At 38.5% G+C, this 144,179-nt stretch overlaps 1 protein-coding gene across 1 annotated transcript; it reads right to left on the bottom strand.

Annotated features, from left to right (window-relative positions):
- Window positions 1-35,192: 35,192 nt before the first annotated feature.
- On the bottom strand, window positions 35,193-110,603 carry LOC149266405 (UPF0235 protein At5g63440). Its single transcript, XM_089430524.1, has 7 exons — window positions 110,414-110,603; window positions 69,629-69,743; window positions 49,670-49,823; window positions 48,125-48,221; window positions 36,119-36,207; window positions 35,913-35,981; window positions 35,193-35,696 (listed from the first exon to the last, which is right to left on the bottom strand). Exons 1-7 carry the CDS (start codon window positions 110,526-110,528, stop codon window positions 35,637-35,639), a joined length of 699 nt encoding a protein of 232 aa, XP_089286650.1. The 5' UTR covers window positions 110,529-110,603; the 3' UTR covers window positions 35,193-35,636.
- Between the last annotated feature and the right edge of the window lie 33,576 nt (window positions 110,604-144,179).

Raw genomic sequence — 144,179 nt, 5'->3', positions numbered from 1 at the left:
GTTGATGCCTCAAAAGTAGGAAGGATTGAAGTCCTTGGGATTTTGTGCTCCTAAGTCCAAGATTGGTGTCTTGGCGAAATAGAGTTGGTGCTCTGGAGGTTGGAGGCTCACCAAAGTCCAAGTTGGAGCTTGGAAACTGATTGTAACCACCTATATATTGTATCTATTTTACTGCACAGTTTATATTAATAAAAGCATTTATTATTGTTGTTCATCTTGTGTTCTGAATATATATGTTTTAAATGGTAAACAATAGTGGGAAAAAGAAATACTGATTCACACCCCCCCCCAGTATTTCCAACAATTGGTATCAGAGTAGGTACCTTCATTCAAAGCTTAACAGCTTGAAGGTCGACATTTAGAACACAAATGGCGAGGTCAAGGAAGAAAGTCTCCAATCCTCCTAAGGATGTGTCTCCCTCTACTACTAAAATAGAAGACAATCAATTTGATGAGGCTCCAAGGCTCAATGGGAACTTTAATATATGGGAAGCAAGAATGAGGAATTTCTTACAGACTCAAGGCATTGAAATCTGGAAATCAGTGATTGCTGATAGCAGGATGGATGAAGAATCCAAGAAGTACAATGCAAAAGCAATGAAGGCAATCTTGAATGGGCTACCTGATTCTGTAAAGAACAATCTAGGAAAATATTCATCAGCAAAGGATATATGGGACAAACTTCATGACCTTCACTCAAAAGGAGCACTGACCATGACCATCAATCAAGAAGGAGATCCTAAACCCATCATAGAAGCTGAAAATGAGAATGATGACATCAAGGCTAAAACAGACTTAGAAGATGAAGAGAATGAAAAAGATTTTGTAGAAGAACTCCTCGCTAAACTTATGATTGCCATGGAAGAGATTAACAATTTGAAAAAGGAAAATGAGGCACTTAAGAAGAGAGCACTAGTTGGTAGCCAAGATCAAACAAGGAAGAAATTTGACCTCATCAAGCTTCAAGTACAAGAAAGGGATGAAGAGCTTGCCAAGCTTAAGAAGGAATATCATCAAAGCAAAAGAAAGCATCATGAAGAAGTCATATCCATGACAAATCAATTGGATAAAGCAAAGAAGCAGGAAGATATCTTGTCAAGCCAACTTGAACAAAGGCACAAGAGCTTGAACAAACTTGAAGAAGAGATTGATCAGTACAAGGTAGAGGTCTCCTCCCTTAAGTCTCAACTACAAGAAGCCAGGAAATAGGCACAAGGAGCTGAGAAGAAAATGGAGAGCAGTCAAGCAAAGAATGAAGAAATCTTCAAAGTAAAGTCAGATATCATCTCCCTTAAAATAGAAGCAGATGAAGCTACTCGTATCAAGGAAGAAACTGAGGAAAAACTTGCTAAGAAGAATAATGAGTGTGAAAGATTGGAAGAAGAGATTATCTTCCTCAGAACAAAGGTTGAAAGGATGAACAAAACCTTGAAGAGCTCTCAAGCCTTGGATGACATGCTCAGCTATCACAGATGTCCATCTGACAAATCAAGTCTCGGATATGTAGGTGAATCCTCAAACAAGAATGAAAATGCTTTAAACAAAAGAGATGCGAAGAAGTCAGAAAGAAGTGGTGATGCTCCCAGCTCCAGCAAAGGCAAGGAGAAAAATCAAGGCTGCAATAGAACAAATCCTCTTCCAAGGAGAAAACTAGCTCCAAGAAGAAATGTAGATGATGTCAAAGATGTGAGAGGCAATGGTTATCATCAAAGGATATCAAGGCAGAAAGGCTTCAGAAGTACATCAAGGAAATCCCCATCTCCCAGGTACCAAAGTTCATTTTTTGGTTATTGTTATTCTTGTACAAAATTTGGTCACATGGCAAAAGACTGTAAAGCATATCATAAAGATAGATGTTATGGTCCCCAACCATCTCATAGAGATAGATGTTATAGTCCCCAACAATCTACAAGAAACAATTTTGCAAGAACAAATCATGAATTCTTATTCATGTACAATGTAGAATGCTCTAAGTGTCATAACATTGGTCATATGGCACGTGATTGTAACTTAACATGGGCTCTTACACAAGCTAGAACCATGCAAAAGAAGAAAGTTACACAAGTATGGAGAAGGAAGGAAATACAATCCGAAAGTCCCTTGAGCTCTCCAGCCAACAGCATATGTTATTGGCCTAAATTTTGACAATCTAAGCATTTTATGAGAAGACTCTGCCAAAAGAGATGATGCATACAGTTAGGGGGAGCCTGTGATTCTTGATCCTTATTGCTGAAGCTATTAGTGAAAGGGTCCTTATGAAATCCTTGCTGAACTATAGTAACAGTCATTCCTTGATAAAGATCATTTCTCAGGAATACTCCATTGAAGAACATGATTCTGTAATAGGGAAAATAATTATGGTGTTGATATTACAAATGTTGAATGTATTGACTCGGGAATTTAATGTGAGGACAGAGAAATTCTGGACACTGATAGAGGTAGTCTTCAAACAAACAGATATATCTGGAATGGATTTTGAAGTAAGAGTAGCTAGCAGCATATAACAAACTGAAGCATTGCAAAAAGATGCAGATCTGCAATTGTATTTAAAAGACAGTCACAGATTGGATATCTAAATCTGCTAAGAGGAAATAACTAGCTGAGATATGTACAAAAACACAAGGAAAGGATAGCAGTGAGTTAAGAAGAAGCACAGAGACACAAATAAATTCAGATCTGAAGAAAGACAGGATGAAAGACAATCTCAGTGGCGATCTCTCTTGATTCAGACTGTGAAGGTCTCTCAATTCTGCTTATGAAGACAACAATATGGATTGAAGCATAAAAAGCCTGGACTTGGACACTTGGTGTATGGCCGTTTGCAATCTAAATGAAAGCATTAAAGTAGAGCATCTTTAAGCACTGTTGAAGCCATGATAAAGCAGTTCTGAAACATGAAGAGGGAATAATGTGCAAATTGATGATAAAATATCAATTCCTATATCTTGAGTAAAAAGAAGAAGAGCATTATGATAGGGGGAGTCACAGACCCGTGAAGATCTACCATTCATGAAGAACAGAAGCAGTTTGATAGGGGGAGTCCCAGAGCACTCCTTTGCCATTGATGTCAAAGGGGGAGAGAAGAAGAATATTGCCATCAATAACAAAGGGGGAGATTGTTGACCTAGGTTGTCATTGATGTCAATATGGAAATATTCTGGATAGTAAAGGATGACATGAAGCCAAGGGGAAGAAGAGCATATTCATGAAGAGACAGGAGCAAGGCCATCAGGATAGCCAAGCCATAAGCAAAGAGGAGTTACCTAAGGAGGCATATCAAATCATATTACAAGATATTAGAGCAAGAGAGGCATTCATATATGCAAGGAGGTCTTTGAAAGACACTGCCAAGCCAGAGGAGCCACATTGGACTAAGAGGAGCTGCAGGAGGAACCATAAAGCAAGGAGGCATATCAGAGTCATCAGGAGCCATCGGAGGAGCAATGGATGCGTTTAACAGCAAACAGAGGACGCAGAGAGCCATCAGAGCAAACAGGAGCAGACAGAGTCACCAGAGGAGCAGATGGAGATGAGAGGAGCTAACAGAGCACGAAGCACCACCATCGGAGCCATAGAGGAAGCAGACAGAGCTAGAGGAGCCAAGAGGAGCACACAAGAGGAGCCAAGAGGAGCCAAGTGGAGCACACAGAGTGTTGTAACACTATCCACGGCATAAACATGCATATGGCGGCAAAGACCTGTATATGCATTTAACGCAAACAGAGCTATCAGAGGCGAAAGACTTAGACTCATATGCAAATACACTGACGGAGTGAAAAAGGCATAGTTTATATTGTATGAGCAGAATACATTATCGAAGGAGAAAACCCATATACATATGCTTTAACACTATCGGCGGGCACATATTACAAAGTTGGAGAAAAGTTGCTGAAACACCAATTTCTTCGTTGCTGAAACACCGATACTTGTAAAAAAGTTGTCGATACACCAATTTCAGCGTTGCTGAAACACCTCCGCGACGACATTATATTTCGGCGTTGCTGAAACACCTCCGTGACGACATTATATTTTCAGCACATTGTAAACATGAGGAAGCTGAAGCGAATGGAGGAGGGAAGCCAGAAGGTCGAGCGAGTGTTGAGGAAGCCGAAGCTCAAGCGAGCGAGGAGGAAGCCAAAGAGCCATTGAGTAAGCGGAAACGAATAGACAAAGGCATGAGAATGTATAAAACAGTAAAAACAGAGAACTATTGTTGTTGTTGTTGTTGTAGCCGTTGGTGTTGTGAAGAACCAGAATGTATGGTAGCAGAAGCAGCAGAGGTGGTTAAGCATTGTATGAAGTTGCTGGTGAGCGTTGGTGAAGGCTGTTGCAACTGCTGAAAGTTGCTGAAATACGCTGGAGGAAATAGAGGCCGTGTGAGGGTCCAACAGAACAGAAAGACGGTGCAGCAGAACAGAAAGAGGGTGCAGAATATTATTACCAAAAGTGTCTTGACAAGATTGGATTGGAGTCCTTGGGGCTGGTGCCTCAGAAGTGAGAAGGATTGGAGTTCTTGGGCTGGTGCCTTAGAAGTAAGTTGGGTTGGAGTCCTTGGGGTTGATGCCTCAGAAGTAGGAATGATTGAAGTCCTTGGGAGTTTGTGCTCCTAAGTCCAAGACTGGTGTCTTGGCGAAATAGTGTTGGTGCTCTGGAGGTTGGAGCCTCGCCAAAGTCCAAGTTGGAGCTTGGCAACTGATTGTAACCACCTATATATTGTATCTATTTTACTGCACAGTTTATATTAATAAAAGCATTTATTATTGTTGTTCATCTTGTGTTCTGAATATATATGTTTTAAATGGTAAAACAATAATGGGAAAAAAAAACATTGATTCACCCCCCCTCTCAGTATTTCCAAAAAATATCTGAGATGAGAGATCAACTACAAGAGCTAAGAGAAGTTATGTCTGACAAAAAAATGACAATTGTAGTACTCAATGCTCTTCCTGAGGAATGGGAAAACTTCACATCAAGTATATATGCCAAGAAGGAAGCTACCCCACTAAATGAACTTTGGTCTCTATGCAAAATTGAGGAGACTAAACTCCAAAGATGATGTGGGATCAAAAGAGCAAGCATTTGCTGCTATGGCCATGAGAAGAGGAAAATTTGGCAAGTTTGGTCCATGAAGGAAGGGTAACAAAGAAATGTCCAAAGTCCAATGCTTTGGTTGTCAAGAATATGGACACTATAAGAAGGATTGTCCCAAATTTAAGAAGGACAACAATAAGAGGAAACGAGAAGAAGCTCACATTACCCAAGAAGTGAAAGAAGAAGATAAGAAGCAGAAGAAGGAAGCTCCTCCGGATCTCTACTATGATTGAGATCAACTTCTTCAAGTCCTTTTCTAAGTTTGGGTAGCATAGGAGCATGTAGCTATAGGATAGAATGCATGACTTATGAGAATGACATCTTCAAGAATAAAGGAGCATTATGTAGAAGCTCAGATAAAAATATTCATGTAGGAAGGATGTAGCCATTGATGACCTCATAAAGGAATGATCATGATCCATCATCTTAGAAGGCCACTATCATTGACAAGAACATTTGCAGAATGAGGACTATGAAAAATCCTCCAGTGGAATCTTCAAATAGAAGGTTCATGACTTTCAAAAAAGGGGCAGATGAGGATTCAAGAAAGAATGATATGTAGGCTGAGAAAGATGTAGGAAAGCAAAGGAGGTTGAGATAATCTCAATCTTGGAAGCTATCAAAGGAACTTGAAATGATCAAGGAAAGAAAAAAGATGAGGTATGTATGCATATATGTGTTAGCCATGTCATTTGTGGTAGCATGGGAATTGCTCTAGCAGCATAGTCAATGTATCTATATTTTTCAGTTTAAATTCATGTCATCATTTTGTTCATGAGCATGGGGAATAGCTCTAAAAGGCATGGTCAAGACTAAGGAAGATCTCTTTCATTAATAATATGATTGAAGGCATGATTCATACACTAATAAAGGTCAACATGAGAAATGTCACTATGTTGATCTGACTCCCTATCACTCTAAATCACTATGGAGCAAGGTATACTGGGAGGGTCAACATGAGAAAGGACAAGTGTTTAGGAAAACACTTCTTTAAAGGGGAGGGGCATGTTATTCCCTATATAAGCCCCTTATTCATCCCTAGATATTGATTGATTACATTTCTATTGTTGTATTGTTATGTAGGCTAGAACCCCTCATGGCCCCATTTTATTATAATTGTACCTTGTCTCTTATATATATATTAAGGAAACACGTTCTTAGGATCATCAAATATGGTCTTGTTCATTGTATTTATTGTAAAAGGAGGTTTTCTCCTCGAAGAGGACTGTAATTATTGGTTTCTTATAATTTTTAAGGTGCAAGGATCATAACAATAACTAAGAGTGAGGATTTCAAAACTCTTATAAAGTCCTAATTCTACCTTATTGGGTATGTAGAGGACTAGTGGAACCAGTGGTATTACTTTAAGAAAAGACAAAGGCAAAATGTATAAGAGTACACCACATAATTCAAGAAGACGAAAATAATGTTTCGTATCTCTCCCAAGAAACCAGACATACTCCTCAATTATCTAGGGGATTTACAAAGTCGTCTACAAAAGAAAGTGATGTTGCTCAAACTCAAGACAATAGATGAGGCTTTTGTAAAGACATAATACTCGGAAAACATAGGCCAAAAGAAAGGGCAATCAAGTGGGTCAAAGTAGAAGGAACACCAAGAAATTTTCAAAGAAGGGAAGAAGAAATGGAAATGGAAGAATGTCAAAAATACAATAGCCACTGAACACTAGTGTAAAGATCCCAACAACCATTATAACATTAATAGAAATACAAAAGAGAAGGGTTGGAAATTACATTCAGAGATCAACTCGAAGAACCAAAAGCAAGAAGGAAAGAAGAAAATATCATGGCCACAGACTCAAGTAATCAAGTGGAAAGCAACTTAGACAAGGATGAAAATATTTTCTACTTGAGTAGACTTCAACAACAGGAAGAGGAGATGACCAAATTCTTCCATATAAAGATATAGGTCAAGAAGACAAAAATCGATATTATATTCAACTCAAGATCATAGGAAAATATCATTATAGAAGGGTTGGTCAACAAATTGGGATTAGATGTTCATGATCATCCAAGCCCATATCTGTTGGTTGGGTAAATAAGAATGGAAAAATAAAGGTAACCAAATAGTCCAAAATTTGATTTGCTATTAGTGTTGATTTTATTGATGAAGTAGAATTGGATGTCATTCCACGTCATGTGGAATGGTGTTTGGAAGTCCCTATACGTACATGTAGGATGTAATCTTCATGTGGAGATTCAACTAGTGCCACCTCATCAAGGATGGAAAATAATTCACTATCAACGCGCACAAGGGAAAGTCCAATTTTTTGTTGGTAACTACCAACAAAGCCAGGAAATTAATCAGTTCTAGTAAGAAGTATGTTCTAGTATTTTTAAGAGAAAACCAATCTGTACAAGAGCCAGTGAGAGTAAAGTCATCCCTGGAGGGATGTAGTAAGGAATAAAGAGAAATTGGAAGAGTTACTACAAGAATACAATGAAGTGTTCTAGGAGCTTAAAGGGATACCAAAAAACAGGAAAGTTTGGCACAAGATTCAACTATTATCGAACTCTCTATTGTGAAACATTGAGTTTTATAGGAAGTCTTTCATAGTAGCTAATGAGGTGAAGCAGTTGCAACTGTTGATAAAGCAGGGTATCATTTGACCAAGTACCTCACCATGTGGGCCACGCATCATAATTATGCCTAAGAAGGATGGGACTTGGTGACCATGCATTTATTACAAGGTGTTGAACAAATTAACACTCAAGAACAGGGACCCACTACCAAGGATAAATGATATGTTAGATCAGTTGCAGTTGTTAGAGAATGTAGTAGGGCAGCGACTAATTCAATGTCTCCTTATTCCTTAATATTTTCTTGTGAACTTTATTAGATCTTCCTTATCTTCTATCTTCTTGTGTTTCTTTATTAGATCTTTTCATCAAACAAATATCAAGAGAAAAATAGTAAAGACAATGGACGCAGAAATTAGGTTCCAAGCTAGGGAAAAATCCCTCATATTGACACCTAATCATTGGGATTGGGTGAATATTTGTAAATAATTCAAATAGTAAATAATGGAGAATGGGAAAATGAAGAGACACTGGGAGGTGAAGCCCAAGAGTCTCTCCCTCCTTGTATGTATCCTTGAACAATATTAATGAAGAAACACAATTCATTTGAGGAGTTACCACCTCGCCTGACATGGTACCAGATCCAACTCCATTTTCGGCATCCCTTTCTGCCCTTGTAACTCCCTTCCGCCATTTTTTTGCAATATGACCTCTGCCCCTCCTTTAGTAGAAAAATTTTCCTGCATTTTCTGATGCTCGTTTGTAGTTTTTTCTCTATGTGCCCAAGCGCTCTCCTCGATTCTGAATAGTATGTTAGTTGGAGGGGTGTTTCAATTTTTGTGAAAAGAAGGATTGAAGCTAGAGCGGTGTGAAAGTTGAAGCCAGAGTGGTGTCTTCACGGGTTTTTTTTTTTCCTGGAGTAAGTCTTCTATAAAATCTTTAAACTTTCAAGTCAGTTGTGAACTTCAATTTCTATTAGGGTTTCTTCTGCCATTAATATGCACTCATTCTTGGCGCGGTTGCACTCATCTCTTCTTCCGGCCTCTCGACCCCTCTACCTTTTGGCCACACAGTTAATACAACTGTACCATTACTGTGTTTTGTCATACACTGCATCATTCTAATATGACTATGCCCGTATACCACCTTTATTATTCTGCCCCACATACCACCTCTGTTTTTCTACACCCCGACTCACTCCACATACCCCCGCGGGTCCGATACTCCCGCACCATTAATATAACGCCTCCCTTTTTTTAACCGGTTATAACACGGTTTAAGTGACACGTTGTAATTGACATACAATGATGCTCTCCCCTCCACGCTGCATGTCTGCCACACCTCCAACAATACCACACTTCCACTGGTTTCCATATTGTGCTCCCATTCCACAGTTATCCCAAAGCATCCCATACCACTTCGCTCCCATTCCACAGTTATCCCGCGGCATCCCACAGTCATATAGTCATACATAACGCTCTTTCAACTGCGCCATTGCACAATACAACGCTGCCATCCACACTGGCCCGTCACACACCATACTTCAGTTATAATACATATCGCTTGGTCAACTATCACTCCGCACCATACTGCCTGACTCCCTTCGTGGGCTCGTTACCAACCCGCTCCACCCATATACACCCTCCCTTAAATAATACCTCCCCCATATACACCCTTCCCATATAATCCCTTCCCCAAATATACCTCTGGTATATACATATCAGAATTATATTTTACAATATTGCTACTACAACGCAGTTTTATTTTTACACAAGGAGTGAAAAATTTGTTTCCAACATAAGAGCAATTTTTTTTACACAATACACATTTTTAAATGCATTCATTGATCTCTAAAGCTGGAGTAGTTCTCTCTAGAAAAGAAAATTATCTAAAATGGTTACAGAAGATAAAACACACTCTCATTTTCAATGAGTTGGGGAAAGGATTTTGTGTAGGAGAAGGATATAATGAACCTGCAAAGCCCACCTCAAACAAGAAATTCGCCATTTGGGAAAACAAGAACAGAAAGGCCTATGCATTGATTGCGGCATCTGTAAATGAAGAGGTGAGTCGCCATATTTCACCATTTTCAAATTCTTTTGAAGTCTTACAGAATTTGAAGGGACTCTATGACTCACACTCTCAACTTGAAGTTGTCCAATTGATGATTAAATGGTTCAGTCTTGAATTGAAAAATGATGATCCTCTTGCTTTAGCATCAGAAGTAAGATCTATTATGCATGATATCAAAGCCACTGATGTTCAACTAGACATTCCTCTTATAGCTTTTGTCAAGGCACTTTATCCCACTTATTCAAATTATCTTGAGTCATTGCAAGAAAATGGAAACCTCAAAGAGATTACCTTTGACTCCCTTGTGAAGAAATTTGTTGAGAGAGAGAGATTTTGGGAAGAAGACAACTCAATCTTGTGAAGAAGTTGTGTGTCTTACATATAGAGAGAAGAATCCTCCTCAAGATTCTTCTAGAGGAAAAGGTGATCGAAGAGGAAGAGGAAGAAGAAATTTCAGAGGCAGGGGGGGCATACACTCTCAAGGAGAAAAGATTGATCTTCATTGCATGTGTTTCAATAAAGATGGACATGATGCATCTACATGTAAGTTTCCTTGGGACAGAATTGAGTAGGAAAGAAATCAAGCCAAAGGTAAAACCAATGACAAAGAGAAAGGTAAAGCACCTGAATCCGCTCACTATGTTGTGACACATTGTAATATTGGAGTAACTTAAGACTTGCTTAATACATCACTTGCTTCTTAGAAAAAAGATTGGTTGATTGATTCATGAGCAGCTTGCCACATGACTTTTAGAAGATATTTTTTTGAAGAATTTACTGACAATGTTGATGGAGCAATATACATTGCAGACAAATCAAAACTCAAGCCATCAAGGCTTGGCACAATCAAGCTCAAAGTGCCTGGGCTTCCAAACTTTCTTCTGCATGATGTTTTATATCTCCCACAGTTGAGGAGAAACTTGTTGTCCTTGGTCCACATCCACCATCAAGGACACTCCATTCATATGTTTGATGGCAAGGTTGAGGTTAGAAAAGCATCATATCACTCACTTTTCATAACAGGGATAGAAGAAAAAAGAATTTTGAAGTTGCAAGGTACCTCTACTCATGCACAAAATTTCTCATACAATTATCATTATGATGAAGGTACATTTCCATCAATTCTTTTATGGCATGCTATATTTGGACACTTGAACTACAACAGCCTTCACTTGTGAAAAATGGTGTTACCGATTTGCCTACAATTCCTAGGAAACTTAAGCAATGTGATGCTTGTATTCTAGGAAAGAATAGCAAACAGTGTTTTCATGATTCACATTCCAGAGCACATAGAAAACTTGAACTCATTCATTCAGATTTATGTGATCCAATGCTTGTTCCTTCTACAAATGGAAATAAATATATGATGACATTTATTGATGACTGCACTAGAATGTGTTGGGTTTGTTTATTAAAGAACAAATCTGATGTTTTTCAAACATTCAAGAACTTTCATACATGGATTGAAAATGATGCACAATCTCATATTGGCTCTATTCACACTGATAATGGAAAAGAATACACTTCAAATGAATTTGAAAACTATCTTCGCCAGCATGGGATCAAACATCAAACAATTGTGCCTTATAATCCCCAACAGAACAGAGTAGTTGAAAGAATGAATAGGACAATCTTAAATATGGTACGTTCCATGATGTTTTTCAAGAATGTAAAATTGATGTTTTGGTATGACGCAGTTCTATGTGTTGTATATGTAAGGAATAGATGTCCATCTAATGCTATTAGAAACTAAACTCCTTATGAAATGTGGTATGGCCACATTCCTTCGGTAAAGCATCTCAGGGTCTTTGGTTCCACCTGTTATGCCTTGATACCAAAGGAACAAAGAAACAAACTTGGTGTAAGGAGTCATAAGTGTATCTTCTTGGGGTATTCAAATACCTCTAAAGCATATCGTCTCTATGATGAAGTTAATAAGAAGTTTATTGTATCTAGAATTTGTTGAGTTTATTTATTATAGAACAAATCTGATGCTTTTCAAACATTCAAGAACTTTCATACATGGATTGAAAATGATGCACAATCTCATATTGGCTCTATTCGCACTTATAATGGAAAAGAATACACTTCAAATGAATTTGAAAACTATCTTCGCCAGCATGGGATCAAACATCAAACAATTGTGCCTTATAATCCCCAACAGAACAGAGTAGTTGAAAGAATGAATAGGACAATCTTAAATATGGTACGTTCCATGATGTTTTTCAAGAATGTAAAATTGATGTTTTGGGATGATGCAGTTCTATGTGTTGTATATGTAAGGAATAGATGTCCATCTAATGCTATTAGAAACTAAACTCCTTATGAAATGTGGTATGACCACATTCCTTCGATAAAGCATCTCAGGGTCTTTGGTTCCACCTGTTATGCCTTGATACCAAAGGAACAAAGAAACAAACTTGGTGCAAGAAGTCGTAAGTGTATCTTCTTGGGGTATTCAAATACCTCTAAAGCATATCGTCTCTATGATGAAGTTAATAAGAAGTTTATTGTATCTAGAGATGTAATCTTTCTTGAATATTCCAAAGTTGACAATGTTGTTAAGCGGCAGCTTGATCGCTTAGATAGATTTAGACATGAAAATCATTTCAAGAATTTGATAATCAGATTCCACATCTTGAATGGGGGATTCCTATACTATATCAATCTGTGGAATCTTTTTCTGAAGTACTATCTCCCCCACATGAAGCTCAAGCCACTTATGATACTCTAACTAATGTGATTGACAAAATTGGGAGACTCAATATTGATCTAGTCCCAACTCAATCAACTGAGCAGCTTAGACCATCTTAGAAAGGTCCTCCAAAATGGATGACAAAGACACTTGAAAGTGTACATCCTTGTGAGGCTGGAAAGACGGGAACAATAAATTCAACTAATAAAAATGGAAGTGATGTAGATGATTTTGATTCACTTGTTGATATGGATGTTTCTTATGATTGTGAACTGAATTTGTCTATAGATTTTGAACCAACTTCCTTCAAAGAAGTCGTTTCTCATGATGAATGGAAAGAAGTGATGCAAAAAGAGTACGATGCCTTGATATATAATAGCACCTAGAAGCTGGTTGATCCTCCATTGGGAACCAAACAAATTGGCTGCAAGCGGGTCTACAAGAACAAGTATAAAGCTTATGGCTCACTTGACAAGCACAAATCCAGGCTTGTGGCAAAATCTTTTGCACAGAAGGAAGGGATCGATTATGAGAATATTTTTTCCCCCACAGTAAAATGGGCTACCATTCGGACACTCTTTGCCTTAGCAGCTCAGAACGATTGGAAATTCCATCAAAAGGATGTAAAAATTGCTTTCTTGAATGGAGATCTGAAAGAAAATGTTTTTATGTCCCAGCCAGAAGGATTTGTTGTGAAGGGACATGAACATAAAGTAGGAAAACTTGTGAAATCCTTCTATGGCCTCAAGCAAGCACCGCGAGCCTGGTATGAAAAGTTAACTGAGCATCTTCTGAAACTCAACGTCAAACATTATGATCTTGATGATGCAACTTTGTTTGTCAAGAAAGTTGGCAAAACAGTGGTATATCTTGTGGTATATGTAGATGATCTTTTGATGACATGGAACAATGAGAGCTACATTGCATTCATAAAGAAAGAACTGAGGAAAGGTTTTGACATCACTGACTTGGGCTATGTTCACTACTCTCTTGGTATTGAAGTAACTCAACAGCCAAAGTATATATTTCTCTCTCAAAAGAAGTATATTAGAGATTTTTTGAACAGGTTTGGCATGGTTGAATGCAATCCTTTGACTACTCCAATGGAACAGAACTTAAAGCTCACATCCATTGAAGGAAAAGAATTTGAGGTTGTAACAAAGTATAGACAGCTTGTAGGAAGTCTCGACTACCTAACTACTACAAGACTGGACATTTCATTCGTTGTTGGAATCATCTCCATGTTTATGCAAAAGTCTTGTGAGGGACATTGGCCTGCTGCGAAAAGAGTTCTAAATTACTTGAAGGGAACCCAAGACTTTGGACTCAAGTATACATAGGTGGGCGACTTCAACTTGATTGTATACTCTGATTCAGACTTTGATGGAGACAAAGAAATTGGGGTATCTACTTCATGTTATGCTATGAGTCTTGGATCAGGAGTTGTCTCATGGAGATCATGGAAACAATCAGTTCCAGTGGATTCCACAACAGAGGCAGAGTATGTGGCTGTAGTTGAGGCAACAAAAGAAATTGTGTGGCTCGGGAAAATTCTGGAAGATTTGTAGGTGAAACAAGTGCATTCAACTCCACTCATGATTGACAACACCTCTCCAATAAAGTTGGCCAAGAACCCAAAGTTCCATGATCGAATGAAGCACATCAATACAAAATACCATCTGATTCGACATCATATTGAGGCCAAGACAATCCATCTACGCCATTGTTCCACTAATGAGAAAATTGCAGACATCTTCATCAAAGCGCTTGGAAGAGAAAAGTTCAAAAGATTCAGAACAATGCTTGGATTCACCATCATCCCTTCAGATTAAGGGGGAATGTTGACACCTAATCATATGGATTGGGTGAATATTTTTAAATACTATAAATAATAAATAATGGAGAATAGGAAAATGAAGAGACATTGGGAGGTGAAGCACAAGAGTCTCTCCCTCCTTGTATATATCCATGATCAATCTTAATGAAGACACACAATTCATTTGAGGAGTTGCCTCCTGGCATGACACCTCCAGGGGAAATCCCAGAAAACCTTTTCTCTTCTTGTAGAATCTACTTGAAATGAGAAAACCAAGACCCAAAACCTAGACCAAATCCTCCAAGCACCAAATCATCCCTCCAAGAAGCCCTTCCAAGTAGATCAGATCAACAAGGTTCAATCCTGGTTCAACTAGCTTCCAACTTCAACTTTGACCCCCAGCTTCAACCCTACAACTTCAGCCTTTAGCTGTTGCAAAAACGCTAGGACAATTCATCAAAAGATCTTCCTTTGAGCAAGACAATGTTTCTCAAAGTCAATGATGTCAAATTAGAATATTCACTCTTCCAACAACTCGATCCTGAAGCTTGTTCTTTTGCAATTCGGGCCTACAATTTCGGTGTTTCTTAAAGCTGTAGAAACCCTAATTCTTCACAAGTGTGAGAGAGAGCCCAAAAACAAATATTCAAGACTTTTTCCTTCCTTCCTTGATCTTCAATCTAGCCTTCTCATTCTTCTCATATTCAGGTCGAACTTTTCTTAAGAGATCAAACTTTTGAGTGAGTGCCAAATGAGGTCAAGGTTGCTTGTATTTATACACATCTGAGGGGTTCAAGTACCTTCCTTTAGGCCGACTTGAAGCTGCCAGAGTTGACCTATGCTTGGAGGTTTCTAGGACTTTCTAGACTCAAAATCAATATCTTTTATATGTTAATACTTGCCTAAAAGGGTCTTATATAAATGACAAACATTGTTTTCACTCAAGAAAGATATTATTTTGACATAACAAACCCTAGAAGCATGCAGAACATGTTTTACCTAGATGACCATCAAAATGGAGCATGAAACCCATGCTAAAAAACATTATTTTTCTTCCTTCTTTTTCTTGTAATGTAAAATATACATAATGATTTGAGTACATTGACAATTATGAAGACCAAAACTCGTTAGATTTTCCAATAGCAACAACCAAAATACTTCACCAAGATGGACTTAAATCATGGTATTACCAAGTTCTATTCAAAGAAGAAGATACCTAGAAAGTCGCTTTTAAAACCAAACAAGGTCTTTATGAGTGATTAGTCATGTTGTTTGGTTTATGCAATGCACCAACTACATTTATGAGGTTAATGAATGAACACAATGCGCCCTTTTTCGATTCATGTGTTATTTTTAATTTGGATGATATATTGGTATACATTGCTACCTGGGAGGATCACATATCACATTGATGTAGGTGCTATAGACATTAAAGAAGCATCAACTTCCAGTGAACCTTAAGAATTGTGAGTTTGCACAACAGTCCTTAGTGTGTTTAGGATGTGTGATTGGTGGAGGAGAGTTGAAAATAGACACTGCCAAGAAGGAGGCCATCATGAAGTGGTCAATGCCTACCAATTTGTATGAGGTCAGGGGTTTCATTGGGCCAACACAAAGACTAAGGAGCTTTATAGCCTTGTTTTCAGCAGTAGCAGCACCACTCCACACCATAACAGCGAGTGGCAATAGTTTCTGATGGGGAAAGGGTTAGTAGAGGACCTTCAAGGAGTTAAAGCAAAAAACCAATCCTGCATCGGTTCTTGCATTACCAAAACTGAAACATCCCTTTAAAGTGGAAATATATTTGAGTGGGTACGTTATGGATAAAATGTTGATGCAAGGAGGAAGTCTTGTATGCTACCATTCTAAAGTATTTCACGGGGTAGCTCTCAACTATCCTACTTATGACAAGGAGATTTATGTCTCAGTACAAGCTATCAAAAATTGGAAGCAATATCTGATGGAAAAGGAGACAATAATAATCCACACAGATCACTAGCTATTACAGTACTTGCAAGCCCACAGTAAGTTACAATAGACCATGCATTATGTCAAGTGGATGGGGTTTCTCCATTGATTTCATTTAGTGATCAATTATAAGAAGGGAAACACAAAAAAGTTGGCCTACATGCTTTCAAGCCATCCCATATCAAAGATCACAATTTTTGGAACTCTGGTGTGCATGGGGTCTTTCATCCATGATGAAATAGAGAGGCACACACAGAGGACGAAAGGTGTTTCAATGATTGTAGCTAATGAAAAAGGCTCACACTTGCAAGGTTACATGGCATTTAGGAGTAGGGAAGACAATGGCCAATTTACAGAGAGATGTGTATTGGCCTAGGATGCAAGAAAATGTATATAGGTTCATAAGAGGATGTATGTTATATTGTATCAACAAGTCTAGTTATAGGAAATAGGGTCAATATCATCCCTTACCTATACCCACTCATCCTTAGGAAAACATTCCCATGGACTTCATGGGAGGTTTGCCGACAACTAGGAAGGGGCATGACTACCTATTCATAGTAGTAGAAAGGTTCAGCAAGATGTGTGTTCTCATGTCCTGTAAAAAGACCAATAGAGAGAAAGGAGCGACAAACTTGTTCTTTGGACAAGTCTATGTGCACTTTGGAATCCTAAGGAGCATCAATTTAGATATGGACACAACATTTCTTAGTGCATTTTAGACTACACTGTGGGAAAAGATGGACACAAAGTTGAAGATGTATACATGATTCCATCCACATATAGATAGGCAAATAGTAGTCAATAGTACTTTAGTGCAGCATTCAATGGAATACAATAAAAACCATTTGAAGACTTGGGATGAAAATCTGGTATATATACGTAATGCTTATATCAAGGCAATCATCTTGTAAGTCCCCATTTGAAACGTGTTTTGAATATTTGTCACCTTTGCCTTTGGATATTACATATGGACAGCATGGAGTGAGGAAAGATCTTAGAGGGGATGCCTTAAGGGCATAAAAAATTTTTAAGAAGGACAAGAAGATGCATCTATGGGTACAAGAGGCATTGCAAGAGTCACAGGAAAAATATAAGGCCAAGCATGATCAACACAGAATAAAGAAATCTTTCAGAGTGGGAGACAAAGCATGGTTATAGTTGCACAAGAAGAAGTTATTGGTCCCTAGTAAGGAAATCAAGGCTCTATGATAGGGTCCCTTTAAGATATTGAACGAAGGTAGGAGATAGTGCTTTTAGAGTTAGTCTACCCCCATACATGCACTTTTACTCAGTGAATGTAGAAAATATGAAACTCTTTGAGCCTTGTCTACTAAATCAGAAAAAGGAACAAGTCCTGCCTTCTATAGAGGATTTAGCACCAAAGGCTCAAGTAGAGTTCACGGGGCATACAATTTTGCAAAATAGGTATAGACCTGCAATATAGGGGCAACATGACCTTTGGCAAATTGGATTGAAATGGAAACTTCCAAGCTAAGCTAAATTGTACTCCAAAGAGAAGGTAGAGGGAAACATTCCTCACTGCATTTAGTAAAAGGTTTTGGATACCAAAATCCTCCCAAAATGGCCAGATATGATCCAGATTGAAACATTATTATTTTTCATCCATTTTGATGCTTTTAGTGTGGGAAAATTGGAGGAATCAACTCATAGGACCATTTTTACCGGTGGGTCCCAATTTGGAAAATTAAGGTTTTAAGCCTTTCGAAGGCAATTTGAAGCATTTCCTAAAGTTTTTTGGGGTACAAAATCACTTTCTTGTGCGAAACCCTCTAGCGTTATTCTACTTTTAAATATCTTCCCAATAGCACATGAAAGACCTCAAAAGGAGTTTGTACACAAAATTTATGCCACCCAAAAGTTGGCCTTCCTATTTTGTGCACCATTATTCGAGAGGATGCCATGTTAGCCCCATTACTCATGGAAGAGGGGTTAGGCATGTGACCCTGATGAAGAAGAATGTAGAAGAGTCGAGTTGTAAATCATCTTTGGGGTTGAATTGGTCAAATTTAACCCTTATCGAACTATGTTATAACTAGGTCACTAGGAGTAAAAGGGGTTTGATTCTATTCTAGGGCATTTTTGCTCCATAGTTGAGCATAATAGATGAAAATGGATAGAGTTAGGGAAGAACAAAGAGTTTGTATTTTATAGCAGGCCACGGACCACGGGTCTTAATCCTTTACACCATTTTCATTCAGAGAAAGAGAGAGCAAAGCAACCTCACATTCTAGTTGTCTTTTCTCCCAAAAGGATTTCCCAAGTCATATCTTGTGTTATTATGGTTTGTGAGTGATTTTTTCTCTATTTTTTGCAATTTTGTATATTTTGCATGCATAAGCATAACGCAATAACTTAATAATCCAAATATATAAGAAAAATTAACCCTCGTAGTATAGATTTCAAATTTCAATAAATTTTATCAAATCTATTGTGACAAACTATAGAGTGGAATATCCATGGATCAAAGATAAAGATTTATAACTAGGCCTTGAGGAGCACTAATAAAGATGGATATACTAAGAATAACATTTTTTTACCATACAAAAGTGTTTGCTCTTCTTGGATTAGGGACAAAATAGAGCATTAAATTAATAATTAATAAACATAATTTGAGATTAACATCTCACCAACATCCAAAAGAAACTTTTGTAATAATATTAACTTAGATCTCCCTATTCATGTTCCCTATTAATTTGGTCATTGCTCACACTACATCTAATCCCACTATGAGGGTGATCACGTCAGTGAAATATATCCTATCAAATCACTTTTAGATCAAATGAATTGTAAACTCCATGGAAGTTTATCAACTATCCTTGCTCTCTAAAAGGGCACAATGACCACAAGTTTCTATTCAGAATGGCTACAAAGACTTTATAGATATTGTTATAATGAATTTGGATGAGCAATTAGAGCCTTGTCAATTCCTCTCAAAGTGTCATCCAAGTATACCAAAATATATTGAACATGGTTGTTTTCTTGATAACTAATGAAAAATATTGAGACTGACAAGCACACAAAGATTACTCCAAGATTAATCAATGAAGCTTCAACATGACATTGGAAGAGTTCTATAGGATAGCGTCCCTAGGGTTTCCTAGATATATGATATTTACGAGGCACTAAGATAGTGATTACAACTATGTTCAAAGTTTCACTTTACACCAAGGCTAGAAAATTCATGGTAGATGATGCAACATGAGTATCCATAACTTTTAAGATCGAGCGCATGATGCCTTACAAATTAATGGCCTCAAACTCTACGGTTTTGATACTAAAATATAGCATTTAGTTTATATCTCCCAAAACCTCTTCCACCATAACAATTTATGTTATATTTTATAATCCAACAAATATTTGGTTTATAACAGTGTAAAAACACATGTATTCATGTTACTTAACTTGTCTTCATGATGAGTTTGGGCTCAACCTAAGTATTTCTTTATAAATAAAAGCGTTGAATTTTGAATTAAGATGTTTATAGTTTAAGACAAAAATCATCCACTCCTCAAAAACTTTAATTAGAGCCTTCAAATGATAGGTCAAGCAAGAATGAGCCATCTGATTATGTCCAAAACACTAAAATAATAGGGTTGGCAAGCACATTCTACCCAAAACCTTGAAGTGACAAGTTAGGCATTGGAACCATTTGGTGGATAGCTTTTATCATGGTTTAATACATTGGATGTATGTATATTTATGTAATGATGTGACACTCTCATTGTAATAGGGTTTGGGCTCACTAAGCAAGAAAGAGAGGCTCGTCTCTTTTCCATTCCACTTTTTGGACAAGCCTAACCCTGCATCACTGAGGATGAATCAATTATAGGTTGAAAGAACTTGACATAAATGTTAATGAAGATACAAATATGAGACGAATGGTGTTGCAAAGAAATTTCATGTGGGAAAAGTCTTTGTGACTTGGTGCAATCCAAAACCAAGCCAACTTAACATTGAACAAGGGGATTAAGAATGTTGATTCAAATGAGAGGTGACCTCACCATTGACATAAGTTATCAAAGAACTCGATATAAGAGGCAGGAATGATTGACTCACTTTTGAAAAATAGCATCATTAGCTCTATAAAACAATTGAGAACACATCCACCTTTGAAAAAGGATAGAGAAATACGAGAGAGCCCAAGGAGATATTAGAATGAGAAATATTTCATTTTGTTTTCCTTTCATCACCACAATGTTTAGTAAGCTTATTACTAAGTTGAATAATAAGAAAAACGTAAAAAAGAGTCTATAAATATGTGAAAACCCATTATGGTTAAGGACAATAAAATAAATTATTTATAAAAATAACACAACTTAAAGTATAAAAGAATTTATTTTTCAACTTACCATTGTATGAATAAGTTGTTGCATTGAATTCAACCTCGTTTAACTAATACAAATTGTTACTATTTTTTCAATATTTAAATGATATATGCACAAAACCATTCTAATAATAAAACAAATCTAACAAATTTATGAATATTTTCATTATCATTTACCATCTAAATACATTTAGTATATCTATATTAAAGACACACTAATGAAACCTATATTAAGTAATTTTCACAACAACCTTTCAAAATCCGATGTGTTATATAATGTCCATTTCACTCATTCATGTCCATTTCACTCATTCTGAAATCCTAATTGGGCACTAATTATTTTTATGGTGACTCTTCCTCGATAGTTATTCATAAAGTATATTATGAATTATACATCTAAAATCAAAACTCTTCAATGAACCTTATATTGATTAAAACAATTAATGAACACATTTAATTCCTTACAAAAACACTAATGCTTATTTTACCTTGGCCATCTTCAAGGGATTTTTTTTCCATATTGACAAGTATTTTTCATATGAATAACCCATAATAAAATAGTGATACAATTGCAATTTCTACCATGATTTTAAGAGGGGGTCTTCCTCTTACTAACTATTATTGACCTATAACAAAATCTCTTTATTTAAGCAAATCATTTTATTGATAAAACCAAAACAAAGGAATGCACAATTTGAGTGGGCCTAATGGTTTACAACATGTACTTCTTCGTATTAGGGTCACAAGTTCAAAACCAAAGTGGAGTAGAGTTTCTACATGTTGATAAATTGATATTGGCTTGATGTGATGTAGCGCAAGGAGTAGGCATCCACCCCTAGAGGTGAGACCTAGTTTCTCTACACATCTCGACCCTTCCCAAGTCACAAGTCATTGCTAGTATTAGCTAAGGAGGGCATTCAATTGAACCTAGTGATTATCTCTCTCTGTGTGTACCAAAAAACACCCATGATAATATTACCAAGGAGAGTAATTGAGAGGACATCATGCATTGCTTGTCATATCTTATAGTTCAGACTTGGAATGAAAATTAAATCATTTTTAAGAATTTATTTGCATTGTTAATTATCAATAAAAAATGATGATACCAAGGATAATTTAAAAATTGAAATTTTGAACTATATAATGTTATAAGAGGCTCACATTTAGAATTAAGAATCTTTAATAATAGAATGTTATAAGGAGCATTGTGATGGTTCGTTACAATGGTAAATAAGTGTAATGGAAGATATGACATTTAAGTTCATTAAAGGACGATAACCAATGAATTAATGTACATCACAAAAGCCATTTTCCCCTTGATAAATGGATCTCCTTTCTTTTGTTGGTAGATGGCATTCTTATCACTGAGGTGGGCCTACCTTTAGCTTAGGCAAGGGGGTCCCTTTGTTGACTTCAGCAATCAAATTATTGGGCAAAGAGAGGTCCCTTGTCCAACAGACAAGGGGGTCTTATACACCAAGTTGATATCTGGCTTGGTCGTGACATAAATAAATAAATAATAATAATAAATAAAATAGTTATTATTATTATTATTATTATGCCAATTTCATCAAAAACATGCAACTAGCCTCTTAATATCCATGTAATCAACGTTCACAAAGGTCACCACACCTCTATTGCAATCAAAAATGTGATAGTAAACACAGTGCATTAAAATGCAACATCTTTTTGGAGTTATTCAACCCAAGCCAGCGTGCTGACATGCTTTTGGATGAGTTGAACCCAAGCCCTCGTGCCTCGACACCAAATATGTTTCAATTAACCACTTGACCACAACTCGCTTGACCTAGTAGGAGTGCTATTAAAACACACGAGAAAAAACAAATTAAGGATAAATGTATAATTTAATATAGAAAATTTGTGTACAAGTAATAATGAATGTGGGTAAGGATTTTGAACCTCCCTCTCTTTGGAATGAAAATTCCCTCCAAGCTATATTGGAGGGTGCCTCAAAAATTTGTTTCAATCCCTCATAAGTGAGGTTATTTCAATCTCCCTAAGTATATCAACATCCATTTTTTCGCCTTTGCAAGGCTCTATATTGAGGTGGATTTGGGGTCATACTTCTTAAGGAAATCCTTTCAAATGTTGGGTTGAACTTGAAACAAATTTCAAGAGTAAACCTCATTTTGAGATTCATCCCCTAACCACTTCTTATTGCAAGTTAGCATTTCAGATTGCTCCTATAAGGCAACCAAAAAAGAAGAAAGCAAATAATTGTAAAAAGAAAAAGAATAATTGTATTCCCAATTGTTGGAATGAAGAAAAATCATATCATATAGTTGGATAAGTCATTGCACAAAAAGAATGTGATGATCCATGAAGCTCCACCATCCAAGGATGATTTAGGGACAATTGGTGGTTCATAAGAACAACCAACAAGCTCATAGGGATAATAAGATTCGCAATGGCAAGTTCCCTTGTCCCCTCTTATATAGGAGAAATAGAGGGAAGTGAATAGAAGAAAGTAAATAAGAGTAGCATTGTAAAAGAAAAAGACCCTTTAATCTTAGAAGATTTCTCCAACTCAAAGCAAACATCTTCCTTTCTCGTGATGATCCAACCTATTTGAAGAAAATAAATGTCGAGGAAAAATCCTAGTAGTCAAAGAACTATGGGAACTTCAAAAGAGTTGAGATCCAGCAATTGACTTGGTATTGTCTTTTGACTTAATTATCGGAGAATCCACAGTAAAAACCATTTTCAGTCACTATAAAATGTCTTTGAAGTTTTGGAATTAGAGAAATTGTGTAGAATAATATGAAAGAATGTACATTGAAATTTTTTAGTATGAAATGGTCATTTAAGTAAAGTCGCGATGATTGCAAGTTTTTCCATTATGCAATATAAATCTCTTTTGTTTCTATTAAAAAAAAACAATAACAAGCATGCTTTATTATGTTTGCTACTTTCCTGTTGTAAATGTATTAAATGTGATTTACAAGTTTAGAAGTAAAATGCATTTTAATGCAATGATTATGTCATTGTCTATCTATAAGCATAGTTACATAGAACAAATTATAAATATGGATGAACCTTTTACATGATATTGCCCATTTTGCTAAATAACATAAAGTTGTATCCAATGCAAATTTCTCACACAAACAAAACATAGCCTTTGTATATGTTGGCTACCATTTTACTTGCAACTTTACTCACCCATTTTTCTACTACATGAAAAAAAAAAATGATTGTTGGTGATCATGTTAAATGACTAAATATGAGAGGTTGCTCAAGCTTGTCTCAAATCCCTGAATAATGGGATAAGTTTAACAATAAAATGTTGCATCAAGAATTAAGGGTAAAGGGAGACAGATCATAATCCATATAAACACAACCCTAGATCTCTTGTAGAGGATGAACTTTATACTTAATATAATAGTTAGCATTCTTGCCAAAATGGAACCCAATTGAGGGTTATAAAAGTAATAACCTTCTTGTAGAAAAAATTTAAATTGTTGGTAGCCCTCCCAATTCCAAAGTTTTTGCATGAATGTTTAATGCACTCACTCCAAACAATTAGGAGATATATAAAAAAATTAATAGCAAATTTATTTGAATCACTTTTGAGCTACCTCTACCATTTTCTTTAAGTTGATATGAAAGAAAAGACAAGCTCACACATACACAAAAATATATACACGGCCCTGGAAAAACCGATAAGGGGAAAACCAGTCTTCAAGGAGGATTTAATTGCATCTTAAGAAAATAATTACACATCAAAGATAAAAACAAACTTATCTCCCTTTTTTCTTGTTAATGTCACTACCCAGGCTACATAAAAATTTATACGACACTGTCATATTACTCAGTTTTGTTTTTGCTCGAACTTTGTTTTTGTTGTCACCCAACAGAGCCTCAAATTTTGTGTCAATCTTAGCAGAAACTTTCTCAGAAATTTGTGCTTCGGTCCTCTCCAATTCTTCCTCGAGATTGTCATTGTAATTGTCTCAAAACTTGGGCCCAAAAAACTTTGTTATAACCAAAAAAATGAGGGCTTCGACCTACCCTTTTCCTCCACAAACTTTAGTTGAGAATCTCACTCAACTCCCTCCAACAACAATGTTGAATTTCCCTACATATTTGGCTAGCTAGCCTTTGTATATGTTGGCTACCATTTTACTTGCAACTTTACTCACCCATTTTTCTACTACATGAAAAAAAAATTGATTGTTGGTGATCATGTTAAATGACTAAATATGAGAGGTCGCTCAAGCTTGTCTCAAATCCCTTAATAATGGGATAAGTTTAACAATAAAATGTTGCATCAAGAATTAAGGTAAAGGGAGACAGATCATAATCCATATAAACACAACCCTAGATCTCTTGTAGAGGATGAACTTTATACTTAATATAATAGTTAGCATTCTTGCCAAAATGGAACCCAATTGAGGGTTATAAAAGTAATAACCTTCTTGCAGAAAAAATTTAAATTGTTGGTAGCCCTCCCAATTCCAAAGTTTTTGCATGAATGTTTAATGCACTCACTCCAAACAATTAGGAGATATATAAAAAAATTAATAGCAAATTTATTTGAAACACTTTTGAGCTACCTCTACCATTTTCTTTAAGTTGATATGAAAGAAAAGACAAGCTCACACATACACAAAAATTTATACACGGTTTTTTTTGTCTAATGGCCCTGGAAAAACCCATAAGGGGAAAACCAGTCTTCAAGGAGGATTTAATTGCATCTTAAGAAAATAATTACACATCAAAGATAAAAACAAACTTATCTCCCTTTTTTCTTGTTAATGTCACTACCCAGGCTACATAAAAATTTATACGACACTGTCATATTACTCAGTTTTGTTTTTGCTCGAACTTTGTTTTTGTCGTCACCCAACAGAGCCTCAAATTTTGTGTCAATCTTAGCAGAAACTTTCTTAGAAATTTGTGCTTCGGTCCTCTCCAATTCTTCCTCGAGATTGTCATTGTAATTGTCTCAAAACTTGGGCCCAAAAAACTTTGTTTTAACCAAAAAAATGAGGGCTTCGACCTGCCCTTTTCCTCCACAAACTTTAGTTGAGAATCTCACTCAACTCCCTCCAACAACAGTGTTGAATTTCCCTACATATTTGGCTAGCTAACTCCTACAAACACAACCTGCTAACCTAGCTCGAAAATCTCAAGATGTGTGCTAGTCTCCAATAGAAAATTTGGGCTTGTCTCCTAGTTGTATGCTGCCTTCTCCTCTCTGCAATCTCAGCCCCCTTACTCCTTGCACTCCTCTCCTTAAATCTCTTAAGAATAATGAATAATCCCTTGTTTTTCCCCCCTTTCTCTACTGTAAATGAAGAGAAGCGTAACCCTAGAGGTCTAATGGCTGAGATTAAATCTCAACTTAATAGATCAAAGGTAGAGATCACTTCCCTCTCTTCATCCCCTTCTCATGTGGTCCCCCTCACTTATTGAACTCCTAGTCACTTTAATATATTTTGTACCTTGTGCATTTTCTCTTATAAAGTCAACATTAAATTATAAAGTGATTTTAATAATAAAAGGCACTTTGTAGTTTTTCTCCCTAACGTCACATTTAAAACATAAAGTGACTTTATTAAAAAGTACCTATTGACAAAAAGGTCATTAAGTGCTTTCCTAGGCAAAAAGGTCAGTGCACTAGGAAACACTTCCTTGGTACCATTTTTCTCAACACTCCCTCTTACCGAGGAAGTTGTTTCCCACCACTCCAACTTTATTTCTGAAGTGGATATGCTCACCCTTAGCACCATATTGCCACCTACTACTCTCACCACATCACCATCAACCTCTTGCATGGTCTACTCTCTCACACTGACACGTGCTTCCTTCAAGATACCATAAAGCCTTCTCGGCTTCCTCTTCCCTGAAGAAGTCTCCTATACAAGTGTGGGAACCTCATCTTCATCCCCCTAGAACTTGTGATCCTAATGAAGATACCCTTGTGGCCTGTAGTGATCTTTTAACCTGTGTACCTGTCATCCTAGAAGCCAGTGATCCTCCTAGCCCTGTGAACATGTACTAGACCTAAAACATGTAATGCACTCCCCTGCCCAAGAGCTTGTTGCTCTACACAATCACCCTCTTGTGACCTCTTCATGGCCCTGGTAGGCTAAAACATGAGCATGTAAAATCTCTCATCATGGACACCAATCACTCTAACATATGTTATGCTAGATCCCATGGGATACATCAGCATTTATCCTTCACGAAACACCACAACATATCCCTTGTCCTCAATACAGGAAACTGATATCAGGTTCCTCCTCAACCTTGGTACATAAAGGACCTTTGTCACTCTCAAAGGTGGCAATGACTCCCTCTGAAAGGATACAGTCCCCACTCTTGCCACTCTAACCCTGACATCATCTCCAAGCACGACCTTCGAGTCTACTCCCTTTGTAAGACTTGTAAAGTGCTCCCTCACTCCAGTCATATGGCAAGATACTCCACTATCTATAAGCCAGACACTCATGGATGTAGCACTAGTGGCTAAGCTCACCACCAATGAAAACTCTAAATCAAACCTAAGGGTGAACTCATTGACTGATGTTTACAAATCCTTCTTCTTCCCCTTCTTCTCGAGACACTAAGAAGCATAGTGATCTTACCACAAGTGAAACATCTCACTTAACCCATATCCTTCTCGGACTTCCCTTCCCCCTTATGTTGCTTGGCCCCACTGGTGGACCACTTCTTCTCCTTGCCCTTAGTCATAAGGGCAACATTCTCCCCCATCTACCCCACCACTCCAACTGCCACTCTTTGCACTCCTCTTGGTCTTCTCTTGGGTGAAATCATCCCACCTCCTCCTCCAATCTGAAAAATTATCTATGGCAACAATGCCATGTATGAATCCATCCCATTACTGGGTGAAACCGTCTAGTGCAATCCTAACCAACTGGTCCTTAGGGATAGCCTCTCCCACTGCAACCAATTCATCTCACCTGTGTGATATCGGTGAGATACGAGGTCACATTGTCAGTCTTGGTCATCTTAGTGTTTCTTAGCTTCTGCCTCAACACCATCATTTTGTTCTCATTGGAACTCTGGTGTAAAGTGACAAAAGAATCCAACATCTAGTAGGCAAACTTCATTCCTATCACATGAGGGAATAGGTGGTCTCTAATGGCATCAAGAATGATTATCTTCGCTTTTACATTCTTCTTGTTGAAATCAATCAACTAAGCAGGATTTGTAGGAGGTTGCACAACATTCTCCATAATGTTCCATACTCTTGAGAAATCCAAGGGTGAGGCAGTTAAACAATTTCTCTAATTATGACATTAACTTATGATGTTTTCATCATTATTATTAGTTCTTATTAATTATATTTTCTTATCATCAAGACTAGTGTCAAGTAACAAAGAGGAGAACACAAGATGTAGGCACACTACCAGGGAAAAACCCCACTCTAGGGGAAAACCCAGTGAAAAAACTTCCTTCAATAGATTCAAGATGAGACGACCAAGACCCTTACAATCTAGACTCAAGACATCCTCCATCAAGTCATCCTTGTAACTGTGAGAGCACCGAGTCCTTATCATTGTGATAGCAACGAAACCATCTCACTGTGAGACCTTGTCACTTTGGCAGCACCGAAACCTTCTTTACTGCATCTAGACCTTGTCATTGTAGCAGCACCGAAACCATCTTGTAATAGCACCGAACTGTGGTTACTATGGTAGCACCGAGATCATCCTTGTGCCTAATCCGAGCTCTTGTAGTGACACCAAAACATCTCTGAAATTCACCGAAATTCCTCTCTGAAATCCGAGCTCTGTAATCCGAACTTCTCACTGTAATGACACCTAAACTTCCTCTCTGAGATTGCACTGGAACCTCCTTTTTGAGATCTGAATTTCTGTGATTGCACCGAGAACATCCCTGTGATATCACTAAAATATTTCTTCTGAAATACTTGTCCGAAAACAATGATCTGAGCGAAGGCCTTTAGGCTTGTATATATAGTAGTCTCCATGACAAATAAGCCGACATGATAGCTTGAACAGTTGTGTCTCCATTTTAGGTGAGGCCAACATGATTTCACTTGAATGTAGCCGACTTGATGATGATCTATTTGAAGCCTTCTTGAAAGAGACTTGATGGAGGAGTCTTTGACCCAACAAACATATTGACTTTGACCCAAATAAATAATCCTAAAGCCTACAGCAAAGGCTTAACCTATATATTTGACCCAAGCATGAAACCCATGCTTTAACAAGTCAATTAAAATAATAATAAAATTATTTTTGCTTTCTTTTGACAAATATATTACGTTTTGACTTCAAGTACAATTATGAAGACCGAACCTAGTTACATCCTTCAACACATACCTCCAACTACTCAAACAAAAGCATCATCCTCTCCTTCCAGGGGACAAAGTTTTATGCCCCTGCTAATTTGTCCTCCACCCTTATACCAATAGCCATAACTCTCCAACCAACACTAAATTTGAGGTCTATAAAACCCCAAATCTATCTCCCTCTCAATAACCAATCTCTGAGTATCTGAAAATAGTTTTGGTTCGATGTTTACTAATTTATAATATAAGGTAGCTTGCTGGTTTTTCTTATCAGTTGAAGGTTTTCCTCGAATCTGAACTCCCTCAGGCTTTGATAACATGCAGAAAAAATTTAAGTTGCTAGTGGCCCTCTCAGCTTCAAAGTTTTTGCATGAATGTTTAATTCCCTCACCCCAAACAATTAGGAGATAGATAAAACTTTTCATATCAAATTTATTTGAAACACTTTTGAGCTACCTCTACCATTTACTTTCAGCTGATATGAAAGAAAATACAAGCTCACACATACACAGAAATTTATACACAGTGTCTTTGGTCTAATGACCTTGGAAAAACCCACAATGGGAAAAACATTCCTCAAGGAGGATTTAACTGCTTCTTAGGAAAATAATTACACAGTAGATACAAAAACAAACTTATCTCCCTTTTTGCTTGTTGATGTCACTACCCGAGTTACATAAAAATTTGTGCCACGCAAAATCATATAACTCGGTTGTGTTTTTGCCTCGAACTCTATGTTTGTTGTCACTTAACAGAGCCTCGAATTTTGTGTCAATTTGAGCAAAAACTTTCTCAAAAAATTGTGCCTCGGTCCTCTCCAATTCTGCCTCGAGATTCTCGTTGTAATTGTCTCGACACTTGGGCCCAGAAAATTGTGTTAAGACCAAAAAAAGAGGGCTTTGACCTACCCTTTTCCTCCACGAGTTTTAGCTGAGAATCTCACTCAACTCCCTCTAACAACAACATTGAATTTCCCTTCATATGTGGCCAGTAAACTCCTACAAACACATCTTGCTAACCTAACTTGAAAATCTTGGGATGTGTGCCAGTGTCCAACAAAAAAATTGTCTCCTAATTGTACGTTGCCTTCTCCTCTCTACAATCTTAGCCTCTTCCTTCCTCCTTGCTCTCATCTCCTAAAATCTCGTGAGAATAGTGAATAATCTGGTCTTTTCCCTTTTCGTCTATTCTAAATCAAAAGAATCCTAACCCTAGAGATCTAATCGTTGAGCTTAAATCTAAGTTCGTTAGATCAAGGGTAGAGATCATTTTCGTCTCTTGACCCCTTTTCTCATGTGGTCCCTCTCACTTGATGAACTCCTAGTCACTTTAATATTTTTGTACCTTGTGCATTTTTTCTCTTATAAAGTCAACATTAAATTATAAAGTGACCTTAATAATAAAAAACAATTTTATTTTTTCTCCTTGTTACCCACCATTTTCTGGGTGATATCCCTAGGAGAAAATTTTCTCCAAGATGGTCCTCGGTCGGTAACCCCTTGCAGCCACCATCTAGCTCATTGTGCCATTTCTCCGCCACCTCAGCCATCCCTGTGGTCCCTCACCCATCTGTCATGATCGTGTTTTTGAAGGTGGGCCTCCCGAACCTAAAGGTATACCTGTCATTTGGTAATTGAGTATTATAGTTTTCTTATCATGGACACTTCTAGGTGTGGATTAATGGGGGGATTCAACGGAAAGACTAGCTAGATTTGTGCTTTTGTCCTCTAGACCTCTTTTGGATGATACCCTTGGATCTTACTCCCATGGGATCTCATTTATTGACCTTTGGGTTTTATGGGTGGTACTACATGGGAAACCCTGATTTTGATTACGTGGTCCCGCTCCCTCTTGCATATATAAAACTCCCCTTCCATACATTGTAGCCCCATTCATTATTCTTCCCACCTGGGTCCACATTTCTCCATTGGGTCCACATAGGGTTGGCCTCCCCTTCCCCTTGCCCACATCTTGGAATCAAGCTTGAAACGTTGCCCCGAAGGTTGATGTGGCTAAAAAAAACAAAAAACATAATTGGCCACACTCAATAGGGAAATGTACCACAAAATGCAAAAAATGGTCAGGACAAACACATTTAGCACATGGGCAAAAGCCAAATGCATGAGCTCCACCCCATACCCATGGTCATCGCCTTTGTTCCTATAGGTCCTAGATGAGCCTCCTTTATCATTCTGGAACCCATGATTGTCCCAACCCCTGGTAGGCAATGAACCACCCTACCTTAAAAGGGGTATCCACTGTTATACCTTACACATCATGCCTTATCCTTGGGCCCCGAGCAGCTAATCAAAGAAAAAATCATATAAGGCAAAAGGTGTATAAAGAAGGGTGGAAAAATCAAAGTCGAGGTATCTCATGCACCACGATTGCTCCCTCTTATACATTATATACCCAAGTGTGGGATTCCCCTTATTAGCTACCCTTGTGCCCCGACATGTGGCCTAGGATTGCCCCTTTTATTCCCTATTTTGTTCATCTCTTTATCACATGCCACCACCATTTGACGGATGTGCCTTAGACATACTATCCCCTCTAAAGGTAGAAATTGCTTAATAGGGTACTTGGCTAACCCCCTTTGGAGCTTAGAGACATTATCAAATGTCAAAGCCCACTATGGAAGGGCATGCCATTATGAAGGGCCCACCTGTTGTCCATGGTTTGTAAGCTCTTTAACTCGATTTTTGTAAATGACTTGTTGTACTGGAAGGCTAAAGTGCGCATTGGATCTTATGAATGATTGTAGACGGTCTCCATTTTGGGTTTGGTCTCCTTATACCAGGTCCTAATCCTCCATAGAGCTACATTGGCACATGCAGTGTGTGAGTAAAAGCCATGGGCCTCCACAGCAATAGGCAGCACCCCATGGATCCCCAGAGACGTTCATAGATTGCTCGAGATTCACCTATTGGATTAGGAAGATGCACCTGGTTCACCATGCCCAGCCGGCCCCACAGTTGTACCATGCACTTGGCAGATGACCCAAGACCTATATGATGATGTGGCATCATTTACACCATCATCTAAGCCCTTGCAGGTGGTCTACAGGCATCTTCGATCTACTTAGAGACCCATGAGGTTACTTGTGTGCCCCCACACCCATTGGGACCACCACAGGTTTATTATTTGGAGAACAAGAGGCCACCCCATTGTTCATTGTTTTTGGGAGTCTTATTTCTCATTATGGCACTTATGGACTTCATCAGGCCTCTTAGAAGGCCCAACAACATCTAATATTGATCATTCGACCTCTTGAAAGGCTTATTCCCTTGTTATGAGCTAGTTTGGTGGGCTTGTCACCAAAAGTTACTTATTTTCCACATTATTTTATTCTAGGGACTAATGTAGGCCTAATTAGCTAAATTAGACTCATTAGAAATGTATAAATACAAGTGATGTGAGTTCATTCTAGCATCATCACTTGGATTGGACTTGTATCTCTTTAGAGAACTTCGTTATCCTTCTTGGAGGATGAATTTTTGGAGCATGGAATGAATTTTGATGTTTGGATTATTTTCTCTTGCCTTGGAGCTTCTTGATTGGCAAATTGTTGATGGTTAGATATAATCTTAATACATGTAAGTACAATTTAATGTTGTTTTCTCTTTTTTATTTTTGTCACAAACATTGTTGCTGGGATTTCACTATACTAGGGCTAATTTGTCGCATCCCTTTATGCGAAGTTGTGGAAATTGGGTTTCTAGATAGTGATGTTTCATGTATGGACCATGTATTATGAAAGAATGTTCCTAGAGATGCTTCTTTACTGAAATTCATCTTGATAAGCCATCTATTTTGCAAAACAAAGTATAAATCTCTTGAAGTTGCTTTTATTACTGCCCTAATGCCATGCGAAGTTATCTTTGAGGCCTCCTTGACATAGAAAATTCAACATCCATAGTAATAATTACTCTTGACTCCAAATCTCCCCAAAGGATTAGACATTGGTCCTTTGTCTTTATCTTCCTTTTCTTACCTTTTCTTTTCTAGGTCTAGCCCTCTAGGTCTCTTGGGGCATCATTTACTTGCAAACAACCCACTGAAAAAATCCAATCTCTTGGCATCCTCTAGGTCGGGGTTTCTCCTATGCATCCTCCAATTTTGAATCAATTAAGACAGTGGGATTGTGAGATACCTCAAGCTCTAGCTTCAAGATCAAATTTTTCCCTTGGTTTCCTTAGGCCTAAAGACCTCATTGTGTTGAAAAATCATTCTTTGGTCCCTTTCCCTCTCTGGATTAGATCAAGCATATCATTGGTTGCTAAACTACCCCCCCCCACCCCCTCCCTTGACATAACCCCGGGTCCATTTGCCCAATGTGGTCCCATACTTCATTGAAGACAATTCTTCAAGGACCACTAGGAATCCAAGCCTTCACAATAATTTTAAGGTTTGAGGGCCTCCATCATAAGATACATACCCTAAACTCAAACCTTGAAATTCTCCTTGATCCCTTCCTTGTGAACCGTTAACCTTGCCTTACAAAGCAAGCAAGCTATTCATTTGAGCCTCTCTTGTGAATAGGGCCCTCAAGACCACCCCTCACCCTACCATTGGTCTATTTCTTTCATGATCTTTATTATATCGGGTCTCCTCCCATCGGTGAAAATCCATAAAGAGTAGGGAGCTATAGTCGAGGTGACAGTGGGCTATTGCTCAATTGTTTCCCTTAATCTGGTAGTAGCCCTTCAAAGATCCCTTTTTAGGACCCCTACTAGCTTGAGCGGTAACGCTCCCTAAAGTCACATTTAAAACATAAACTGGGTTTATTTAAAAGCACCTAGTACATGTACCACCTCATAAAGTGGCTTTACTTCATGACATTAAGATAACTCATAATGTCTCTTGACAAAAAGGTCATTAAACTATTTTCCTAGGAAAAAGGGCCAATGCCCTAGGAAACACTTCCTTGGTACCATTTTTCTAAACACTTATCATCCGGAATGATACGCACATGCCTAGACAAGACAAATGAAAATTAATGAAATTGTGAGCAGATGGGCCATGATGATCAAAGTTCATATATGGTTGGGGAGACCTCCCAAGCTACAGTGAGATTGTGTTATTGACAAGCATTGAATATTTTATCCCAAAGACTCCGCAACTCAAGATCTACAAAACAATCTTCCCAATTGGAATCTTCATCACGATAACAATCATAGTATTTGATTCAATCCCAACAAACTACCAACCTAAGGAATCCTTATTCCATGACCTATGGTTAAACCATAAATAGGGGTTGCTTAGTGTAAGGAGATCAAGGTTTCACACCTTATGGACTTGCCCACCCATCTCTAATGTGGTGTTAAGCAATAAATAAATACTAATTCTACACCACCAAACTAGGTCTTCCTTACTTGGAGCACATTTATTTGAAAATATGATCAAGCGATCATTTTAAATATCTTGAATTTTCATATAAAACATGCATTCTTTGAAATACAAGCAAGTTGCATGACCTTCACTCCCGTACTTCTCCAATCTAACAAGTGACTCTTACACCTCAGCACAAGAAAGAAACAATAGCATTGAACATTTTGGCCCTTACCAATAAATAAGGTTAATCCCTAGCACATATCTTTGAGATTACAATCTGTACATGCTTAGTGAAATATTTTGCAGTTATCCTTTGCAGAGTATATAGGGCATTCCACCAAAAGAGGAATTTTTTTATTGCCCGACATCCACCATAAAAGAAAGTGTTCAGACTCCTCGACTTGCACCAAAAACACTTGCACTCCTTGAAAGTGGAACTCCAAACAAGGATATCATAAAATGCCATTTTTCATAAATGTGGTAGTCTGTGGTGTCACACCTAAGACCTCATAAAGACACACACTTCTCTGGATCTCACCATTCCAACCTGGCACCATCAAATAATGCCACTTTAATGTTAACCTCAATTTCAATGGTCCAGCAATTGTGTGATTTATGGATTAAGCCTCAAGGAGACTGCATTAGCAAACAGAAGTTAGCAAAGATCCAAAGTCACATGACTCGAACTCAGAAACGACTCGGTAAACCTACAGTCGATAGTCAGCTCAGCGGATCAGCACAACTCGGCACAAAAGTCCAATAACTGGGCTTATTAAAATATCAGAGTGCAACGACACGGCAAACCCAAAGTTAATAATCAGCTTGCAGATCAGCAAAACTAGGCACAAAACTCTAATGAGTCGGCTTTATCAAAATATAAGGAAACTTGCAGTTTCAAAAAAATAAAAAATAAAAACAGGAAACATGAACTCAGCAAAATTTGGCAAAAATACTGACCACGGCCAAGTACTTCTAAAGCTATAGACAGTTATATGTACATGAATATAACCATCCAAACTATAGAATTTAGAAAAGCTTATAATCACCACAAATTGTCGCAATTGTTATTACAATAATGACTCATGAAACTTTGAAAGCATAGCCCCACCATGTACCTAGCAGTTAAATTACATGTGAATCCGTGAACAATTATTTCGTAATCGAATCAGGGTAAACAATACTTATAGGCACAATAGAAGTTACACGTGCAAAGCCAGTAACAAGTAATTCCTGGCATACATTATTCATGTAGAACTGGAGTTAACTGAGCAAGCATATTTTGCAAATAGAACAGCAATAAAAAACTAAACTAAACAAACAAATAGAGCACATCAAGATTAATATCATGTCCATATATATGCTACACTGATCAAGGAAAAAATTATTTTCAAACAAATAAGATGCCATACGCAAAACACAACAAAAAGCCAGATGTGTATGTAAAATCAAAATGAAAAACAAATAACTTATGGCTGCACTGCGAGTAAAAGCTTTTCGTAGACATCCCGAGCAGACAAGTCTTCCACCTGATTGAGAAATAACATGATCCCACCATATCACATGATAGGAAAGAGAAGGTCTTTTGTTAGAGCTGAATCCAGAATGCATATATACAGAGCTTTTGGCATGTAAAACAGAGACAGCATAAGAAACTAAAGAAAATTATCAAAATGTGACACGAACAACATCAAACCACAGGATGTAAGAGATAAATCCATAAAAACTGTCAGAATGAAACTCACCACCAGTAGCTTTGACTTATTATTCCATCCCCTCTGTAAGGTCATCTGTGTTAATCTTAAACCCAAAACCTGTACGAGGAAGTCACAAAAACATTGAGTCAAGGATTTAGGAATCCACAATTGTTGACATCAGTTACCTCTTAGAACATAGCATTAGCAAAGCTACACCAAAGCTACCAAATAAAGAGACTTAAAAAAATGCATACTTTGCCCATATATTCTAGCAGCTCATTGTTTGCTTCCCCACGAGCTGCAGGAGCTGCCACTGTTACTCGAACATCATCTGCATTGACTCCTGTTGAAATCCATTGTTAACAATATAAACAACCTTTCGCAGAGTATCATGTTCTATATCCTATAATAAACATTGCATAATACTACATGTATCACTGAAACAGCATTAGAGAATATTTGAGGTCTAAAATGGGCCTTATGAGGAAAATAATAAAATAACAGACGAATTTTCAAAGAAAGAAAACTAAATTTTTTAATCATAGCCTCGATTTATATACTTATAGGTTTACTCAAATTTCAAGTGTAGGAACTTGAAATTTAAGTAAATCTGTGAGTAGATAAGTCAAAAAAACGATTTAAAAAGTTGTTTTTTTTCCCTCCAAAAATATTTACCTGTATGGTTGACATCATCATCCTACTGGTTCTTTTAAAATTGATTTTGACAGTACATTTTTTCGCCTTGAGGATCATTTTCTACCTCAAAACTCCTCTAATGGTTGCCCCTCAGATAGGGTCAAGTCCAGAAACATAACGTGCTCAAATTTTAATAGTACATAATTCATTGCAATAATGGGATATAAATTTTGACTTGATATTGAAGTTCAAAGGTGTGGCAAATTACTCATCTGAAAATTAAAATATCTCTCGCAACAATGAAAAATAGATGCATATATACTACACGATCATCAACAAGAACAAGAAAATCAAGACTATCAAAAATAAATAAATATTATTTCTAACACCCATGGGAGTAGGATCTGGCAGCAAGCAGCAACGTGATCAGGCTAGTTTTAATACAGAGACACAGGTTCAAACCCCCTGAGTGGTTGTGGATGATGCCAGGTGCAAGTCTTGGGTGACTTTAATGGCATAGATATGCCCCTCATAACTCAGCAACTTAACCAAAGAGACTCTATAAGACATTTCTAAAAAATTCTGACTTACAAATTTGATCGATTCTTCAAGATTCAATGACAAACCAAAACCATAAGATTTTCTACTATCTAGACATTTTTTTCCTTGGCAAATTTGCTTGTGCCTCATTGGTTTACTACTAAATGTGGCAAAGAACTCCTATATTCTCTCTGCCCCTCCACTCTATTTTTTGTTTTTGGAAATGCATCATATATCACATTAAATATCAATTTTCATGCAAATACAAGTTAAATATATATATGATATAGGACACGTTACCCCTCCTTTCTCCAAGATGGTCCTCAACCGGCAGCCAACAGCCCCTTGCAGCCACCAACTAGCTCGTTGTACCATTTCTCCACCACCTAAGCCAGCCATGTGGTCCCTCACCCATCTATCATGATCTTATGTTTGAAGGTGGGCCTCTCGAACCTAAAGGTATGCCTTGTCATTTGGTAATTGAGTATTGTAGTTTGCTTATCATGGAAACATTTGGGCATGGACTAATGGGGGGATTCGTCGGAAAGAGTGGGTTAGGTCTGTGCTCTTGTCCCCTAGACTTCTTTTGGATGCTAACCTTGGACCTTAGTTCCGTGGGATCTCTTTTACTGACCCTTGGGCTTTAGGGATGGTATTACAAGGGAAACCCCAATTTTGGTTGCATGGCCCTGCTCCCTCATCCATATATATTACTCCCCTTCCACTCATTATAACCCCATTCATCATTTCTCCCACCTGGGTCCACATTCCTCCATTGCATCCACATAGGATTAGCTTTCCCCATTTCCCTGCCCACACCTTGGGTCGTGTTGGAAAATGTAACTAGGTTTGGTTTTCATTTAATGTATTTGAGTCATCATGTAATGTACTTGTCAAAAAATAAAAAAATAAAAGAATTTTTATTACTATTATTGTGACTTTTTAAAGCATGGGTTTCATGCCTGGGTCACTATGTTTTAGGTCAAGGTCCCCATTGAGGACTTCTAGAATTTATTGAGAAACAATAGAGTCATTGTACTTTTAAAGAAACCCTTCTTGGGCTTTTGAATCATGTAAAAAGGTTAAGTATTGAGTCAAATATAATTTATGTATCCTCCACATCAACTCGGCCTAGAAGAGATCAAGTCAGCCTAAGGACCCTATTTGACCTCACATGGAGCCTATAGATACAGGCAAGTCGAAGTCATTTGGAGCATCCTCTCTCACAAGAAGTTTGATATCTCTTGTAGCTGGAGCATCCTGTCATCTTGTACCATCCATGTCATCACTGCCCTACTCTGCTCTGCTAAACCATGAAGTAATAATGAAGAAGAAGTGATTGAAAGTTAGTCATAAGATCATACCACTCTCCACTGACTAAAGTCAGTCCTTGATCCCAGATCAAGTTTTTGAACACCATGCATCCTAGTCATAGGGAGTGTGGAAGTACACGATGCGTCCATCAGTGGTGCTATGGTCCCTAACCATCTTTTCCCAACTCATTGGCCAGATGAGAAGTACTTCCCATGAGTCTCAGATTCTATGGGTAGGATGTGTAACGGGGCATCAGCAGGAAAAGGTGAACCACTCATCCTACTCATATTGCATAGGAGAAGGTGAACCACTCATCCTATGCATATGTCAATCGTAGGGGAAGGTGAACCACTCACTCTACATGCATGTGTCCGAGGGGAAGGTGAACCACTCACCCTACACACATGTCAATCATAACGGGGTATCACAGGGGAAGGTGAACCACTCACCCTGTATCCAGCGCACCACTAGAGGAAGGTGAACCACTCACCCTTTAGTCGCTCATAGCTCCAAGAAATACCCCAAGCCCCCAGGAGCTCCCAGAGCTCTGTGTCCAACTCATAAGAGGGTCGTTCCACGACTACAAGTCTCTCTCGAAAGGTTAAGAATTTGACCTTCCCCAAAGGCTTCGTGAGAATGTCTGCAACCTGCTCATCTATTCTAATGTGTTGGAGACTTATTGCTCCCCATTGTACCAAAAATTCTAAAATGAGAAACATCAGGTTTCTTACCAGTGAATACTTCATAGGGTGTCCTGAAGTCCAAAGCTTGATGTGGGCATCTGTTTTGGACATACACAGTGGTGTTGGCAGTTTCTCCCCATAAGAACTTCGGAAGACCTTGATCATGTAGCATAACACGGGTGGCTTCTATGATAGTATGCATTAGGGGATTTTTGAGGTCTAAAATGGGCCTCCTAAAGAAATTATAAAATAATTGTGGAAATAATAAAATAAGATTAGATGACATCATCAAATTTTAAAGGAAAAAAAGAAAATTATTTTTTCAACTTATCTCCCTATGGGTTTACTCAAATTTTTAGCGTAAACACTCATTGGATGCATAATTTTATTCCTCATATAAGGAGTACCCATATTGCATACTTTCGATGACCCTAGCAAATGAAAAATGAGAAATACATGAAAAACGTGATTGCAATCACGCTTTTTCATGTATTTCTCATTTTTCGTGTAGCAGGGTCCATCGAAAGTATGCAACATGGGTACTCTTTGGATGAGGAATTAAATTTTGCATCCAACGAGTATTCTTGCTCAAAATTTGAGTAAAACTTTAAGGAGATAAGTTGAAAATACGAGTTAAAATCTAGTTTTATTATTTTATTATCTTTTATATTTTTACTTTTTTACTCCAAAAATGGTTGACGTCATCATCTTGAATCCTATTGGTTCTTATAAAGTTTATTTTGGTTATACATTTTTCTTAAGAGGCCCATTTTAGACCTCAAAATTCCCATAATGGATTCTTCCTTTCGGCAACACCATTTTTTTCAAGAGTATATGTAGTAGTGGTCTCCCTCTTAATGCCAGCTTCTCTACAATAGTCTTTAAATTCATTTGACTCATATTCGGTCCCATTATCGGTCCTCAATATTTTGATCTTCTTCCCTATTTGATTCTCGACCAAGGCTTTGAAAGAACGAAACCATTTGAATACTTCATCCTTCTTTAAGAAATAGATCCATGTTTTGCGAGAGAAGTCATCCACAAAAATAAAATAGTACAAATATCACCCAAAGATGTCACAAGCAACATACTTGATAGATCAGAATGGACCAATTGAAGAATATCAGAGGTTTGAGTTTCACTAGAGGGGAATAATCCCCTTGTATGTTTTTCAGCTTCACATCCCTGACAAACACCTTCATGATTTAAGTTAAATTCGGGCATACCTGTACCCATCTTTTGTTGGAAAATCAAAAGGCAGTAAATATTTTCTTGACCTTGATAATTACTTGTGATGTTTCTTATCATTAAGATTCTTCATATCTTCTTTTTTTAGTTCATCAAGTAATTACCATGAGCAGCAGCACATAAAACAATGGACACAAGATGTAGGCACATGCCAGGGCAAAACCCCCTCGAGGGGAAAACCCAGTCAAAGTAATTCTTCCTTTCAATAGTATTCATTGAGACTCTTCACCCTAGACCAAGACCAGACCTTCCCTCCACACCAAGTCAACCTCCAGAAGATTGACCTCGTTCCAGCAACTTCGACTATGCAGCAACATGCAGCAGCTAACAGCTTCCGACAGCAATCCAACTTGGAAGATTTCGTTCTCCCAATCCAGAACACGAAACAGAGAGAGACCACCACCAAAATTTTGATTTTCCTTGACTCCTTAGACTCCCTCAAACTCGCATTCACTTCGGCTTCCCAGCAACAGACTTTCCCAGCTTCCTACTTCGCACTTCTGCCCAGTAGAGAGAGAATGAGAAGTGATGCTCCAAATGAATTCGAAGTCCTTCCTTTTATAGGCTTCTTGTGGGGTCGAATGGGTCCTTAGGCCGACTTGATCTTCTCTTAGGCCGACATGGTGTGGAGGTTACATAATTCATATTTTACTCAATACTTAACCTTTTTACATGATTCAAAAGCCCAATAAGGGTATCTTTAAATGTACAATAATTATATAGACTCGGAATAAATCCTAGAAGTCCTCAATGGGGACTTTGACCTAAAACATGGTGACCCAAGCATGAAACCCATGCTTTAATAAGTCACAACAATAATAATAAAATTATTTTCTTTATTCTTTTGATAAGTACATTACATAATGACTCAAGTACATTATTGAAGACCGAACATAGTTACTTTTTCCAACACTCCCTCTTAACTAGGGAGGTATTCATAATGTACATATACAATGGAAGATCTCAAAATATATGAACCATGAATAACTTTAGGCACCACAATGTTATGGACTAGATTCTTGACCAGGGCAATCTATCCAACCAGTCAATTGATTTAGGCACCGCAATGCCATGGACTAGATTCCTGACCAAGGCAATCTATCCAACCAGTCACTCAATAGTTTAGGCATCGCAATGCCATGGACTAGATTCCTGCCAGGGAAATCTATCCAAGTGGGACTAAGATGGACTCAAGCTTTCAACCCCTCTAGGTACCATCAATCTTACTTACTAACCATCAAACCAAAAATCCAGGTGTGTATCCAAAACAGAGCTCAATGATCAACACCACCTTTCCAATTTCTAGACAGCAACACAATGTGTTGGCCAAATGTCCTCTGAGGCAATGCTTCACTCACAAAGCCTCAACACTCCTAGATCCAACACATCAAGAATGACCAATCTCTCCCAATCAAACTGATTGGTAATCAACATGCTTTCCTTCGAGAGATTCACATGTACAAACAAAACCCCAATCAATAATATACTTTTGCATGTACATAACCAAATACAAAACTTCGGGGTCTTCCAAGCAATAGATGTTGCTTCTCAACTTTCCATAATAGGACTATCAACCGAATCTTTGACAGAAGATTCCTTAATCATACATTTTTCTTCCTACTTCATATGCAGCAACATAGTCTTCAGTCATATCTTGCTTTCCTTCTTTCAGCAGTACCTCAAAATGCATTCTCCAATTTCCTTTTCCTGTTCATGGCCTTCACTCAGACTTACGGCTGTTAGACCTGGTCTAGTGCATGACACATGAAGAAAAGAACCATATCTGAAACTCCCTCTCAACCAGGAAGCACCTCTTTATCCGAACTCCTTCTTCATCTTAGGGAGATCTCTTTTATTCATGCTTCCTCCGGGAGATCAATGTCTTCTTTTTCGACATAGAAGAATCTTTTCGTGGATTCCAACCATTTCATCAGAGTTATCATCAACCTCATCATGCGAGCATCTTCACCAAGTTGAAGATTGTGTACCTGCACAGCTTTCTTGTCACATCGAGCATCTTCACCAAGTTGAAGATTGTGTACCTGCACAACTTAGATAGCAAGTACAACCAAAACTATAGAAGCATGATGTTAGCCATATCAAAAACACGGAAGCATTTCAACTTTATTCATATCAGATACCTAGACTTAATTATAAACAAGAGACATATACTCTTCAACATCTTGCTAGGGACTTTGTCATACACCCTAGACTACTTCATAACAACACTCATTCCATCTAGGGTTTCAATATGTCTTCCAAAGGTATGACATACCTTACTACAACATATAGAAAACCCTAGAAACCATTCACACAAATATGGATCTACAAATCATCTAACAACCTTCCAAAATACATGTGTTAGACTTCTCACTAGGGATTCATACAAATCCTAGATTTCATACAAAAAAATCAATCAAAGTCAATCACAGCATTGTCATTAACTTGACTAGCTTCCACTAGGGTTAGTTCCAAACCCGTAGATTATCAATCAACCATCAATCAGTCACTAACATGTCCAACTACTACTAAGGTTAGTTGCAAACCCTAGATTTCTGAGCAATCATCATACTCAACCAAAAATTCAAATTTCAACAATTTCTTCACAAATCTCAAATTATCATATAGTTAACATTCATCAGAGATTTCTACTTCGACTAAGGTTCAACTCCAAAACCCTAGACTTCCATTTTCACGAATTCAACAATCTTATACAAATCTCAAATCAACATATTCCAAAGATTTTACTTTGACTGAGATTTAATTCCAAAACCTTATATTTCCAAGCTCAACAATCATTACATGCATAAATCTCATATTGTTATATTTCACACTAGACAATGTCACTATTAGGGTTAAACTGCCAAACCCTAGATTTTCATTTTTCAACAATCATCTAATAAATTTCAGATTGTTATATCACACATACTAAACAACTTTTAACTTCACTAGGGTTTAGCTATAACACCCTAGATTTCCAAACATCAACATCCTAGAATCTCAAACAAGGACTTCATTAAATCCTAAGATTCATGACCATCAATGACTAGGTCAACACACATATCTAGGAATTCATAACCATACATAAGCATATCATATGTCCAATAACATTAATACATCTGACCTAGACCAAGCTAGGGATTCAACCAAAAGGACATATCTCTATATGCCTAGATTTCATCACCATTCAAATACATTTCATATCATGAGATAGTCAAACCCAACTTCACAAATATCAATAAGAGTTAGACACACAAACATATTGATTATACTAGGGTTTGATCAGACAACACACATGTACCAAGTAAATCAATTCTAAGAAAATATAAGGGTCTTGCTCACACATTCCACCAAACCCTAATGAGCTATGGTTCCAATGTAGAACACACATTCCACCAAACCCCAATGAGCTAGGGTTCCAATGTGGAAACATAGCAAACCCTATATTACCAAAACTTCAAAGGTTCCAAGATTTTAGATCTTATCATTCCATCCTAACAAGTTAGGATTTCCCGATCATACCAAAATCCCAAATATGAAATCATCAATAAGGACTTCGACTAGCATTTCACAATATCCCTAATTAGTTTAGGGTTCAGACATTCACAACACCATCCCCTTCGGTTAGGGTTTTCCAGAACCTGTCTAGGATTTTACCAAATCATATAAGAGTGGGGTGGGTAGATTTATCAAGAGATGAATCACCCAAACAAGAATCACTAGGATTCGATACTGCTAGTCATAACAAGGTTAGTAATGGATCATCAAATGAATAATTCTTTCAATCAATGAATTCAAAGCATACATTTGTTTCTTGACCAACCTTGTCTTGAGAGATCCTTCTTCTTGCAGATGTTTTCCCTAATCAAGACAATAGAGAGAGAAAGGTGATTATTATTCAATATAATCAAAATTGAATGAGTACATGAACCCAAAACTAAAAAGACATGAAATACTTATCTTTGAGAGTAGTTGGGAGCTCCCAGCAAAGCTTGAGGGAAACCTACAAATTCTAAAACATATAAGACAATATATGTAAAGCTATAAGCAAAGGACTTAGTGGTGTAAGTCCCTAATGTCGAGCTCTTCGGGCTTGACTTTCTTCAGCAAAGTTCGCTTGATCTCTTCTTCACTTCTTATTCTTTGGATTCTCAGGATAATCACTTTTGTAGTGACCCTTCTATTGATAACACTCTATCTTAGACATGTCAACTTTCTTCCTCGGTCCCGTCGATCTCTTGAGCATGATCAAGGTTAGCTATGAATGGGTCAATATTGTCTTTTATCCCTTCTACCATCAGAGTCATAGCCACCAATTCTAAATTCCTGAATTTCACTTTGTCGACATCACTGGCTTCTTCTGTAGGTTTCTTTACATTTCCTTTTACCAAATCTAGCACCTTGTGCTTCTCGAGGATTAGGTCAATCCTCTTCTTCCAAGATCTAAAGTTAGATGCTCTTTCATGCTTGCTCTCACCCTTGATAGAGTTAGACATCTTCCTTGAATATGAAAGACTCCTTTCTTGAGATAGTGCCTATGAATGGATTTGCCTTTTTCTTCTTTCTTCACCAAAGCTCTGATAAAGGCAGTAAAGATTTTCTTGACCTTGATAATTACTTGTGATGTTTCTTATTATTACGACTCTTTATATCTTCTTTCTTTAGTTCATCAAGTAATTACCAAAAGCAGCATCACATAAAACAATGGACACAAGATGTAGGCACATCCCAGGGCAAAACCCCCCTTGAGGGGAAAACCCAGTCAAAGTAATTCTTCCTTTCAATAGTATTCTTTGAGACTCTTCACCCTAGACCAAGACCATACCTTCCCTCAACACCAAGTCAGCCAACAGAAGATTGACCTCTTTCCAGCAACTTTGACTATGCAGCAGCTAGTAGCTTCCGGCAACAGTCCAACTTGGAAGACTTCGTTCTCCCAATTCAAAGCACGAAACAAAGAGAGACCACCACCTAAATTTCGATTTTCCTTGACTCCTTAGACTCCCCAAACTCGCATTCACTTTGGCTTCCTGACAACAAACTTTCCCAACTTCCTACTTCGCACTTCTGCCCAGCAAACAAATTTTCACACTTCGGCCCATTAGAGAAAGAATGAGAAGTGATGCTCCAAATGAATTTGAAGTCCTTCTTTTTATAGGCTTCTCGTGGGGTCGAAGGGGTCCTTAGGCAGACTTGATCTTCTTTTAGGCCGACATGGTGTGGAGGTTACATAATTCATATTTGACTCAATACCTAACCTTTTTATATGATTCGAAAGCCCAAGAAGGGTCTCTTTAAATGTAAAATAATTCTATAGACTCAAAATAAATCCTAGAAGTCCTCAATAGGGACTTTGACCTAAAACATGATGACCCAAGAATGAAACCCATGCTTTAATAAGTCACAACAATAATAATAAAAATTATTTTCTTTATTCTTTTGATAAATACATTACATAATGACTAAAGTACATTATTAAAGGCCGAACATAGTTACTTTTTCCAACACTTCCTTACATCAAATAAGACTTTGAAATGAAGATGAGAAAATCTTATGTGCCATAATTCGGATTGAAGAGAAGTATCAAAAGTCATTTCTCCCAACGGACTTCCTCCAACCTGATAGAGACCTTCAACCTGAATCCAAGAGTGAATGCATCTCTTGGGTTCCTTTTCAAAACACAAACCTTCCCATCAATAAATGTCACCTTAAAACCTTTATCTTCCATCGCAGAAATAGAAACCAAGTTCTTTTTCAGATCAGGTACATATAGCACTTCTTGTAAATGAAGAGTTTGACCTTGATTTAAGTGAAGAGTAACAGTCCCAATTCCTTTCACGAGATAAGTGGCATTATCCCCAAGTATAATCTCCATATTTGTCTTCTTTTCAACCAAGTTTGAGAGGGCCTCCTTGTACCCAGTGAAGTGCCTTGAGGCACCACTATCAATCAACCAATGATCCAATGTATCCGGAGGAGAGGCGGTGGTGAGGGCAGAAATAAGATAAAATTATTTTTGCTTTACAACATTAACTTCTTCATACCTGGAGTTTCTCGACTTCTTGGGAGGATGACCATTTCCATTTCGAGTAGCGGGAGCATTCCTCTTTCCTTTGTTGTTGAACCTGTTGTTCCTTTGATTGCCATTACCCTTGAAGTTGCTATTATTGTTGGACCCATCATCTCTTGGAGTCTCCTTCTTGTGAGGACACTCTCTAGCGAAACTGGCCAAACCTATTACAATTGAAGCATCTTCCTTTTCTTCCTTCTTTGAATCCCGGCTTAAACCCTTGTCCTTGATTCCTTGGACCAGCATTGTTCCTCCTCTTAGAATGAGCGGAGAAGGCAGTAGGATTGTTTCCATTTGAAAGCTTGTCTCTTTCCATCATCCTTATTTCTTCTTGAGTGCATCTGGCCAATAGTTCATCAAATCCCGGAATCCTGTCATTATTGAGAATGGTAGTGTTGAACACATCTCAATCTCTTGTAAGGCCCCCAAGTGCAATAAGAGATAGCTTCCGATCACCAGTGACTTCACCAATAGATAGGAGATCATTCTTGATCTCGGTAATCCTCATTTAGTAGGATTGGATGGATTCTCCTCTATCCATCTTGATATCTTTCAGCTTGTTCTTGAGAAAGAGAATTTGATTTGCATTGTTTATTTTGAACATCCCATCCAGTTTTTCATACATCTCCTTAGATGTTTCCAAATCAAAAATATGGGCAACCAAAGGCTTATGAATAGAATCAACAATAATCTTCTTAGCTTTAACCTCACCTTTCTTGTACTTGGTTTGTGCAGCAATGGATGCATTTGAAGGAGGCTCTACTATTCTTCCTTTGACATAGTCCACGGCATCATTCTCTTCTAATGTCAAATCCAAAGTCATCTTCCATGCATGATAGTCAACGGTGGTCAAAGCAGCGCCAAAATGTCCTCCAAGCAACTCGGTCAAAAGTGGAAGAATTTGGCTTCCAAGAGGGTCAAAGTCAGCCCAAAAACAGTTCGGCCAACCTAGTCAAACATTGCTGTAATTTCTGCAGTCAAAAGCTGAAGTCAAACCAGTCAAACTGTCCCAATCACCTCAAAAACTGTGCCAATCAATACAGCCTTCAATTGGAATTCTGCCCTCTAGATCAAAGTCAATGCATGCTCAAACAGTCCAAGTCAACGCTGGTCAACGCTGCCCTAATCTCTGAAATGATAAATCTTCGGCCTCCAAAACAGTACAGAAATTCGGCCTCCTGCCACACGTGCGAAGAAGAGAGAGGTTGTCCTTTAGCTGTATGAACAAATCAAGAGAGGAGAGAGATGATGTGATGTGTTGAGATGATGTCCAAATGAGAGACAGATCACTCCTATTTATACACTTCGTTGAGGGTGAGGAGACACATCCATTCGGCTTCATGAACCTAGATTTGACGAGGCCAACCTTGACAATTTGTGCATAAGACAGAATAAATTCAAAAATCAATTTCTGCTTGTCAAAATGAGATGATATTTATATCAAAATTGGGCCTCTCGAAAAGAGGAATCCAATGCAATAATCATCTCCATCATATGAGTTGTCCTAAGGTGGAACTTGGTCCTAGTTGCCAATTTTAACAGGTTGAAGCCTGAATTTTTGTAAATGAGGATTGGAGTACTCACTATTTTCATCAATAAAATTGTTTATTGTTCTATTAATTGTGTTCTGGTTTAACTTGTGATAAAAAACTTAACTGGCATAATATAACAATTGAATATATGTAGCACGTACTGTATATATAAAACTAGCAACAATTGTTAAAATAACAGAAATATAGATTGCACAATAAATAACTCAAGGTGTTTACTTGTAATCGCTGAACGTTGTGCACGGTCTTCAACTTCTATTGCAACTTGGACAAGACCACCTTCTAACTGTGAAATACAAGGTGGTACTGGGGCATCCTGCACCATCCAATTTGACTACTTAAGCATGATGGTTGAAAAGAGCATGAAACCTTCTTCCGACTTACAAAGAAATTGTTAGCAATGTTAAATAAGAGAAATAACAATGGGAAAAATCTAAACTAGCAGAGCAATTAATTTATTAGCTAAATGGCACACAACTGTATGTTTACATATGAATGTATATATATCTATGTACACTGTGTGTGTGTCTCAAATATCGGCGATTCCCTTTCAAGTTTCAAGAAAACCAAAAGACATTTATAACATCAAAACAAAGTTTAAGCACATTTTAGCATGATGCATACTAACATTGGTATGTGCCAAGTGCACCAACCAAAAATTAGACACCCATCATTTCTCTATTCCAAAGATTAGATTGCATTCATGACCGATAACACCTGCAATTCAAATATAGAGGCACGCACACAGTTTCAATGGTGATTTCCCCCAATATGGTCCTCTGTTTTATTCAAATAGAATCCCAAAATTTCACTGCTAGACTGAGAGTATGTCCCTCTGTTGAGTTCAAGTAAATCCCACATTTTCACTGCTAAACTGAGTCATTGATTGAAAGGGAAAAAAACTCACAATTTGAGAGTTGATAAAGACTCCTTACCAAAGTTTATGGGCTTTATCAAACTCAAATATGTAGTTCATCCTTCAGGCTTAAACCTAGGACAAGTTTCAAAGGTTCAAAGAAATTGTTGATGGTCATTTAGGCTGTAGGGTGTCAAAATAAGTACGTTTAACATAAGGCATAATTTTGGGATAATATTCGTCTATTCTAGTGAGATCTAGTTTTGGTTCAAAGCTTATCCTTGTTATCCAAATATGAAATAAATGTTGTACTATAAATCCAAAAATGAAACAAATTTTGTACTATAAATCTAGTGACTTTAGGGCAAAAATATTCTTGTGCACTGTTTCATGCATGTGTGCCCTTAAAACTGAAATTTACATGAAAGTGTGAATCTGTCTCCTTCAATGAAATTTACATGAAAATACTAAGCTTTCAAACAAATGTAATTAGTGATTAACCTCTTTCCTCAAAAACCAAAAGCCTTTAGCATACACTCTATGGTATTTAAAAGTTGCATAGATCATTTAAGGAATAATTGTGATAATAATCCTCTCACAATACTCAGCTTTCAAACAAACCCTATAGTGATTCACCTCTTCGCTCAAGAACCAAATGCTTTAAAGCATACACTCCAAAGTATTTAAAGGTTGTATTGACACTCCCAACGAATGGTTGTGATCATGATACCCACAAATAAAATTTTAGACACCCACAGATATTCAGTTATTTTTATTGTGCCCTATTGCTACACAATGTGCCAGAAAAAACCAGAGAAGGAAATTCTTAATATAATTATCTATTTACATGCACAAGTAACTATGATTATATAAGTTAACTTATTAATAGGATGATCATTGACCTGTACCTGAGGATTTGTTTCTGCTGCAACTGAGCTAAGAGCACCATCTGCAACATAGATATAAGGAGCAGCTTCTAAATCTTCCTCAGATCGATAGCATACAAATAGTCCACATCCAACACATGCCATACGGAACTGTTTCTCCAGCTTCCCTTCACCTCTAAATAAGACACATTTTATAATTAAATGCAAAGTACTGATTGTAAAGTTGTGTGCAATAAGCTCCACATATTGAGCTATTAGCCATAAATAGTTCAAGAACTACAGAGAAAAGATAAATCATAAAAGGCAGGATATCGATCTTACAAACTCTTGATCAATATTCCATAAATCACCTCCATCCATAAATTTTTTAGCCATGTCGCAAATACTCGACCAAAAAAGACAACATATTAACCAAGATTCATGCACTCCTGCCCAATATTCATTTCTTAAAAATACTTAATTAAAGAATGTAATATACCAACAATTCCTGCACTCTGGTGACATTAGATATTGCCTCTAATGTAATATATACAAAACTGGACCTACCTATTAATTTTGGGCAAACAATGGTATGTTCTATGCTTTAGAGCAATTTTACTTCAATTTCTTTATTAGCCCAATATCAATATCCAAATTAGCAATCACATCAACATGATAGTAAAATGCAGATAGAACATAAACATAAACAGTAGAAGACAAGCCAAGACAAGAAGACGCAAGATGTGGCACCAGCCAGGGACAAACCCCAATGTGGGGAAACCCTTGATCAATTCTTCTTAGTCTTCAATAGTTCAGCAGAGAGAGATAGTACAATTTACAAATCTAATATTCTGTAACAGCAGTAAAAGAGCCCTAACCAGAAAAATCAATGCTGGTCAACAGGGAAGATTTGACCTTAACAATTCAGTCAACTTCAGTCAACTTCGGCCTCCAAACATCAAGATGAAACAGCCCTCAAAACAGCTGAATTCTGCCCAGTCAAACAGTCAACCTGCGGTCAGCCCTAACCACACTCAACGCTGGTCAAACAGTCAGTGTATTGCCTCAATTTCTGTGCCCAGAAATGTGGCCTGCCCAAACAGAAATTCCTCACACAAAACCACAGTCAAAGATGGTCGACGCAGCCCAAAACAGTCTCTGAAAAATTTGGTCAAACCTGGTCAACACAAACAGAAAATTGCCCTTCTTTCCTTTGCAAGTGTGGAGAGATATGCTGCCTAGAAATGTGTACCCAATCAGATGAGGAGAGAGAGAGATGAGTGAAGATGAGTGTGTCCAAATGAGTATGAGGCATCATGTATTTATAGCAAACGTTGAGGATGAATAGACATGATTGTTGGGCTTCTGAGCCTACATGAGTTTGCTGGCCGACCTTGACAATTTGTCTATACTATAAATAAATTCATATTTTCATTTGTACATGTCAGAATCGGATGATCTTTAGATCAATCCTACACCTCTCGGAGAGAGGAATCCAAGAAAAATATCAGTTGTCATAAATAAGATGACCACGTGGAGTTCGGCCCTATTTGCCAATTTTAACACTCCCTCTCAACTAGGGAGAACTGCATCTGCCAATCTGTATTATCTCTGCCATCAATGCACTGCTTTGCTCTGTGATGCTATGCTGAACTATGAAGAAGAAGAAGTGATTGAGAATGTATCATACCATTCTCTACTGACCCGAAGTCAGTTCCAATCAAAAGAGAGTGTCTCATACCACTCTTACTGACCCAAAGTCAGTTCCAATCAAAAGAGAGTGTCTCATACCACTCTTACTGACCCGAAGTCAATTCCCATTAATCCCAGATCAATATCGGTCATCCTAGCATAGGGAGTATGGTAGTACACGATGCGTCCATCAGTAGTACTATGGTCCCTATCCTCATTTCCCTACTCATTGGCCAAATGAGAGGTACTTCCCATGAGTCCTAGACTGCATGGGTAGGATGTCTCAGCAGTTGAAGGATGAACCACTCGTCCTGCCTACATGTCTCTAAGGGGTATCACAGCGGAAGGATGAACCACTCACCCTATACACAGCAAACCACTAGGGGAAGGTTGAACCACTCACCCTATGGTTGCTCACTGCTCCAAGAAGTACCCCAAGCCCCCTGGAGCTCCCAAAGCTCAATGTCCGTCTCATATAGGACCCTCATAAGAGGGTCTCTCCACGACTCCAAGTCGTTCTCGAAAAGCCAAGAATTTGACCTTTCCCGGGGGCTTTGTCAAAATATCAGTGACCTACTCATTAGTCCCAATATGATGGAGCTTTATTGCTCCTCATTGTACCATATCCTGGATAAAGTAGTACCTAATATCAATATGCTTGGAGCGATCATGAAACACGGGATTCTCTGATAATCGGATCCCACTCTGGTTGTCGCAGAGGATCGCGGTGGTATCCATCACATGTCCAAACAGCTTACTTAAGAGCTTCCTCAACCAGACAGCTTCACAGGAGGCCATACTAGCAGCTATGTGTTCTGCCTTGGAGGTACTCAAGGCAACCGAATTCTGCTTCCTGATCATCCAGGATATCAAAGCAAAACCCAAAGAAAAGCAACATCCAGGAAGTGCTCTTGCGATCCACCACACTGCCAACCCAGTCAGCATCAGAATAACTATGCAGCCTCACATTTTCGGCAGTGTATCTCAACCCATGAGTGATTGTGCCTTGAAGATATCTCAGAAGATTCTTGGCGCAATCCAATGTATATGATGAGGCTCAACCATATATTGGCTCAATGTGTTAACAGCAAAACATATGTCCGGACGGGAGTTCACCAAGAACATTAGTGCTCCTATGAGTTGATGGTACTCCAAAGCATTTCCCAATTCAGGTCCAGCAGCACTACCACATAACTGCTTAAAGTTAGGTTCCATCGGAGTAGCCATAGGCTTGCAGTCCACCATCCCAAATCTTTCCAATATCTTCACAACATATTTTCCTTGAGAGGGGAAAATTTCACCTGGCTTTTGCCAGACTTCCAACCCTAGGAAATAGTGCATCGATCCTAGGTCCATCTCAAATTCAGAAGCGAACTCCCTCTTACATTTGTGAATGAGAGGGTATGCACCTGTGAGAAATAGGTTGTCCACATAAAGTACCAGAATAAGAGGTTTATCATTTTCAACCTTAAAGTAAAGGTTCAGATCGGCTTCACTTCTAATGAATCCCAGCTTCATCAGATAGCTATCAATCCTCTCATACCAAGCTCGAGGTGCTTGCTTCAATCCATAGAGAGCTTTCTTCACCCTGCATACATGAGTTTCCCGATCATGAACCTCAGACCCCTCGGGTTGTTCCACATAGACTTCCTCTTTGATTGAAAAATGCAAGAAGGCAGTCTTGACATCCATCTGATGTAGGTTCCATCCTTGCAAGGCAGCAAGGGCTATGATCGAGCGGATGGTGGTGTATCGGGCAACAGGTGCAAATATGTCATCATAATCTACACCTTCCTTTTGGAGAAGCCTCGAGCAACAAAGCGAGCCTTGAACTTTTCTGCACTTCCATCAACTCCATGTTTGATTTTGTAGAGCCACATAGAGGTGACAATCGATTTGTCCTAGGGTCTAGGGACCACATGCCAGACATCATTCTTCATAATTGACTTGTATTCTTCATTCATAGCATCCTTCCATACTTGTTGCTTCACGGTTTCTTCGAATGATGAAGGTTCATTTTGAATGATAGTGCTCATGGCGGTCAAATATCCTTGATCCCAGTTCGGCTTTTTGCTTTCACAGAAAGTCCCCCTTGGTGCAATGTGTCTCTCGACATCTTCGAGAGTCTCCCTAAGCCATGAGGGTCTCCTCTTGGAGGAGGAAGGCTCATCAGGAGAAGAATCAATAAGATCCATAGGTTCATCAACATCAAGCATCGTTTCGTCTTCTTTTTCACCCTGATTTCCTGTGTCAGCTTCTTTGTCCTTCCTTAGGATAGGAAGGTTGTTGATTTTCCTGAGGGCCATATCTTTGTCGAAGGTGACATCATGATTTATCTCAACTTCCTTTTGACCAGCCACAAATTCTATCTCTTAGAATTCTCATTATAGCCCACAAAGATTCCTTTCTTCCCAAATGCACCCAATTTGTTTCTTTTCTCTTTCGGCATATGAAAATATATGGGGCTTCCAAAAATTCCAAAATGAGAGACATTGGGTTTCGTACCAGTGAACATTTCTTCGAGAGTCTTGGAGTCCAATGCTTGATGAGGGCATCGCTTTTGAACATACACGGCGGTATTTGCAGCTTCATCCCATAGATACTTCGAAAGGCCTTGATCATGAAGCATGGCACGAACAGCTTCTACAATAGAGTGATTCTTCCTTTCAGCCACACCATTCTGCTCGGGAGTGTATGACGTTGTAGTCTCCCTCTTAATGCCAGCTTCTCTACAATAATCTAGGAATTCATTGGATTCGTACTCGGTCCCGTTAACAGTCCTCAATATCTTGATTTTCTTCTCGAATTGATTTTCGATCAAGGCTTTGAAGTGTCGGAACCAGGTGAACACTTCATCCTTCTTCTTCAAGAAGTAGATCCAGGTCTTGCGAGAATAATCATCCACAAAGGTGAGATAATATAAGTATCCTCCCAAGGAGTTTACGGGCATCATACCAGATATGTCGGAGTGGATCAATTGCAATATGTCTGTGGTCTTGCTATTACTTGAGGGGAATGGTCCCCTTGTAAGTTTTCCTTCGGCACATCCCGGACATACACCTTCATGCTCTACTTTGAACTCGGGCATACCTGTCACCATCTGTCTCACATCGGGTAGGGCCTTATAATGAAGATGGGCGAACCTCTGGTGTCATAGTTCAGATTGTAGAGATGTGTCACAAGACATGGTTGCCAATGGACTTCCTCCAACTTGATACAAAGTGTCAACCCTGAACCCAAGAGTAAAAGCATCTTTAAAATTTCTTTTCCAAAAACGTACCTTTCCAACGATAAAAGCCACCTTGAATCCTTTCTCATCCATAGCTAAAATGGACACTAGGATCTTCTTGAGATCGGGTACATATAGTACTTCTTGCAAATGAATAGTGTTACCTTGATTCAATTGAAGGGTAACATTCCCTACTCCCTTCACGGGATAGGTGGCATCGTCTCCAAAGATGATCTCCAAGTTTGTCTCCTTTTCTATCAGATTAGAGAGGGCTTCCTTGTATCCGGTGAAGTGCCTTGAGGCACCACTATCAATCAACCAATTTCCCAAAGTGTCCGGAGGAGAGGCAGTGGAGAGGGCTGATATAAGATAGTACTCTTTTTGCTTATTGTTAACAACATTGGATTCTTCATACTTGGAGTTCCTTGATTTCTTGGAGGGTCGACCATTTCCTTGATGTCCCGCATTCCTTTTTCCTTTGCCATTGGACCTGCCATTCCTTTGATCATTGTTGTTGAAGTTGCCCCTAGAGTTGTTATGATAGTTATGTCATAATCGGATGATCTTTAGATCAATCCTACACCTCTCGGAGAGAGGAATCCAAGAAAAATATCAGTTGTCATAAATAAGATGACCCATGTAGAGTTTGGCCCTAGTTGCCAATTTTAACACTACTACACTCATTTTTTAAGGTTCTTACTTTTATAAATCAGCATTGATCACAACATTCTCCATAGTTATTCCAAAATGGATCACTTTATAATTTGTCATCCATTTTAGTACATCCTAAGTGGAAAAAAAAGGAGCTATGGACTTGTAGGGCCCACTTTAAGTGCAGGATCTATTTTGGTGATTTGGGGAACTAAGACCTCCAGAACATGTTTGGGGCATTAAATGCCCATCTTTGAGGTCAAAAATTTGCACACAAAGTTCCCACCCATCAACATTGTTCTATATGTCAAGAAATTTTCAACGGCGCAAAGATAACCTTAATTAGAGTTTGTATGAGAAAGTTATGTCGACCACAAGTTAACCATTGGATTTGACCACCATGGTACCAAGTGAGCGCCATGTCAACGCCTATTACTCACACATGTGGAAGTGGTCACATGTGGAAGTGGTCACATGTGGACTCTCAAGAAGACTCTAGAAAGTCCAAAACCCTTAAACTAATTAGGACATGAGGCATGCAAAAACACTAACACAAAGCCCACACAATTATTAGGACATGTTAAAATATTGGTCACTAGAAAAGGAAGGGGTTCCATTCTCCTTGATTATTGTTCCATAGTTGAGTATAGAAAAGTAATGGGATATTACATTTAGAACAATGGAAATAGAACCTTGAAGTAGCCATATAGGCCACAGTGTCTATGGCAACTTCATAGTAAGTTCATGTCTCTTTGTTTTTGCATTTCATGCTTGAGAAGAAAAGAGCAGGGCATCGTCCTCAGTTTCCAACTAGGTTTTCACATATTGGGTTTACTAGGGTATATCTTATGTTCATTATGTGGATGGTGTGGTATTTGTTCTTCTAGCTTCTTCTATGCCATTCTCAGTTTATGTCAGTGTTTTGAGCAGTACACTTGCAAAATTAAGTTACAATATGAAGAAGACACTACATAATAGATATATCTGTAGAATATTGTAGAATTTGCTATGACGATATGTTCCAGTGGAATATCCACAAAAGTTTACAAAGCATATTAGTGTCAAGGTAGTTTCCTTTGGAGTTTTTGGGAGAAATTAGAAAATCCAAAAATTGGCTTTGTTCTCAACCAAAAGTGGGTTACCCCTAGGAGAAGCTTTTCTCCTATTCAACTCTTCCAGACGGCACCCAGCAACCCTTGAGATCCACCTTATAGTCGATGTGACATGCCATTCATATTGCCACCACTTGCATCAATCATATGTTTCCTCGCCCATTTGTCGAGAGCACATGTTGGAAGGTGGACTTCTAATCAAAAGGTACTTTATTCATTATGAAATCGAGTGCTTATGCTTGTTTGTATTTGGTCATTTTGACATGAAGTATGGGGTAACTTGGAAGAAAGAAGGGTCATGGTCGTCTTCTTGTTCCCTCACCTTAAATGGGGGTTAATTTTCAATCCTAGTCCAGTGGGACCTCCCCTAATGGCCCATGACTTTAGTAACGAGCACTACTTGGGAATCCACGTTTGAAATAGTGTAGCCCAATCTATCCTTATTCCATACTTACCACTTTCCATCTTGCATTATGAGCCCCTCTTCCACCTCCTTTCTTCGGGTCAACTAACCATTGGTTCATTGGGATTTGGCATACACACATCCTCATACCTTGGGTAGCGCTTGGAAATGCACCCTGGGAGGTTGATGCAACTAAAAGAAAAAGAAAGAGCATATGATGGCCATAAGAAAAACAAAAGAAAATGCAAAATGCAAAAGATGGTCGAGACTTACAAATTAGCACCTAAGCAAAAGCCAAGCACGAGCTTTACCTCTATCATATGGCAACCACCTGGTTCCTGGGCCAATGTTGCCCTATTACATAGAAGACAAGGAACCCATGCATGTCCCAACCCTTGATAGGTAATGAATTGCCCCATCCTAAAGGGGGTAATATATGTTATACATCATACAAAGCAATTTCTCATTCCTCGAGCTATGAGTAGTAATACAAGGAAAAATCAAGAAAAAGTAAAAGGAAATATAGAGGGGTGGAAAAACAGAGGCCGAGGTAACTCATGCATCCACGATTGCTCAAGCTTGGTTCTCTTAGATGCAATAATGATTGTTGTGCCTAATGATGAAATTTGCACCACAAGATATTGTGTAATTGGCAAGTGGTTCCATTTATAGGTAGGGGCAACTTAATTGTGGTTCCACAAGTGATGTGTTGAGAGCCATGGCACTCTAGACAGTTGTCGAGCGTCATTTGTAGCCATGGGCACCTTCAGCACCCATAGTGATACTACATTTTCCTTATTATTCATGGGATGATGCACTTAGACCAGTTTTCCCCTAGTCGGCTTAGCAATATATACATGTTGTGGCAGTTGATCTAGGGCCCAGATGAGGTTTGTCTCAAGCCTTGAGACATGGGAGGGCTAGCACCATCTTCAGTGCCCTCAACGTTGGAGAAAACATAGAGATTTCATCACTTGGAGACCCACGAGACCCAGCTTTGTGACCCAAACCCACATCTGGGGTGCACAGGATGATTTGCATTGAGATACAGGGGCCAACCCCTAGTACTTAATTTTAGAGACCTTCTACACTTGTCATGGCACTAAAAGGCCTCAACAACATCCCTCAAGAAGCCCACGCAAGCATGATGTCAACATTTCGACTAGCATTTGTGGAGATAAAATTAAATTTGCAAAAGCTACTAGGTCAGCTTGTGACCTAGGCCATTACTTGCACATTATTTTATGATTAGAGGGGCTTGTAGGCTAAAATAGGATATGATAGAGCACATATATATTAGAGAGATCTCATTTCATCTCTCATCATCATCACACTTGGAATTTCGGCCTCATAATGGAACTTGCACTTACTCTTTTAAGGACTATATTGGATCTTGGATGCATTCTGACATTTGGAGCTTAATCTCGGATAATTCTTGGAGCTATTCATTCCATAATGGAAGGAATTCATGCATGTTGTCTTGTAAGTGCCCTTTATTGTTGAATACCTATTTTTCTATGACTAATATATGGAATTATCGATTCTAGGCCATCGTAAAATTGTGCCCTAATTTTTTGAAAATTAATTGAATTGCTATCTAGATGAATATTGCATACATTACTCATGGATAACATGTATTGAACATTCCTGGTGGTGAACTCATTGTAGCTCTTCCATGAAAATCTATTTTTCACTGAGTGGGTTAATGCTTGAAAGTTGCTTGCTAGGGCATCAAATTTTGACCTCCTTAAAAACAAGTCTAGTTAACCTAAACCACCCTTGACTCCATATGCCCAAAGGACAAGGCACTAATCCAAATTGTTGGTGATCATTCTCACATTTTCTCCATATTTTCTCTCTTAAATTTTGGTCCCTTCAAAGCTAGAGAAGAGAGTTAGGGCTTGGTGCAAATTTCTAGGGAGAGAGGATTTTGGTGGTTAGAGAGTCTAAACATCAAGTCGGTAGGGTTTGCCACAAAACCTATCAATTTGGTGGGTATCCACTTCAATTTCATCCATAAATTCTCTTGCCCTAGGTGTCTGTCCTAAGAGGGAAACCCTAGTTTTTCTTCCCTCCACATAAGGTCTTTCTTGAAGGTTTCATGATCCTTAGCTTTGTTGGAGAATGAAGTAGGGCGACTATTAATTCAAATTCTCCTTCACCTTAATATTTGTTGGTATTTATAGCCTTCCAAGGGTGTCCAATTTGCTTTAGGGTCGACCTGATCAAATATGCACATGTGGGCTTATAATTCAAAAATGCACTTTTCCTTGTCCAAATTTGATGATTTGTAGGTCGATTTTGGTCCTCTCGAAAAGAGGAATTCAATGCAATCATCATCTCCCACAAATGAGCTGTCCAAAGTGGAATTTGGTCCTAGTTGCCAATTTTAACAAGGGGCACAACAAATTATTGATTGTTGTACAGGCAGGTTGATGGTATGAGGCTTCAAAGCTTCATAGATGCAAATTGGGCCGGGGGTTCATGATTATTTTAGTTAACAATGGTGTGTTCTATGCTTGTAACAATTTCTTTAATGTCCTTAAGTTAGCCCAATGACGATTTCCAATCTAATTTCCAATAGCAATCACATTAATCATGACATTGATAGAAACTATAGATAGAACATGAATAAAAGCAGAAGACAAGCTAAGACAAGAGAACACAAGATTTGGCAAATGTCAGGGAAAAATCCCAAGATGGAGAAAACCCTTTGATCAATTCTTCTTATTATTATATTAAATGTTTAGCAGAGAGAGAGAGTCCAATAAAGTCAAAATTGACTTGCCAAATGATTATCAAAGCATCCCTGTCAGATCAGAAATTTTTCTACAGCAGTCAACAACCCTAACCAAAAAGACAACATTGGTCAAAGCAACAGCAAACCATCCACAATGCAGCTCGGTCATACCCAATCAAACTCGGCCTTCTTAGGTGGTCAAAATCAGCCCAAAACAGTCACCAAAACAGCGGTCAAACTTGTTCAAAATATGCACTTCAAGTCTGCGGTCAGCGCAGTCAACATGCCCAAAAAATCTATGCTTGTGTGCCAAATAATGCGGCTTGCTCAAACAGAAAATTTCCCACAAAAATCGCAGTCAAACTTGGTCAAATACCCCTTGGTCAACGCTAGTCAAACCCTGCAACAGTCTTGTAATTCGTCCTTCTTTGCTACCACAAGTGAGGAAAAGAGATGCCCAATAAGTTGTACGAAGTTCGAACCAATCAGATGAAGAGAGAGAAGAATATGTGGGATGAGATGATGCCAAATGAGGTTTGAGGTCTCTCTTATTTATACAAGTCAATGGGGGTCAAGTGACATGCCCAATCGGCTTCATGAGCCTACATGATGATGTGGCCAACCTTGACAATTTGCACATGTGGGCTTGACCTCGAAAACATATTTCCCATTGCCCAAATTTGATGATCTTTAGGTCGATTTTGGTCCTCTCGAATTCAAAGCAATATTTCTCCTAGTTGCCAATTTTAACAGTTCAGTAGACTGGAAGAGCACTTTAGGTTATACATTCACTGTTGGGTCAACAATCTCCTAGTTCAGCAGGAAGCAGAGATCAGTGGCACTAAGCTCAGTTGAGGCCGAGTACATGGCTACCAACCTAGAAGCTTGTGAGGCCATATGGTTGAGGAAGCTACTTGTTGGGCTGTTTAGTCAGAGGTTGGAGCCCATAGTCATAAATTGTGATAATCAGAGCTGCATCAAGCTCTCTGAAAATCCAACATTTCATGATCACTCCAAGCATATCAAGATCTAGTACCACCATATCATAGATTGTGTTCAGAGGGGTAAAGTCAGACTCTTCCCTACTCATAAATCATTGTTTTCAACCAAAATTAAGGGGGGATGCCTAACCCTTTCTGAGGGGAGGCTCCCACAAGCACCCATTTTGGGGAAACACGTCCTCTATATTGAGGAAATGTTTCCCTCTACATCTCCCCGCCTCTCCCCAAAAGGGGGACGTGAGGAAACATTTCCTCAGGCGTCCCCCCGCCCCAGGTGCATGGGGAGTATCAAGTGCGTGCACCTCGCCTTAGGGGACGCATCTTTGTGAAACATTGGCTCAAATACTTCAACACCCAGCATCGCGATTGCTTTGGGGCAGAGCCATTCCTGGAAGGCCACTGTCACGACACCCATAGATATTACTATTTTTCCTACCATGAAATGTGCCCTGACACCAACACTTAAGAATAAAGAGGGCTTTGGATTGTCTGTTGTATATGTTGCACCTATTATCATACCAACAATTCACACAAAGCACGCTACTGCTAAGAGTTCTAACTAAAAGAAGAAAGTCAATGTCCATAATCAACAATAAATAAATTGTGCTAGAATGCCCCAATTTTGTGTTAAATGGGTTAGGCACAGGTTAAGGGTGGTTTAAAGGTTGTATGGCAGCTTTAGAATATGACAACTTAGGCATATTAAGTCACATTTATGGAAGAAGTATAATATTTAATATTTATCCCACATGTAAAATGTAATAGATCAATCATAAACTAAAAACTTATAAAGGGGACTAGGAGAAGTTATGGTTAAAACTATTTATCCTTCATGCAAGAGATAAATTTTGGTGTGTGTAGAATTTTGTGTAGAAATTTGATAGAAATTGCAACTACTCAAGAATTCAAACTGAAATCAGGAGACACAAATTCTACTCTGCTAATCCGCGGAATGGAAATCACAATTTAGAACAACATGCATAGACATGCAATAAGCAAAACCACAAATACACAATGATTTCTAGGGGAACCCAACTAGGAAAAACCCCTCAAGCTTCTTTGCATTAATCAGATAAATAGAGAATCTATTACAATTGCTAGCTCCAGCTCTGAGCTCAACCTGCAAAAGAATAACTATTCTCTCTGCTCAATGAACAACTATGGCCAACACTTAGCCAATTCTTTGCTCACCAAGGTCCCTATTTCCTTGTGAAATTCTTGTGGAAATTAGCCCCTATTCTTTAGGAATTTCCTCCAAAATGATTGCACAATTCCCAAGGATTGATCACTAATTGCATGCAACCCCTGTACACTCAAGAATATTCTACAACTGACGTTACACTACCTTGTCATCTCCACTTCAACTAAGGAATTCGAATTCCTTGCATGCACTAGCAATTTTGGGTTAATTGATCAGTTAACTGACAGATCTCTGAGTTAGATTGTCGTCCCACTTCACAATTGACCTTCAATTGACTCCACAATAGTTAGAGGTCAATTAACTGAATACAACTGAAAATAATTGAACTAGATTACTAAAATTTAGCAATCACACATGCATAACTGAACTCCAAGCCCTCTAACTCAAATTTACTGAGCTAATTGAGTGACAAGATCCATGTCACACAAGTTAACTACCTCCAAGTTGTCCTGCTGATGTGGAAATTCAATTTACTCAATTTGACTAAGGCTAAAGTCAAATTGAGCCTTTCTTGCTACATTTTTTCAACACTCCCTCTTAGCAAGAAAGGGATTTTCAACCACCCCTATCCTACACCTATGGAATTCGAATTTACCTCTTAACAATGTCTTTGCCAAGATGTCAGCATCTTGTTCCTCGGTTGAAATGTATTGTAGCAACATAATTCTCCTCTACACATAGTCCCGCAAATGATGATACCGGATATCAATGTGCTTGGACCTGTCATGAAATATTGAATTCTCAAAGAGCTTAATGCAACTCTGATTATCACAATATATCATTGTCGGATCCATCTCCTAACTAAATAGTCCCACAAGTATTTTCCTCATCCAGATTGCTTCACATGTTGCTTGACTTGTAGCCATGTATTCAGCCTTTGCTAAGTTGAGCACCACAGACCTCTACTTCCTGTCGTACCAGGAAATAGATGCGGACCCAACACAAAAGATAGCACCCGATGTACTTTTCCTGTCAGGTGGACTTTCTACCCAGTTTGCATCGATGAAGCCTTGCAGCTTCACTCCCATTGTCTCTCTGTACCATAATCCATACAGGGTAGTGCCTTTGAGTACTGTAGCACATGCTTTGTTGCCTTCCAATATAATTTGGTAGGCCTCACCATAGCTTGGTTGAGTTGGTTGACTGCATAGCACATGTTGGGTCGTGTGTTCACAAGATACATCAGTGAACCCACAAGCTTCCTATAAATGGTAGCATCAACTTCCTCACCTAAAGAAGCATACTCCTTCCTCTAGTTTGTAGCTAGAGGTGTGTCCATGGGCTTACAATTCTCCATGTGAAATCTTTGAAGTATCTCGGTAGCATACTTGCCTTGAGACACAAACAATTCACCATCACCCTGCCATACTTCCAGCCCGAGGAAGTAATGCATGAGGCCCATGTCTTTCATCTCAAATTCCCTTGCAAGATCCTCTTTGCAAGAGCGGATCAACTACTCATCACCTGTCAATATTAAATCATCGACATACAAAACAAGAATAAGCAACTTACCATCTACCACAATGTGATAGAGGTTCGCATCTACTTCACTTTTGGTGAAGCCTAATCCAATGAGATAATTGTCGATCCGAGTGTACCATGCTCAGGGCACCTATTTGAGACCATACAATGCTCTCTTGAGTTTGCACACATGCGACTCTTAATCATATGTCTCAAATCCTTCTGGCTGCTCTATGTAAATTTCCTCCTCAACAACATCGTTGAGAAAGGTGGTCTTCACATCCATCTAATGGATTTTCCAACCCATCTGCACAGCCAAAGCTAGAATGGATCTAACTAAAGAATATCTTGCAACTAGTGCAAAAGTTTCCACATAGTCCACTCCCTCTATCTAAGAGAATCCTTTGGCCACAAATTTTGCCTTGTACTTTTCGATGCTCTTGTTCGTTGCATGCTTCACTTTGTAGATCCATCTCAAACCAACCACTGATTTCCCTTTTGGTCTCTACACCACTTCCCATACATTATTCTTCATGATGGATTTGTATTCTTCCACCATGGCATCAACCCAAACTGGTTGAGCAACTGTTTCCTTAAATGAAAAAGGCTATGTCTCAATGTGCTCTGTCATGAGAGCCATGTACCCAGTGTACCTATTAGGTGATCTCCTCTACCTCGGTTGTGATGTGGGGGCTCCCACATTCTCTCGTGCATCCTGCAACAATCTATCAGCTTCTCTAGTTCTATTTCTCCCCTCTCTAGAAGATTTTGGTTCAGTGGATGTCTCCACTAGGCCTCCTGTCTGCTCCACTGCATGTCGCTGCTCCACAACCTCGTGAAGCTCATCCCGGGACTCCTCCTTTGGAGCTAGAAGCTCCTGCTCCGGCAAGATACTCAACTCTCGTTCTAGACAGCATCTCATAGCCTTGTCCTCATCAAACTTAACATCTCTCATTACAACTGTCATCCTCAGTGAAGGCAAATACACCCGATAATTCTATGGAGTTTCGGTGTATCCTACAAAAACTCCCAACTCTGTTGTAGGCTCAAGTTTCTTCCTCGAATCCTTGGAGACATGACAGTGAACTGAAGCTCTAAAAATTCTCCCAGAGAAAGCTTCCTCCAGTGTGCTCATACCAAGTATTCTATGCAGACTCTAATTCTGCAAGTAGACTACGGCGTTGCATGCTTTTGCCCATAGATGTAATGGCAGCCCCTAATCATGCAACATGGCCCTTGCTACTCCCACTATGCTCTTGTTCTTTCTCTCAGCTACCCCATCCTACTATGGGTTATGGGGTGCTATCAGTTCTATCTAAATACCTTCTTTGGCATAGAATCCCTTGAAGGCATGCAAAACAAATTCACCTCCATCGTCGCTCCTGAGAGCCTTCACCTTCTCAACTAATGCCTTGAACTCAACAAATTTTGAGAAAACTTCATCCTTCTTCCGCATGAAGAAGATCCAGCATTTTCTAGAAAAATCATCAATAAAAATAACATAGTACTTATGTTTTGTTGTGGAGGTTGTAGAAAAGGGTCCACAAACATCAAAGTGGACTCACTCCAAGACTGCATATGCTCTACTATCTCGGTCATTGAATGTGGATTTGACATATTTCCCCAATGTGCAACCCTTGCAGACATCCTGCTGGTCAAGGGAGCCTTTAGGGAGACCGATGGTAATTTGTTGCATGATCTTTAGGGCACCATGGTGTAGATGACCCAATCTCATGTGCCAGAGTTTTCCAACATTGCGACTTGGCACTTTCTCAGCCTTACTAATCAATGCAGTGCAATCTCCCACCTCAAGTGTGTATAGGTCCTTCACTCGAACCCCAATCTATTTCACTTGCACAATAGTTATGTGTCTCAAAAAGGCTTTCCCTTTACTGAAAATAACATCATAGCCAGATTCTCCAAAAATGCTACAGAGATCAAGTTCTCCTTTAGCCTAGGTATGAACATAACATCTTTGAGGTGAAGAGGAGAGGCTTTCTCCCTCTCAAAGGTAACAGTACCAATTCTTGTAGCACTGTACCGCCCATCATCCCTCATTTCAATATGCATTTGGAGATCATTCTCCTCCACGCTGCTGAAAAACTACTTGCACCCTATCATATGGAACGAGGCAACGGAATCAAGATACCACACACTCCTCATAATAGTGTTGGCCATGCATGTTATTAGGGTGAAGTCTAATTCGAATTGTGAAGCCAGTGCTTCACCTGTTGCTCCTCCTGAAGGCTTCTTGGTAGACTTCTTGTGTGGACATTTTGTTGCATAGTGCCCGAATTCGTGGCAGTGGAAGCATTTTATCTTGCTCATGTCTTTCTTCTTGCCATTATTTTGGCTGGACTTAGGTTTGCTTTGGGTCTTCTTCCCTTTTCCCTTCTTCCCCTTTCCAACCAATGCAAAATTCTCTTCATCCTCAACTTTGGATGATGTTCCATCCCGGTTATTTCTCCTGAACTCTTCTTGTACCAAATCGAACCACAACCTTTCCCAATTCGGTAATTTTTCCCTTCCATTCACAGAGTCCTGGTAGTTGTGCCAGGATTTTGGAAGGCCTAGAAGAGCTAGGTTCACCAGGTCATCTTCTGCAACATTCACCCCGACCCCTTCAAGCTCATCCGAAAAGAATTCTCCTCGTCTTTGCAACATCCTTCTTTCAATGAGCTAATTGTTCTGCATCCTACTGTGGAGGTTTTGCAATGTCAATTTTAACATATTCTAACACAACATTGTCATCAAGCACTGCTTCCATTCAATCCTTCTAGGCTATGAAATTCAAGCTACCGTCCAGGGCATACTCCAATCTCAGACCATTGAAAGACATTATCCCGATCCTGATGAAAAATCGCTACAAGAAATCTACAAATTCGAAATTCTTAAGAGACAAGTTCGAAACGTTGGTTCTAATGTGAATTTTGAGGCTCTGATACCATGTAGAAATTTGATAGAAATTGCAATTGCTCAAGAATTCGAACTAAAATCAAGAGACACAAATTCTCCTCTACTAATCTGCAGAATGGAAATCACAATTTAGAACAACATGCATAGACATGCAATAAGCAAAACTGCAAATACACCATGATTTCTAGGGGAACCCAACTGGGAAAAACCCCTCAAGCCTCTTTGCATTAATCAAATGAATAGAGAATCTATTACAATTGCTAGCTCTAGCTCTGAGCTCAACATGCAAAAGAATAATTGTTTGCTCTGTTCAATGAACAACTCTAACCAACACTTAGCCAATTCTTTGCTAACCAAGGCCCCTATTTCCTTGCTCAATTCCTAAGGAAATTAGCCCCTATTCTTAGGAATTTCCTCCAAAATGATTGCGCAATTCCCAAGGATTGATCATTGATTCCATGCAACACCTGTACACTCAAAACTAGTCTACAACTTATGTTAAAATGCCTTGTCATATCCACTTCAACTAAGGAATTTGAGTTTCTAGCATGCACTAGCTATTTTGGGCTGATTGATCAGTTAACTGACAAATCTTTGAGTTAGACTGTTGTCCCACTACACAACTGACCTTCAACTGACTCCACAATAGTTAGAGGTCAGTTAACAGAATGCAACTGAAAATCACTGAACTGGATTACTAAAATTTAGCAATCACACACACATAATTGAACAACAAGCCCTCTAACTCAAATTTACTAAGCTAACTAAGTGACAAGAGCCATGTCACACAAGTTAACTGCCTCCAAGTTGTCCTGCTGATGTGGAAATTCGATTTACTCAATTTGACTGAAGCTAAAGTTAAATTGAGCCTTTCTTGCTATATTTTTTCAACATTTTGCTTTCTTGCAGGTAGTTGGTAAAAGACTAAACAGGTCCAAGAGCAGGACTCGTACTTCCCTTGGATACTTTGGGTTTGAGTTGGTGTCCATACCTTCTCAGGAGAATATTTTTATATTATTTGAGATGACGTCAAGCTCTGTTTTGGCTAAGACTTACATCTGCTGCTCATCTTCAAACCGTTGTTGTAAAGTTTCACAGTACTGTCTCTCAGAATATACACCTGCTGCTACTATTCTACCATTGCCGAATTTCACTGCAGTTATTATGGAACCTGTTGTACTACAAATTGCCGTATATTGTTGTTACCATGAGCAGACCTGGCTATATTATAACTGCAATTTCAAAATATCAATCTCACATTAGGTAGTTTGTCATTTTGCTTTCTTGCAGGTAGTTGGTAAAAGACTAAACAGGTCCAAGAGCAGGACTCGTACTTCCCTTGGATACTTTGGGTTTGAGTTGGTGTCCATACCTTCTCAGGAGAATATTTTTATATTATTTGAGATGACGTCAAGCTCTGTTTTGGCTAAGACTTACATCTGCTGCTCATCTTCAAACCGTTGTTGTAAAGTTTCACAGTACTGTCTCTCAGAATATACACCTGCTGCTACTATTCTACCATTGCCGAATTTCACTGCAGTTATTATGGAACCTGTTGTACTACAAATTGCCGTATATTGTTGTTACCATGAGCAGACCTGGCTATATTATAACTGCAATTTCAAAATATCAATCTCACATTAGGTAGTTTGTAGGTTCTTAATAGTTTTTTCTTGTGATATTTCTGGATATAAACTGTGTCTGAAATAGTTTGAAACGTCCAATATTTGGGTGGACACTACACACATCATCAGGGACAATAAAAGCTTTCAAAAGCTTCTATTGTCCCTGCTGATGGGTGGTGTGTAAGTTTTTATTGTCCCTGACAATGGGTGGAGTGTCCACCCAAAACGTTGGACGTTTCAAGCTATTTCACAGCTTGTATCCACAAATATCACAAGAAATATGAATAAATGTGGAAACCCACATTCTTAGATTCTTAATAGTTGGAAAATAAGTTAATAACAGAATTCATATCAGATTTCAGTCATAAAACTGATTTGAAATCGGGCCTATAATACATGGCAACCAGCATTCGATAAATCAGTATGTTTCTATGTAAATAATGTGTCACGCTGTCAAAGGATATAGCTCTGCATGTAGGGCATTTTAAGTCTGCGACAACAGTTGATGTGTCAACAGGTATGTATCTTTTAATGATTCTGAAAATGTTACAATGCATGCAGGGCATTTTGAGTATGCAGAGTCAGTAATTAGAGAGTGGACAGAATCTTAATGGCCTTATGGTTTTGTAAAAAATGTAAAACAGTAGGCCTGTTTTGGGTCTCATTAATACAAACTTATTTTTTTTTTCCCCGTCAACCAAAAAAAGACCAATGGATTTGTACTCAAAAATGAGAAAGGATCGCGGACATTTTGTCAATTACACATTTAAAAAGTCCCTAGCATGTGCTTCCAACTAGAACTATCTTAAAAAGCCTTAATAAATTTTCAGGTTGACAACACTAATAGCCTCCAACATATTATATGAGTCAATGGTCATTTATGCGGAACTGATACTATCTCTGGATAGAAATGCTAAAAAATTTCAGATTACCCACTCAATGCTTGTGTGATTACTCCAGTTTGAAAAGATCTAAATCAAGCAATGATAAACGAATGTATGCAACTTACAAAACAGGAATTACTACAAATTAGCACCTGAATATTTCTATCGCACTGGAATAAACAAGTTTCTTCGATTGCTTCCGTTTTTTGCCTAAGGTTGCAACTGATAGAATATATTCCTAATGCTCTTAACAGAGTTAAAGGTAAGCCAAAGGAAAAATGGAAACTCAGATTGGCCAAGGAGGAATTTCCCAAGTGGATCTCAGCTCAAACAGAATTCATTATGGTTTTTGACGGAGCATCCAAAGGAAACCCAGGGACAGTGATTTATCACTCTGTGAGCAGAGATGAGGTACAGCTTCGCCTAGGGCTTCGGTACAACTACGAATAATATGGCAGAGGCATATGCAATGTATCAATGTCTGGTTCAAATGAGCAAATTGGGAGCTCAAGAAGTGCTGATCATTGGAGATTCTGCAACTCTAATCTATCATTTATTTGCTGACTCTCTTCCTCCAAACTTGAGGTTGAGAAATTTCTTTCAAAGAATACAAAGACTCTATGACCCCATGCTGGTTAAAAAATATTTTCATGTTTTAAGGGATCAAAACGTGGTAGCCGATCAAATGGAAAATCTGGGCACCACCTTGAATAAAGGGGAGCTGCAGTGGCAAGGAGTAAGGGAGTATTCCCCCCTACCTTAGCTTCAATCATGATCTTTTGCAAATTTTGGTTTGTCTTAGGATTCTTTTGGAGGGCCTATCCATGGTCTAGTTTTGAACAAATTTCCCACTGTCAAGGGAAGGATGATGTAAGTGGAAACAGACCTACTAGAAACCAGAATGTAGACATACTCCTGGAATAAAACGAGAAGCAAGATGTGTGAAGTAAGCTGCCCTGTGCCTTTCATACAGTGTTTTTAAATCAATATATATTCAAGGATCCTATTCAAAAAAAAAAGAATATACTCCTAATGCAATCTTCTAAAATAGTTACATGGAGAGGACATGAAACAGAAACCATATACCTTTTCAGAAGAAATTTTCCTGTTTCAACAATATTTAATCTCGCTAAATGCTGTTTTTTGTCCAAAACATATGCTTTGTCAGTCTTTCGTCTAGGCATTTTCTGCAACTGTGTATCTGAAGAATAGAACAAATACCAAAAGGAAGAATTTAGAAATCTTCCATACCATGATGGAGAAACATTAAATGACACTCAATAAAACAACATAAAAGAAGAAAACCTTAACTTTTTAGATACCCATTGCTATTGAGCCTTGAAAGCTAATAAGACATAAAAAAGAACACTAGAATCTACACCAATAAAATAGACAAACAAACAAACACAAAAAAACCAAGATAGCATTAGCTTTCACTGAAATGTATAATTTAAGACTGTAAAATAGTCAGCCTGCGAGGTCATCAATACAAAACTAGACCCATGTGTGGCAAAATATCAAACAGTTCTAGTTAATGTTTATGGCAGTTGCTCAAGCATCAACTTTCTTAGCAATACATGTGGTGTACTGCTATGTAAAAGCCTTCGTTCCTTTGGGCACAAAGGCTGGTCATTCCTAAGAAGACCCTAAGAATTTAAATTCCAAGTAGTCATTACACTATGATATCAAGTACTTAGCTAACATTGGTCATTGGCACTAATTTCAAAGGAACAATAAATGAAAACCTCATGGTAAATCATCAACACAGTCTGGATTTGCAGGTAAAGCAGGGGTGCTTTGTATCCCTCCACCATGGTTCGTATTCCCCCAGAGACATGTTTCACCCCTCATGGATCATCTCAGCCATGTAAGAGGGCAAACTTACGTGTCCAGGCAAGCCTCCATGCAAATGAGCCCAGGTGCTAGCCCTAGGCATATTTTGCAGAGTAGATTCCCCCTGCTTGCAGTTTCTCAGCCAAAGGGTGTCTTTTGAGGGCTGTAACCCAGCTACATTCCTTCTATAATATTCCAATAATTGGAGAAGGGCACACTTACTGCCAAGTTAGTCAGAAGCATTTTAAATAGACAGAGGATAAGAAATAGCAAAACAAAAGGAGAATCACAATGGTTGATAAATATAAAATGAATGACACATTTTTGGATGATAAAATCTTAGATCTACCGACTAGCAAAATAACTTCTAAGCCTTCAAAGTGACTACCTAAATGAACGATAATATTTCATAAGTTATTCCCAGTTGGAATGATGTTATTTACTTCAATAGAATCAAACAAAAACGAAGTTCTTGCTAACTGTGCCAAAGTGAATATATTAATAGCCATAATTACATCAAGCGTCCTGAGCTCAAGACAGAAACAGATGTTATTAGGGACAAAATAGAACGACAGCATCAATTTTTTCTAGAAAGCAGGGAGAAGGGTGCCTATCTCCCTTAATAATTTACTTTTGTTTACATGCAATAGTGCCTTGCTTTGTATAAATTAAATTTCAACAAAAACCTACAATAGGATTTAGTTAGCATATAGTACTCCCTTTAATATATTATTCCTTCTGCATCGAAATATGAGGTACCCACCTATACTCCCTCAATGACAATCAGGTACCCACTTGACCAATTTAAAATTTGCCCTGTCTTAGTCTCAAATACTGACTGCAAGTAGCTCACACTATATTTCTAATGCAACTAGATGTGGAATTTAAGTTAGCAAAACCAAAATCTGATTTTTTAAAACCATTTATCTAATTTGCCTATACAATTCGCATTCAATCTAAAAGTAGCATAACAGCAAACCATTCTACAGCAACTAAGCATAGAATAACACCATTCACACACAACATTCATAATTTCTAACAACAAATTACGCAAGATTTACCCATTGAATTTAACAGCACAAAATACTTATCATTCATCAAGCTGTGCACATGGAAACCGATAGTGTAGGAGCAATTTTCCCGTAGTGTCCTCGGGTAATTTTGCCCTTGGGGTTTACATTTATCTAGGGTTTCCAATAAAAACAAACCTTTATATGACAACAGTGTACATTCATTCACTTTCACTTAACATTAGGCAATATAGCAATATGATTCTTCAATAATCCAGCAGTAATAAATATGATTCTTCAGTCTGTTATGAATAAAATATATAAAATAATACAAATAATGTAAATAATAATTAATTAACTAGTAATTATTTAATGACGAGGTATGTCCCTAAGGACATGACCGTTGGTGAAGAGGTATCTGCCTAGGTATATAAGCAGGTCCTCACCCTCATTTGTAATCATTCTCATTCATACATTTTAATATATATTCTTGTATCTTCAATGGAGATCTTCATATTCCAAGTATTTTGGAGTAATTAACTTTCTGAGTATACAAACTTTGTTCGTAACATTGTTATCAGAGCATTCCTCTGAGTATACGAACCTTGTTCATAACATCGGTATCAAAGTTGTTCGATCCTCTAGCCGCTCAACCGTCGTAGAGAACCAGTCTGATCCAGCCCTTGGCCATCAATTTTCATCAACCTTGTTGCCGTTGCAATTCAAGCGTTTCGCTACATAGTTGGATTTGCTATCAAGCACTTGACCATTGGAAAAAATTTATATAAAAAGAAATATAATTCAAAAAAATCATAAATTTATATAAAAAAATAAAAGAAAATAAAAGAAAGGAAGTATTGAAAAAAGGGTTGAAAAAAAAAATCATAAATTTATATAAAAAAACAAAAGAAAAGAAAGGAAAGGAAGTATTGAAAAAAAAAGAGCATATACATATAAGGAAGAAAAGGAAAATTAAAAAATAAATAAATTGTTGCAGCCCCCAACTGCTCAACAACCACCACAGCTGCCATCTGCAGTCTGCCGCTACTTGTCACTGTACATTTCCCAACATCTAAAATAGTCGTCCACTTCCTCACTGCAAAAACCTAGTGTACAGTCACCAATTTAATTTCTGCTACTTAAATTGAAAGTCTGTACAAAATTAATAAATTGGCAGGTCACACCAGTTACATCAGCGAACATAAAAATCGAATTGGGTGAGCAAAATAAAACCACCAAAGAAAAAAAATTAACGAAAGTCTACAGTGCTATCATATCATACATTACTGCTGTACACAGTTCAACATTCATAGTTCATCACTGTGCATCCACCAACAGTACCGTACATCTGCTATTTAATTGATTAAACGTGGCCCTGTATAGTATGACAAATTACAGATTGTTGTCAGCCATTGGTTGTGAAGAATTTTCAAGTCCATACATACCGTCGTGCCGTATGGTCATGACTTTTTTTTTTGGAATCCTGCTTCTAAACTTACTGCAACAGGAGCCCAAATAGACCTGAGAACAACTGCAGACCTGGGCAGTAGATTCACTGGAATTCGGTTTCTTCCCCTGAGGGCATCTGCATGCCCTAAAAGAGCACAGAATGGTTGCCAGAATCGATCAGATGCTACAGTGGGTTTTGGCTCCTTCATTCATGGCTAGCCGCAGCCTCACTTGCCCCCGTGGACACTGTTGTAGCTTCATTGTACAACCACAGACATCTCAGTCTGTGGCCTGAGGCCTGGGTTGATTTCTGCAGTGTGATCCCCCCTCAACCAGACTCGGTGATCAAACCAAATTCAGAGAATGTACAAAGGAGAGTTCGCTGTCTGTGTAGAGAGAGCCTTTATGGTAGCCGCTCAAAAATAGGGATGACCTTTGCTTAATGAACAGCCTCAGACAGATTATTCCTTGTATGCCAAAATCAGACCAGAACTACTCCAACAAAATATGTTGTGCCAAGAAAGAGTAAACTCTTTAATTCTTAAACCAAACCAGACTGCTCCAATGACTTGTGCCTTCACAAGGAAAAAGAGTGTCTAGCTAGGGCGGTAGGGTGGGATCAGCTCCATCGAAACTAGACAAAAATGATTAGATACGGTGGGATTCCACCGAAGCTAATCAAAAGGAAGAGGTCTTAAAACCCTCAAAGTTTCAGGCTCAAGAAAATCAGAAATATTCCAATCCAAATCCATGATGCAAAATGATTCCAACTCCCCTTTATCTATAGATTTTCTGATGGGGTGCACTCTAATGTTAAGGGTTTGCAAGTGCAACCCCCAATTTGGGCCTTTTTGCCCCAACCAACCCAAAATTTACCCAATGTTGCCCCAAATATTGGATAATTGGGTTTTTCTCCCTTTATCAAGACTACGGCCTGCATGGATGATTAGGCTACTTCGTCCTCCTGTAGGCATTCAATCCATAGGGTGCATTACCATAGTTTTAAAACTTAGACTCGGACTTGGAACCGGACAAGGGTAAACTACGACTCAGACTCCGACTTAGCATCGACTCAGCCTAGTTGATTCCACTGACTCGGTCTTTGTAAAAAATACATTAAATATTTAATTTTTTATGAAAAAAACATATTTTTAAAGATTTTCATTCATGTTTCCAAACTCAAAGCATTAGAATAATAGAGAGAAGACAACATATGATTAAAGTATGCTCATGAGTCATGAATATATCTATTATATCAAAATGGCACCTAGTACACTATCCAATACATGTAATATGTAGATATCAGAACAAAAACACATAACCAAGGAGGCTCTAAATGACCTCTACAACAAAACAATACAACTGCAAGACTACAAGTCACTAATACAGAATACTATCTAGTGATTAGTATCACTAGTCACTACTACTAGACAAGGCAACATCAACTGACTCGAAGCCAGACCCATGGCTCCTCCTCTTCATCAAGATCTCCAACTACAATTGTAGAAGTAGTAGCACTAGTACTAGTTACAAGCTAAGATAGACGAGCTATGCATCTGCGTCGTGGCTAAGTAGAGGAAGTGCATGCAGCTGGAGGACTTGGGGCTGGTACTAGTGGATCTGCATCTAACTGAACAATCCCTAATGCATCCAACTCCAAATCAACATCAACATCAATATCCTCGTCAGGGTCAAACTCTGCTAGTTGAGTCTCCACTACCCAATCTGAGGTTGGATCAATATCTTCTAACACAATGGGATTTGTATCAGGTCTTTTGTTTGGCAATTAGTTGCGTCTTAGTCAAAGGTTGTATTGGACGAAGACTAGATCATTTAACTGTTTTTGTTCTAAACGGTTTCTCTTCTTCGTGTGAATCCTCTCAAAGACAAACATATTGCACTCACACCCAGAAGCACTGCAATTTTGATTCAAAATATGAATTGCAAACTTTTGCAATTGAGGACACTTGCTACCAAATGCCTCCCACCAGTGTGCTGCAAAAAACATAGTTGTGTAACGAGTTCAACAAATTATATCCAACTTTCAAATTATAAACAATTTAACAAAATAAGACTTTGAAAATTGAAATTGTTTACCTAGCTCATCTGCCTCTCTTGTAATCATCGCTAGATTTTTTCCAAAGGTACCTGTGGCTCTATTGAAACAAGTGATATGTCAGTGTATCTCTAGCTGCTCACTCTCATCAAGGACCATGCGCTCAAGGCATTCATACAATCCATCTTTCACTTCCCCAATCAAATCTTCTCCCAGTTGAGCTTTATAATGATACCTTGGGTTCAGAAAATACCTAGCTGCATGTATAGGGCGATGGAGTTGATTGTTCCATCTTTGATCAATGATTTCCCAAATAGGCCCATAATTAGCCACTTTATCCTTTTATGCTGCCTTTATTTGCTCCTTTGCCTGATCCATAGCCTCATAAATTAAACCCATAACCAATCTTTCCCCATCCACCAACTGCAACACCTTAACTAGTGGCTCAGCAATTTTCACAATCTTTGCTACCTTTTTCCAAAATGTGTCATCATTAACTTTCTTTCTTACATCTTTGCCATCTTGTTTGTGGGCCCATTGACATCCATTCCATTCATCACTGGAAAACATCTTCTGCAAGTTTTTATGTTGGGAAAGCATAGATTGCAATGTCAAAAAATGAGTTGCAAATCTAGTGATGGCAGGCCTAACCAGATCCTTTCCCCCTGTGTTTTTCCTCATCAAGTTCGAAATCCATGAGTGATTATAGATATATTTTGTTATGCTTTTGGCATGCTCTATAGTGTTCTTGATCCAATCTATTTTACCAATATCCTCAAACATGAAGTCTATGCAATTTGCAGCACATGGGGTCCAAAAGATGGTTTTGTGTTTTTCCTCTAGCATTTTACTAACAAAAACATAGTTAGAGGCATTATCTGTGATGATCTGAACAAAATTAGCCACGCCCACCTCTTCAACAACCTCATCCAAAAGCTTAAACAACAAGTGTGCATCTTTCACCTTATTAGATGCATCAACTAATTTTAGAAACATGGTTTCCTGTGGGCAAAAGATAAAAAAATTTATAATGGTACAAATCTTTTGACCAATCCATCCATCTGACATGATGGTACATCCTGTTTTCTGAAGCCAACAAAGTTTGTTCTTCGAATTAAATACTCTAGAAGACTTGGAATATGAAGATATCCATTGGGGATACAAATATTATATATTAAATGTATGAATATGAATCTTACAAATGAGAATGAGGGTCATGTATATATAGCCAGGCAAGCACCCTTTCACGAGCGATCATGTCTCCTTAGACATGCCTCTTTGTTTAACCCATTATTAATTAACTAATCATTATTACAATTATTAATATATTTTATTCGTAATATTGTCTTCATCCTCAAAAAAGCTCTGTCCTCAAAGCTTGTTAATACAAAAGGCTTGATCTCTTTTTCAGTTTCAAATGTCTTCTTGTCTCAACACTGTAATCTTCATTGATACAAGTGGATATGATCTTCTAAGTGACAAACAAAATTGTCGCACTGAGAAGGGATCAGACCATCCTAGATTAATCTTCTGTGGAATATTTGATCATTAGAATTTTGTAATGAATTGTCATCATAGGACTGGATTGAGGTTATTTCAATATTCTTCTGAACGGCAGCTTGTTGTTTCTATTCTGAATGGTACATATACGTACCTTGATTGAGTTGTCTACTCTCATGATTCGGATGTCAATATGGAACTTTTTTGGTTTGACTTTCCCTTATTGGGTGTGTGGCAATTTTTTGATTTTCTTCTGGCGAAGATGTTGTTGAGTTGGTTACGGAACATTCACTTGGGATGTTCATTGTCTGAACTGCAACATCTAAGTTTGTATTTTCTTCAACTTGCTTGTCTTCTTCCTGAGTTGTGACATTCACTGGATCAATATCTGTTGTTTTTTCGTCAACTTGAATTCCTACATTTGATGCTTCCTTCTCGATAAGTTGTTGTACCTTGTTTTCTAATGACTTCTTATCCTTCTTAAGTTTCTTAATTTGTGTCAGTAATTTTTCACTATGGTTTTTAAGCCGAGAAACTTCTTCATTTTTGTCAACAGTGATCTTGTCAACTTCTCTTGCATATTTTGTAGAACTTTTTTACCTTCTTGAAAAATTACTTTTGAAATATCTTGTATGTCATCTGGCGTTACTGAATTTGGCTTCAATGTAACATCTTGAAGTGTTATTTTTTTTCTTTTTAGATGAAAATGTCCAAAAATTATTTTTCGTATTCAGGATGAAGGAACCTAGGATTTCCATCCATGGTAATCACATAATAATGTCACTTGGGTCATTCCATAGGGATTAAACAAAGAATTGCGATATAAATGTATAATCCTTAATGTTTAACTATAAATTAGTTGTGTCATATTTTTTGTTGCCAAAACAATCTAATTTTTCGATTATATTGGACTCCGGAATCACTAATTGGTTTGCAATTTTAGGTGTTATATAATTTTTATCTTCAACAGGAGAGATAGAAATAGTAACATCTTTTCCTGCGAGAGTTCCCTTCATGTTAAATAGCACTTTAGCATAACCTGGTAAGGTTTCTAAAAATCTTCCTTCCTTCAATTCCGAATTAGATGTCATTTTTCTTTCTTAAGATAAACTTACTTCAAATCCCTCCAATAGCCTTTCGAACTATATTATTCCTTCAAACTTCAACCCTTAGTACAAAATTGTTTACTAATGTTCCCTTTTAAGAAATAGAATCTTTCTACCTTATAACTTCACACTTAAAACTCACCTTCTTTTTTCCTCTATAATAATATTTTTTACAAATTAACTCCCTTTTTTATTTTTTCTCTTATAAATACCTCCTTATATTATTCCTTAAAACGTCAACCCTTAGAATAAAATTGTTTACTAATGTTCCCTTTTGAGAAATAAAATCTTTCTACCTTATAACTTCACACTTAAAAATCACCTTCTTTTTTCCTCTATAATAATATTTTTTTTCAAATAAACACCTTTTTTATTTTTTATCTCTTTTCTTTATAAATACCTCCTTATACCTTCAAAAGATATTCCCCTAAATAATACAATTACCCTTCTTAAGCTCACTAATGTTAATGATTTAAAATATATATATATAATCACTTGGTATTTTATTAATCATTTCTTTTTTTTCCACTTATTCACTTTATCCTTAAGATCACCTTTAATTTTCCTAATTTTTTAGTGGATAAATATATATAAATATAAAGGTCTCCGCAACAACTTTTTTAAATATTCTAGTTCCACTTATCTTTTGATTTTTTTCAATTGAATATTGATTAAATTCTTTCAATTTAGGTTCGCTGACAAATTAAAAGAACTTGTGATGAGACGTGACCCAATAGTTAGTCACGTGGAGTAGAAGTTAGTGTGTTGAAAAAAACATGAAAGAACCCCTCAACCCTTTGAGCTCCGCAACATTTTCACAGTCGGCAATGGGGAAATTAAGAACGGGATCACAGTTGCATGAACGAATGATGCAGATTTGGCAATTTGCGACTGTGTTGCAGGGGCAGGCGGCTGCAATAAGCGGAAATTGGTGGTAGCATGAACGGATGGATGGACTGAACAGTCGGACTGGTCACCTACAACTAGTGTAACCACGGCAAGGGAAACCTGTTCAAATCGATTTCAAGGCTCAACGTTGCAGGGATATAACATTTATTATGAAGGCAATGGTGCGGAATGAACGTTTGGTGAGACAGTGTTACAGGCTGCGCGTTACAGTGGGACAGCTACAGCTGATTTGGGCTTCGATGACTGGGGGCAGAAAAATGAGTGTGCAGCTGGTTTGGGTTGTTGGTGTTTGTGCAAAACATGGTGACGGAAGCGACTATTTGTTCGGGCAAGGACAGGTAAGTTTTTGTTTTTGTTTTTATTATTATTTATTTAATTAATTAATTTTTCTCTTTTTAATAAATATATATATATTTTTTTTTTCTTTTTTATAATTCTTTTTTTATACTTCTTTTTTTCTTTTTCTAATATAACTATTTCACTCCCTTTTTTTAAATATTATTTTTTTATTTTATATATATATTTATATATATATATATATATATATATAAGTTTTTTCCCTAATAAATTTTTTTTTAAATGGCCAAGGGCCCATGTCAAATTAGTGACGGAGAAACTCCAAGCTTGTGTAGCAAACTGCTTCAATTGTGACGACAACAATGTTGACGCAAAGTTGATGGCCAAAGACCTAGATCAGCAAGCGTGGCTCTGTGCAGCAGTGGAGCGGCGAGAGGATTGAACCGCTCTGATACCAAATGAAGAGAACAAAGTTCGTTCTTCGAATTAAATACTCCAAAAGACTTGGAATATGAAGATATCCGTTGAGGATACAAATATTATATATTGAATGTATGAATATGAATGATACATATGAGAGTGAGGGTCCTGTATATATAGCCAGGTAAGCACCCTTTCACGAGCGGTCATGTCTCCTTAGACATGCCTTTGTTTAACTCATTATTAATTAACTAATCATTATTACAATTATTTATATTTATATTATTTATAATTTTATTCATAACATTGCCTATTTTATTCGTAACATTTTCACCCATGAGCTTTTGAAATCTTTCAAATATTCCTCAATGGACATAACCTCTTTATGCAAAAGAGATCCCCTTAATTCATGCATAGTAGGGCCTTTGAAGCCCTTACCAGCAGCAATGATGGCATCAAACATAGGTTCATAATACAGTGAACGAGCAACATTGAAGGGGATATTAGCATCATACCACCATCACACTATGTAATCACAGGCAGTTTCTCTCAATTCTTTCTTCCAATGGTCATCTAAAGTAGGCTGGATTTGACTTCTATTAGCTTGAAGACCATGTGCACTATCAGAGGGAGAGGAGAGTGAGAAATAAATTTTGATACCACCCTTCTTTTTAATTTTACCCTTAATCTTTTTCTTGAATAGACTCCAAAGAGGGAGGAGCATAGGAAATGGGTTAGATGCATCAATACAAGGGATAGATGAAGAGCCCTCATCATCAAAATTGGGGTTGGCAGCCATCATGTGTTTTAGAATCCTCTTCCTCCCTATTTCAACCTCTACTACTTTGTTTCTAGCTTTGCCTTCCTCAAACTTCTCAAATGTTTCTAGCAACTCCTTCCTAATTTCCCCAATATTCTCTATTGGTTATGCACATGGGACAATTTGGCCTCTAGTACCAACCAAGCAGCGTCTTTCACTCGAGGAGCCATTTTTTGATAATTGGAATTGGAAATGAAAAGAAAAAAAAAAACAACTCTTCATTTCTTCTAGAAAAATTACTCTTTCAATTTCCAGGTCTTAACCAAAAAAAAAACAAGGGCATATTTGAGAAGTGAAAAAAGCATACTTGTAGCAGGTGCTTTGCTTGCAATAAGTTTAGCCACTATACAAGGGAGTGTCCAAATAGAAGGCACACATCACATGATGATGATCACAATCATTCTAGGGGCAACTTCAACAACAATGATCAAAGGAATGATGAGTCCAATGGCAAAGGAAAAAGAAATGCGGGACATCAAGGAAATGGTCGACCCTCCAAGAACGCAAGGAACTCCAAGTATGAAGAATCAAATGATGTTAGCAATAAGCAAAAGGAATACTATCTTATATCAGCCCTCTCCACTACCTCTCCTCCAGACACTTTGGGGAATTGCCTTATTGACAATGGTGCTTCAAGACACTTCACCAAATACAAGGAAGCTCTCTCTAATTTAATAGAGAAGGAAACAAACTTGGAGATTATTTTTGGAGACAATGTCACCTATCTCATAAAGGGTGTAGGGAATGTTACCCTTAAATTGAATCAGGGTAACACGATTCATTTACAAGAAGTTCTTTATGTACCTGATCTCAAGAAGAACTTGGTGTCCATTTCGGCAATGGAAGACAGATTATGTTGACCACTACGTGTCAACTTCCCATAGCAATACACCCCCTTTTTTCGCAAAAGGGATAGCGCTTAATCGACATGTCCGTGCCATTTGACAGTCATCGTCAACTTGATCGATCTATGTTGTAAACCCAGTCTGCATATGTGAATTGTAAAAAATCTTAGCAGATATGAGTCATGTATGTAAATTGCCTAGGTGGACCTAATTTCCTAGTGATAATCTACGTTCCGGAAGGTTTTTTGTCTCACCGATCTATGATCGGCAAAGTTTTCCTTCAGCCTAACCCCAAAGCCGGAATGGATTTTGTCATTAGAATCTTAGGAGAATCCTAGTGTGTTAATCTGCTAGATTATAGTTGTGTCACAGAACTGGGTGGTTTATGAGGGTCTATGTCAAATGGGTTCTCCCCCTTGAGATGTAAAGTTGTAAAAGTCATGATGTAAAGTGTCTTGAGGGTTAGAAAATGTTTTAATCCCCTCATAAGTCCTAAGTCCTAGGTCCTAGGTGATTTTTCCAAAGGCTAAGTTCGAGGATCCATTTAAAAATAAATTTAAAATTTAAAAATTACTGACAAAAAAATAAAAATTTTAAAAAATAATAAATAAATAAAAATAATAAAATAAAGTAAAAACCTAAAAATAATAAAATAATAATATTTTTTAGTAAATAAATGCAGAATTTCAATTTTTAATGCATTAACAAATTCGACGGATGAGATTAAGAGATGTCTTGATCCTCATCGATAGTCGAGATCATTTTGACGTGGATCACTCGAACTAGCCGTTGGGAATTTTTCCTTTAAATAGGGTGCTAGGGGTCATTTTGAGGGCAGATTTGATCTGAGAGTCTGGTGCTAAAGAAGGCTCTCTTGTAGTCATTTTTTGTGCAATAAAGAAGACTTTGGGGTTAAAAATCTTGCTGGTGTTACTCTTCTAAAAATGCTGTAAGATTGTTCTATTTTTTTCTGCATAATTTTATTTTCAGCCATTGATGATAGCTTAATGAAGATTGATCTAGGCACAGGTATATTGTCTAATCATTGGGGTTTGAATGATAGTTTAGATTTTGAAATATAGTGGTAGGTATCTCCATTTGATCAGGGTTTCACTATTGTTTTCTCTCTCTATGTTAATGGTTGATTTTAAACTGTGCAGGAAATCCTTTTTTCAGATTACCGGGCGTTAGGGGAAGTTCTCGGTTGAACCAGCCAACTCCCGGATTGTGTTTTCTGAAAGAGCCCAGCCAGTTCTTGATCCCGGGCTAATCATTCGAAATTTTTTATGAATGCATGCAGGGTTTTCTGAAGCGTTTTACATTAAACTTATACTCTGAAAATATTACTGCTGATAACTGACAAATCTGGCTTCTGTAGAGCTATAATTTTGTAATTTTGGACCAGTTTGCAGGGTTTTAGCTTCAATATTTGCATATATTCTTCGGGTGCTTGTTTTTCCATTGCAGGTTGCAGGATTTTCTGCCAATTTCCGAAGGTTTATCCAAATTGTAATTTGCAATCCAGGGGTTTTATTTGGCAGCAATTTTTCATTGTGTCCACTGCCTAGGGTTTTGTCCGGCAGAATTATCTTCAAAATCTATTAAGGGTTTTGCCACTGTGTGTTTCATTTCTCACCCTTGCATCCCGAAATTGTCCATCTCTCACTACTCAGCTTTACAAACGGATCCAACCCACAGTCTCTACCTCTGTCGACCTGCTATTCTCATACGCTATGGTTCAATCCCCCTGCCGTCCAAGCTGTTGACCAAACCTGCAACGCATCAAGCAAGTAAAACAAAACAAAAAAAGGCGTAGAACTCATTCTCCTGCTGCTCATCTTCCATCCTCCCCATCGACTGCACCTGCAGACAAAAAAAAAAAAAAAATCACCCTCACGCAAATCTCTATTGATGCTTGAAACTACGTATATTTTTATAATCTAATACGCTGCCTGCTGTTCACGCATCCACCTGAAAAACGCATCACCTGCGTCAAATCTCCATTGGCATGCATCTGATCAACGCATAAATTGCTGGGCGTAAGAATCACGTGTTTCTCGTGGGCGTCAGGTAATTTTTCAGTCTCAATACGGTTCAGGGTTTTCCCACTGTGGTCGCCAAAGAGCATTCCGCCATCAAAAAAATTGCTGGAAGTTGCAAACTCGAAGATGCATCCTCCGTCCGCTGTCCAAAGAACCTGCAAACTGTAAGAAACCACGTTTAATTTTTTCCTTTGCGTCAAGCAGTAAGTTTCGTGTTCGATTTCATTTCATGAGCAGAGATTAACGTAAGTCCCTTTTTTTTGTTTATAAAAAATTTAAAATAATATATATTTCGATTTTTGTTTATTTCTGATATATATGTAGTGATGTTTTAATTTTTTTTGGGAGTTAGGCTTAGCTGAATTCGCATAGCCTTTAAGTTATTTTAATTTTAGGTTAAAGTTTAGCTTAGGATTTTAAAAATTTCGATTTTACTTTTTTTTAGGTTTAGTTAATGTATATTCATTAAATTTTTCTTCTTTAGGACCTTAGATTTGATTTAAAAATTTAGTTTTAAAATTTAAAATTTTAAATCGTAAAAATTATAAAAAGGTCCAGTTTCATTTAGGTTTTAATTAGATTTAGTGTTGATTTTATTTTATTTATTTGTATAGTTTAGAGCTTTATAAATTTTGTTCAAAGATCCGTTTCCTTTAATTTAGACTAGATTTTAGTTTTATTAAAGTTTTAGATTTTAATTCTATAGTTTAGTTTAAGTTTTATTTTTATTAATCATAAAAAAATATATATAAAAAATTCATAAAAATTATAAAACTTTAAAAAAAAAAGCATAAAAAAATCATTTTCTTAAAGTTTAGATTTTGATTTAATATCATTTAGATTTTTTGTTTAAAAGTTTCATTTAGCTTTAAAATTTTGCTTTATCTGAAAAACACAAAAATATTTTGGAAATATTTTGCCAGATTCGGTCTTGGCTCAGGGGTTTATCACGTTTTATTTTTTCCTGCTGAGATTAAAATTTTGATGTGGAATCAATGTTTATCATTTTTTATGTGATTTAGCATGCTTGAATAATCATGAAAGTGATATCTGCTTAGCGTTTAAAATTACATGGTTGTGTATCGATCTTTATCTTTCGAAGTTTTAGATCGTTGGAGTATCATTTAAGCATTTTCTCGCATCTGATAAAATTTAATCTTTATTTGAGTTATTTGATGATAAATGGTTGCTCTACATGGTTTACATTTCTGCAATATTTAGTAAGTAATCATTTAAACATTTACCCCATAAGGCACTGGTCCATTTATTTAACAAAATCAATTAAGTGCTTGTTCCCCCTCATGTCTCCCAACCCAAGTGGTTCACAGTTGGTCATCCATTTTCCTATAGGGTCTACCCCCCTTAGCCGCGGGAGACAGGTTTAAACGAAGAGATCGAGGATCAGGGTGACAACCCCCGGTCTGAGCAATAAGGCTCCAACACATTGGGACTAATTGGGACCAACTATGATGAAGAACCTCATCCTGAGTATATAGATGTGAGGAGGGAGCAATCGTGGATGTATGAGTTACCTCGGCCTTTGTTTTTCCACCACTCTAAATGTCTTTTACTTTTTCTTGATTTTTCTTTGTATTACTACTCGTAACTCAAGGGATGAGAGCTTGCTTTGTATGATGTATAACAATTAGTACCCCCCTAAGGATGGGGCAGTTCATTGCCCATCAGGGGTTGAGACACGCAAGGGCTCCTTATCTTCTCTAAGATAGGGCAACATTGGCCCAAGAACCGGGTGATGGCCATATGAGTGAGGTAGAGCTCATGCTTGGATTTTGCCCACGTGCTAATTTGTAAGTCCCGACCATCTTTTGCATTTTGATTTTTCTTTTGTTTTTCTTGTGGCCATCATATGCTCTTTCCATTTCTTTTAGTTGCATCAACCTCCTAGGGTACATTTTCGAGCCCTACCCAGATATGAGGATGTGTGGGTGCCAAATCCCAATGAACCAATGGTCAGTTGAACCCGAAGAAGGGAGGTGGAATAGGGGCTTATAATGTAAGATGGAAAGTGGTAAGTATGGAATATGAAGAGATAAGGCTACCCTATCTCACTCATGGCTTCCCAAGTAGTACCCCTCCTATACCCGTTAGGTCATTAAGGGAGGTCCCACTGGACTAGGATTGAAAATTAACCCCCCATTTTAGGGAGGGAACAAGATCACGGCCAAGACCCTTCTTTCTTCCAAGTTACGCCATAATCCATGTCAGAATGCCCAAATACAAACAAGCATAAGCACTTGATTGCAAAATTAATAAAGTACCTTTTGATCATAAACCTGTTGAGGAAAGTGTAACTAGGTTCGGTCTTCATTATGGCATGATCTTTGTAAATGATGTAATAAAAGAGAATAAATTATTCTTGTATGCCTTGCTACATGGGTTTCATGAGCAAGAAGTGTCATAGGTCAAAACTCAAAAGAATTCTTCTTGATGTCTTTAGGATTTATTAATATGTCAAAGAATCATATCATGTTTAAAGAATCTCTTTATGAGCCTATGTAAATGTATACAAGTCTATAAAAGTGTGTAGCAGCCCTCCAAAGACCAAGATCAATCCTCCATTAGCAAGCACAAGAAGTCTGCAAGCAAATCGATAAGGAATTCATCATGCCAGCTTCAATATTGAATTAAATATATAAATGGCAGTCATGTCGGCCTAGAAAAATAGACACAACGATTCATGAAGTCAAGTCGGCTTATTTGCAAGGAGCAACCACTATAAATACCCTGTCAAGGTATCCACAAAAGGCAGATCATAACTCGCATTTTCCTCTCTGAAATTTTGTATGGGTATAGGAGCAGATCCGCACTACAGGAAGGCAATTGTTCTGGGTCTCGGATGAAGAAGTATCACCATACTATTCGGATGGGTATGGGAGCAGAGATCCGCACTACAGGAGGACATACCTCTGCACTTCGGATGGCACAATAAGACAAGCAAACACTTCAGATGGGTACAGGGATCTGATCCGCAGTCTCAGTGATAAGTATAAATACAGTGATGTGAAATCTCAGTGAGAACAGTGGCTTGACATCTCTTGGATGGGTATCATGATTCCAGAAAAGATCTCAGTACAAGGAGGAACGTTATCACAATCTCGGTGGATCTATCTCCTAATAGTCTATGTATATATATGATGAAAAAGGGCTCATGTTGGCTTGTTGGGGCCTGACCCAGGTTCAGAAGTGTATTAGCCAAACAAATCCCGAAACTACCGGCCCTTTCGGCAACAATCTGTGGAGAGCGGACTGGGGTCTCACCCGAGGTAGTATGGGAGGGTGCTGGAACCAGGTTTCCACACCCGAGGGATGTCTTGATGAGGTCAGGAAAGGTCGCGAACCAATCATGCGCGCTTGCGCTTCTCCGCGCAGCTGTCTGACCTTCGCGTAGCTCGGTACAGAGCGCGAAGAGGCGCTGCCTAGATCCTTCACTCTTACGGTGTTATTATTATAGATCTAACTTTAATTTGTGGGCCCAATATTCTTATTTACTCATCTAACATTTATAACCAATGCGCGCAATCATAAATTGTAAGAAATGCAAGCATATAACCGAAACATAAACACACAGATCAGAGGTACAATATTCCCAAAATCAACTTATCTTTTATTAACCTTCTGTTTCAGTACAATCCAATTTCACCCTGCGCACTCAGCTACAGGGGTCCGCGCACACAACTGCGGACTTTACCAGGCCTCTACGCACACAGATGCAGAGCCTCTTCCTACTCCTACAACCCAAGACTCGAACTTACAGACTCGGAGTGAATATCGCATTCAAAAACCCATATCACTTAAGATCAAGACTAACCAAAGCTGACTTCTACCCTTAGAGCCTCGCTCTATTTATACATTCCCATGGTCCTCCATGGACCATGGGTAGGCCGACCCACTCTATATTAAATTACAATATTTTAGGGCGGACAACCCTAGACTCTCGCGCTCCGCTCGCGCATTTTGCGGGATCTTTACATTACATTGACCAAACTCGAGCACTAAGCCCAAAAATCCGCTTATGGGGGATCCGCTGCCCAATAGGCCCCAACACAATCAACGTGACTCGTCCCGAGTCACTCAGCTGGTGCGGTGATCTTTGCTCGGAGTCCATCTAGCAACTTCTGCGCTTCGCAGACGGTCTGCCACACATTCCGTCGTTGTCTGTTGTATCAATTGTGCACGGCTCTCTGATGCATCATTGTCAGAGGCACCCTCTTGCCTTTGCGTATATGTGTCCTGCATCTGGGCCAGCTTCCCCTCAATCGTGGCGATGACCGTGAACGCTTCCTTGAGACAAGGCTAGATGTGTGCTTTAAGCCCTGCTTCTTTCTGGCGTGCGGCATCCACCTATTCCTTTAGAGCCTGGGCCTCCCTCATCTTGGCCAATCGCTGAGTAAGGGCGACCGTCTGCGCGGTCCCCCAGACATTGTCATAGGCCTGCTGCAATTCCCGCGCTTCTGTCTCTAACTGCTATAGCGTTGGGTCCTCCTGCAGTGAAGTGAGTGTGACGAGGGACTGATCCAACAATCCCGTGCAGTCCTGTATAGCATGCTCTATCTCTTTCAACCCCGATTGAATGGCGCGGTGGCACTGCTCTCTGACTTTTGGGGGTGTAGAGGGTTGCGCCTTCAGTCGCAGCTCCGCGATCTGCAAGTTCAGCTCCAACTGAACCTTCGCGGCCTCCTCCTAAGTCCTGCGAACTCCTGCTGCCAGTTGATGAATTTTTTCCGCGGTGGGAAGTGCCGCCGGCACGGCCAACTCCAGAATGTTGCTACAGGCCTCTTCCACTACCTGTTCTAATCCTTGGTTTTGGGCAACCAGGTTGTCGCGCTGCAAGCTAAGCTGGTCTAAATTTTCCTTCTGCTCACTCAAGACTTGGAGAGCGCGACCCTCCCTGGCGCGAAGCTCAGCAGTTACCCCATCCTACAGCTGGTATAGGGTTTCTCTGGGAAGGGCGGCTAAATTCAACCCCCAGCCCCTCATGTCACCTTCGGCTTCTGCTAAGACAGCGCCTTCTGGTAACACCAGAGTGTTCGTTGTGCGGGCGCGCAACATCTGCTCAGCTTCGGCTGCACCTTCTGCAAGGTGCGGTGTCATCACTCCTAGGGGTCGCACCTGTAATGCCTGCAACTGCACTCTGAGTGCCCCCAACACAGTGGTCTGCTCCATCATCAACTCTTCCAGAGCATCCTTAGTGACATCGCAAACTAGTTCGCCACTGTCAAGAAGGGCTCCCTCAGAGGTCTTCGTTGTCTTTATCTTCTTTTGGGCAGTTGGCTTCTCCTAGATGTGCGGCCTCTTAAGTTGGGTCGATATTGTTGTACGTTCCTCTGCCTCATCCTCCTCCTGTATGTCCTGCTCTACGGACATATCCTGACCTTCCTCGGTCTCTTCAGTGGGCGCAGTTGTGGTTTCTGCCATCTACACTGTCGTTGCTGCCTCATCCGCCTTCTGTTGCGTGGCCGCTTCCTATTCCTGGTGTTTTCTCTCCACCAGCTTCGCGATGCACAACTTGGTCTCCCTCTTCCGCTGTTGTGCTGCAATCTTTTCCAATTCTGCCAAGTCCGGAGCACGCCACTCCGGAGACCATGCCGCCATTACCTCGAAGATTGCATCATTCGTTGCAATGAATGGAAGCTTCACCCACATTCGGGCTGGATCCTTTCGCGCCCAGATATACAGATTATGCATATCCGCCTTGAATTCTGTCGTGCTTTGCAAACTGTTGTATACCGTCGGGGACAAACGCGGCCTGCGGTTGATCCAAGTTCGGATGCTCGCCTCCATGAACGTCCAAAACACCTTGATCTCGCGAACCCTTGTCGCGTCTTTCGTCGCCCAGAGCGAGGTGTACCTCACGGCTTCGGGTAGGTTCTTCTCAATGGTGGGAAACTGGCTGTCCTTCGACAACTCCCCTGCAACCAACAGGATGGATAAGAGCAACCACGCGTAGTGGAAGGTCTTACCCTGCTCCTGGGCCTCCCGACAATTTATCAAAAATTCATCGCAAAGAAACTGCACCCAGTTGAACTGGACCCCCTCTGCACACTGCTCCGCCAATGCAATCACAGATGTTGGCACCTCATCTGCGCGGCATTTCCTCATGAGCTTTCCGGCCAACAGCTGGGTGGCGACGCGCACCCCTTTGTCCTTGATGCTTGCTATTACATACCCTCGCTTCCTCTTCTCCAGCTTATATTTGGCCTTCATCGCTTCTGCGAGGGCCGAGTCCCCGCCCTTTCCTATTATCCCTGCGGGATTGTTTCATTTGATGGGCAACCAAGAAATCCGGTGAATTAAGTCGGCCGTGATGGGAATCGACTCCTCCAGCCAGAGATACCCATCATGTACTAGACACAGTAGCTGCCGAATGACAAAAATCGTGATGGATGCGCGGTGGTAGTGGGGTATCCACCGCAGATGTAGTAACCCGGCCTTCTCCACACCGCGTAACCATTTCTGCTGCAATAATTGCTCCGTGGCTAGCTGTGGGAACTTCTCGTTGTCCGCGAGGTCCCAATCTTCGAACTTTATATTAGGTACCCGTCCCAGCGGCAGACTGTCAAACCTTATTTCGTCCGGAAGAAGCAGGGTCTGGAGCGCACTCTTCGTGGCCTCCAAGTCCTTCGGTATCTTGGCTTTCCCTTTCCATGGGGGGATGTAGGGGGTAACTTTATCGCCGAAGGTATGTGGGAAACATTCTCCGCCTCATCGTCCTGTGCTTCAATTTGGGCGATCAGGGCTTGCAAATCTTCTTCCTCCTCCTCTGTTTCAACGGCAACAGCTTTACCCTTCTCGGTCATTGACAATTGACTAAATCGTGGGTTCTGTGGTGACACCCGGACTGGCCCTATGGGCTGCTTGTTTTTCTGTGGTCACGGTGTGTGTGGGGACTTGGGAACCTCTGGTGCAACTGCTACCTCTCCAGGATCCTCTTGGGTCACACGTGGTTCTGGGGTTACTTCCGCGAATCGCACTCTAGTCCTCGCAGCCGACATTGTTTCTACACTGGGTGCATTCGGTCACATACTCACGGGTGGCAAGGTAGCTTGGTGCTCAATGCTCTGTACTAGCTCAACTCTCAAACAACCAAGTGTTGCCTCGAGGCTACCCCAAGGGATTTTATAGTAATGTTTGAATTTGAATTCGTCCATTCCCTCCACTTCTAAGTCATTAATACCGTCTTGGCAACAGATCATCCTGAATCTAGCTCTTAATTCTTGTCTTAATGGCTCGTCGCCCACTCCTTTCTACCTTAAATTAGACCTCTTGTCATGAACAGTGACATCAACGGTCACCTCCCAGCCTACCTGCGCAGCAATGCAGCCCCTTCTACGCGACCGCGGCCCCTGTGACATACTGGCCCTGCGCGGAACCTCCTTCCCGCACAGCTCTCCTGCAGACTCATTTATAGTCCCGCGCCTTCTTTCAACTACTTGGAGCGTTGAGACTGTGCTTCCTATAGATAGTCAGGTGGTCGCACCCCCGGTGCGAGGCTTCAATTTCCCTGCTAGCCCGAGCTGCAAGCACCCTTCAAATACCCTTGCGTCCGGTAGTGCGTCATGTTCTTCTTTGTATGGTACGCTCCCCTGTTTAGTAAGGTGTGGTCGCAGCCATGATAGCAAGGTCGCAACTCTTTCTAATGCAGTAGTAGGGCCAGCTAGACTTGGTCTCAGCATGCTTAGTTTTTCGCGGCCCGCTTGCATGACTTCGGTTTCCAGTTCATTGATTTCTTCATCCAATGTCACGCTTTTCTTTCTCAGCCGTGCCCACTCTTCATCGAGTTCGCGAAGTTTCAAGCTCCCTCGCCGAATGGCTTCCTGCAACTGCCTAATCCCTTTACCCAGGTCCTCGCGTCCTGTCCCAACTGCAGGAGCTGTGGTCTAGGGATTCTTCTCTGTCCTCCTAGTTGCATCTCTTCTTGTCAATGTTGGGGTCATTTCCGTGCTCCGGTTTTTGCTTATGGTCCTATAAGCCCATCGAACTGCTAGTACGCGCAGGTCCCAGTTGGTTCGTTTCGTCAGGTGAACTCTGTTCATGACTCCGCATAGCTGTTTTAATGCTCCATCACGGACTGTTTGTGGAGTGCGTCACCTTTGCTACCGCGTCAGGTTCTGATTTCCGATCCTTAGTCTGGGAAGTGTTTGCACAGTGTTGTCGCACAGAGTGTCTAGGCACCGCGACAACACTCAGACCAGGGGTTGTCACCCTGATCCCCGATCTCTCCGTTTAAGTCGTCTCCCTATAGCAGGCTAAAGGGGGTAGACCCTATGGGATAAAGGAAGACCAACTAGGAATCAGCTGGCTTGGGAGACACAGCATGGGGAAACAAGCACTTGATCGATTTTAGAATTTGATTAGATCTTTAAATGCTTAAGACCAGTGCCTTATGGAGTCAATGATCCAAGGTAATCAATTCGCTGCTGCTGCGTATGAAATAATTAATGACTGCTTGAAAAATTTGCAAAATATCTGATGATATGTAACGAGTATTAAATAATTCAAGCAATAACGAAAGATTTTCTATAGAAGCAAAATGTAATAGCAATTAAATTTCAAGAGATGCAAATGCTTTAAATAACCACACAATTTAAATGCTAACCAGTTTAGATCCTAGAATTAAAAGATGCTTAATAGCTCAAATCTAAGAGGATTTACCACTTTCCAATAGTTATTCTCCAGATATAAAAATTTAAGCACATTTAACTATAGTAAAATGATAAATACTAATACCACAAAAAAGACATCAAAAGGAATTTTCAATTTAAAAACTAAAAATAAAAAAATTAATTTTAAAATCTTTTTTATTTTTAAATTTTTTATTTTCTTATTTTCTTATTTCTTATTTTAATAATTCTAAATGAAACTTAAATATATCTACTTCTAAAACTAAAACCTAATTGTATATATAACAAAAATGAAAATCAAATTTAATATAAGAAAAAAAACAAAAAAAAAACAACAACAACAACTAACTTTTAGATTTATTTTTTATTTTTTAATTATGAATTCATAAAACAAAACTAAATGAAAAGAAAAAAAAAAGAAATCGAAATCTATTCTAACCTAAGTCAAATTTAAATGAAATCAAAAGAGTGTGCTATCCCTATCACACACAATATCGAATAAAAATCGAATGCCTTGTTTATGTGGCTGCAGGTATACGATGACGGCGGAAGAGAAAATGGAGGTCTGCAGAGGGATGCTCGACAGCAGGCAGAGGAGCTCGAGCGTTTGAAGATGGGCAACAGATGAGCAGCACACTAAGAATTTGAGGGTTTGTTGGACGGAGGTAAAAGAGTTCGATGGCCAGTCAATGGACAGCCTGGAGATGGTTGAGCGGAACGAGGACAGCGTTTGGATGCTACGGGGTGAGGAATGAGGAGTATGGCCAGCGGAATGGGCAATGGCGTAGAGAAAAGAGGAAGTCGACGATAGGGGATCAACGTGAAGGAAAAGGGAAATACGCAAATGAAGATCAAGGGGTATGAGGAAACGCAGATTGCAGAGTTGACTGCGTGAGGAGCGAATGACGATTGTGGGTTAGAGGGATCAGCCAGCGTGCAGGTGATGAGGATGGCTGGTTTGGATGTTGGTGATGACTGCACAAAGGAGCAATGAAATTCGCGTAAGGAAGAAAGGAGCTGCGTGTTGATAAAGAGAGGTGGACAGAGGCTCTGGCAGCGTGGGGAGATGAAAGAGACGCAGCGAGGGACAACGGATGGGGGTGGAGCTCGAAGACAACAATTTGCTTGCAGGTCTAGTGTGAAGGAGAAACTATGTGAATGAACACAGCGTACCTTAAAAATTTGAAACTTCTCAGCCACCGAAATGAAAACCCAAGAACTCAGAAAATCCCACAAAAATTTCCAAATCTGAAGTAAATATTCCTGCCAGAGCTGATCCTGAGGCCAGATCTTACCCTCCAACGCCTAGATCTTGCTTCGGACAAAATGTTTTCTTCCGACCTGCAACCTGCAATAACAAAAAACCGAACACCCAGAAATAATATATGCAAGGATTAAACCCAAAAAAATAAACCAAAACCATCTAAATAATTACAGTATTCACAAGTTAAAGGCTCTAAGCAGCCAGATCTGTCATTATGCCACAAAAATATTTTTTTTAAATTTTAAATTTAAGGTGAGGTGCTTTAGAAAACCCTTCATGCATTCACAATGGAGGTTCTAATGATAAGCCCGGGATCAAAACCAGCTGGGCTCTTCAGAAAATGCAATCTGGGAGTTGGCTGGTCCAACTGAAGACTTCCCCGAACGCCCGGTGATCTCAAAATCAAGGATTTCCTGCACAGCTTAATTCAACCATTAACATAGAGAGAGAAAACAACAATGAAATTCAGATCTAATGGAGATACCTGCCATTATATTCAAAAATTAAACTATCATTCAAACCCTAGTGATCAAACAAGATACCTGTGTTTAAATCAATCTTCAATAAGCTAACATCAATGGCTGAAAATAAATCTATGCAAGAAAATAGAACATCTTACAGCATTTTTCCAAAGAGTAACACCAGCAGAGATTAACCCCAAAGTCTTTTTTTATTTGCACATGAAAAACGATTACAAGAGAGCTTTCACTCAGCACACGACTCAAAGATCGAATGATATCAACCGACCACTGACCTCCTATTTAAAGAAAAATTTCCCAACGGCGAGTTCAAGTGATCCTTGTCAAAGCGATCTCGACCGTTTATGAGGATCAAAAAATCTTTTAATCTCATCCATCGAAATTAAAATAATGAGGAAATTCGAAATTATCATTTAAATGCATTTTAATTAATTCAAAATTTTAATTTTTGAATTAATTTCCTCAAAATTTTGACTTTGACTTAACCCTAGGGACCAAAGGCATAAAATTTAGCAAAATAATCATTTAACCTTAGTCCCTGGTCCTCTTAAAATTTAATTTTTTTAAGAACCCTCAAACTTAGCCTTTGGAAAATTTAAAATTACCTAGGACCTAGGACTCAGGACTTATGAGGATAAAATATTTTTCTAACCCTCAAGACACTTTACATCATGATTTTTACATTTTTACATCTCAAAGGGGAAAATCCATTTGATATAGACCCTCACAAACTACCCAGTCTTGCGACACAAATATAATCCAGCAGATCAAGCAATTTGTAATAAAATAACCTAACCAAATAGTTAGGATTATTCCCAAATCACTTTTACATAGACTCGATTTAGCACACTAGGATTCCCCTAAAATTTTAATGACAAAATCCATTCCGACTTTGGGGTTAGGCTGAAGAAAAACTCTGCCGATCATGGATCGGTGAGATAAAAAACCTTCTGTAACATAGATCATCACTAGAAAATTAGGTTTACCTAAGCAATTACATACATGACACGGATCTGCTGAGATTATTTACAATTTACACATGCAGACTGGGTTTACAATATAACATGATTAGGCTGATGATGATAGTCGAATGGCACGGACACGACGATCAAGCGCTACCCTTTTGCGAAAAAAGGGGGTGTACTGCTATGGGTCGTTGACACGTAGTGGTCAACACACAGCACGCGTCTGCACCCATCGACACAGGTGGGCGTGCAAACTTCTTCGTCCTGACTGCCCGGCTCGCGCTCGACACTGGGAACTTCCAAACCGTAAGCGTATATGTCTTCTACAATCGCGCAAGTTCCCCATAGTCTTTTGATGTGTACTCCACCATCGTGTGAGTGTCGCACGCAACGCCCATTCTAGCGCATCGTACCGCTGCTGTTCCGGTACTGCACTTTCAAATTTGTCCAAGAATTCATCCACTCATGTTATCCCATCATATGTTGGCAGTTCCCTTGCTTCGGTCGTCACGCACCGTAGTGATCTAATCATCATGTTACAATTCAACGTCGTCACTTCGTGCAACCGATTCTGCCAGCATTCTATCTCTTCATCTAAATCTGAAGTACAGGAATTGTCACGCTCCCATGAGATTCTCCCATCTTCAGTCGAGTTCACCCGATCCTGGTCTTGCGTCGTTATCTGGTAAATGCAATCCAGCTCATCGTCACTGTCATCATCACGCACAGGTTCAATGTAGCGCGCACCTTCGGCCGGATCTAGCGAAACTACTACGCGAAGGGACTTTTTCTCGAATATCATCTTCCGCTTCTTCAGGTTGATGACTCCATTCATATCAGTGGCCCAGTCTATTCCTAGCAACGCGGGGTAAGGGTTGTTGTCATCAACAATCTCTATTACTTCAAAGTTTGTCTGCGTGCTTGCGCCTTCGATGTCCACTATTACCCCTTGCAACCTTCCCATGGGCAAGACCTTTTGTTGGTTCACCATCCATAATTGAATAGGGGACCACTGCAATGCGGGCTTGCCCATGCGTTCCCATGTCTGCTTTGGTAACACATTCGCATCGGAACCTAAGTCCAGAATTACCTGATCCATTTCATATTCGTCAATCTGTGTTGTTAATCTCATCTCCCTCTCGGTGCGCAATGTATGCTTTCCTAGTTTCCGAACTATGCGTGGTTCACCTGACCCTGCGCATCTAGTTATCAATTCTTATAGTCCTTTCACTACCCTATCATCGTGCAGCAACTTCATGCATGTCTCTAAAAATGTAGTTAGCATAAAAGGATCCATTCCTAGCTTTGGTTGCTCCTTACTACCTGAAGTAGAGACCTCCGCGAAGCTCTTCTTAGCTTCCATAAACATCTCATTTGCGCGTTCCAAGTCAAACTCAGGTTCCTTTGTAGGAGCCTTGCGTGTATCTTCTTCGAGCTGCTTCCCCTTATCTTCCCCTGTGGTCGCATCGCTTCTGAGCACCATGTTCACGTTGGGGTCTTCTTCACGCAGTTCAGACCTCATCATTTGAATATTTTGTGTCGGATTAGGCTGAAGCACCCCCTTCTTGAGCATCTGTGCAATCAACGTAGGGCAATCTACCATTTCATGATCAAACTGCTCACAGTACGAACAAGATATTCTCGTTGGGTTGGTACAATTCTGAGCGTAGTGCCCCGATCCTCCGCAATTGTAACAAATTAATTGTCCCCGACCCCTTCCTGGCCCCATTCCTCCTTGTCCCCGACCTCTTCCCTAAAATCCAGCTTGCACCATCCCCGCGGCTGGGTCAAGACCTCGTGTTTCCGTCTGCATTCTATATGCTGGGGTCCAATCCATCATTAACTCATAGCTTCGACAAGTACGCTCATCGTGGCCCACTGATCTACAGAAATTACAAAACAGCTACTACGGAGTCTGTGTATACTTCTGCAACAGATGACAGTTGTCCATCGTGTGCTTTCCTCCCACCTGACAGATCGCACACCAGAGCACGAGTGCCGTACTTGGCCCTGCCTGTGCCTCTGGTCTCAATGGCATTGGTCCCCCTCCTGCCAAGTAGTTTGCGAATACCGGACAGTGATCCTTATCGTGGCCCTAGCCTTTGCATTTTATACACCACACTTCTTCGCGCGCCTCCGACCGTGGCGCCCTATCCTGCTTCAAACTCTGCATCTCCAAGCATAGGTTCTGTAGTTGTGCGTGGATCTGTTGGACTCCCAATCCCGGATCCTGTATTGGTGTTTCATGCAACCTCATTGCCATTTCCAATGCTTTTGCCTGGGTCGAAAGCTTCTGCTGTGACAGCGTCGTCCTCATGTGCGGTGTCAAAGATGCCACAAACCACGCGCGGTGTTGCGCATCTGTTCGCGTCATATTAGCCTCACGAATCGTACTCTTCAGTCTGGGGGGTCTCGCCTGGAAGCATCGCGATCTCCTTAAATCCAATGATTGATTGCATCTCTGATTTCGACAGGCTAAATTCTCTGTTCAACGTTATCTGGATTTCTGCTATTCCTGCATTTGGGTGATCATTTGAGTGCTTGATATACCACGTCAACGCACGATCCTGCTGCGCGCTTACCAATGTAGCCTTCTTAATGTTATCATCCGTAACCCCTTGTGCTTCCCACACTACTCTTACCATGAACCAGAACTGATCTGGGTCCTCATTTCCTACTCCTCTGAATACAGGTAGCTTAATCGTGCTCACCATATTGAACTGCTGGTTTGGTGGAGGTGGTGTGGGCGAAGATGGAGGTGAAGGGGGTGACGCGAGTGGTGGCGTAAGTAGGGATGGTAACTGCGGAATGCGTTGCCTTATCAAACTGACCGCACTCCTCAGAGAAACCCGAGCGCGCTCTTCCTCGCTCGCTCGCGGAGGTGAAATTAAAGGACTGTTTCCTAACCCTTCGATACCTTTGTAGACCTTTCCGCTCCACGTCGTTCCAATCATTAATGTATTCGCATCACCCGTTTTTCACATAACAGCATCTTAATCCAGGTATTCAAAGATTTGATGTACTTACCTCGCGGTCCCTTGAGAAAACGTCTTTCTGCTTCACTGTAGCTTACAGTCGTGTCTATCACAAATTCAGTGATAAACCCTCCTATTATCCGATCGAGCCAATGGTCTACGGCCTGCACGATCTTATCTTCTGATGCCTCTAGCCTGCGCACCAACTCCGGAGTCCACACTATCAGTTTATCGAGCTTATACCTTCCCTGGCTGTCGGCTAACCTTGCGATCCAATCATACAGCTCTGAAAAGAAGGACGCGAAGAAGATTTCGTGGATTTCCATATATACATAGCGATCCAGCCACCTCTTCTCGAATATCCGCGGAGTTTTGTTTTCCTGTGTCACAAACTCGTGAAGCTTCTCATCCAACCAATCTTCAATTCCCTTCTTCGTAGGGTTCTAGTGTTCTGACATCAAACATCCCTTAGGCAGATCCCAGTCCCGGCAACGGAACCATTTGTTGGCTTGTTGGGGCCTGACCCAGGTTTAGAAGTGTTTTAGCCAAACAAATCCCGAAACTACCGGCCCTTTCGGCAACAGTCCGCGGAGCGCGAACTGAGGTCTCACCCAAGGTAGTATGGGAGGGTGTTGGAACCAGGTTTCCGCACCCTAGGGATGTCTTAATGATGTCTGGAAAGGTCGCGGACCAATCCTGCGCGCTTGCGCTGCTCCGTGCAGCTGTCTGACCTTCGCGTAGCTCGGTACAGAGCGTGAAGAGGTGCTACCTAGATCCTTCACCCTTACGGTGTTATTATTATAGATCTAACTTAATTTTGTGGGCCCAATATTCTTATTTACTCATCTAACATTTATAACCAGTGTGCGCAATCATAAACTGTAAGAAATGCAAGGATATAACTTAAACATAAACACACAGATCAGATGCACAATATTCCCAAAATCAACTTATCTTTTATTAACCTTTTGTTTCAGTACAATCCAATTTCACCCTGCACACTCAGCTGCAGGGGTCTGTGCACACAACTACGGACTCTACCAGGCCTCTGTGCACACAGCTGCAGAGCCTCTTCCTACTCCTACAACCCAAGACTCGGACTTACAGACTCAAAGCGAATATCACATTCAAAAACCCATATCACTTAAGATCAAGACTAACCAAAGCTGACTTCTACCCTTAGAGCCTCGCTCTATTTATACATTCCCATGGTCCGCGAACCATGGGTAGGCCGACCCACTCTATATTAAATTACAATATTTTAGGGCGGACAACCCTAGACTCTCGCGCTCCGCGCCCACATTTTGCGGGATCTTTACATTACATTGACCAAACTCGGGCTCTAAGCCCCAAAAATCCGCTTATGGGGGGATCCGCAGCCCAATAGCTCAGATCCCTCACTGTCTTTGTGTAGTCTCACTGCCTCGGAATCAAATCCCACTGTTGTAATCACAGTCTAGAAATACACTCTCGACTTGCTCATAGTTAATGTAATGATGATCTCAACTAGAGTACAGTGATGGAGATATGATGAAATAGTCATCATGGTAATTGTCATAATAAAGCTCACTGTGCATCGATAAAGATCACAGTGAATATCTCAATAGACCTCATTGACATGGTGAAGAAGCAGCAGTGAAGATCTCAGTGATGCAGTAGTGATGGCTTCAATGGTGCAACAATGATGATGATCTCAGCAGTGACAGAGAAGAGGATTGATGTCTTGGTCTTGGAGTGGCAGAGTAGGTCAAGGGTCATGGTCTTGGTATTCGTCAATTGGAATCTCTATAAGAATTTTGTGCAGATTTTCCTCTCCAAGAGGGAGAGGTTTTGGCCCTGGTATAATGCCAACATCTTGTGTTCTTGTCTCTTTGTTTTTGATAGCAGTTTGATGAAGTAATAGCACACACTAATAAGGCAAAAAGGATTAAGCTAAGATAAATTGTAAAAACACTTCACAAATTGTTATCATGCTAAGAAGAATCACCTTAATTATGTTTGCCCTATATTCTTCAACATGGTATCAGAGGGAGGTTTAGAAGTCAAAGAGAGGTCAAATAAGAGACATGCAAAGATCAAGTCTCAAGCAAAGCATCTAAGAAAGCTGAAGAATATCAAGATCTACATATTGATCAAACCCTAGATCAAAGGAGACAGTCTACAACAGCAAGATCTTTTGTCTCCACAGTCATCATCAAAAGACCACCAAGACTCTCATCAAGATGCCCACAAAGCAATCAAAGACTACATCATCTTGAAGAAGGCCAAAGTCCAAGAAACAATCTACAACAACAATGTACAACAGTAAGGGTTTTGGAGATCGACAGTCTACAGATGAAGCATTCAAAACTCTAGTTCATGGCAACAGTTTTGATGCCTCCCACAATTAGGTCAATGACATATTACTGTTGCATACTACGAGGTTTGGAGCAATTGAGTGTCATCTCTAATCATAAGGATCAGACATACAAGTCAATTAACTTGAAGGCTTGAAGACAAGCTTCAACAAGGATCTTATCCGAGGGAAGCTCAATGCATCTACCCAAACAAGCAGCCAACATGATCAAGGTGAAGATTTCATCTTCACATATCAAGTAAGTATATTTTCATTCTATAATCAGGTTTGGTTCAATGACTTCATGTCTGCAAGGAGATCTATAGGTTAGATGGGTCATCAAAGGACCTTGCATGGAATAAGAAGGATTGACAGAATCCTTATGAAGAAGAGAAGTCAGTGAACATATCAAGGTCTCCTTTGAATTCATGGGAGGGAACTCTTAAAGTCTATCATCCCTATGCAGCAAGAAAGGAGACAGAAAAGAAATATATGAAGTAAGAAATACAGTAAAGGTTATATCACTTAGACCTGATTGAAGGTATCAAAGAATGAAGAAATATCTTCATAAGATCTCAATTGGGAGATCTGAGAAAGATGATAAGAAGATAATCATCTATGATGACAAGTGTCCTTGGGACAAGAAAGTTTTCTCATTTAACAACTTGTGGTATTTATGCTAGATAGAAAAAGGACAAGTTATGGACAAAAGTGTTGAAAGGTTAAAAAGACTTAAACATGTGCAGGAAGGCAATGGAAGTTTTCAAGACAGTATAGTATAGCTAAGATTCAATGCTATGGAAAGAAGCTCATATCGCCGGAAGGATGGAGGAAGCTGAAGAAAAGGGTCAAGGAAAGAGGGAGTAACAGACCTCTACTGTGAGTGAGATGGTGTCCCTCTCAAATGGGTCCTATCAGAAGTCCTTGCAGATATGACCATGGTAATAAGATGCATCGTGGCATCATGGAAGCATTAAAAACAAGAGCTCATGATATCACAAAATCCATGGCAGTCGAACATGGAGGGCATAGCTCTTGGGAATCTCATTGGACATTAAAGGAAAGGGAGAAGTCATCTAGGACAAAGGAAACATTTGCCAGATAGGGATATGCAAGATCCTGAAGATTCTCTGATAGAAACCTCAGCGAAGGATCCACTAATCTGGGAAGGTAGCAAGTGTTTCATCAGAAAATCCAATTTATGGAATTCATGAGATGATGGTATGATGACATGAGAAATGAAGCAGATCAAGGGATTGAAGATCTTTTCAATCTAGGAAGCTGTTGGAAGAAACCTAAAGGCAAAATGAGGTATGTATGCTTGTATTTGTATTTAATATTATAATGTCATGTCATATGGTTGCAGGTAACATGGATCAAGCATGATCAAGAGGAAAAAGATCTCCTCCTCGGAAAGGATGCAGAAAGACATAAGTCACATTAGATGAAATCAACATAATATGTCCTCATATGAAGTATGAGGTGGTTGACTACAATTGAAGAACTCTGATAGAAAACTCCTGGGAATGGAAGGTGTGAGGATGGAAGAGATCATATGCAACCATGATAAAGACAATCAACATCCAAAGAATCACATTTGACTAGGAAATCTCCCGGAAAGATGTGAAGACCCTTGACAACATATATCTTTGGGATATGTGTCAACACGTATGCAGGGTGTTGATAACTACAAGACAATGTCACTGGAAAAAGGCCATCACCAAAAGGTAATATGTGATTTGTTCTTGGTTTCTGACCTCTTGGAGATAGTCTGGATATGTGTGCAGGGCCATCGTAAGAAGAGTTGTGAAGGATGTCACAACTATGTACCTTATGATCTAGAGCAATCACCGTTGAAGGAAAGGTGAAGATAGATGGCCCTATGAAGGAAGCCCCAGAAGTAAAGCCAAGGAGGATAATTTTTGGGAAAGAAGGAATGACATGATGAAGGAAAGTGATGGATGGTTGAACCCTACATATGAAGAAATTGATGACATCAAGGTCTTGGATCATCAGTCAACTAGAAGACCCTATAAAGTATTAATGATAGAGCTCCTGTTTAAGAGCGAGCTCTGGGAGGTTCCTATGAGTAAAGGAACGAGCAAGTTTCTAAGTAAAGAGAAACTTGGAACTCATCCCTAGTTAAGAGGGAGAGCTAGACACAACATTCTTGTCTTCAGTTTGGAAGAAAGAATGGAGGATTGTGTAATCATTTGGCATCCGACACTCTTTGAGGATGTGGTAGGGCATCCAAGACAAGAGAGGACAAGAGGACCGATATTCTTGAGGGTTGGGAACCCAAAATGAGAATAGTCTTAGTAGGGCATACTCGAAGAACACCCGGGTTGGTATGACCCTAAGAGAGATAATGATGATGTGTGCCTATCAGTGATTGGTCTCGCCAACATTGTGTGCTCTGATCTAAGTGAGAGATAGAGTTGTTAGTCAAGGCCTTGCTATATGAAAACAATGTTGGTTGAAATGATGTTATAACAAATGGATTACAAATCCGATTCTTCTTATGAGAAATTCTTCAGATTGAGAATGACCAAGTACCATTATGAATACCTCCCTAGTTAAGAGGGAGTGTTGAAGAAAGTGTAACTAGGTTCGGTCTTCATTATGACATGATCTTTGTAAATGATGTAATAAAAGAGAATAAATCATTTTTGTATGCCTTGCTACATGGGTTTCATGAGCAAGAAGTGTCATAGGTCAAAAGACTTCTTCTAGATGTCTTTAGGATTTATTAATATGTCAAAGAGTCATGTCATGTTTAAAGAAGCTCTTTATGAGCCTATGTAAATGTATACAAGTCTATAAAAGTGTGTAGCAGCCCTCCAAAGACCAAGATCAATCCTCCATTAGCAAGCACGAGAAGTCTACAAGCAAATCAATAAGGAATTCATCATGTCAGCTTCAATATTAAATTAAATATATAAATGGTAGTCATGTCGGCCTAGAAAAATAGACACAACGATTCATGAAGTCAAGTCGGCTTATTTGCAAGGAGCAACCGCTATAAATACCCTATCAACGTATCCACAAAAGGCAGATCATAACTCGCATTTTCCTCTCTGAAATTTCGTATGGGTATAGGAGCAGATCCGCACTACAGGAAGGCAATTGTCTGGATCTCGGATGAAGAAGTTTCACCATACTATTCGAATGGGTATGGGAGAAAAGATCCGTACTACAGGAGGACATACCTCTGCACTTCGTATGGCACAATAAGACAAGCAAACACTTCGGATGGGTACAGGGATCTGATCCGCAGTCTCAGTGATAAGTATAAATACAGTGATGTGAAATCTCGGTGAGAACAGTGGCTTGACATCTCTCGGATGGGTATCATGATTCCAGAAAAGATCTCAGTACAAGGAGGAATGTTATCACAGTCTCGGTGGATCTATTTCCTAATAGTCTATGTATATATATGATGAAAAAGGGCTCAGACCCTCACTGTCTTTGTGTAGTCTCACTGTCTCGGAATAAGATCCCACTGTTGTAATCACAGTCTAGAAATACACTCTCGGCTTGCTCACAGTTAATGTGATGATGATCTCAGCTAGAGTACAGTGATGGAGATATGATGAAACAGTCATCATGGTGATTGTCATAATAAAGCTCTCGGTGCATCGATAAAGATCACAGTGAAGATCTCAATAGACCTTGTTGACATGGTGAAGAAGCAGCAGTGAAGATCTCAGTGATGCAGTAGTGATGGCTTCAATGGTGCAACAATGATGATGATCTCAGCAGTGACAAAGAAGAGGATTGATGTCTTGGTCTTGGAGTGGCAGAGTAGGTCAAGGGTCATGGTCTTGGTATTCGTCAATTGGAATCTCTATAAGAAGAATTTTGTGCGGGTTTTCCTCTCCAAGAGGGAGAGGTTTTGGCCCTGGCATAATGTCAACATCTTGTGTTCTTGTCTCTTTGTTTTTTATAGCAGTTTGATGAAGTAATAATACACACTAATAATGCAAAAAAGGATTAAGCTAAGATAAATTGTAAAAAAACTTCACAAATTGTTATCATGCTAAGAAGAATCACCTTAATTATGTTTGCCCTAGATTCTTCAACAAAACCCACCTTCCAACATGTGCTCTTGGAAAATAGGCGAGAAGGCATATGACTAATGCAGGTGGCAGAGATATGAATGACACGTCGTCATCAACTACTAGTGGCTCTCAAGGGCTGACGGTTGTCGGCTGGAAGAGATGAATAGGAGAAAAGTTTCTCCTAGGAGTCACCCACTTTTGGTGGACAACAGGATCATAGAGATAGAGGAGTATCGAGTACTATAACTCTATAATATACTTGCAAACTGAGTATCTCAAGGCACTAACTCAGGAAACTCAACAATGCCCTTAGTTGTACTTCTTGATTACCCAGGAAGTGTAAGGTTGTAAAACTTGAAATAGATCAAGGGTCAACTTGAACTCCAACTTAGACTCAGACCAATCTGATTTCAATGACTCATTTTGCTAAAAAGAAATACTTAAAATATTTAAATTTTAAAGGAAAATATATTTTAAAGATTCAAAACCATTAGATATAAAATATGCAAAGTTTGTTCATGCCTATACCATGTAAGGGTGAATGTATGAAAAAATTTCAGAATTGCGCCAATTGCAAAACATATTGGCAACAAAACACATAATCAATGAGGCTCTAAAAGGCCTCTACACTCTAAAGTCGAAGAAACATGCTACAAGCATCTACTTTCCCCTCGCCTGGACTTCATCAAATTTCACAAGCTAAATCTCCTCTCATGGTATTCCAAGATAGATGGTTATTTGCAGAGTATGGGCTTGAGCAAAAGTGAAGTAGATCCTTACTTATGTCATACATTTGTTGGGACAGATATGCTTATTTTAGCGTTGTGTGTAGATGACTTGTTCCTTATAGGTGCAAAGACACACACTACATGATGTAAAGCGGGCATGGTTGTTGAGTTTGAGATGGGCATTGGCATGATGCATTACTCCTTGGGTTTAGAGGTTCAGCAAAGACCAAGGGAAATTTTCCTTAAGCAAAGTAAGTATGAAGTGAAGATCCTAAGAGGTTTCAAATGGAGGAGTGAAAACCTGCTACCATAACCATGACAGCTTCAGATTCAGGGTTGGTGGACCCTACAACAGCCAACTAATAGGTTCTTTGGTGTATTTAAATTTTGGTCAACACTAGCATAGACATACATTTTGCAGTAAACACTTTGGGCCAGTTCGTGGTGGAGCCAAGGCAAGGGCACTAGATAGCAACAAAACATGTGCTCAAATGACTAAGGGGCATAGTGTAGTATGGTCCTTGATAACTTAGTGATGTTTGCAGGTGCATACAAACTCAGATTGGGTAGGCAATTTAGAAAATGAGAAGATCACCTCGACGTCTACTTTAGCTTGGGATCAACAATGATAATAGTCTAGAAGGAAGCAAACTTCCATGGCACTTCGCTCAACAAAGACAAAACACATGGCAGTCAGTAATGCTTATTGTGAGGCCATCCAGCTTCGTAAGTTGCTTGCAGGATTATTTCATCAAGACTTTGTTCCCACAAAGATTTACTGCGATAATCACAGTTGTATCAAACTTTTTGAGAATCTAATATTTCATGACAGTGCCAAACAAATAGAGATCATATATCACTTCAAACGAAACAGGATTCAAAACTGAGCAGTGAAGCTCCCATATATTCCCATGGATCTATAGGTAGATGATATTCTAACAAAGCCCTTAGCAAAAGGGAAGTTTGAAGTATTCAAAGAGATACTTGGATTGGCGCAGATTCTGCAAAATTTCTTTCTTACTAAATGGGAGCATTAAGAACTGTAGTTCAAGCAAGAACTTCTTGCATCGGTTTCAAGTGAGCATGCAAGAAGTGGTTTAAGGCATTGTAATTCATTTAGGATAAAGTGAAATATCTTTTGTTTTTCAATGGAGTCTAATAAAGTGCATTCAATGCATAATGACTTAAATAAACTAGATTTAATCTCAACCATACATCTAAAAATCATATTAGCATTTTGGAGATTAAGGTTTTGTTATATTGAGGTTTCAAAAAAACATAAATAAAGCACAAAAGAGAGGTTTGTTCACAATTGAATAAATGAGCAAATAAGCAACCAAAGGAAAGAAAGCAGTGATGGGAAGAAGAGGATCGATCAACAATCTAACATGTTGAAGAAAGGTCATACTGCAATAGTCAAACAACAAATATGTACATATCCATACGAATTCATACAGCATCCTACAACAAACCATACAGGTCATGAAATTGTTGCTCCTCACTTTTTGTTCAAGTTGCACTCTTAGTTAAAGCCATACAACTTAGTTCTTGGGTAACATGAACAAGTTGTACAGTTGCTAGATCAATCAACCTGCGGAGGTTTCCTTGTAAGCTTTAAGGAATGAAAGGTTGATTTAGAAGGAGAAATCATATATGCATGTGTGTATTAATTTATACTTCCACAATTTATCATTTTCCAGCTATTGTGTGAGTGTTGTGTTAATTAAATTATGCAATTGATTTATTTGATTGAGAACATAAGGATTGCAGTCACCTAGGGTTTCTATCATTAGTTTTAGTTTGGGAGATGAGCTACATTACCTCAATATCTTTTGTTGTCTTAATCAATGGATCAACATCCCCTTTCTTCATACTAGGAAGGGGTCTTAGAAAATGATGCCCCCTATCCCCTCTCCTTTTCTTTTTAATAGTTCAAGGGTTAAGTAGGTTAATAATGGAGGCTTTAAAAGTTTAAGATATGGTAGTTCTAAAGGGATAAACATTGGAACTGCCTACAACATTACATGTCTCTTGTTTGTGGATGATATATTATTTTTTGTGAAGGTACAAGAAGGGCCACTCAGGGGAAAAAGGATTCGATTCTATTCTAGTGCATTTTTGTTCCATAGTAGAGCAGAGTAGCTAAGAGTGGGTAGAGTGCAAAATATGGAGAGTTTATGTTATGTAGCAACTCATGAGCCACAAGTGTCACTCCTTTGTATTTGCACCATTTCCATTCAGAGAAGCGAGAGCAAAGCAGCCTCACCTTCCACTAGATTTTCTCCTGAAATGTTTTCCCAAGTCGTATTTTGTGTGATTGTGGTTTTCTGAGTGATTGTTCTATTTGTTCTCTATTTTCAGCATTTTATATATTGCGTGCATAAGCAAAAACAGTAATTTAATAAATCTAGAAAATGTTAGGAAAATTAACCCTCAAAGTATAGATTTTCAGATTTTCGGAGGTAATCAAAAAACTTTGGTTGAATGATCAAAGAAGAAAGGCCTTGTTTTGGCATCAAGGAAAACATTGGCTGTCCCAAAAGCAAATGGAGGCTAGGGTCTAAAAAAGCCCTCTCTTCTTCAAGGCACTAAAAGTACAAAAACGTGTCGAGGTTAATACAAGAAAAAGGGTTGTGGGTTCAAGTGATTAGAGCCAAGTACATTGTTCCTGCTGTTGTAAGAGATTGGGTAAGGAATCCAATAAAACATGTACATAATGCCTCAATATTTTGGAAAGTTGTCAACTCAGCTTCTCATTTGGTAGATAACTAGCTGATTTGGCAAGTGGGCAAAGGTAACAAAGCGCAAATTGGTCTAGACCCATGGGGAGGCAGCAAGGGATTGCACGGATTACCTCTTCGGATGATTCAGGAGATAATAAGTAAGGATATTATACACTTAGACAGGTTGTGAACTAGGAGAGGTCTACAAATTAGCAACAGCATTGGCTTACCTAGGAGGAGATTGGTCTAGGGGAAGAACTTGCTGAAGCATGGAAGATCTACACAGATGCATTAAAAGACAATAATTTCAAAATAAAAGAAGATGATGACCAGATGTCATAGTCACTCAATCCTATTGAAATTTATGTGCGGACTCCAGAGACTATGTTACAAAGCCCTTGCGGAGGAAGGAAGGGAGGGTCAAGTCACAGCAGGTATGGAAGTGGAGAACCATCTGGAAATTAAGGTGCCCTCCCAAAAACAAAATATTCATGTGGTTGATTTTAAATAATGGGGTTCCCACACGGGAGGTGCTACAAAAGTAAAACTTCAATGGGACCAGGTTGGTGTAGCTTATGTCAACAAGCAAATGAAACAATTGTATATTTAATTATGGCAAGAGGTGCAAAATATGACAGGTCTAAGAAATGCATGAGAGGGTGAAGATATAGAAGAAGCATTCAGATCATCGTATGCAAAAAATGATACAAAGATGATAATATTGTTTCCTCTTAACATAGCTTGGGAAGTATGGCTACCCAAGAACCTAAAAATGTTTTGTAAAGAGACCCAACCTCTTAAATGTGTGATCTAGTCACTAAACATCTTAAAACCTTGTCCGCTGCCCCAGGATAAACAAAACAGGCATGAGATGAAAGAAGAGATAATCAACAAGGATATCCCATGGGCATACTTTGATGGTGCCTCACAAGGAAGCCATTCAAAGGGAGGCTCAAGGAGAATTTTATATCTTTCTAAAAATCACAGCATTTATTTCAAAGCTAAGATAGAGCAGGAAACTAATAATTATCTTGAATTGATGGCTCTCAAATCCGTTCTTCAGCTGACCGAAGAATTTGGTGTATCACAAATTCAAATATTTGGTGACTCACTGCCAGTTATTCAATTGTTGCAAAAGGAATTTCATGTTACAGCCAGCCACTATATGATGATGTACAACTCCAAATGACAAATTTCTCACATATCTCTGTCTCACATATACAGGAACAAGAACAAGATAGTGGATGGACTTTCAAAAAATGAGCTGGCACTGGAGTGAGGAACCTGGATTATATCCATCCTTCGGAATGGGCACTCAACTGGATATACTCATGAACCTTAGCTTTTAAAGTTATACTTTTGTTTAAGACAGTGAACAGTTTGAGGTTTTTAGTTGGAATGAAGTAATTCATAATTTCGTGTCTATTTAAGATGGGAACAGGGCAAACTTTACTGCTACAGTTTTCTGTTATGTATTAGAAGGCAAGTATGAAAAGCTGTTTGCTTCAAGTGGCTTTAGTGTACTTCTTGAATGCCGCTGCCATATGATACTAGTGAATACAGCAAAATGGCACCAAGTTCAATAAATATATGAACCAAGATGCATCAAAATTAAAGCTGTAAATGGCCTCTAAAATCCAAAAGTAATCATATTACAGAACAAACAAATAATCTGAATCTAGATCGTCTACAGTCTTTGCATGGGTTTGCTCAGGAAGCACTCTAACCAGCAAACGAACAGTGTCAAAACAACACTCTTTGCTACAAACGTCAAAGTCTTCACAAGCTCACAAACGAAAAATGAGAAGGGTGTGAAGCAAATAGTGGGAAGCATAATTAAATAGATGAAAATTAGATGGTTTTTTTAGTGGGTGGGGCCATGCTGCATGAAACAAGTTCGAACCAGTCAAACCAGTTGGTTTTGAAGAGATTTATATAAAACTGGACAATTTTTTACCAGTTCTGTATGGAACTGGCCAGTTGGGGATAGAACCAGACAAAACCTTTTAGAGCAACTATTACAGAATGGAAACCTCCAAACAGTCCAAATCAGCCGGTTCTGATAACGTATCCCGAGTTAGGGTTTAGGTATGCAGGCCAAGTTCTCGTTCCAATATGCCTAATTATTTATTATAAAACAAGAACTGAAACCAAACAAACTAAAGCTAGGGAGTGAGGAAGAGCGAAAAGGAGATGTCATCAAAACGCTTGAAAGTTTATATATATATATATAGATCTATAGATATAACCCCAATTCACAAGTCTGACGAGAGCTATTTAATTTGAACTGATCCTCGATACTGTGTATTTTGAAAAGGAGTTGTCTTTAGTGCGATTTTTTTGGACTTTCAGGTGCTGAAATCCGGCGGAAAAAATTGAGATGAAATCTTAATTTATGTTATTTAAATTGGTTTTTTGACTGTATATTTAAATTCAGCACCCTGACAAACTTTAGGGAAGTTCGATTGTGCAGGGTTACCCATCAAACTTGTGATTTCAATAAATCCGTGCTGAGTTTTAGAGAAATTAGACCAGAAAAACTCATCGAAAAAGCTTCCAAAAAATCACACTAAAGACCACTCGTTCTGAAAACTTGACAAACCCAAATTTGTCCGCTGTCTGGAATATCACCAGTAATGAACAGGTCTTTAGCATCCAGAAACACTCAACTTTACTGTGAATCTTACAGTTCTTGAAACCACCTGTACAGGTAGTCCGTTTCTTGATTTTCCCATACCTGGTTATGAAAATAAGTTTCAGCCTCGTTACTAATCCAACTCATGACAATCTTACCTAACTTCGACACCTCGTTCTGACAAATAACAGCTAAATAAAAATTGTCACTCAAGATGTGGTCCGCTAGCAAGTCGGAGCACTTTACAATGATGATCCAGGTCCAAAATCTAGACGGCATGCTCCACGTGATAATGTAGTTGATTAAGTCTTCCCAAGGTGTCAAGTCGTTTCAATGAGATAAAGCATGATTCCATGTTAATGCAAAGACAGTGTTAATGGCAGTTTCCATGCTACTGAGGTTTATGCATATAAGCATAAAATCCGAGTGGCTTTCATGGAATAGATATCACAGCTTCTTAGCTTCTTAGCCAGAGTTGATCATCGTAGGAGATCGTCCAAACGGATTGAAAATAACTTTACCAGCTTAAATACAGTTAAATATATAAATATTTGGGTGAATGAAACCCTATAAATGCAATCAAAGAAAATGTAAAATAGCACACAGAAAGATAACTTCCTCGAATATAACATTAAATAAGCGTTCGGGCTGAACATTTATATTGAATTACCAGTTTTCGGACAAACATTACAATAAAATTGAGTTGACATAAATATTCAAACATGCGTTGAGATGCAATAAAGGAATGTAGATTCAGAAGAAAATGATGAATGGAACCTGTAATGAGGACATGAGAGCCGCAATGCTTGCAGTAATAGACGTAGAGATCGGATTCGGGGCCATCTGGAGCAGCATCCTCGCTGGAATACGTGTGGGTAGTCCTCTTCGGCATCTCTCGATGCTCCCAGGAATTTGGTAATTACCCTGTTCGTAAGCTTTGCTTTTACCTTGTTCTCGCACCGAATGATTCGCAACACATTTATCTTTACGAAACTTTTCAAATTTGCCAATCGGAGATTTGTGGGGACAATCGGTCGAGTCGAGGGAAACCTCTATAAACGTGCCCGCATGGTTGGTCCTTTGGGCTTGTTGGACGACTTTGGGCATACTTGCATCAATTGCAGATTTTTTATTTTGTTATATTTGCAGATCTCATTGCCATGGCGTAAACTTGATTTTTTATTTTGTCACATACATGTGTGTTGAGTTTCCAATTAAGATAAACTATTAGATTTATGTTTAATAATTATTAATTAGATTCTGATTTAATAATAAATTAATTAAATTTTAGATTTCGTGATTTATATTTTTGAATAATAATGTTTTTCAGATTAATTATATTATTAAAATTTCGTCGCGTTTCCAATTAACTAATATAGTTTATTCTCAAAACACTAATGAAAAAATCAATCAATTTTAAAAAATTAATATGTAATTTAAATATTAAATTTTATGAAAATAAATTATATAATATTTATATTATTTTTTACGAAAATAAATTATGTAAATAATTTTGTGCATGTATTGATTTATATGAAAATGAACAGTGTAATTGATTTTATTATATATACCTATACTCTATATTGTAATTGGTTTGGTATATATATGTGTTTAAAAGGAGCTTAAATGAGAATCTGAAAAAATACAAGCACTCTAAAAATAAAATAAAGTAAAAATTAATGTAAATTAAGATTTTGTTTGGCAAGTGGTGGAGTGGAGTGGAGGAAACTTCAATAAACGTGCCTGCATAGTTGGTTCTTTGGGCTTGTTGTAGGGAGTTGGGTATAATTGTAGATTTCACGAATTTAATTTTTTATTTTGTTATATGTATCATATCATGGGTATGAAGTAAAGTTAATTTCCAATTAATTAATTAATTAATTATATATATATATATATATATATATATATATTTGGGGTTAGTTTTAATAAGTTTTGATTATTCAAGAAAAATGGTAAAAGATATTATACTTGTTTTTTTCATAGAACGATTTTTATTAAAAATTAAAGAGGTGTTTACATTGGTATAGGTTTTTTTTCGAGAGTTATTTAATGGTTTTGTAAATGCAATCTAAAAACCAATAACAAATTCTGCCATAGCATAGGGTCAAAGGCCAAAGAAGTAAACTAAAGGCGCACTAAAGGCAGCACTTTCAGGAAATATGGACAAAAAACAGGAACACACAATATCTAAAGGAAAAAAAACATTCCAGATAACCTACATATAGAGGATGACACCAACAAAAAAACAAAAAAACTCAAAAGAGATCGTCCATAGTAACCAGAGAGAAACATAGCAAAAGGGAACCGAGAAGGGTTAGAACCTTCTCCACAAACAAAATCATTTACCAGGTGCTCAAAATACATCAGCCCCGGAAAGAGAGAGATGCCAATCTTGGATAATGCATTAGCTTCAGAATTTTGCTCTCTATAAAAATGTTGGAAGGAGATTACTAAGAAAGAGTGCAAAAGGGACCTGATATTCTCCATCCATTTAACTAAGGAAGGGATCTCGAGCTCATTACTCCCCTGAACCCATTGGATGATAGATTTTGCATCACCCACGATCAATATCTTGTCAATAGCAAGCCAACAAGCACACGACACCGCCCCCCAAAGGGCCACCATTTCAGCCCTGCGATTAGAGCCAACGCCATAATACCAACATAAACGATAGGCTTCAAATGGGCTAATCTGAATGATGACTTTGCATCCACATAGACCTCTAGAAGAGGCTCTGTCGAAATACCTAATAGGGAACTTATCCCCCAAATCAACATAGGATATAGAGCGAGAATGTGTCTTGGGAAACTAGGGACCAATCTCCTAGAAGTATACAACGATCAGGAGGCTGGATATCTTAACATCTGGATGTTTGCCCTAAAAAATACAACCATTCCTAGAGTGCCAAATCCCTAAAGAATATACAGTGGCAGGGCTATGAAAGCTTTTTGAATAGATGTCTAGGAGGAGAAACATGAAAGGATTGAAGAGCGGTCCACCAAAACATTAATCTTCAGGGTCTCCTTGTTACTTCCTCCCATATAGCAACCGTAAAGGGGTAGTTTAAAAAAAATGTATGTTATCTTCAAAATTCAACCCATGGAGTGGGCATCTCCCCGGCCCCTGAAGACCCATCTTCATCATAATTTCCCAAGTAAGGATTCGGTTGTGAATGGTCAACCACGTGAAGCATTTGAGCTTGAGCAGTGCCTCCCATTTCCACATTTGAGAAGCCCACTCAGCAACAAAGCACAGTTGATTATTCATAGATATGTATGAGTAGACTTCTTTAGCATAAACACTCCCAACAGCGACATGACCCCCCCATACGAGCCTTTCATGTTTTTGGGACAACGAGATTCAAGCCTCACTCAATTGGTTATGCGATAAAGTTCCCATTCAACTTCAAGATTCTCCAGAAGGCCAATCTCCTAGGCATGAGGCCATATAGATGAAGAGAAAAAGGAACAACGTCCATCAAAAAGGTTGGAAAGAGTATGATAACCTTGTAGATTGAGCATATGTATGATATGGGCAGAAAGTATATGATTTCCAGACAATCCCTTGATTGCATCCACGCCTATGAGGATCTTTTCCCCATCCCCAAGCTGCTAGCATAGATTACCACATAACCAAGGGCTAGCAACCATCAAGCTAAGCAATATGAGAGATACTTTGATTTTGATGGCATCGCAGCTACAATCAAATCCTCCATATTTATTTGTTGGATGTATATTCCAAAAATATATCTTGCCATAGACCCTTTTCATTGAAGACCCGCCATAAATTTGTAGATAGTAAGGTTAAGTTGAAACGCTTGGGATCCCGATTTCCCCACCCACCCATATGTATTGGCTTGGACATGGATTCGAGTCTGATAAGATGAAGCTTTTTATTGTTTCCAGTGTCAGACTAAAGAAATTCTACAATGATTGCATCAATTTTGTTAATGACAGCCTGAGGGATGTGGAATAAATGCATCCAAAACATTAATATACCTTGTAGAACGGCCTTCACCAACGTTACCTTGCCTCTAACTGTAAGCCATTTATGGTCCTAGTAGGTTGATTTTTTTTCAAATATTTTAACTAACTAGGACCAGTCCAAGATCTCGTATTTGGTGGGTTTTAAATAGAAGCCGAGATATTTAAAACTAGCAGACATAGGCTGAATTTTGCTCCCAAACAAAGAAGTGATTTATTGGATCTCCTCTGAAGCCCAACATCAGAAATGATCTTTGATTTTTCTTTGTTAATGATGAGGCTAGATGTTTTTCTGAATTTGGTGAAAACTTGGTAAAAAACTTCCCCTTCCGAAAATTGACTTCCCTACAGCAAAGAACATTGTCCACAAACATAAGGTGTGTTGTTGTATTATTTCTTGAAACCCTGCATCTAGTTATTGATCCAAACTCCTTCTAGGCTTTGATACCTCTACTAAGAGCACCAATGACCAAGATAAAAAGTAGAGGAGAGAGGGCACATCCTTGTCTTAGTCCTCTAAAAATTCTGAAGAAATTGGTAGGCTCGCCATTGATTAGGACAACCATGGATGTCGAAGATACACAGGCCATAATCCATTTGACATGTCTGTGAGGAAAACCAATTTTGTAGAGGATCATATGGAGGAACTCCCAGTTTACCATGTCATAAGCCCTGATAAGGTAGACTTTCATAGGACATGCTTTCAACTTCCTGTTTTTTATAGTGTATGCACTCTTGAGCAATAGCCACCAAATCATGTATTCTTCTATCTAATAGAAAACCAAATTGCTCCTGAGTGATATGAGGGGATAGTATCTTCCTTACTCTATTAGCTAGAAGTTTAGAAATCATTTTATAAACAAAATTGCATAAGAAAGGTCTAAAATCAGAGAACTAAAGAGAGGTTGTCTTTATAGGAATGAGAGTAAGAAAAGTTGCATTGGTAGCATCTAATATTTGACCAGAGCTTGTAGATTCTTCCACCATATGCATCAAGTCTGGACCCATAAGATCAAAAAAGAAGAGGAAGAGTTTGACAAGCCAACCATTGGGCTCTTTTCTTTCGCCATTTCCTACAAGGCTTGAAGGAGCTCATCCTCCAAGATAGGGGTATCCATTTGGGCTATATCTTCTTCATTGACCATTCTTGGATATAAATTCACCAACTCCATTTTATCTTATATTTTATCCTCTTCTAACTCCCTGAATTGCTTACTAAAGAAAAGGAAAGCCTCTTTCTCGATATACTGCATATAGGAAAGAATTCTGCCAAATTCATCTCTTATGGCCCATATTGAATTGGAACTCTTTCTTTTAGATGCGGTCCTGTGAAAAAACTTAGTATTTTTATCCCCACCTTTAATCTAAGCTATCTAGCTCTTAAGCCACCATTCCTCTTCCTGTAATTTGAGAATTTTATTTTTTTCTTTCCACCTGATCTAGAATGGTATTTTTGATATGTTCTGAAAAATATTCAGGGATCGAGGGGTCCATGTATGATGCAATCCCCTGTTCAATTGCAGTCAGCTCTTTCCAGATCTCTTTTTACGCTTTGAAACCCAATCTCTAACCTAGTTTTCTAACCTCTTTAATTTTTAGTTGACCAACATTGACGGCCTGACTATGTGAGAAGCAACAAGTGAGTTTCAGGAGCTTGTAGCTAGATCATTGAAATATGGTTCATTCAACCACATGTGGTTGAATTTAAAAGGAAATATATTTAGATCTTTCTCTTCACTCCCCTCAAGGATAATAGCATCATGGTCTGGTATTTCCAAAGAAAAAGGACGAATTTTGAATCTTCTTCATTCTCTAACACCAGAAGGAATGGATTAAGAACTTGTCAATCCTTTTTGAAATTCCATTGCCCCTAGTCTGCCCATTTCTCCAAGTCAGGTACAATGTGGACAAGGCTATATCCCAAAGCAATTTTCAACTAAAGAGATCTTTATAGAAACTTTCTAATGGGTATATTTTTTCCTTTTGACCCCAAAATTCCCTTTCTTCCAAGGAGAAGTTCAAATCCCCTGTAACTATCAGCAAATGCATGTCCAGGATCCTTGTAGCATCAACCATCTTCCAAAAAATTTTGTGGTTATTGTAGTGAGCATAAATGTTCACGATGTGTATTCAGTGATATGATCCCCTCTAGAAGCTAGTCAATATAATCATAGTACATGACCTGTAAGCATTAAATGTGAAATACTTGGGATTTCGCATGACAACAAGCCTCTGGAAATACCAAAAGCGCTAGTGGCACAAAGTTCCCATTAGGGGCATAATTTTAGTGGAATGTCTTGAGCATTTTCTTTCACAGTCATTGTTTCTTGTTGCGGGACAATAGCTGGATTTTTTGTTTGAATGTTGCTTTATAGGGATCTTTTGGCTTAGGAAGATACCATCCCTCTTATATTCAAAGACATTACTTTCATTTAGAAAAAATTGAATTGGAAATTATTTCTCTAAGATCGTGAGATCGATAATCGTCTAAGGACCGAATAGTTCCATTGGACATGCTAGGATCGAAAGGAGGGTATAATGCCTCCTCCATAGTCTTAGAGAAACGAGTGTTTAGATTTGTTTCAATTCCACCAAATAATGAGATCTTTTATACTTTGTTTCTTTCTTTTTTCATCTATAAGGGCCAGTCTTATTTGAATCTCGACCTACAGAGTATTCCTCAACTTGAAAGAAGATTCTCTTGATGGTCATTGGTTCAAGGGCCAACAACAAGTTTTCAGCTAAAGCCTCTAAATCAACGTTTGTTGAAATAGGAGAAAGGTATTTCGGCTGAGTAGGCCGATAACAGATGAACAATAGTAATGTTTATTTTGGACTTCCTCTCTGTTTGATCCTTACCTTTGTTTTTTCTCTTTGTTAGAGTAATATTATGTCATGAGATTGAGATCTTCGAGTCAATGTGAATGTTGATTTTGTGATGTTCATTTAGATCCTTCTCAGGGGCCTTCGAGGGACCAATTCCATTTTGATATTCATCCAATAGACCAACCTCTGGGCCCGACTCTCATAGGAATGTGTTGTTCTGACAGACCCCCACCTGGTTTTCTTATCTCATTGGGAGTTGATTTTCTAATGTTGTCTGCCTATCCACCTAAAACCTCCCACCATTGTGATGATAGGGACATTCCATAATTAAATGCCTAGTTTTGTGACAACCTAGGCATCTGTAAGGGATTCCCCAATAGTTGGTTTTTTGCCTAATGGAGAAAATTCCCTAGTATATATCAATAGCAACTAGAAGTCTGTCAGAAAGGCTTACTTCTACGATAAACCATGTCGTCATCTTGTCTAGTAGTCCCAAGCATCTTTCATCAACATAGTATAGTTTTCCAATCCTACTGGCAATCTCCTTGATCGTGCCCTTTGTCCACAATTCAATGGGGAGGCAAGGAAATTTGGCCCATATAATTTTCCTTTTCAGCGACTCCCATATGGGGTCAAAGCCAAATTTCCAATTTTGGAGCACAATAAAGCCACATCCTTTCACCCAAGGCATGGTTGTAATTTTTGTGGCATCTTCCTCCTTAAGAAAATACAACCTAAACCAGTAGTTTACCATCACACTTATCTTGGGTCTGTATCTGAGAAGGGATGACCAATTTTTTCACCGAGTCTTTTATTTGCACTTCATTCATCCTAGTGAACTTCCAACGACCCACTAGCATGCATTTCCTCAATGTTACCACGTTCTCCCAGTATATATCTACACCCAGTATGAGATTTTGTATCTCCTTTGTGCCCTTGATCGACTTTTTGTTTTTACTCCTATAGATCCTTTTTTGCAAATTGTTCTCAATCGAGATCCTCCTTGGTATTGCATGTTATGCAACCAACTCACAAAATAGAATAAAATATAGATCAACGACTTAAAAATTATCCTCTTCGAGGGGGAAACCTCCTTTACATTACATAAATGAACAATCTTAGACGATACAAATGACAAGACCTCCTTGGAATATATAGGGGTATAAAAGGTCACAATATAATCAGATCCTACATAATAATAATGTAAGGGCACAACAATAACAATAGCGAGCTTCTAAGGGGCACAGTAATAACAACATGGGAGATACATGGGCACAACAATAACAATACAGGGCTACACTAACAATACCAATAAAGGGAATATGTTAGTATTATAGGGACCTAACATTCCCCTCTCCTTCAAAAAAGCATTATCCTCTACTCTTGAGTAGTTTCAAATGCTTCTGTATAAAATTCTCATCCTCCCGTGTGGAATCTTCAACGAGTAAGTTCTTCCACTTAATGAGATACTCTTAAATTAATCGATTTCGCAATTGTTGGGTTCTTCATTCCGTGACTGCTTTAGGCTCAAATATGATTTTTCCTTCTTCGTCAAGTTCTGGCAACATTGTTTGAACTGGGAGCTTGTCACTAATAACCCTCTTTAAGCATGAAACGTGGAAAACTAGGTTTACTTGGGAAGATGCAGGCAACTCTAATTTGTATGCCATAGTACTAATCTTTTGCAACACATTGTAAGGACCATGGTACTTGGGTGATAATTTATTATCCTTATTAGCTTGCTTGAGGGACATTTGTTTATATGGTTGTATCCATAAAAATATTCATTCGCCTACATCAAAACTTATTTCACTGTGATGATGATATTCCTATTGTTTTATTCGATTCTGCTCTAGAGTGAGGTTATCCTCTAAGAGTTATAGAACTTGTTCTTGATGCTTGATGTGATCTTCCACTGCTTGAACCTTAGAATTTTCTCTTAAAGAACATGTGATGGATGGTGGATGATATCCATAAAGTGCCATACATGGCGTCATTTTTGCTACAGTATGGAAGGAAGTGTTATACCACCATTCAGCTAGAGGTAACCACTTGACTCATTGTGTTTGTTTATCATATACAAAGCAACAAAGATATCCTTCCAAACATTTGTTCACTATCTCAGTTTGCCCGTCATATTGAGGATGATAAGATGATCTATGGGTTAATTGAGTACTAAGACAAGAAAATAATTATGTCCAAAATTTCCCAGTGAAAATGGGACCTCTATCACTTACAATAATATTTGGGTTCCCATGTAGGTTTTGAATTGTTTCCATAAATGCAGTAGCAACTGTACTAGCTTTAAAGGATGAGATAATGGAAAAAAGTGTCATACTTGGTAAGTCTATCAACTACCACCATGATGACACTCTTTCCTTCATATTTGGGTAAACATGTGATAAATTCCATTGATACCTCCTCCCAATGCTAACTTGGAATGGCTAAAGGTTGTAACAGACCCGGGGTCTTAATTGTCTCAACTTCATTTTGTTGGAAAACCAAACATTCTGCCACAAACTTATGAATATCATATTTAAGGCCATCCCAAAAAAATTCCTTCTTGACCCCATGGTAAGTTTTTAAAAATCCTAAGTACCCTCCTAAGGGGGAGGTGTGCAATTCTAAAAGAATATTTTGCTTAAGTTTGGAATTCTTACAAAGATATCAGCAATCTTTGTACCATATTGAATCATTTTTCCAACTAAATGTATCATATGTACTAGGATCTTACTTCAACTTTTGAATGAGTGTCCACACCTCTTCGTCATTCTTTCTTTCATCCCTTGCTTTGGTTATCCAATAAGGTTGGATAATAAAAATGGCACAAAGCAATTCTTCCACATCCTCCTCCTTTCTTGAGAGTGCATCTGCAATAACATTTTGCTTCCGTTTTTTGAAGATGATTTCAAAGTCACAACCTAACATCTTTGTTACCCATTTTCACTGCTCTTCTGAAGATAATCTTTGTTCCAAAAATTATTTAAGGCTATCATGGTCTATTTTTACCTTGAAGTGTCTTCTCATTAGGTAAGGTCTCCATTGCTTTAGTACATGTAGTATTGCCAACATTTCCTTCTCATAAATAGGTTTGTGTAAATACTTTCCTTTGATTGGACGACTTTCAAAAGCAATGGATCTTCCTTCTTGCATTAAAACAACACCAATTCCATTTCCTGAGGTATCACATTCCACAATAAAGGTTTTTGTGAAGTCTAGCATAGCTAAGACCAGTGCTTGGCACATTGCCTCTTTAAGATGTTCAAAGGCCTTAGTTGCTTCTGAAGTCTAAGAAAATGCATCTTTCTTCAGTAATATTGTTAGAGGTGTTGTTATTCTCCCATAATTCTTAAAAAACTTGTGATAATACCCTGTCAACCCGAGAAATCCTCGAAGATGATTTATGGTTGTGGGGATTTTCCATTCCTTAATGGATTTAATTTTGTTAGGGTCTACCTTAACACCCTCATGAGATACAATATGACCCAAATATTCCACCTCTTGTACTCGAAAGAAACATTTGGAGGTTTTTGCATATAATTGTTTCTCCTCCAATAGTTTGATCACCCTATCAACATGTTGAACATGATCCTTCCAAGACTTTCTATAGATCAGTATATCATCAAAAAATACTAACACAATTTTTCTAAGGAAGGGTTTGTAAAAGGAATTCATCAAACCTTGAAATGTGGAAGGTGCATTAGTAAGGCCAAAAGGCATGACCAAAAATTCATAATGACCCTCATGAATTCTGTAAGTTTCTTTTGGAATGCCTTCAGTCTTCATTATAATTTGATGATATCGTGAACTTCGATCCAACTTGGTGAAGTAAATTGCTCCATGTAATTCATCCAACAATTCATCAATGACAGGATTGGGAAATTTGTCTTTAATAGTGAGTTTGTTGAGCTCCCTATAATCCGGACACATATGACATGATCCATCCTTCTTGAGCACCAATCTTACTGGAGCAAAGAAATAACTTTGACTAGGTTGAATTGTACTAGCCTCTAGCATTTTTACAACCATACATTCAATTTCACCCTTTTGGGCATATGGATATCTGTAAGTTCTGATGTTCGGAGTAACACTTCCTGGAATCAAATGAATAGCATGATCTTGATCACGAATAGGTGGGAGGCCTTTGGGAGTCTCAAATACCTTGGAATGATTGTTCGGGACTTTTTGGAGATCTGGATAAATAGATGATTTTGATGTTTGAACCTCTAATGAGCATAATTGTGCAATGACACCCCGTTGTTCTTTCTTCAGAAGTTTTGGCATGCCATTAGAGCTAATTATTTTTCCTGGTTTCTTTGTGATACCCCTTAATTCAACTTCCTTTCCTTCCCAAAAAAAAAATCATGAAAAGTTCTTGAAAATTAAAAGTTATCGTCCCCAAAGATTGTAACCATTGGAATGGAAAGCATTGGAATTTTCAATACATATTCCCCCATGGTTAGCTTGATATTAGGACACTTTACAAAGAAATTTATAGTTCCTCCATTTTCAACCATCACTTGACACTCTGGTGTTGGATATAGAAAGCAATTCAATTCCTTGGCTATCTTACAATGAATAAAATTATGGGTACTACCTGAATCAATCAGAACTATTACCTTTTTCTTCTTGATATATCCTTTTATCTTGAGAGTTTGAGGAGTAGTAATTCCTACCAATGCATTACAATATATGGTCAAATTCATTTATTATTTCTCTAGGATTGGTTCCTGGTTTATATCCTCTTCTTTTAATGTTTCTTGTTCCTTTCCTTCCTCCTCTTCACAATATATGTAAAATAATTTCTTCTTAGCACACTTATGACATTTACTGTATTTGTTATCACAACTATAACAAATCCCTTTTGCTATTTTTTCCTCCAATTGTTGTGGTGTCAACCTTGTAGGTTGTGGAAGACTAGGAGCAACAATACTTCCATCTTTATAGTTGTGAGTGGTAGACTTCCTTGTTGCCATAATTTTGCTTTCAACTTTTCTTGCCACCCTGAATGCCTTCTCCAATGAATCAGGTTCCCAAAGGTAAACCTCATGTTGGATGTTATATTTTAAATTCCCTATGAAGACATCAATCATATGCTCCTCTGGAATATCGGTTACCCTAATATTCAATTTTTGGAAGTCTTAAATGTGCTCCACCATTGAACCCTTTTGTTTGAGATTTATCAATTGACTAAAGAAGGTGTTGCTCTGTGTATCTTCATAATGTGCTATCATTTCCTCCATAAAAATTGACCATATGACAACTGGTTTACGAGAACAAAGCCACATATACCATACAAACTGATTGGGTTCTAAATATAAATATGTAATATGTACCTTTTGTGAGGGTTGCACATCTTGTAGATCAAAATATTTCTCCATCTGTAGTATCCATGTTACTAGATCTTTGCCATCAAAATTCCTCATATCTATCATTGGAATGTAGTCTTTCTTAGACCCCATATTGGAGTCTCTAAAATCATAATTCATATTCCTTTTGTCCTCATCATGATTTTCATGGATTACCTTTTCACCATCAAGAAGCCTTTCTTGCAACAATTTTGTCAACCCTTCCAACTTGACATTCATCGCATCCATGTCTACTTTAAAAACATGCATGTTTCCTTTTATACCATCCATGTCCCCTTTTAAGCCATCCATGTCATCTTTGGTTTCTCTTTATGAGAATGAAATTTGTTGCACTTGGTCCCGTAACTTTGATATATCATGTTGCAATTCTTCTTCTTCATGTGTCATAGTAGAGCTTTCAGAGGGCTTAATGGGTGTAAAATTATTTTATTTGGGAGACATTTTAGAACCAACTAATGATATTTATACTCCAATATGCCCTTCGAATCACTTCAAACTGAATTTTCAAACAAAAGTTATGCAAAATTAAAAAATACACACATTTTTCTTGCTTTTTAGGAGCTCGATCTTGAAATGATTGTAACTCTGTAATTTCGGATCTCCAAGGTTTGAAATTCGATCATGTGGTATCCCTTTGAATCTTCTTTCCAATTCCACAATTCAAACCAATATTGGATTCTTCAATATAGAGTTATGCCAAATCTCCCACGATGACCTGATTATGGACTAGTTCAGTAGAGCGAAGTTGTATGGGATGCCACATGTCACTGTTTCAACCATCAGGCCTGAAAATGATCCAATAAAAACTACAGTCCATGTACCTCAGCAACTTTTTACAGAATTCAAATTCGATGCCTGAAACGAAAGTTCTGTCAATTTTCCCTAGGTCACTTGTTTGAGACTGAATTCTAGAGCCCGCAAAAACCCTAACTTCCCCAGATCATATCTCCGAAAATATAGTGAAACACGATCTAAAATTTTTACATGATGTTCAACAAGATTTTTGCTCCATGTGATTGAAATTTTGACTTCTGAAGCCTCACAAAAAAAAAAAAAAAAATTACAATGAAAATTCCAAGATGACCTGTTTGAAGAAGCGAAACCGTAGAATCCAAAGCTCTGATACCAAATGTTATGCAAACCACTCACAAAATAGAAGAAAAGATAGATCAACGACTTAAAAAAATTATCCTCTTCGAGGGGGAATCTTCCTTTACATTACATAAATGAAAAATTCTTGGATGATACAAATGATAAGACGTCCTTGGTTTATATAGGGGTCTAAGGGGTCACAATATCATCAGGGCCTACATAATAATAATGTAAGGGCACAACAATAACAATAAGGGGTTACACTAACAATGAAGGGAATATGTTAGTATTACAGGGACCTAGCATTGCATCATCACCCTCTTATGAAGGCATCTCCAGACCAGTCGAGGGAGCGACCTTAGATTTGTTGCTCCAATGTCTGGAAGCCACCTCATTTTTTGCCACCACTGTGACCTCGATGAGGTTTTCCACATCTGTAATGTGGTCAATTAAGGATGGTTGACCCACCATGTGGGATGAAATTCAATCACTAAACCAACCACCAGTTGAGTTGGAAAATTTGTCCAATAATATTTAATATTCGCCAGATTCAGTTGTATGGAAAAGCGTGCACGGGACTCAACAAAACAAGGCATGTAAGGATTTTTGATGCCATGAGCAAATACTATATCCAACGAATAAGATCTAAACATCTTAAGTTACAACACTTTCATTCCATAGGTCAGAGTATTGCTGACATTTTGTTCATGAGCATTCAGTATTGGATAGCAATATCTAATAGTATTATGAATCGACTTATGAGGATATTTTTATTGAATACTTTGAATGTACATTTTCTTGCATTGGGCCCACCACCCCTCTTGGTGCCTTCTGCAATTTTAAAGTTCTTCTCCTCCATGTTTGCCCTAGACAATCCCTTAAATTCGAAACTATACTAGTTTGTTTGATTGGGGAAGCTTTGACAACTCTTAACACATTGATGACTGGAACACCTTGATTGTCAGATGATCTCCTCGGTATTTCTCCAAATCTGGGAAAATATACTAGCCTCTTATCCGCAGTAATAACAAGAGCTCCCAACATCCAAATTTGAGACTCAATTCACCAAACTCATTAATTGTGATTTAATCCTGGCAAATCACCTATTGTCACTTTGGCCCTAGAGATCGGCCAAAACCTTAGTTCCATGAGCCTATTTGCTTGTATCATGTTCAAGAAAAAAAACAAACAATATCTAAAAGATTGTGCAACATTTCAAGGAATTGCCACTTTAGAGAAATCAGGTAAGTCAGTCCATCAGAAAGTGTCTAATTTTAAAATTCAAAAAATTGTGCGCTTATGTGTGTTACCATTTGGATTTGCTCATTATGAAGTAATAGCCTACACATTGATCCAATCTGGATAATAGTTTTCTTTTTGAGACTCCAAGACATTAACAAACATATTGTTTCCAACAACAACAACTAGTGTGCCAACAAAGGCTACATTTAATCCACTACCACCCCATTTACATTTGAAATCTCGACCGTTTCTGCTTATTTCACTGCTAACCCCGACAAATCCCTTGTTGTTTGTGTCTTCCTCCTCTCCCATGAGCCATTGTACAGTTTTGAAGGATTGCGTTAGGTATAATTCTATCATCCTGTATTATATAATCTATTTAAACTTGTCACTTGTTTTAAAGTGAAACAAAACAAATTACAAATTTCTTTTACCTTATTGTTGTAAATCCTCTACATACCTTTGTCGGTTAAATTCTAAAAATATGTTTGCCTTGGTTCAACTTCGACCCATCCACACAAAAAAGAGTAATTTGAATATCTAATGTGTTCTCCTCCTTCCTAACTTTCTATAGTCAACTATGAGGAGAAAAATCAGAAAGAAAGTTGCAAACACTAACCCCACCAGTTGGAAGAATTCTAATATTGACAACCATGTCATTTTTTATTAGTTTGTTATTGCCATTCATCGAGAAACTACTAGACTATAAAGTTGGGAAGCTTATTGTTCAACATTGTTTTGTCATGCGACCTGATCTTGTCGCTCCTTGTCCCCAGTCTTAAAAGATATTACACCTTACCCATTCATAACATCCTTAAATTTATTTCCTTTACCTTGTTAAATGTAGGATGTTGTATGTGTGCAAGATTTAACGTTGATTATATGGTCATTGTTTTGAATGGTATGGAGAATGAACACAATTGACATATATTCCTTGAGAGAAACTATTTCTCGATATGGATCCTTAACTAGAATCCTAGACATGGCATTTTACTAGGTCCCTGTTGTTAAGGTATGTTTGCACTAAATGACCAAAGTAGATTCTTTGATGAGTTGGAAAGTTGAGGCAAACATAAAATAAAAGAAGTAAACAACCCATTGTGGCTTCCTCTTTCCCCGTGAATGTGGATATGGTAAAGTAAGGAAAGTTTAGTGGTTGAAAGGTGAAGCAAACCTTGGAGTTCCCTTTGCAAAATGTGGCTTAAAGGTTGAGCAAAATGCATAAGGTCTTAGTGGAGACCCAACTCTCAAGGATCATGCACATAATACAATGAGCCAAATAATAATACGATAAGCATTCCAAATTATTAGCTCAAAAACCAAATGAAATTCTATGTGGATAGTTAACAACATGCTTGGGAGAAAGAAAGAAAGAAAAAAACAGCTACTAGGACCACTACTTTGTATTCACTAATGGAGAAAACAATAAACAACGTCAAAATTTCACCTTGTGAAGTAGTGAAAATGGCCTTTTAGACTTTCTCTTTGAGAGGTTCTTAGTACCTTAAATATAAGTCTCTCTCAAATTCTAGAGTGATTTCAATGACATTTTCTCTTATGAAATGGTCATATGGAGGGGAAATTAGGTAGCATAAGACTATGAAGACCTGATAATAGAGTTGGAGCAATTAGGACTTCTAATTCCTAAAGACGTTCTTGTAGTGTAACATTCACAATTTTCATCTTATTAAAATGGAGATTGGAGTCTATTTATAGATTTCCTAGAACCCAAAATTGTTTTTTTTGATCAAGAACCACTTCAATGTGAATACATTGACTTTAAGTATTGAAAAGGACCCTTTAATTAAATAAGGAGACTCGACCAACATGGGCTCCAATTAACCAACATTCTCCTTTAAGTTATTGTCTCATTGAATGAACCATGGAATTTGCCAAAATCACATTAAAACATCAGTTGTGAACTTTGTGGAAGATTTAACGATGCAACTGCACACTTGGATAGGTATCTATGTCTTAAAATTGTCAAGTTGAAAGTGGAATTATAATTTTCATATAGAATTGGTTTTTACTCTATGTTTCAAGCTCATGAGATGCCTTTTGAATGATTTTTGATGTGTTTAGCCAAAAACACTTTCGTGTTATGAGAAAATGGAAGTGATGTGATATTAGATGCCCCTAATGTGTGAGGTCCAGAGAGCACTATATAGTTGCAATGCATCATATGTTTATGCAAATTGCACTAAGATATGGATAAAATGGAGAGAACTTTTGTTGAAGAGAAAAATGAGACCACTTGTGTAACAAATGAATGCAATGGTATATATAACCTCTTAATACAAGATAGGTATATGATCTCATGCTTGTGTAATGGTCAAGTCAAGTACAATATTGAATCATGGATTTGTATAATTGTGCAAATGAAGCTAAATCAGGATACATCTAAAAATGAATGTGCTTCCATCTTATATACGGGATGAGATAATAGCCTAAAATGGGAAAAGGATTACATTGGAGGAAGACCACAATAATGAGAGGTCTAGAACATGTAAAGAGCTCATTGGAAGTAAGACCAAGGTGTGGACTCACAAAATGTTAGAAAGGAGATATACATGTAATGCTTTTTGAATGGATCTAAAACATTAACATAAACAAGTATAAATTTCTATGATGCAATAGTGAGTTGGAGTCAATCATGGAAGAAACCGTATGATAAATAATCAATGATGGAAATCAGCAACAAATGTGAGGTACCCATTAATGATAAAAATAGGCACTAAGGAACTAGTATGAACCTCCACATTATGGGAAGATGTTTTGAGGCCAAACACTAACATGAACCATGTAGTGAGGGACCAAATGGGAATCCATTATTGTATGTGAGGTAACTTCCAATGCTCAAAAGTATAACCAAGGTGTTGGGCCTCTAAATCAAACCCTCAGCGCAAATGTGTCATGGATGATAAGGCCATATCCATTAGAGAAAGGCAATGAGGAGTATCCTCAACCAACAAAAGGTAAGGAGAGTATTAATAGTTGATAAAGGCTTAGACTTGACACAATGGGATGAACCAATGATGAATGTAAGTAACATGATTTTCCTTTAACATAATATAATTGGATTAATCGAGGTAATGACAATGAACCTAAATAGGATGAATCTACCAAAGTTAATGTGGTGACACGAGGTAAATAATTTTGAGGATGTATTGAAGACCAAGGAGATGAATCCAAACTAATGGCATGAGTAGGACTCAAGGACCATGATGACTAAGTCAATTGGATGTTGTGGCTAGGATATAAGAACTATTTTAACCAAGTGAACCAGATGGCATAAGTGGGACTTGATAACCATTGTGACTTATTAAGGAATGGCATTGGTTGACTTAATATAGATGCTTTGAGCAAGGGTGATGTTAATAGCTTGCAAACTTGTGAAGAGATGACACATAGTAAAAAAATTGTGATCATAAGAAGAGCTCAATTTCTTTCCCTTCATGGTTTTTTCACTTTTGCTTATGTTTTGTATTTTGTTGTTATATGTTTTTGTATGGAATAAGAGAATAAATGTTACAACAAGGAGACACATGCCAAAGGCTAGCAAGTGGTTTTGAATCATGGATAGGGATGAATCAATATGGAAAGCAAGCATATGGGTGGAAATGAGGGGGGAACCTAAGGTGTGTCATTATGAAAAGCATGATAGCATAGAGTTGCATTGGATTATGGAGGTTTCATGGTTTCATATGAATGGATTGCAATAATGGGTTTAAAAACATATTGAGAAGTGAAGCATGAAACCAATAATGATCACTCAGTAACTCGGGGATAGAGGTCGACAATTGATAAGTGCGAGGTATAAGCCACATCATGCAAGCATAGATGACAAAGGAGTCCATGCTAGTAGGGATGAGTGGAATGTTGAAAGTTAACATGTGCTAAACTGGAGCAACCCATTGAAGGTAGAGTTCTACCAAGGAATGAGTTCAAGGGGGTGACTTACAAATGGTGAGTAGCTCATTTGGTTAGGGATGACCAAAATGGAAATTCAAGGGTGCAAGATTATTGAAAGGGATCAACCTATGCTTATGTTTCATGTAGAGACAATACCCAATGAAAATGATAACCATCATACTAATAATCTAAAGGTACCATAAAACATAGTCTAAGGTATTGCAGCCATGAAAGAAAATTTGGAAAGTATTTGTTAGGGAATTCATGAACTATAAAATATATGGAAGCCTCTAAAAACTTAAAATGTTTGATGAATTTTGTGAGTTTACCTAATCCATGGTCATCGAGAATGCTAGTAATTAAATTGAACCTTCCAAGTGTAAGAGAGGTTGGTACGGAGGAGTTTAATATATCATCAAAGGAAATTGAGACTAAGGGTGTATTGGTATAATAATTGGACCTGCAAAGAAGGTTGATGGAAAGTCAAAGGGAGAAAGGATCTCAATGACTATCTAGTGAAGTCATGGCCTTCAAAGCATTCATCATTAGCATGGAAGATTGGAGGTGAAGAGGTAGGAGTATATTTACACACCAAGGGAAAATGGGTTGCACGAGTGTGGAGGTACAACATCAATATACCAATATAAGGTGTTTAAGGGTCCATAGACTTAGGCTTGAGGGGAGCTAAGCCTATGAAAATAATGGTCGTACCATAAAATACATTCACAAAAGAGGATGAAATAAAATGGGCTTTGTAGTGAAAAGTACAAACCCGAGAAGGAAATCATTAGATTGTTTTATGTAGTGGGGGGCTGTGGGAACTCTATATCAGTGGGGAAGAGAATCGACCAAGAGGCATGAATACATCCACACATGAGAGGAGAAAGGTGATAAGGGTATAACAACATTTTCCAAGCCTAAGCTGGTTCAAGGGTCCAAAGACTTAGGCTTAAGGGTAACTAAGATTGCACAAATTGTGGTGGTGGACACAGAGATCATTTGTGATGGAGAAATGGAGACAATGCTATCCACAATGCTAAAATTAAAGTCTAGGAACAAAGTTACTACATTGTTTTGATTAGTGATGGCCTCTAATAATTTTTTGTTGGAGAAGAATAGAATGACTAAAGAGTCATAAGTACATTCAAACATGGGGGGAGAGAAAGGGAGAAAGTGTACAACAATGATATCTAAGTCAATGATGATGGATCAAGGGTCCGAATACTTGGACTCGACGGGAGAAAATATTGTAGAAATGGTGGCAATGGCTACACAATTCATTTGCAAATAAGGAATAAAGATTTTCATCTCCACTGTGAAGAATTAAAAAATGGGAACAAAGCCACTGAACTATTTTAAGTAGTTATGGATTTTAGGAACTCTTTGTCAATGAGAAAGAGAACAATTGAAGTGGCATGAGTACATTGGCACATGGAAGAAAAACATGGGAGAAGGTACAAGCACATCTCCAAGTATAACTTGGTCCAAGGGCCCAAAGACTTGTGTTCATGAGAGCTAAGAATGAGCAAATAGTGGTGGTCATTTTTGAAAGGATAGTCTTAGTGTTAGCAATAAAATGGAAAATAATGTTATTGTAAAAAGGAAAAAGAAAAAAGCGTATAACATTGAATGTACAAAGGATCATGGTATGTGAAGAAGTTTGGAGAACAAGTTACATTTGATGTGTTAATTTTTCATAGCTGGGGTTGGTATAAAAGAACGGAGGGAAAATTAAATTTAAAACTTGAATTTAAATTCGTTAGGTCAACTCCCAAGTGTAGGTCGACTAGCACAAAGAGACGTGCCCCTTGGGCATCTGATAAACACTATAAATACCAACTTGAACTCATCACTTGGAAACCAATCTAGATCACACAAAAGCATATATTATTCTATTCACATGTGTGATAAAGAGAGGAGTCTTCTCAAGTTTGATCGAGCATCTTTGCAGTTTATTTGACTAGTGTTGACTAAGTTTCTTTTGATATGTTTGACCAAATTTCTAAGCTATTTTTTGATTAAATTTCTGGGCATAGTCTGATTGGGATTATTGTCAGTTTGACCAAATTTTGGCCCTATTCACTAGGGTTGACTCAATTTTGGCCAACAACAAGAATGTTGAATTTTTGGTCTATTTGACTTGTATGATTTCTATGGTCTGTTTGACAAATTTTGACTGGAAAGATCAAATTATACTTTTGTTGAATTGAACAATTTCTCCTAAGAAACAGTTTTGTTTTTCCCAAGTTTGGCTTTTCCGAGGGTAAATTTGTGTCTTTGTTGTGCTTGCTTATCTATTTATGATCCTATTATCATTATTGCATTACTGTTGATATTTTCTATGTATGATTGCTTATTGATGTATGTGACATAAGTGAACTTGGTTAAATAAATCATTTGAAAGTAATTATTAGTTTAGAAGATCATATTTTTGTTAGAAAATCAACATGGTATCATAGCCTTGGTTAAAGAGAAGCCATTTGAAGTCGGGACAAGACACAATTGAAGGAGTACATGTGTGGAATAAGAGAGTGAAAAAGAGATCCAAACCCTATAGAAAGTTGGTATCTATGGATGAGTTTATTATGTCCTAGAAGAAGGGAGAAAAGCCCTAGAGGGAGGCCTCAGACCTCAGATTTTCTAAGCAGGAGTATAAAAGAAGGGGTTGTAGATGATTGAGGCCATACTGTAGCCCTAGAAGGGGCTAAGAGGCCTTAAACCTTGAAAATAAGGGCCAAGATTCCTTAGAAGGGCAACGAAGTGTAAACAGAGAAGGTCAAGACTTAGTATAGGGTTGAACATAACTATAGAAAGTTGAGTCGCAGGGCCAAGTTTATGCTTAGACGAGGGTTCATGTTTAGGCTTGTTTGGGCGGCTTCAAAGGGCAGCGTTGAAACATGTTTAGGAAGTTATCTAGAGGTAGAATCAATAATGTTGTCTCTAATAAGATCTACTTCAAAGAAAGATAAGACCTACTAAAGGGGGTTGAACTAAAAGTAGAGTATTGCCAAATATTGTCATGAACCTTGTACAATTGTGGAAATATGGTTAAATAATGGTCCTTGACAAGCATGTGTAGAAAATGTCTTGTATATGTTGTTGAAGTTAAAATTGTATTGACTGAGATATGTTGTTAAGGTCTTTCCTAAACAGATTGGTATATGGCTAATTGATTTGATTCAAGAAAGTTACTACAGAGCCAGAGGGAGTTGAGGAGAAAGGATCTCCCATATAAAGCAAGAAAAATCATAACACTTGTGCTAAAGTATGAGCCCTTTTTGGAAGACTTAGTAGACTTGGGGATTGTAAACCTTAGAAAAGACTTGAAGGTTGTCATTTGGAAAGCATTAGGGTTTGTGGATAAAACCCTAGAGATAGACCTAGAGTATTGAAAATCGATGAATCCATTGAATGAAGAAACCCTATTTCATACAATTCATGCAAGGAAGGAAAGGAAAGTAACATGAATTAGTAGCTAATGATGAAGGCGAGGATGAGAATTTATAGCTTGATGACATTGTAGATGGAATTCAATGATTTCTGCAAGAAGGGAAGGATCAAGAGGGAGTTGACAATTTCCTAAAATCCTTAGACCAAAGACAAATGCTTCATATATTTCTTCCTTGATTATTATTACTTTATTGGTCAAGCCTCTTATCTTTGTATCTTTTTTTTTGCTTGGTTATAATTGTTTCTTCCATGACCTTCTAATGAGGTTTGTAAGTATATCATGAAGGATGCCAAGGCTCTGGCATTAAATGGAAGCATCAGGAAGAACAAATAAAATATTGTGGTAAGAGGATTCTCCTAAGATTGAGTATAAACTTGGCAAGAAGTGATTCGCATTCGAGAGAGAGAAATTGCACTCACATCTATAAGCATGCCAAATGGTCGGAAGTGCTCCTAGTTCAGAGGGAGCATACAACTAGAAGGATTCCACCATGAAGAATGATGTGTGGAAAATTGTGCCAAGACCTGAAGGGAATCCAGTGGTGACTTCCAAGTAGATCTACAAGATCAAGTATGTGATAGATGGTAACATAGAGAAGTACAAAGCAAGATTCCTGGCCAGAGGGTTCTCCCAGAAAGAGGGAAAGAACTATGAGGAGACATTTACTCCAATTGTTAGGTACACTTTTATTAGAATTATCACTTCTATTGCTTTAGTTATGGATTGGAGGTCACATAAGATGGATGTAAAGACCACTTTCATTAATAGAGTAATTGAGGAAGAAGTGTGCATAGGGCTACCTCAGGGCTTTGAGGTACATGAGGGAATCTCATGTTTACATATTAAAGAAATATTTGTGTGAACCTCAAGCATGGTATTCTCAGATTGATGGATATTAGTCTTGTTTTCATCGAGTGTAATGTTGATCCCAAACTTTACTAGAAGTTTGATATTATTATTGTATGACTTGTTTCTAGTGGGAGTAGAAGGACTCACGTGACAGAGGGAGTAGTAGTGGAAGGAGGATTTTATTTTGTGATAAAAGGAAGAAATCATGATTACCTTAGGAAGTTCTACTTTAGAGGGAGTGGACCTTTGAGTTTGAGATGAAGCATCTAGATTTGATGCATTACTTCCTTGGTGAAGGGAAGTACACTATTGAGATCCTTCAGATGATGGATTTCTAGATTGTCAAACTAAATGCTCAGAGATGGGACATCTTTAAGAGAACTATGCCTTCTATGAGTGGACCATGCTAGACAAAAAATATGCTTCAATGAATAGGAAGTAGCAGTGGCATGGGGTGCAACCATGATTGCCACAACAAGATCCGTTTCAAAGGGAGCACTAAGTCAGGGTGACTGGAAGGCAATTGTGATGATGGATCTAGTGAATGAAGCCAATCATTTTATTGTTGAGTTGAGGCATGCGACATAACATGTGTTGTGGTACTAGCATGGTTGGATATAGACTGAGATATTTCTCAAATGATGAAGTACAACTATAGGGATATACTGATCCAAATTGAGTAGGGAGTGTCGAAAACAAGAAGAGCACTTCATGATGTTGCTTCAGTTTGGGTTCTGCTATGATATCTTGGATGAGCAGGAGGAAAACATCTGTTGCACTCAACACTGCAAAGGTTGAGTATATTGCAGCTAGGTTCACAAGTTGTGAAGCAGTGTGGCTTCAAAAACTACTTACAAGATTGTTTAAACAGGTGTTGGAGACAACCGTGATGACAGGTCAAAGCACATTGAGATCAAGTGTCGAGACATTTTACAAAAAAGAGCAGTGAAGCTCTAGTACTGATCTAAAAATCACTCGTGAGTGATCTTAGTTAAATAATTAATGAATGAAGGTATTACAGACTCATGTGTTGGTGTGTGTCTATGTTATCTTAGGCAACGGATCGATCAGATTGCAAAATACACAGACACTGGAAAATGGAAAACAGTAAGAGAAACACAATAAGCAAATACAAGAGCATAACAAATTAATAAGGAGTTCACCCTATCCTCCAGGGCTACGTCTCCGGTCCAACTTTCAGTGGTGACCTTTTTCTTATTGTGTCTTTAAAGCATAATTTTTACAATGTGGAGCTCAATTTGAGTCTCCTGAAACAGATAATGCTTAGTAGGGTGGTTCTTGGATTCCCCAAGCCACTAGAGTGCACAAACTCTTCCTTACCAAGTCTCGACCTCAACTGGTCTTGAATGGGGTGAGTCCAATTTGGTACTCAGTTCCCGACAGATATCCTCTCAGGGATTGCTCAAATCTCTCAAGCCTTCTGTCTGCTCGATGCTACCTTACTCTACAGGTTAGCTCGGCTCTCTGTTTTCTGCTTCTTGCTTATTCTCTATTATGTCTCTCTATCTCACTGTCTCCTTCCTTCTTACAATGCTCACTCTTCACTCGCTCCTCTGTCTTTATTCTCTATCTGTTCATGGCTTAAAGCCAAGACATCCTCTGATTGTTCGCTTCCTCTTCCGCCTCTTCAGATTGCCCGCTGCTGTTCGCTTGGAATTCCCTGCCTCTATGTCATCACCACTGTGTAACGTCTCACAGGGAAGTGGCCACTTGTCCTCTCACAAATTGCGCCAACTCTTCCTCAAACGGTTTGATATTTCGGTTACGCTGTGTAATGATTCATCCACCAGCTCAACGGTCAAATCAGACTTTAGACTTTTACATGCCGCAGCTTAATTCTCCTACCAGATCCGGTTTCTCATTGGGTGAAATCTCCGCTGTTAGATCTGGAGCCCCCAGATCCTACGATGTTCGCTCTTAACACACGGTTGATTTGCTCGACCATTAGCCCATGATGAGAGGCGGTTTTCTCTCTCATCCGCCAGACACGCGTCATGCAATGTATGGAATCGCTTGTTCTTTTCCAAATCCGCTTACCGCCCAAAGTGCCTTCGATATTCCACCGATTTTTGGAGCACGAGACCTACCTTTCACCTTAGCACTTTCCCTACGGTTTCTCGGCTTCCCATGCGACCGAGCGCTCGGGGCTTTTCCTTCTCGAGGGTTTTTGCCCAGCGATGCACGCATCAGAAACGACCTCTGTTTTTCGATCCAGACTTCCTAACTGCTAGTTTGCGTCCTACACAGTCTCCACGGGCCTTGGTCAACGCGCTTTGATCGAGGTCCTCGTCATTCCTTGCTGGATACAAACTGCCACTGTTCAGAGGTCCTTCCTGATAGCTCTTTGTTCACAAGTTTTTGAAGTCTGTCCTGATTTGATACAGTCATAGCACTTGGATAATCTTCATGGATCCAATTCGGTTCACGACCTTCCCATTGAAAAAGCTTTTGGACCACCAAAAGTTGGTTTTCAAGCATCGAGTAAGTGAGGGTACAATTGTCTCACCTGTCCAATCTCTATCCACTTTGCACCGCTCGACTTTGAACCCTTGAGCCCAACTCTGAGGTACTGTTGGGTCCCTATAATACTAGTGATTACCCCATTACTATTGTAGTTGTATCCCTTATTAATATTGTTGTGCCCCTATTGCCCCCATATTGTTATTATTGTGCCCCATAGAATCCCTCTATTTTTATTTTTGTGGCTTTATATTATTATTGTTAGGTCGGCTGGGTTATATTGTCACTCCTTAGATTCCTATATATAGAAAGGAGGTTTTGTCATTTGAATCATCCAAGAATTGCTCATTTATGTAATGTAAAGGAGGTTGCCCCCTCGAAGAGGTTGAATTCTAAGGCGTGGATCTCTCTTTTCTATCTTTTTGTGAGCTTGTTTCATAACATTTGGTATCAGAGCTTTGGATTCTAGGGTTTCGCTGCTCCAAACAGGTCATCATGGCATTTTCGCTATAACTTTTTTTTTGCGACGTTTCAGAAGCTAAAAAAAAAACCATTTGAGAAGAAATCGCGCTAAATCTCGGGTCCGAATTTCAAGCTTTTCATGCTATATTTGCGGAGATATGATCTGAGGAAGTTGGTCTTTTTGCAGACTCCTGAATTACATTCCAAATAGGTGACCTGGGGAAAATCGTCATAAATTTCTCTCTGAGCATCGGATTGAAATTTCGTAAGAAGGTACAGAAAGAGGACGGACTGTAGTTTCTTGTATATCTTTTTCAGATCCAAAGGTCGAAACAATGACTCGTGGCACGTCGTACAAGTTTGCTCTACTGAACTAGTCTATAATTAGGTCATCTTGGGAGATTGTGCATAACTCTTCCTTGGAGAATCCAACTTGGATCAGACTGGTGGCATTGGAAAGAGGACATAGAGGGCTACTACAGGTCGCAATTTTAGAACTGGATGATCCGAAATTGCAGAGATACATCAGATTCAATATCAAGCTTCTACAAAGTGAAAAAAGGTGTGTAGTTTTTTTTAAATTTTTGCATAAGCTTGGTTTGAAAAATTAGTTTGAATCGGTAATTGATGCCCCAAGGAAAGAAAATGCAAACACCTAGTAAGCAACCTGAAAGCTCTATCATGACTTATGAAGAAGAGGAATAAATGCAACATGATATATTAAAATTACGAGACCAAGTGCAACAAGTATCACTTGCACAAAAAGCAACAGAATCTAAGATGGATGGTTTAAGGAAAGATGTAGAAGCTAAGATGGATGGTTTAAAGAAAGGTGTAGAAGCTAAGATGGATTGTTTAAAGAAAGGCGTAGAAGCTAAGATGGATGGTATGGAAGCTAAGATGAATGGCATGGACGCTAAAATTGATGGCATGGATGATAAGATGGAAGAATTGAAGATAAATATGAATAAGTTGCTACAATGAATGGTCACTAATGGTGAAAGGTTAGTAAAGGAAACTCATGATGAGAACAAAAGAAATGTTAATCATGATTCCATAGACTCTAATGTTGGATCGAAGACCCACCATATTCCAAAAATAGATATGAGGAAGTTTGATGGCAAGGATCCCGCAACACGGATATTACAGATGGAGCAATTTTTCGATCTCAATAATGTGCAAAACACACAAAAGGTATGTATTGCAACTTTATATTTGGAACCAAATCAGTTTGTATGGTATCAATGGCTTTGCTTTCGTAAACAAATTATCACTTGGGAAATTTTTACGGAAGAATTGACAACACATTATGAGGATACAAAAAGCAACACTTTTTTTAGCCAATTGATAAGTCTCAAACAAAAGGGTTCAATAATGGAGCACATTGAAGAGTTCCAAAAATTGAACATAAAGGTAAAAAATATTCTAGAGGAGCATAGGATTGATGTGTTCATAGGGACTTTAAAGGATAATATCCAACATGATGTTTGCCTTTGGGAACCTGATTCATTAGAGAAGGCATTCAGGTTAGCAAGAAAAATGGAAAGCAAAATTATGGCAACCAGGAAACATACCACTCACAACTATAAAGATGGAACTGTTGTTGCCCCTAGTCTTCCACAACCTATAAGGTTGACACCACAAAAATGGGAAGAAAAAAGAGCAAAAGGGCTTTGTTACAGTTGTGATAGCAAATACACTAAAGGTCATAAGTGTGCTGAGAAGAAATTATACTACATAGATTGTGAAGAGGAAAAAGAAAAGGAGCAAGAAAGGTCAAAAGAAGAGGATATACTCCAGGAACAAAGCCTAGATAAAGAAGAAATGAATCCGACCATATCTTGTAATGCATTGGCAAGAATTACCACTCCTCAAACCATCAAGATAGAAGGACAAATCAAGAAGAAAAAGGTAATAGTGTTGATTGATTCAGGAAGTACCCACAATTTTATTCATTGTAAGGTAGCAAAAGAATTGCTTCTTATATCCAGCACCAGAGTGTCAAGTGATGGTTGCAAATGGAGGAACAATAAATTGCTCTGGAAAGTGCTATAATATTAAGCTATCCATGGGAGAATATGTATTGACTAGCCCAATACTTTCCATTCCAATGGGAGGTGTTGATGTTGTACTAGGAGTCCAATGGCTACAATCCTTGGGTACAATAGCTTTTAATTTTCAAGAACTTTTCATGAAATTTTCTGTGGAAGGAAAGGAAGTTCAATTAAGGGGTATTGCAGGGAAACCGAGAAAGATAATCAGCTCTAACGGTATGACAAAGCTTCTAAAAAAGGAACAAATAGGTGTAATTGCACAATTATGTTCGCTAGATGTTTCCACATTGGAATCATCTATTTCTCCAGATCTCCAAAAAGTCTTGGACAATCATTCCAAGGTATTTGAGACTCCCAAAGGTCTCCCACCTATTCGTGATCATGATCATGCTATTCATCTGATTCTAGGAAGTGTTCCTCCAAACATCAGGCCGTACAGATATCCCTATGCCCACAAGAGTGAAATTGAACGTATGGTTGCAGAAATGCTAGAGGCTGGTATAATTCAACCGAGTCAAAGTTCTTTCTCTGCTCCAGTAGTATTGGTGCACAAGAAGGATGGATCATGGCGCATGTGTCCGGATTATAGGGAGCTCAACAAGCTCACTATTAGAGATAAATTTCCCATTCCAGTCATTGATGAATTACTGAATGAATTGCATGGATCAATTTACTTCATCAAGTTGGATCTTCGTTCAGGATATCATCAAATCAGAATGAAGACTGAAGACATTTCGAAAACAACATTTAGAACTCATGAGGGTCATTATGAATTTTTGGTCATGCCTTTTGGCCTTACTAATGCACCTTCAACATTTCAAGGTTTGATGAATTCCATTTTCAAACCATTCCTTAGAAAATTTGTGTTAGTATTTTTTTATGATATACTAATCTATAGCAAGTCTTGGAAGGATCATGTTGAACATGTTGACAGGGTGCTACAATTATTGGAGGAGAAACAATTATATGCAAAAAGATCCAAATGTTTCTTTGGAGTACAAGAATTGGAATAGCTGGGTCATATTGTAACTCATGAAGGAGTTAAGGTAGACCTTAGCAAAATTAAAGCCATTAAGGAATGGAAAATCCCCACATCCATAAAGCATCTGCGAGGATTTCTCGGGTTGACAGGGTATTATCGCAAGTTTGTTAAGAATTATGGGAGAATAGCAACACCTCTAACAACATTATTGAAGAAAGATGCATTTTCATGGACTCCAAAAGCAACAAAGGCCTTCGAACATCTTAAAGAGGCAATGTGCCAAGCACCGGTCTTAGCTACACCAGACTTCACAAAACCTTTATTGTGGAATGTGATGCTTCAGGAAATGGAATTGGTGTTGTTTTAATGCAAGATGAAAGACACATTGCTTTCGAAAGTCGTCCAATCAAGGGAAAGTTTTTACACAAAGCTATTTATGAGAAGGAAATGTTGGCAATACTCCATGCACTTAAGAAATGGCGACCCTACCTAATGGGAAGACACTTCAAGGTAAAAATAGATCATGATAGCCTTAAATACTTTTTAGAACAAAGATTATCCTCTGAAGAGCAACAAAAGTGGGTCACAAAGATGTTGGGTTATGACTTTGAAATCATCTACAAAAAAGGGAAGCAAAATGTGGTGGCAGATGTACTCTCAATAAAGGATGAGGATGTGGAAGCATTGTTGTGCGCCATTTCTATTATCCAACCAGATTGGATAAACGAAGCAAGGGAGGAATGGAAGAATGACGAAGAAGTGTGGGCACTTATTCGAAAGTTACAACAAGACTCCAGTACGTCTGATACATTTAGCTGGCAAAATGATTTGTTATGGTGCAAACATCACTTATACCTTTGTAAGAATTCTCAGCTAGAACAAAATATTCTTATGGAATTGCACACTTCTCCCTTAGGAGGGCACTCAGGATTTTTAAAAACTTACCACAGGGTTAAGAAGGAATTTTTTTGGGACGACCTTAAATCAGATATTCAAAAGTTTGTGGCGGAATGTTTGGTTTGCCAACAAAATAAAGTTGAAACAATTAAGACACCAGGTCTATTACAACCTTTATCCATTCCAAGCCAACGTTGGGAGGAGGTTTCAATGGATTTTATCACAGGTTTACCCAAGTCTGAGGGAAAGTGTGTCATCATGGTGGTAGTTGACAAACTTACCAAGTATGCACACTTTTGTGCATTATCACATCCATTTAAAGCCAGTACAGTTTCTATTGCCTTTATGGAAACAATTCAAAAGCTACATGGAAACCCAAAGATTATTGTAAGTGACAGAGATCCCATTTTCATTGGAAATTTTTGGACAGAATTATTTTCTTGTCTTGGTACTCAGTTAGCTCATAGCTCATCTTATCATCCTCAATCTGATGGGAAAACTGAGATAGTAAACAAATGTTTGGAAGGATATCTTCGTTGCTTTGTATTTGATAAGCAGACACAATGGGTCAAATGGTTGCCTCTGGCTGAATGGTGGTATAACACTTCCTTCCATACAGCAACAAAAATGACCCCATTTATGGCACTTTATGGATATCAGCCACCATCCATCACATCATATTTAAGAGAAAATTCTAAGGTTCAAGCAGTGGAACATCACATCGAACATCAACAACATGTCTTCCAACTCTTAAAGGATAACCTCGTGTTGGCACAAAATAGAATGAAACAATAGGCAGATCAACATTGCAGCGAAAGAAGTCTTGATGTAGGTGATTGGGTATTCCTACGGCTACAACCATATAAGCAAATGTCCCTCAAGCAAGCTAAGAAGGATAATAAATTATCACCAAAGTATTATGGTCCGTACAAGGTGTTGCAAAAGATTTCTACTATGGCATACAAATTGGAGCTTCCTGCAGCTTCTCGATTGCACCCAGTTTTCCATGTTTCATGTTTAAAGAAGGTTATAGGCGACAAGCTCCCAGTTCAAACAATATTGCCAGAACTTGACGAGGAAAGAAAAATTATGTTGGAACCAAAAGCAGTCACAGAAACAAGAACTTGATAGTTACGAAATCGATCAATTTCAGAGTATCTTATCAAGTGGAAGAACTTATCCGCTGAAGATTCCACATGGGAGGATGAGAATTTTATACAAAAGCATCCAAAACTACTGAAGCGTTGAGGACAACACTTTTTTGAAGGAGAGGGGCATGTTGGGTCCCTATAATACTAGTGATTACCCCATTACTATTGTAGTTGTATCCCTTATTAATATTGTTGTGCCCCTATTAACCCCATATTGTTATTACTGTGCCCCATAGAATCCCTCTATTGTTATTTTTGTGGCTTTATATTATTATTGTTAGGTCGGCTGGGTTATATTGTGACTCCTTAGACTCCTATATATAGAAAGGAGGTTTTGTCATTTGAATCATCCAAGAATTGCTCATTTATGTAATGTAAAGGAGGTTGCCCCCTCGAAGAGGCTGAATTCTAGGGCGTGGATCTCTCTTTTCTATCTTTTTGTGAGCTGGTTTCATAACAGGTACTCAACATCTCCCCTGCACGTCGTTCTCACCTTCCTGTCTAGAACCGTGTCTTCCTGCAATTCATTAAGATATTCAGGTAACATGTCATCAATAGAAGGCAATTGACTCTGCTCTTCAGGATCCTCAATTAGTGAAGGTTCATATAATCTCAAGCAATCTGCATTTACGACTGAGTAGATGTGCATGTAAGCTAGTAGATCAAGGCGAAAAGCATTCTCACCAATTTTCTCAAGTATCTTGAAGGGTCCATACCTGGTAGACTTTAGCTTTTTACCTTCACCTTGCATCCCGTCCTTGCTGATATACAGCCAGACTTGGTCACCAACTTGGAAACTATGCTCCATCCGATGCTTGTCATGCCTTGCCTTGAATTTGGCTTGGCTCTTTTCCAGCTGTTCCTATACTGCCTGGTGGATCTCTTGGATCTGTTCAATGAACCTAGTTGCCCTGTCCACATCACTGTGTCCCTTAATTGTGGTGTCTTTACCAAAGGCAAAATCCAAAGGAGACCTTGGTGTGAAACCAAAACAGGTCTCAAAAGGAGATCTCTGTGTAGAAGAATGTTTTGCTATGTTGTAAGCATGTTGCACATAACATAAATGTTCATCCCAAAGCTTAGGATGCTTGCTGCAATATCCCCTAAGCAACTGGATCACTGTCCTGTAGACTACTTCGGTCTGGCCATCGGTTTGTGGATGGAAAGTTGTGCTTTTCTTCAATTTGGTGTCCATCAGTTCCCACAGACTTGACCAAAAATTTCCCACAAATCGGGTGTCTCGATCAAATACAATGGAAGTGGGTAATCCAAAATGAACCCATACATGTTGAAAGAACAGTTTTGCAGTTTGTTCAGCGGTAATCTGTTTGTTACAAGGTATCAAAATACACATTTTGCTGAACCTATCCACAACAACATACAAATAATCATGACCTTTCCTAGATTTAGGCAGTCCTCCAACAAAATCCATGGAAACATTTTCCCAAGGGTGAGAAGGAACTGGTAATGGAGTGTACAAGCCTACTTTTCTATTGTTGGGCTTGCTTTTAGCACACATAGTACACCCTCTTACATATCTAGAAATTGTCTTGTTCATTTTTGGCCAATAACAAAATCTTTGCAGCTGTGCAACTGTTTTACTTACCCCAAAGTGACCTGATATTAGAGAAGCGTGTGCTTCTCGAATTATCTTTACTCTTTCAGTTTGTGGAATGCATAGCTTCCCACAATGATATAGGAGTCGGTCCTTTACATGATAATCCAATTCTTCTACTCATTTTCCTTGACTTAAAGTTGCATATACATCTTTGAAATATATATCTTGAGCATACTGTTCAATGTAGCTCTCATGTAACATAGAATATTGCTTAAGTATAGTATATGCATTTATAATGGGTCTAGATAACATATCTGCAACTTTATTGTGTATGCCCTTTTTATATCTGAAGACTAAATGAAACTGTTGTAGAAAACCCATCCATCTATAGTGTCTTGATTGCTACAACTTAGTTTGGGAGTGTAGATATTGAAGTGGTTGATGATCAGTATGTATTACTGTCTCTTTGCCCATTAAGTAATGTTTCCACTTTTTCACACTCTGTACTAATGCATACAATTCTTTATCATATGTAGGATAGTTAACTACTGCAAAATTAAATGTCTCAGAATGATCACATATGGGTTTACCGTGTTGTGTCAACATTGCTCCCATGGCATGGTCACTGGCATCCGTTTGGATCTCAAATGGTCTTTGAAGATCAGGCAGTGCTAGTACAGGTGCTATACTAATCTTTTCTTTCAAGGTGTCGAAGGCTTTCTGCTGTTTGCCTCCCCACTGAAACACCTTGTTCAATCCTATTAAAGCATGTAAGGGAGCTGCAATTAAGGAAAAGTTAGAAATGAACTTTCTCCAATATTGTGCTGCTCCTAAGAAGCTTCTAACTTCTGTAGCAGATTTGGGTTTAGGCCAGTTTACAATGACTGCCACCTTAGAGGGATCTATCTTCAATTCACCACCCCCTACTATATGTCCCAAATAATTCAAAGATGTTTTGCCAAATTCACATTTTGAGAGTTTAACATAAAGTTTTTCTCTTTTCAAAACATCTAATGTCTACTTAACATGCTTTAAATGTTCTTCCCATGTTTTGCTAAATATCAGAATGTCATCCAGATACACAATAACAAAATCATCAAGAAAAGGTCTGAGTACATCATTCATTAATCTCATGAAAGTAGCAGGAGCATTAGTTAAGCCAAAAGGCATAACCAGCCACTCATACAATCCTTGCTTTGTTTTGAAAGCAGTCTTCCATGCATCTTGTTCTGCAACTCTGACCTGGTGATATCCACTATGCAAGTCTAGCTTGGAAAAATAAACAGCTTCTTTTAATTGATCTAACAGATCATCTATGCGAGGAAGGGGATAATGATTTTTTATTGTTATCTTATTCAGTGCTCGGTAATCAATGCACATTCTCCACAAGCCATATTTCTTTCTCACCAAAATGATTGGTGACCCACATGGTGATGTGCTAGGTCTGATGAACCCCTTCTCGAGCAACTCCTGCACCTGCTTCTTGATTTCTGCGTTCTCTAAAGCGGACAACCTGTACATTCCAATGTTAGGAAATGGAGCATCTTGCTGCAAAATAATATCATGCACTATTTCCTTTTTGGGTGGCAGACCTTTAGGTTCTTGAAACAAGATATCATACTCTGAAACAACCTTTTCTAAATCAGCTTGCTGTTTAGCTTTACAGCCTTCAAATACATTGGTTTTGTCAGGTTTCTTTTCCTTTACAACCATTAGTAAGAATTGTTTACATGAATTTATCATTAGTTTCATCTGCCCTGAGTTTATGAGAGTTTAATTATTCTTGAGCTTATGAGCTCTTACAAAGTATTCGATTCCATATTTAACAAGTAGATACTTGTTCTCAGCTCTATAGAAAATAGCTTTTCTGTCATACAAGTAAGGACTTCCTAAAACAATTCCACATATATCCAAAGGAATTATGTCTAACTCAACCTCATCTACAAATGCTGACCCAAAAGAAAACTTGAGTTTGCATTGTCTAGTCACTTGTAGTTGTGCTTTATCATTCAACCATCCTAATGGGTATGGTTTCTTGTGAGGTGTAGTTTCTAATCCCAACTTCTTTACAATTGCTTCAGAAATCAAATTTACTTGTGAGCCACTATCAAACAAAGTATCGATCTTTTGATGTTTGGAAATAACTCAAATATGGAAAAGCTCATGTCTTTTTCTCTCATTTTCTTCATCAATAATAGATTGTGCAGAATTACTAGTAGATGCTTCAGAAT

Source organism: Pinus tabuliformis, chromosome 6 (assembly GCF_031772625.1).
Source record: "Pinus tabuliformis cultivar Carrire ecotype Pingquan chromosome 6, CPIR1, whole genome shotgun sequence".
NCBI lineage: Eukaryota > Viridiplantae > Streptophyta > Pinopsida > Pinales > Pinaceae > Pinus > Pinus tabuliformis.
This window is presented reverse-complemented; position numbering and strand designations above follow the sequence as displayed.

What these genes read in the sequence shown, in the direction of transcription:
- LOC149266405 (XM_089430524.1), bottom strand. Translation starts at nt 110,528, where the DNA reads ATGCCGAAGAGGACTACCCACACGTATTCCAGCGAGGATGCTGCTCCA. An exon ending in CTCTCATGTCCTCATTACAG is followed by an intron (nt 69,744 to 110,413) that starts GTTCCATTCATC and finishes TCTATTCTTCAG; the next exon opens with ATACACAGTTGCAGAAAATG. An exon ending in ATAAGTCAAAGCTACTGGTG is followed by an intron (nt 35,697 to 35,912) that starts GTGAGTTTCATT and finishes TTTCTCAATCAG; the next exon opens with GTGGAAGACTTGTCTGCTCG.